The 121,896-nt window shown below is 41.1% G+C and overlaps 1 protein-coding gene and 1 long non-coding RNA gene across 2 annotated transcripts; one reads left to right on the plus strand and one right to left on the minus strand.

Moving 5' to 3' along the window:
• Window positions 1-35,675: 35,675 nt before the first annotated feature.
• Window positions 35,676-51,596, minus strand: LOC129701046 (uncharacterized). Its single transcript, XR_008724143.1, has 3 exons — window positions 51,460-51,596; window positions 37,998-38,074; window positions 35,676-36,557 (listed from the first exon to the last, which is right to left on the minus strand). It is a non-coding gene; the product is annotated as an uncharacterized LOC129701046 (long non-coding RNA).
• An 84-nt stretch (window positions 51,597-51,680) lies between these two features.
• Window positions 51,681-121,630, plus strand: fam20b (FAM20B glycosaminoglycan xylosylkinase). The gene is made up of 8 exons (XM_055641988.1): window positions 51,681-51,823; window positions 82,709-83,202; window positions 89,487-89,573; window positions 95,856-95,965; window positions 100,075-100,246; window positions 109,497-109,688; window positions 117,155-117,214; window positions 120,310-121,630. The coding sequence occupies exons 2-8, from the start codon at window positions 82,757-82,759 to the stop codon at window positions 120,542-120,544; spliced, it is 1,302 nt and encodes a 433-aa protein (XP_055497963.1). The 5' UTR covers window positions 51,681-51,823; window positions 82,709-82,756; the 3' UTR covers window positions 120,545-121,630.
• Window positions 121,631-121,896: the final 266 nt, after the last annotated feature.

Genomic DNA, 121,896 nt, shown 5'->3' on the forward strand with positions numbered 1-121,896 from the left:
AGGGAGGGGAAGGGTGTAGAGAGAAAGAGGGAGTAGAGAGGGAGGGTAGAGGGAGGGGGGGGGGAGGGGGTAGAGAGAGAGGGACAGTGAGTGAGGGAGGTGGAGAGGGAGGGGAGTAGAGTTGGGGGGAGGGAGAGTAGAGGGAGGGAGAGGGTAGAGAGGGAGGGGGTTAGAGAAGGAGGGTGGTAGAGTTGGGGGGAGTGTTAGGAGTGAGAAGGAGGGGGCTAGAGAGGGAGAGGGGTAGAGTGGGAGGGAGGGAGGGTAGAGAGGGCGAGGGAGGGAGAGGGGGGGCTCCAGCCAGGATACGCGGCACCACCCTCGCGACCAGGTGTCGTGCCTCAGCAGTCACGGTCCCATCCCAAGCCCCAGGCTTGGCTCTCACTCCAGCTCGAGCACCAGGCTTCGCTCCAGCCAGCGCCCACGGCTCCACCTCTCCACCAGATGTCGGGCGATGGCAGCGGCCACCACGTGGGTGCGCGGGAGTGCCCCTCCCTCCCGGAGTGTCCCGTCCTGTCTTGTGAGTCGATTGTGACGTCACTCTGGTTTTTTTTTTGCGAAATGGGTGAGTTCTCTGGCTTTTGTTTAAAACTTTAAACGATTAAAAAGTGCGGAAAAACAGGTGGGAATGCGACGACAAGATGTTTATCGCCTCGATGGGGAAAATGTGAGTAGAATGTGTGAAAATGGGAAGCCTGTGGCATAGCGTTTCGAAGAAAATAGGAAAATAGAAATTGGCACACACGCACAGACAGCCACAAAAAAGACAAAGAGTTTTAGTAATAGTATTGATAGTATATTATCTTTATAAACCAATATAAATTGAACATTGTTATGTTTTGCAAACATTGTATACGTGGTAATTTTCAACCTTTACTCATGGAGCTTGAACTTTTCTTAGACCATCATTGTCTAATGTAACTGGGTGTTTGCTGACTGTATATTGGCTGCCTTCTTTTCTACATTGCAATAGGAACCATGCTTCATTGATGGTAAACATTTTGGGCAGCTTGAAAACATGAAAGATGCTATATAAATACAAATCTTTCTTCTCTGTTTAATGCAGATAGTGTCAAGCTGATTGTAATTACAGTATCAATAGATACTGTTTATTGAGATAAATTGTATAAATTATGTATGCATAGTGATGTGAAACAAATAGCAATTTGTAAAGGTTCACAATGCAGGATGTCTTACTATTATCCCTCTTACTTCAGAGCTCATTGAGCACCTAGATGAAGAAAATACTTTTAGTGTTGAGGAACAGGCACTCAGTGCAGGATATCTAGCTCTGATCCACTCTCATAGCCAAAGTGTTTCTGCGGCTGGTCCAGTTGATTGTCTGGTGAATTGTGAAGCTGAGTTGCTGATGGTAGGAGAATTGATAATAACCCCCCCTTCCCCACACCCCTTCCCCTTCACCCACCCCCCTTCCCCTTCACCCACCCCCCCCCTTCCCCACACACTCTCCTTCCCCATACCCCTCCTTCCCCACACACCCCCCTCCTCTTCCCCTTCTCCACCCTCTTCTTCCCCACACCCCCCTTCCCCACCCCCCCGCTTCCCCCAGGCCTCCCATGTGACTGGACTCAATGGGTCCCACTTAATCTAGTTGAATATTAAAGTCAAATGTTTATACTTTCTTTTTTTGGAGAAGGCTGTTGTGGCGTGAATGGTCCTTATCATTGATCAGCCCATGCCTGACTGTTATTTGGATCGCACTGCTTCATTTGCTGTACATTTGGAAATGGTATTGAACATTGTGCAAATGTCCTCGGAAGTAGGTGAAAGATCACTGATAAATTCGGTGAAGATAGTAGGACCTATGCCAATGCTCATAGGTACACTAGTTTTATGGTTCCATAGTTATTAGTGTTTCTACATCTCTCAGTCATTTCTTAATTGGCTCTGCGATCATGAAAATATCAGAAGGATCATTAATTTAGCCCTTCATCTCAGCCTAGTTTTAATGCTTCAGCCTTGCCTTTTTGCACCCATTCTGTGTATTGCCATAATTGAGAATTGAGATGTTCTCAATGCTGACTCCTGCCATTAGCTATTTAATTGTCTATAATATTTTCTTTATCAACGTTGTCTGACCTGTTGAAAACTTGCATCATCTTTTGTTCATATAACATGATGGAAGGTGTCCTCAGTGTGAAGATGGAACTTTGATTCCACAAAGATTATGCAAAGTTTATTAGGAGACAGAAAAGCCGGAAATCTGCAGGACTGGACAATGTTTCCCCCTCTACCCTCAAGCTCTGTGCCGAACAACTGGCACCAGTTTATACAGACATTTTCAACCAGTCCCTGCAAACCTGCACTGTCCCAGCCTGCTTCAAAGTCTCCACTATTGTACCCAAAAAGCCAAGGATTACTGGTCTTAAACACTACAGGCCTGTCGCACTGACCTCTGTAATCATGAAGACCCTTGAAAGACTTGTGCTGGCCCACCTGAAAAATGTCATAAGCCCCCTGCTGGACCCCCTGCAGTTTGCATACCGGGACAATAGATTAGTGGATGATGCAGTCAACCTAGGCCTGCACTTCATCCTCCAAGCACCTAGACCGCCAGGGGACCTATGCCAGGATTTTGTTTGTGGATTTTATCTCTGCATTCAACACCATTGTGCCAGAGCTACTACACTCCAAACTTTCCCAGTTGACTGTGCCTGAACCCCTCTGTCAGTGGATCACCAACTTCCTGACAGAAAGGAAGCAGCATCTGAGGCTGGGAAAGCACATCTCAGAACTGCAGACCCTCAGCATATGAGCACCACAAGGCTGCGTACTCTCCCCTCTGTTTTACTCTCTCTGCATCAACGATTGCACCTCCACAGACTCCTCTGTCAAGCTTCTCAAGTTTGCGGACGGCACAACCCTGATTGGACTGATCCAGGATGGGGAGGAATCTGCCCACAGACAGGAAGTGACACAGCTGGCGTCCTGGTGCCATCGCAACAGCCTGGAGCTCAATGCTCTTAAGACAGTGGAATTGATTCCAAACTTTAGGAGTGCTCCCACTCCCCTCTCCCCACTCACCATCAACAACACCACAGTCACATCTGTGTGGTAATTTAAGTTCCTTGAAACCATCATCTCCAGGGACCTTAAATGGGAGGCCACCATTGACTCCACGGTCAAAAAGGCCCAACAGAGGATGTATTTTCTGCTGCAGCTAAGAAAACACAATCTGCCACAAGCAATGATGGCCCAGTTTTATAATGTCATCATAGAGTCTGTCCTGGACGACAGATAGCACAATGGGCTAAGAGTTCGGCTGGCGACCGGAGGGTAGCCGGTTCAAATCCCGCTTGGAGTGCATACTGTCGTTGTGTCCTTGGGCAAGACACTTCACCCACCTTTGCCTGTAATGGAATGTTACGGCGGCAGGCGCGGGCACACCGCGACGCCCTGTGTCTCCCTTTCAAGGGAGATGCTAAAAATGCATTTCGTTGTCTCTGTACTGTACACTGACAATGACAATAAATTGAATCATTTTTTTTTTTTTTTTTAGAGTCTGTCCTCACCTTCTCCATTGTGGTCTGGTTTGGCTCAGCCACCAAACATGACTTCCGGAGTCTGCAGCGTATCGTTCGATCAGCAGAGAAGGTTGTCGGCTGCAACCTTCCCCTCATCGATGGTCCTGCAAGGGCCAGGAAACGAGCAGTTAAGATAATCTCTGACCCGTCTCACCCTGGCCACACACTCTTTGAAGCACTTCCCTCTGGAAGGTGACTCTGGACTGCCACAGCCAGACATAAAAACAGCTTTTTTTCCATGAGCAATAGCTCTACTCAATAACCTAAAGTCTGTAGCCTCCTTTTGCTCTGGTATTTTATTTCATTCTTAAATTATAATGTTTTATTCTTAATTGTTTACTGTATATTGTGTTGTTACTTGCAAGCAAACCACAAAGGCAAATTCCTTGTATGTATACATACTTGGCTAATAACATTTATTCAATTCAATTTAATTTAATGCTGATGGACAGAGATATCATTGTGAGAACTAGCTCAAATAAGTTTATCCCTCATGTTGCTTGGAACATTCTCCACAGAATCAAATTTCCATACAACATAGAAGAGGCCAGTTCAGCCCTTCATGTCTGTGCTGGCTCACAGACCAAGCCCATTCCCCACTGATATTACCTAACCTGGAAAACTATTCTCCCCACATTATTATTAACTTCCCCATATTCTACCACTGACCTATACACTAAGGCGGCAAAGTGGTGCAGTGGTACTTACAGTGCCAGAGATCCGAATTCGATCCTGACTATGGGTACGGAGTTTATAAGTTCTCGTGAACTGCATGGGTTTTCTCCGGACACTCCGCTTTTCACGCACATTCCAAAGATGTACAGGTTTGTAGGCTAATTGGCTTGACAATTGTAAATTGTCCCTCGTGTGTGTAGGATTGTGTTAATGTGCGTGGATTGCAGGTCGGTGTGGACTCAGTGGGCTTAAGGGCCTGTTTCCACACTGTATCTCTAAACTAAATTAAAAATAAATTAAACTAAGGGGTAATTTGCAGTGCCCAAATCTCGTACCAATCTGCATGTCATTTTGGTATGGGAAGAAACCTGAGCACATGGAGGAAACCCGCACAGTCACAGAGAGAACATTAAACTCTCTGCAGACAACACTGGAAGTCAAGCCTGATTCATAATCAGAGGGAGGTCAGGAACTATTTAACAGGAGGATGTTTCTTTGTCTGATGTCAGGAGTCTTCATAGGTTTGTAGTCAATGCTTTAGACTTCCAGAACTACTCTTTCCTTCATGTGTACCACAATATTAACACCTCTGATGATTTTATTTCAATGATTATTGCAGAGATACCAAAGAGTTGTAATGGAGGATTCGGGTAAATTATCTGTAAGCCAGCATCATGCAAGTATAACTATGGTAGGCTGTTGCATGGGACTGCTCACCCAATTTATTTTATGCATGGAATAATGGAATGAATATCTTTGCTGGAACAAAACAACAAATGATCACGACAAGAAAAATACCTCAATTTCTGATAGTTCCATAGGGATCACTCAATAAAAGGAACAGCTACATCACATGGAGGCAGGTTTCCTGACAGTTTGACTAACCAAGAGGGAGAGGTGAAGGTCATTGCTGTATTTAGTGACAATATCAGTAACATCTGTGTTAAATCTGCATCAGCAAGAGACTGCCAGATTCCCACAGCGCTTGGATAGCAGCTATTTGGATATTAGGGCAGACATCAGTTGAGCTTTAGCAGGACTCACTCAGCTACTGTTTTCTCGGATCACTCATCAAAGGACGGCTGAATCTTAAACAAATGTATGATCATCAACTGTGCTCCAGGCAGTCTGGCTCCTGGGTTAATAGTTGGCAAAGACAAGGTGAAAATGTTGGATGGACCAACGTTCTATTGCGTGGCCTATCAATCAGGAAAGATGCATGCAGATTCAAAGAAAGATGATCCTGCAGCAGAAACAAACTACATTTCTTACTTTCTAAATTGTCTATTGAATTCTAAATTAAAAAGTTGTGTACTAAGGACGAAATAAATAAATGTACTCCATTGGTAGTATTGAAATAATGGGACTTTTGCAGGATGGCTGACAGTGTTAAATCACTTGAGTTAACCATCATAGATTTGACCATTGTGATGTTCGTGGATCAGTCAAAAGGAGCAGCTAATGAAATTGATTGCAACAAATAGCTCCATAAACATTATAACTGCTGTTTTGGTCAATAATTTATCCAATGGGGATAACTCAACAATCATCTGGTCACAATGAGATGAAAATTGGGCCTAGTTTGGAAATAAAAACAATATCGTAGGAAACAGAACAATTTGGATTTGTGCACAACTTAAATGTCATATTATGTTTCAAAGCAACTAAAGGAAATGTAGTTAAACAAATTTTACATTGACCCACAACAGTAAATAGCCTCAGAATTAAAGGACGTTCTTTTAGGAAGGAGTTGAGGGGGAATTTCTTTAGTCAGAGGGAATGAGTGGGTTCTTTGCCACAGAAGGTTGTGGAGGTAAAGTCAGTGGATAGATACAAGGCAGAGATAGACAGATTCATGATTAGTATGGTTGTCAGAGGTTATGGGGAAAAGGCAGGAGAATGGGGTTAGGAGGGAGAGATTTATCAGCTATGATTGAATGATGGAGTAGACTTGATGGGCCGAATGGCCTAATTCTGCTCCTATCTCTTATGATATGATCGTTGTCTGCATGGATGAGTTTGGTCTGATTCCATGCTATATGATTATTTGAAAATAAGCTAAAACAACCTCATTCCTCCACTGGTTCAGTAACCACATTCATAAGAATGCAGTTGCCATTCAAATGTCAGCCCTGCCTGACATAAAGCTTTCCATCCTTCTCCACTCTACAGCACATCAATGCTGCATTACTGGACTCAGAGATGAGAGTAACAAAGGAGCGGGTAGTCAGATTCACAATAGTCCAAGATGTACTATTGATTGAAAGTTCTTTGCAAACCATTTGAACAGACTTGGTAAAGAGGTAGAATTTAAGAAACGTCTTAAGTATGCAAAGCCCAGGACCTCGTGTCCTTGCCAAAATTAATCTCGGTTTCAATCAACTAAAACTAAACTAAACTAAGATTATGCTCAGGTACACAAAAAAGCTGGAGAAACTCAACGGGTGCAGCAGCATCTATGGAGCGAAGGAAATAGCCAACGTTTAGGGCCAAAACCCTTCTTCAGACTCCATAGATGCTGCTGCACCCACTGAGTTTCTCCTGCTTTTTTGTGTACCTTCGATTTTCCAGCATCTGCATTTCCTTCTTGAACACTAAGACTATGCTCATCCCTTTCACCACCATGTTCATAAGTTTTGATTTGTGATCCTTCTCATGTCAACAAAAAATATAAATATAATGCACATTCTCACTCTGATGTCTCCACCCAATGCGCAAGACATTTCCCACATATGTTCCTGCACTGCCATTTATCAGCAAAGTTATGTGTATATATCCCCTAGACCATTCAATTTCTGCACCTAATTTGACAAGTTGAATTTTTGGTCTACGCATTTCACTCGGATCATTCCCCCCTGTCATTAGCTTTTCCATATATGCCTTTGAACTTGTGTCTTGTGTCAGAATTTACATATGAGATTAAAAAGTGCCTGTGGTAATCTGGCTTTCTGCCTTTGTTAAATTGACCACCCTATTTAACCTAGTGTAAAATATTTGACTTTAATAGTCAGCTTGCATTCACTCACAATATTGCATAACATCGTTGCGACCAAAGAACAACTTTCCTCTGAAATCTTCACTAACATGCCCAGATAAACCATCACTGTCAAGATAATAAAAATGTTTAAGCTTGTCCACTAGTGCTGCAATGTTATTGATACTGGGCCATGTAATACCGACAGGCTTCAGTTAAAATAAAGAAAAATAAGATTCCATGTCAGTCACTCAGAACCTATTTGTTAAGTTAAGATTAAATTAGTTATTTTACAAATCAATATAATTTTCAATCAGAGAACTTTGATTGCCAATATGCAATCTGAATGGGTACTCTCTGAAACTCATGAATATCATAAATCATAGTACAATGATTTATAATCAAGGAACCATTAATTCACGGATTAAAGGAGTTATTCATGCGCAAGCTTTCAGATGTGAATGAATGTTTATTAAAATTAATTTCCAGCAAAAATATATAAAATATAATGTGGATGTGTTGCTCAGACCATCATAAAGCTATGGCATACTGAAGATGTAATACACGTGATATTAAACAAAAATAAATCTACCTGAATTGCAGCACTGGAAAAGGGTGGTGCTTCACTTCCAATATATTTAATCGATTGAAAAGATGAGCGGTTGACATCTGTGTGCCTTTTTAATAGCTAACAAATTAATTATTTTACTTGTGCTGACAACAATGGATTTTCTTCATCTTGGTTTCTAACTGTAAGCAGCATAACAAATAGGTTAACATTTCCTCCTAAATCTAGCTGTAAATCTGTATTTAATTAACATCAGACACCTCTTCATATTTAATCCTTCCTATTAACTATGGTTTTCAAGCACACTAAATCATCCCAAATATTATGACCTTAACTGTGTGATTAAATTTGTCTTGCGGTTATATCTTATGGAGAAGCAGCCTAAACTCCCAGAGATCTAAATTTGTGTTTTCTTTGTTCCTGCTAGCTGCTTTAAGGTGATTCCTTTACCCCTATTATTCGGTTCCATCATCACCACATGGTAGTTTACTAAAAATACCTGGCACATGCTTTAAAACCATTTTCAATTAATTTTAATTATGGACTTTAGAAACACACCTAGCATTCAAGCTGAAGTTTGAGGATTGCAACATGTTTTCACAACTCCTTTCCAAAACATAATCAAAAATTATAATGATTTCTTCTGTGATGTCCATCTTATTCACCTTGTTTCTGATGAAATTGGAATTTTCCTGATCTATATTTATTTCCCGATTGTTTCATTCTCCTTATGTCTTGTCCATCAGTTTGTGTTTGGTGGCACTGTGACTTCTAACAAGCACCATCTAATTTTAGGATAATAGTCCTGAAATGCTTTTTTTCCCTTGAAATATCTCTTGTCCATCTCAATTTAATTTTTAATAATTGAAATTTAATTAAACCCCTGAATCTTAGAATCGATGCATTTTAACTGTGAATGAGGCTGACAAGTTCTAGTTTCTACCCTGTGCAGCCTTTCCCCAATCTCCCCGCCCCTTTGCCTTCTTAGTCAACTTGGGCCCAGCCCATATTTCTCTCATATACTCATTTGTCTCTGATCTTTTCATGTCTAACTGCATGCTAATATTATCAAGTAGTCTTCGATGGCGAAAAGATGAATGTGTGAAATGCTGACTATGTTTGTTTAATGCAATGCTTCATGATACTGCAAATATATTCTGTCTAGTTCCGAAGTCCACTTTTACTTGGTTGAACATTTTTCATGGGTTTCCCTTTTATATGAAGTGGTCAGTTCTTGTTATTCCCTTCGGAGGTGTAAGTATGAAGAGTGAAGGAGGAATGTGGGTAAAGAAAAGTTGATGTAACAAGGCAAGTAATTGTGCTGAAGACGTGAACATGGTTTTATACTGTGGACTGCATTTCACCATCCATCCACTCACAGAGTCGCCTTTGATACCCAAGCCTGCCCTCAGGCTCTGGTGGTCCAGAAAAAACTGCTCCTAAACTCGCATGCTGCTTTTCAATACTCCAGTCATACTGATTTGTTTTTTCTGTGAAATCTGTCTTTGCCACACACGCACATAGGTAAACAGCTAAAAGCATTTGGTTGGGAATACCTGTAGTGACCAACATTTATAGCTCAGTTCCTTACCAAATGCTTTCATTTGCACAAGAAAAGTGGAGAGAAATGCATCTTCTTTAGGTATGTGAAGAGGAAAAAACTAGTTAAGACCAAATTTGGACACTTGAAGACTGAAAAAGGAGAATTTATTATGGGGAACAAGGAAATGGCAGATGTTGAACAGGTACTTTGGATCTGTCTTCACTAAGGAGGACACAAACAATCTTCCTGATATAGTAGTGGCCAGAGGATCTGGGGTGACAGAGGAACTGAAGGAAATCCACATTAGGCAGGAAATGATGTTGGATAGACTGATGGGACTGAAGGCTGATAAATCCCCAGGGCCTGATGGTCTACATCCCAGTGTACTTAAGGAAGTGGCTCTAGAAATTGTGGATGCATTGGTGATCATTTTCCAATGTTCTATAGACTCAGGATCAGTTACTGTGGATTGAAGGGTAGCTAAAGTTATCCCACTTTTTAAGAAAGGCAGGAGAGAGAAAACAGGGAATTATAGACCAGTTAGCCTGACATCGGTGGTGGGGAAGATGCTGGAGTCAATTATAAAAGATGAATTAGCCAAACATTTGGATAGCAGTAACAGGATCGGTCCGAGTCAGCATGGATTTACGAAGGGGAAATCATGCTTGACTAATCTTCTGGATTTTTTTAGAAGATGTAACTAGGAAAATGGACAAGGGAGAGCCAGTGGATGTAGTGTACCTGGACTTTCAGAAAGGATTTGATAAGGTCCCACTTAGGAGATTAGTGGGCAAAATTAGGACACATGGTATTGGGGGTAGTGCTGACGGATAGAGAAGTGGTTGGCAGACAGGAAACAAAGAGAAGGGATTAACGGGACCCTTTCAGAATGGCAGGCAGTGACTAGTGGGGTACCGCATGGCTCGGTGCTGGGACCGCAGCTATTTACAATATACATCTATGATTTGAATGAAGGGATTCAAAGTAACATTAGCAAATTTGCAGATGACACAAAGCTGGGAGGCAGTGCGAACTGTGAGGAGGATGCTATGAGAATGCAGGGTGACTTGGACAGGTTGGGAGAGTGGGCAGATGAATGGCAGATGAAGTTTAATGCGGATAAATGTGTGGTTATCCAGTTTGGTAGCAAAAACAGGAAGGCAGATTACTATCTAAATGGCGTCAAGTTGGGAAAAGGGAATCTGGGGGTCCTTGTACATCAGTCTATGAAAGTAAGCATGCAGGTACAGCAGGCAGTGAAGAAAGCGAATGGCATGTTGGCCTTTATAACAAGAGGAATCGAATATAGGAGCAAAGAGGTCCTTCTGCAGGTGTACAGAGCCCTAGTGAGACCACACCTGGAGTATTGTGTGCAGTTTTGTTCCCCTAATTTGAGGAAGGACATTCTTGCTATTGAGGGAGTGCAGTGTAGGTTTACAAGGTTAATTCCCGGGGTGGCGGGACTGTCATATGCTGAGAGAATGGAGCAGCTGGGCTTGTACACTCTGGAGTTTAGAAGGATGAGAGGTTATCTCATTGAAACATATAAGATTGTTAAGGGCTTGGACACGCTAGAGGCAAGAAACATGTTCCCGATGTTGGGAGAGTCCAGAGCCAGGGGCCACAGTTTAAGAATAAGGAGTAAGCCATTTAGAACGGAGACGAGGAAACACTTTTTCTCACAGAGAGTGGTGAGTCTGTGGAACTCTCTGCCTCTGAGGGCGGTGGAGGCAGGTTCTCTGGATGCTTTCAAGAGAGGGCTAGACAGGGCTCTTAAAAATAGCGGAGTCAGGGGATATGGGGAGAAGGCAGGAACGGGGTACTGATTGGGGATGATCAGCCATGATCACATTGATTGGCGGTGCTGGCTCGAAGGGCCGAATGGCCTACTCCTGCACCTATTGTCTATTGTCTATTGTCTTATCAAGATATGTTTTTCCTTACTATAACAAAAATAAGTTTCAGCATCGAAGACAAACATGTCAATGACAAACAAATTTGCTGTGCATGGATCTCAATGTCAGCTTCAAACCTATATTGTTAGATTGGGTGTAGATGTTAACCTTTGTCACCTTTGTTGAAGTCACTGTGTGTAGTTTGTAGTTTTTGATCTGCGGTATTGTACCCTCCTGTGGAATGGAAACCTAATGGGAGTTGATTACTTCAACTAAGGAGAGCAAAGAAAATTCTAACATTTAAAAATATATATTTTGATGTTCTTTGTCTGAGAGTGGGAGACAGTCTGTCTGCTGATGGCTAACCTGTGGCATACCAAGAATGAAAGCAAAAATGATCCATAAGAATTGATCGGCAGCATGGTCCAGTGGATTCATTTCGAATACACTGCAGGAGTGAAGATGAATTTTCCTAATTTTCTCTCCAAATTCTCCTTGGGGTTTACATCTTTATTTCATTCTTCCAGAAGATTCAATGGCTGCTGATGAAAGTAAGTTGTTAGGAATCAGATTGTGACTGTGTAAGTCAGTCTCAATAACTATCTTGCCTTCTGCATGTCACTATTGTTTGTTCACAAATATAATGACTAGCCGGCGGCAAAAAACGAAATAATTTTCATATTGCTGGTATGAAATGGTGTATATTTTAATGCACTTTACCATAAATAAAAACTTTTGGAGTATAGCCATTGCAGAATGCAAAAAATGCAGGCAGCCAATTTACACACAGTAAATTTCCACAAACAATGATGAGCTACATCATCAAATCCAGTATTATTTTAAGTGTTGACTGAAGTATAAATGTTGACTCAAACACCAAAAAAAATCCTCTATCATTACTTTGAAATATTCCTGCTGTATCTTTTGGCATCGCCTAAAATGGAGAAACGGTGTCATAACTTAATGTCTCCATCGGAAAAACACAAACTGCAACAATTCCTGGCTAGAAATGCATCCCAGCATATGGGGGAGATTGACTTTTGCTTTGTCCAACATTGCATCTTCTCAGCTAGGATTATATTGAAGAACTGGATTATTTTTGTGTCTCTGGAATGGTAATGTACTAATCCAGAATTTCCATTGATGTGAGCTGCCCCAGACCATGCTGCTACCTCCACCGGGTTTTAAATCAAAATTCTTATGTGAAGCTTGCTCCCAGCTATTTGTTGAGGCCTGATTCAGCACCGAATTTCTTTCATTGTAACTGGCATTTCAGACCCTGGAGTTCCTTTGAGAATTAATTAAGCTCCATCCTAAAATAACCAGTTGTCAAAACCGTCATTCACAAATATTCTAAAACATTCAAAACAACTAAAAATTAAAAACACAGTTTAATACTGGGAAACATTTTTCAAAACATCGTAATTTCATAAAATCAGAGTGTTGGGAACCTGAAGGAAGCTGCCAAGGGTGGTGATGGCGACAGATATGATAGAGGCAATAAAAAAGCTTTTAGACCAGAACATGCAAGGAATGGAGGGATTATGGATCACGTGAAGGCAGAGATTAGTTTAACTTGGCATGGGTATTGTGGACCAAAAGGCCTGTTCCTGTGCTGCACTGTTTCATTTTATATGTTGTTCGACAAAAAAGGGAACCGTCTTGTAATTGCTATTTATTTTCATCTAAATCTTTTCCTTTAAAATCAATACAGTAGTTTGACTGTTATTTTAATTATGAATGTACAAAAATGATGGAAGACCAAATAGTCCATTGAAACTGCCACACATAGTGACAATATGTTTTGTGCTATTATTACCAACATTTTACTTTCACCAGTCTAGGTGCTGGGAGATTTGTAAAGTTTATGTTACCTTGAATGATGACTGCAGCAATCTCAAGATTGGTGATAAGCAGCGTGGAAGCTAGCTTTCTCTCAAGAGTCCCAACATCTACCTAATGATTTCTGTAAAATTCAGAACAGAACTGTCGGTAGTCAATCAAAATATGCAGACCAATCTGGCCAGGTTCATATTTTATAACTGCTCGCCAATGTTTCTTAAACTCATAGATTCATACAGCATGGAAACAGGCCCTTTGGCCCAACTTGTCAAAGCTAACCATCTATGCTGGTTCTATTTGCTTGAATTTAACCCATGCCACTCTAAATCGCTCCTATGCAGGTACCTGGCCAAATGTGTTTTAGATAATGTCTTTAAATGTTATAGTACCTGCCTCAACGTCCTGTGGCAGCTCATCCATATACATTCCACCATCTGTATGAAAAAGCTGTCCCACAGGTTTCTGTCAAATCTATCTCCCCTCACCTCAAACCTATGCCCTCTAGTTCTTGATTCCCCTACTCTGGGGAAAAAGGCCATATGCATTCACCCTATGAAGATGATTCTAAAATAGAATGTTTCATGAATTTATATACCTATAAAATCTTCCTCCTTTCTCCTATGTTCAAAGGAATAAAGTCCCAGCCTGCCCAACCTCCCCCTGTAGTTCAGCCCCCAAGTCCTGGCAGCATCCTTAACAACCTGTTCTGTACTCTTTCCAACTTAATGGCCTCATTCCTATTGCAGGATGTCTAAAACAGAACACAATACTCAAGTGCAATCTCAGCAACATCTTGTTCAATTGCAAAAGCAACATCCCAACTTCTACACTCAATGTCATTACTGATGTCAACAGTCTTCTTCATCACCCTGTCCATCTGTGATGCCACTTTAACAGAACCATGTTCTTGTACTCTTCAGTTCTTCTGTTCTATAACACTCCTAGGGCCCTACCAATTACTGTAGAAGTCCTACCCAGATTTAATGCTCCAAAATGCAATACCTCTTACTTAGCTGCATTAAACTCCTTTTACCATTCCTCAGCCCACTTACCCAACTGATCACGACAATGCAGTATTTCCTTGTATCCTTATTCACTGTCAACAATTCCACCCATTTTAGAATCGTATCCAAATTTTCTAACCATGTCTTCCACATTCCTATCCAAATTGTTGATGTAGGTGACAAACAATAATGCTTCCAGCTCACCCCTGAGGCACAACGCTTGTCACAGGCCTCCTGTCCAAGACAACATCCTTCCACCATTACCCTCTTCTTTCTACCATTAAGCCAATTATGTAATCCAATTATCTATCTCACCCTGCATCTCACACATGCAATCAAACCTTGCCCTTATAGAAATCTTATAGAAACATAGAAAAATAGGTGCAGGAGTAGGCCAATCAGTCCTTTGAGCCATCACCGCCGTTCAATATGATCATGGCTGATCATCTAAAATGAGTACCCCGTTCTTGTTTTTTCCCCCAAATCCCTTGATTCCTTTAGCCCTAAGAGCTATATCTAACTCTCTCTTGAAAACATCTAGTGAATTGGCCTCCACTGCCTTCTGTGGCAGAGAATTCCACAGAACTCTCATTTTTTCTCATCTCAGCTCTAAATAGCCTACCCCTTATTTTTAACTGTGACCCCAGGTTCTGGACTCCCCCAACATCGGGAACATTTTTCCTGGTTACATGGTTACTTCCTCCAAAAACACAATCTAATTTGTGAGGCATAATCTCCCATGTATAAAGCCAAGCTGGCTATTCCTGATCAATTAATGTCTTTCCAAATGCATATATATCTATATCCTACAAAATTCCCTCCAGTAACTTACAAGTTCAAGTTCAAGTTAGCATTTATTGTCACTTAACCAACTAAGGTACAGTGACATTTAATTACCATACAGCCATACTAAGTGAAAAGCAACAACACACACAGCCACATAAAATAAAATTTAACATAAACATCCACCACAGTGGAATCTACATTCCTCACTGTGATGGGAGGCAATAAAGTTCAGTTATCTTCCTCCTTTGTTCCCCCTTGGTTCAGACTGTTGAAACCTCCACAGTTGCCAGCTGCCGACAGTCCGCTGTTCAAGCTGTCGCGTTGGGATGATCAAAACTCTGGCATCAGGATGGATCGGAACACTCCGCGGCATGGAGCTCCAGAGTCGGCTTCTTCTTACCGGAGACCTTCACGGTGTTTAAATCCACAGGTCCTGCGGTCGGAGCTCTGCTGGCAACCCTCGGCAAAGGATCGCAGCTACCGATGTTAAAGTCCGCGCCACACCCACGACTTGAAGCTCCGTGCCGGTCTCCAGGAAAAGCTGCACCACTCCACGTTGTGGGCCACAGGGGGACGGAGATGCGACACGGAGAAAAATCGCATCTCCTTCGAGGTAAGTGACTGAAAAAAGGTTTCCCCCGATTTCCCCCCACCCCCACCCTCACATAAAGCAAACCAAGAAACCCAAAATAAAAACTGAGAGGGACTGACAGACTGTTGGCGAGGCACCACCCGATGGACCACAGATGTCAGGTTTAATGGTCCGTAGTTCCTAGGTTTTACTTTACAGCCCTTGTTGTATAAAGGCACAACATTAGCCACCCCCTTTCGTCTTACGGAACCTTACCCATGGCTAACAATAATGCGTATATCTCAACCAGGTCTCCCACAATTTCTTCTCTAGCTTCCGGCAGTGTTCTTGGATATATACCTGATCAGGACCCAGAGATTTAACTCTACAGTAATGGAGGCTAACCCAAGATATCCCCGTTAATTTGACCAAATGCCCGGGTCTACATATCTTTCACATGGTCAAAGCAGAGGAGAAATATTTATCAAAGATTTTGCCCATTACCTCCAGCTCCAAACATAGATTTCTACTTTGGCCTTTTAGCAGCCCTATTCTTTCTTAGTCATTCTTTTTCCCTTATTACGTATATAAAAAGTATTTTGAATCTCCCTAATGTTCTCCGCCAAAGCTATCTTATGCCCCCATTTAAAGTACCTGATTTCCTTCTTAAGTATGATATGATTTGTTTTAATCTGCAATTTGAGAAGGAGAAGGTTAAATCGGAAGTGTCAGTGATGCAGTTGAACAAAGGGGACTATGAATGCATGAGGGAGGAGCTGGCCAAGGTAGACTGGAAAGGGATCCTAGCAGGAATGATGGTGGAACAGCAATGGCAGGAATTTCTGGGCATAATTCGGAAGTCGCGGGATCATTTAATTCCAAAAAGAAAGAAAGATTCTAAAGGGAGTAGGAGGCAACTAGCGGCTGACAAGGGAAGTTAGGGATAGAATAAAATTAAAGAAAAGATGTATGACACAGCAAAGAGTAGCCAGAAGCCACAGGATTGGGAAACTTTCATAGGACAACAGAAGGAAACAAAACGGGCAATACGGACTGAAAGGATGAAGTACGAAGGGAAGCTGGCCAGGAATATAAAGGACAGCTTCTTTAGATATGTTAAGGGAAAAATAATAGCAAAGTCAAATGTGGGTTCCTTGAAGGCAGACACGGGTGAAATTATTATGGGTAACAAGGAAATGGCAGAAGAGTTGGATAGCTACTTCGGATCTGTCTTCACTAAGGAAGACACAAACAATCTCCCAGATGTAATGGAGGACAGAGGATCTGAGGGGGTAGAGTACCTGAAAGAAATTTTCATTAGGCGAGAAATAGTATTGGGTAGGCTAATGGGACTGAAAGATGATAAATTCCCTTAGCCTGATGGTCTGCATCCCAGAGTCCTCAGGGAGGTGGCTCTAGAAATAGTGGACGCATTGGTGATCATTTTCCAATGTTCAATAGATTCAGGATCAGTTCCTGTGGACTGGAGGATAGCTAATGTTATCCCATTTTTGCAGAAAGGAGTGAGAGAGAAAACGGGGAATTACAGACCAGTTAGCCTGACTTTGGTGGTGGGAAAGACGCTGGAGTCAATTATTAAAGAAGTAATAATGGGGCATTTGGATAGCAGTAAAAGGATTAGTCCAAGTCAGCATGGATTTATGAAAAGGAAAATCGTGCTTGACTAATCTTCTGGAATTTTTTGAGGATGTGACAAGTAAAATGGATGAAGGAGAGCCAGTGAGAGTAGTGTATCTAGACTTTCAGGAAGCCTTTGAAAAGGTCCCGCACGGGAGACTGTTGATTAAAATTAGAGCACATGGTATTGGGGGTAGGGTGTTGACGTGGATAGAAAATTGGTTGGCAGACCAGAAGCAAAGAGTAGGAGTGAACGGGTCCTTTTCAGAATGGCAGGTAGTGGCGACTGGAGTGCCGCAAGGCTCGGTGTTGGGGCCGCAACTGTTTACCATATATATTAATGATTTGGAAGAGGGAATTAGGAGCAACACTAGTAAGTTTGTGGATGACACAAAGCTGGGTGGCAGTGTGAACTGTGAAGAGGAGGTTGCAGGGTGACCTGGACAGGTTGAGTGAGTGGGCAGATGCGTGGCAGATGCAGTATGATATAGATAAATGTGAGATTATCCACTTTGGCGGCAAAAACAAGGGGGCAGATTGTTATCTCAATGGGGTTAGGTTAGGTAAGGGGGAGATCCAGCGAGACCTGGGTGTCCTTGTACACCAGTCACTGAAAGTTGGCGTGCAGGTTCAGCAGGCAATGAAGAAAGCTAATAGAATATTGGCCTTCATAACAAGAGGATTTCAGTATAGGAGTAAAGAGGTTCTTCTGCAGTTGTATAGGGCTCTGGTAAGACCACATCTGGAGTATTGTATACAGTTTTGGTCTCCTAATTTGAGGAAGGACATCCTTGTGATTGAGGCAGTGCAGCGTAGGTTCACGAGATTGACCCCTGGGATGGCGGGACTGTCATATGAGGAAAGATTGAAAAAACTAGGCTTGTATTCACTGGTTTAGAAGGATGAGGGGGATCTTATAGAAACATATCAAATTATAAAGGGACTGGACAAGCTAGATGCAGGTAAAATGTTCCCAATGTTGGGTGAGTCCAGAACCGGAGGGCAGTGGAGGCCAAATCACTGGATGGATTTAAGAGAGAGTTAGATAGAGCTCTAGGAGCTAGTGGAATAAACGGATATGGCGAGAAGGCAGGCACGGGTTATTGATTGGGGACGATCAGCAATGAATGGCCAATGAGTGACAGTTCTCCGTTCACCAATGAGTGATAGTGCTGGCTCGAAGGGCCGAATGGCCTCCTCCTGTACCTATTTTCTATGTTTCTATGTAAGTACACGCCTGCATCCTTTATACTTTCCAGGGATTTCCTTGATCTCAACTGCTCATACCTGACCTATGCCTCCTTTTTTCTGCCCAGAGCCTCAATATCTTGTGTCATCCCTCTCCCTAGATGGTTCTTCTATATATTGTGTGAGCAAACCTTTACTAATTACACTCAACAAAATCCAATTCATCTATGCCCTTAATACTCTGACTGCCCTAGTCTATATTGGTTGGCACCCATCCATCTGCGAGAGATGTTTTACGAAAGTTAAAATTAAAAACCCCTTCTCTGACCACCCTATTATTCTTGCAATTATCCGCGATCTCCCTGCATATTTGTTCTTCTACTTCCCAGGGAAGTAAACTATTTGGAGGCTTATACAGTACTACAATCTCAACAAGATGACCATCTTCTTGGTTGAAACATAAATGTTCAAGATAGTTTTTGATAATTGATATCTCTAGATTCCTTATACCTAGACTACAAAATTGCTCAGTGGCTGAGCAATGGAATGGACAGCCTTTTTTCATTAATTCATAGGATAATTAAATTTTTGACAAGGTGTGAATTTACTGTTCATTCCAAAATGCCCTTAAGAAGGTGGCGATGAGCCATTTTCTTCAGCCATTACTCCATAATATGTACAGTGCCTTTAATGAAAATGCACCAAACAGAAGGCAACGTCACCCCATGAACTGAACCCCCACCAGAGGAACACACAGCCTTTTGGTGATTCTTAAGTTCAAATTGATGCTGTTATTTTGCCTTTTATACCACAAATTATTCTACATCTCTATTCCTTTTGAATGTTCTGCCTCCAGTCCCATCCTAGCAGTTAATTGTCAACTATGATCTCTTGTGCTTCCTCACTCTTAATCAATGACATCAGTGGTGCCAGGGCACAAAACTCTGAAATTCCTTTGCAAAGCCTCTATCTCTTTGCTCCTATAAACCTAGCTTTGTAAACAAATGTTTGGTCATAAATTCCAGTATTTCATTGTGTGTTGGTTTCAGATTTTATTTAACAGTGCTCCTTTGAAGTATTTCAGCATGTTTTCACTGAAGGCAAAAATAAGTTATCGTTGTTAAACATTACAATTGCGAATACATTTCAGAAATGCATAATTGGATTTTAAGTGCTTTTGGATGTCCTGAGCTCTAAAAAAATCTCCACATATACAAGTCAGTTAAGCAAGCTAACCAAGTCTATCTTCGATATAAACCAGCATCTGCAGTTCCTTCCTACATAAGTTTTAGTACAGACCTAAGATGAACATCTTAAATTACTTTGACTTGCTTGATGCACTACCAACACATATTGGGAATATATTGCAATGATGTAGGATTTTGATCCAAAACATTGACCATCCCTTTCCACCCACAGGTGTTGCTTGACCCACTGAGTTCCTCCAGCAGATTGTTTATTGCTCCTGCTTCCAGCATCTGCAGTCTCATGTGTCCTTGGCAATTTACTTGCTGAGCTGACCTTATGTTTCTCATAAGTCCTCTGTATCAGTTCTTTAATGTTTCAGACATGTCAGCAGCTGCAGACCAACTGAAACTACCTCAAGTGAGAAATGTATTTCCACTTTCCACTGGTGTTGTATTACATCACAAATAAGGCAATAAAAACTTTTATTCATATAAAGTATATTATTTTTCTATATTTTTTCAAAGCTAGATATTTATATGCCTTTAGTGGCATAAATATTTTAGAAAAAAAATTCCTATACTAAGTGTTACTTTTGGCCCAAATTAAGACAAAACAAATCTGCATTTTAAGAAGGCATCTAGACATCAATAGTTTTGAGTATTTTTTTATTTTCTTGTCTCTCCTCTTGGATCGTATTGTCTATGAGGGTTTAAGGTGTATGTTGCCTCCATAACCCTTGTTCAGAACATTTTCTGAGGTCTCCAACTCTTTATTTATTCATGTTGTCATTTTGCTGTACGCCAAACTAAATTCCTGGAAAATTACAGGCCACTTGAGCCATTTAGCTCATTTGTACAGGTTCCTTGGAAAAGCTACTTGTTAGTCCCAATACCCTGATCATTCTCCGTAGTCCAACCAATCCCTCATTTTCAAATATATCTCATTCCATTTTAAAAGTTGCTCTTAAATCTGCTTGTCAACAGTGTAACTCGCATCATATTAACTGTTAACGATAATAATTTCCCACATTTGCAATATATTTTCTTTGGATTAAACATCTTAAATTTGCATCCTCTGATTTGTTGTACTTTGACCAATGGTAAGGTTTTGACCCAATATGTTCAATCTTAAATCAAAACATTTTCTATCCTACCCTATCCAAATCTGTGCAACTTTATTAACTTTCCACTTAAGCTTCTTCCGTGTATTTCAATTGAACCAGTATCTTTGTTTCTTCAATTTATCTATATATTTTTAATTCCCTCAAATCAAACTGGTAAATTTCCTCTTCTATCCTATTTAATAGAAATAAATCAGTTTTATGCCTGGGATGATCTTTGACCTCTATAATTGCATCAGAACTACAGTCCTCAATTATTTACATATATCCAATTGTAGCTACTTGTACCTCAGCAAGTCTGTAACCAAACTCATTTGTCCTAAAAATCAAGTTCAAATGCAGACTGGTTAAGTTCTATGCAACATTTCTGTTCCCCGCAAGTTTGACTCCAATCCTTCAAGGGGAGGAAGTGGGTGTATCACTGTTCTTTTAGTTTTCTATGCCACTCCAACTTTCATTTCATTATCTTCATCTTCTAAACATTCAATAAAGCTCAAATAACAGTATCTCATCTTCCTGTCTCAATATCAATTTCAATCATTTTAAATCATAACCACCCACCTATTTTCATGAGTAACTGTTTTGCAATTCTCATTTACACTCCCTCTGGATTCAACATTTGTTTCTCAATTTGTCCCCTACTCCATTTGCCTTGTAGCATCTTCACTTTTGCTATTTAGTCTCTTTGATCGAAAATTAGCCCATCCTGGTCGTCCCCCAATGCAATATTCCAACACACACCCATAGCCCCCAACTGCACAGGTGCAGCTCATTTCCCCTCATCCCAAGCACTCTCCCCCACCTCTTCACCCTCCCTCTTCTTTCCCCTCCCTTCATCCCCTCCCCCAATCCCTCCCTCACCTCTCTCTCCCTCTCCTTTCCCCCCAACCCTCAGTCACTCACTCACTCCCTCCATAACTCCTCTCCCCTCCCTACCCCCCTCCTATCCCCCTATCCCTCACCTCCTCCACTCCTCACCTCCCCCTATCCCCCCCCCCCACTATCCCTCCTCACCTCCCCCCCCACTGCCCTCCACTCCCTCTATTCCCCATTCCCTACTCCCCCCCCCCCCCTTCTATCCGCTCTCCTTCCCCACTCTCCCTCCACAGGATCGCGAGGGTTGCCGTTCCTCTCCCTTCTTGCATGCCCCGGAGGAGCATCAGCCATCGGCGCCCTTAGAACCAGGCCTTGGATTGGCCCGGAGTTCATTCCAAGAGTTCTCCCGAGTTTGCCCTGATTCGAACTCGGAGATTTACGGTAATGGCCACTCGTCGGTACTTGGGGCTCTCGTGGACATTTTTCATCATGTTGAAAAATCTTCATGAGTCTTCCTGTGCTTACCTGCCATTAGCGAGTCTTCCCGAGTACCTGCCGTTAGCGCTAAGATACGTCCCCAAGCTCCGACCTACCCGCTACGTTCATTCTCCATGGTTACCACGGAGAATTATTATTTTTTAACTCAGGGGAACTCTTGGAATGAACTCATACTGTGGGACAGGGCTATGACAGCGAATGCAGCAGCGAATACAGCATCGATCCCGATTACGGGTGCTGTCTGTACGTTCTCCCCGTGACCTGCGTAGGTTTTCTCCGAAGACATACAGGTATTGGCTTGGTAAATGTAAAAATTGTCCCTAGTGTGTGTAGGATAGTGTTAATATGCGGGGATCGATGGTCGGCGCGGACCCGGTGGGCCAAAGGGCCTGTTTCCACACTATATCTCTAACCTAAACTAAACTAAAGCTCTGAGGGAAACCTCCAGGTGATGGTGTTCCCATGCATTTGGTGATATCCTTCTAACTGGTTGAGGTCACAGAGTTCGAAGGTGCGATCTATCGAGTTTTGGTGAGATGCTGTAGTGCATCCTATAGATGTTACAAACATTTGCTGCTGTGTGTCAATGTGGATCCGGTGCCTTTCAGACAGGGTGCTAGACCCCATGATTTCAAGCTTCTCAAATGTTGTTAAACCTATACTAATCCAGGCAAGTGGGGATATTCCATTCCATTCCTCACTTAAGCCTTGAAGATGGACAGTCTTAGGAGGTGAGTTACTTGCGGCAGGATTCCTTCATTTTAAGGTATGACAGGAGTTGGATGATCAGCCATGATCATATTGAATGGCGGTGCAGGCTCGAAGGGCCGAATGGCCTACTCCTGCACCTAATTTCTATGTTTCTATGTTTCTATGATTTTGCTTTAAAAGATCTCCCGATGTGATTCAGTATTAATTTTGTTTGATAATGCCTCTATAAAGTGTGTCACAATATTCTATAGTGTTAAAGATGTTATTTTAGATTAAGGGTTTATTTAGATTTGCATAAGACATGCTCTTCTTTCAGTGCCCCTTTTCTTTCTTGGACAGTGGACAATGCGATGAAGTGTATTGAATTGGTAAAATGTTACTGCTTTAGCAAAAGTATAGTTACTTCCTCAGAGGTTTGAGAAGATTTGACATGTTGCTAAATACTCCATTGACCTTCTACATGTGTACTGTTGATACAATACTGACTTGTTGCATGATGGCCTGATTCATTTACTCCAACGTCCAAGAATGAAGGGGTGTGGAGAAAGTGATGGGCATTGCAATATTACCCTTCCCCCATCAACCAACTTAGAGCCGTGGAATTTCATATTACAGAACTGGGCCATTTGCCTCACTATGTCTATGTCGCTCTTTTTGCCCGTCTACGCTAATCCTATTGCGGACATTAGCTCCATATCATTCTATGTCGTGCCTGTTCAAGTACGTGTCTAAATGTCTCATACATTGTGATTGTTTCTGGTTCCAATACCTCCTCTGGTCACAGATCCAGATTAAAAACAAATTCCCTTCAAATCCCCTTTAAAAACTCCTTCTTCTCACCATTAAATTTATACAGTCTTATTTTGGTACTCTAACTGCTTACTCTATCCATGCTTCTTATGATTTTATATACCTGTCTCAGTATACCACTCAGCTAATTTTGCATAAAGGAAAACAAGCCCAGCCTATTCAATATCTCTCCATAACTAAAGCCGTCGAATTCAAGCCATATCTTAATTAATCTCCTCTGCACCCTCTCTTGAGCAAGCATATCCTTCCTATCAAACCAATCCTTATAGCCCGGTGACCAAAACTGTGCACAATACTCCAATGCAGCCTTATCAGTGGTTTCTAAATTTATCAGATAACATGCCAATATATTTTCTGCCCGAACCAATGTGCAATCCTGCCACATATCTTCTTCACCACCCCATCATTCTGTGAAGCTACTTTCAGGGATCTATGGATTTGAACTCCAAGTTGCCGCTGTTCATCAACATTCCTCAGCATCCCACATTTATTTTGAATGCCCTACCCCTATTTAGCTTCCAAAAATGTATCACTTAGACAGAATTTAATCCAGACATAATATCAATGCTCCACCCAACTTTCCTTTGATTGATATCCTGCTGCAGCCTCAGACAACTTTCCTTGCTTGCCACATCATCTGGTAACTTATCATAATTTATTAATTATTTCTCCTACATTCACATCCAATGTGTTAATATAAATCACAAACAACCTGTGGTATGCCACTTGTCACAGACTCCCAATCAGAAATGCAACGTTCTATCACCACCCTCTGCTGCCTATCACCAAGCCAATTGTTATCAATGTACCCCTCTCTGAACTCACTTCAACTTATTGAATGTCCTTGCACTCATTTTGACTTTATCATCTGCTATTTTTTTTTAACAATTTATACATACATTTGTAAAGAATAATCAGAATTGTCAATCCATTATTGCAAAAAAAAATCGGCCACACTCCAAAATTTAATTTGGATTGTCAAATAACCATTCACTCTTGCACTCCATTAGTCTACCTGTATTTTGGTGGAGTTCTCCGTTGTATTCTAACATTTCTGATTGTGTAGTGAACAACCATACTCCTGGATGTATCCTATCTGCGATGAAAATCCTTAAATCCAATTTTCTGATTTGTAGCCATCTTTCAATAAATTATTCCACATGGCCACATAGTTTCTCTTGTGATTCATTATAACTTTTATGGAAATACCAGAGGAACAATGTTAACTGCCAGGGTTCCATCAACCCTAGTGGATTAATAGAAGCCTATGAAATGTAGAATGATGATTAGTTAATTCTAAGAATGAAGGAAAATTTTGCTGCATTATTTTGGAAGGGGAAATGGGTCTCACCAATATGATTGATGAACCAGTTTCTTCTGGCTCAGGTGGATGGTAATGATCCCACAGAGACCTTTGAGGAAAACATTCAAAACTCCTTCAACAAATAAGATGAAAAACAATTCAAGTAGTCTCTCATCCTGTTGCCATCTGTAGTCATCCTGTTGCCATCTGTAGTCATCCTGTTGCCATCTGACTGTCACTGTCTTATTAACCGAACAACGTATTTCCAGGTGTTTTGGTGATTTACGAACATGAGGAGCAGTAATATGCCATTGGTCCCTGAAACCTGCTCACCATTCAGTAAGATCATGGGTGATTCAATCTTGGCCTTAACACCACTTTCCCTTTATCTCCCAATACCCCTTGATTCACTCTATGACTTCGATGAAGGAATGAAATATATGCAGCCCAATGTGTTGGTGATCCAAATATATGTGGTTTACAAAACTATGAGGAGGGCCCAAAAATCATTTTTTTTTTTTAAATGTGTTCTTCTCTTGACCCCCTTGAGGTTCAAATATCTGTTAATCTCCGTCTTGGATATATTCAATGACTCAACCTCTACAGAGCTGGAGTAGAGAATTCCAAAGATTTATGGGCCTCTGAGAGAAGAAATTCCTTGTTAGGCTTTGGCTGAAATGGACAACTCCTTTGCTCAAACTATGGGCATATATTCTAGATAATCCAATGATGGAAAACATTCTCTCATATCAATCATCTTCAGAGACTTGTATATTTTAATTAAATCACCTCTTATTCTACCCAACTCAAATGATTATGTGTTCAACCTGCTCAACCCTTCACCGTATGCCAGCCCCTTCATCACTGGAGCAACATCCTGAAGCTAGTGAACTTTCTCTGTGCTACATTAAATGCTCTTGGTCTTGCTTTCTCTTTGTATACCCCATGTGGATCTCGCAGATACACAACATCTACTGGTTTCTCCCCTATGTATGATACTATCTTAGCTAGTAATTTCCTCAGATTCGTCTGGATCTCTAATTCCATGGCTGAGACTTTTTCCATGGGGTTTTCCAAATGTGCTAGAGAAGAAATGACTCCTTAAATTCCAGAGATAATCAAAGATGGACTCTGTTTCTCTCATATCAATCATCTTCAGAGACTTGATATTATTAAAATCACCTCTTATTCTACCCAAACTCAAATGATTATATATATTATTCCTTAATTAAAAAAACCAAGACTGTCCAACAGTGCCCGTGCAGTGCATCAAAACTTGTCTGCTTTTATACTCCTAATAAAAGCCAATATTCCATTCACCTTCCTGATTCTTTGTTGTTGCTGTTGCATGCATTTTTGTGTTTCATTATTAGGACACTTAGATTCCTTTATATTGCAATTTTTTTTGTCTATTCCATTTAAATAATACATTTATTTTCAATTTCTTCTTCCAAATTGGATAATCTCACATTTTCTCAAAATATATTCCATTCGTCAACTTCTTACTCACTCAATTAATTATGTTTATCCTTTACAGGCCCTTTGTATGCTCCTCACAAGTTTCTAGCCAATCTATCTTTGGATCACCAGAAAACTTGACTGTGATATATTTGATTCCTTCAACAAAGAATAGAATAGAATAGAATAGTTTCTTTATTTTCATTGTAACATGAACCATGTACAATGAAATTAAAAAATGTCAGCCAGTCAGTGCACCATTCAAACATTTCTAAAAGCTAACGATACATACAAGGTAAAATATTAAAAAAGATAAACAACTAGAATAAATATCATGAAAATAGCACGCATAAACACCCAACCCTACATCCTTCTGTCGATTTCACAGTGTACCACAGTCCCTTAGTATGTATCGCCCCTGCGTTTATAGCAGTGGGGTAAAAACTGTTTTTAAGTCTGTTTGTCCTTGTTGTTGTAGATCTGTACCGTCTGCCTGACGGCAACAGTTCAAACAGGGAGTGTCCGGGGTGGGAAATGTCCTTTATAATACAAAATGATTAATATCGAATAAGAGTCCAGCACTGATCCCTGTGGCAACCCATTAATTACTAATTGACACTCTGGAACTAACCCCGATAGGGAGACTCTGTTTTTTGTTAGTTAATGTATTCACTGCCCATGCGGATATACTACTCCAATCCCATGCCTTCTTCTGTCAAAGTCTACTTTATTATCACATGCATGGTGAGGTAGAGGTACAGTGACAATCTTATTTACAACAGCAACACAGGCACATAGACTCAGACAACATACAGCAACAAATGATATTTAAATTATACATAAATTACACAAATTCTATTAAAGACAGAAAAAAACATGATAGTTGTACAAAAAATACATAATTAAAAAACAAGTCCATGGTAGTGCAAGAAGTGGTTTGCAATATTCCATTGTTGAAATAGGATTAGGGTCAATTCAAAAACTGATAATTGTAGGAAAGTCGCTGCTTCTGAACCTGATTGTTTGCAATTTCAGACGTTTGTACCTCCTGTCTGATGGTAGCAACATGAGCCAAATGGTGAAGATCCTTGATGATGGATGACATCTTCTTGAGGAAGTGCCTTTTGTATATGGTTTTGATGGTGGGCTGTGACTGTAAGTGATTTTAAGATCGCATAAGCATTTAAATGGTTTAAAAGCCCATTTGTTACTGTAGTACTACTGCTGCAGATTCCAGATTTAAAAGGTATGTGTGTAGACGAATGTTCTCCTGCATGCTGCCTGAAAAATGGTGCCTTTATTGTGGTACCTTTTATGTGGTACTTTACCAAATAAACTAAATCTATTGGTTCCCCTGTATCTATCTTGTTTGATACATTCCCAAAGATTTCTAGCAAATTTTCAAACGAAGATTTCACTTTCATAAAACCATGTCGATTCTGTTTTTTGTTTTAAACATCTGCTATAAACTCCTTCATGATCAATTTCAGCATTTTTCAACTATCTGGGCCAAGTTTCCCATTTTAAGTTTCCATGGATACAGATATGGATGTTATGACATCTGAAGAACTATTATTAATAGTCATTTATTTATATACAAACAAGTGCACCAGTTTTGTCCCACATATCATGCACGTTGGTAGGTTAATTAGCCATTGTAGGTGAGTTGGAGAATTTGGATGTAGTTAATGGGATAATATAGTTACCCTGGGTGAAAGACAATGCATTAACCCTATCTCTGCATTGTGCGCATTCACCATATCTATTCCCCTCCTGATTTTATACACCTCTGTAAGATCACCCTTCAGCCTCATGTGCTTCAAGGAATAAAATCTTTGCCTGTCCAACTTCTCCCTATAATTCAGGCCCTCAGGTCCTGGCAACATCCTTGTAATTATTCTCTTAACTCTTGTCAGCTTAATGACGTTCTTCCTATAGCAAATTGACCAAACATGGCTAACATGTTGTACAACTATAACATAACGCCACAACTTCTATAACAGTACCCTGATTGATGTACTCAGTCCCCTGATTGATGCAGTCTTCGCCAGTCTCCTATGCAGGCATAATGCCAAGGGTTGACAGTATAGCAGCTGCTGCTCCTAGGATGGTACCCAGGTGCTCAGCCTACTGGAAAATACCCATTAACTTAGCACAACATTGAAAATTAGTTTACACATGCTCTCCTGCATGCAACCAATAATTACCTATATACTTAGGGTTCTGAACTAGTAGGAATTCCTGATGGTGGTATAGCATTTGCCAGCATTTCGACCTAATCCTTCTAAACCATTCCTATTTATATATCTGTCCAAATGTCTTTTAAAATTCGTAATTGTATCCTGTGGCAGCTCATTCCATATATTCACGAACGCCTGATTGTTACAGTTGCCTCTGAGGTCCTTCTTAAAACTCTCCTCTCTTTCCATAAGCCTACGCTCTCTAGATTTAGAATTTTCTGCCCTGAGAAAAATATTGTTCACTTTAGCCAAGCCCATTAGATTTCTCTACCCCCTTCTCTTCGCTATGCCCCCCTAACAGTGCACACCAATGTTCCTCCTATCCTGCCCCCTCTTACCGCACCCTTTTGGTTCCTTTTCATCTCAAGCCTTTGTCCGCCCATCTGCAAATCAAACCCCCAGGCCCGTATCCACTTACCTGGTTGTGTCCCACACCCACGTCAATAATCCATGACCTCCAGAGATGCTGCTTGATCTGCTGAGGTACTGTACACCAGCATTTTGTGTTTTATTTTGTAAACCAGCATCTGCAATTCTTTGTGTTCTCCTTATGATTTTATATATCTCAATAAATGCACCCCTCAGCTTCCTATGCTCCAAAGAAGGAAGTCCCAGCCTATCCAGCCTTTGCCTATAACTCAGCCTGCATGCCCATGTAGCATCCTGGTCAATCTCTCTGCACATTTTTCAATTTAATGACATTCGTCCGTAAGCATTGTGACCAATACTGCACACAGTACTCCTAGTCTCACCAACAACTGGTACAGCTGCATCATGATGTCCCATTGTTTGTACTTAATGAAACATGACAAAAGCCTTCTTAACCACACTGACCACCTGACCTGCCACTTTCAGGGAGCCATGCATTTGTACTCCCAAACAGCTCTGTTCTGCTACACTCGTGGAACTCTACCTTTTCCTATATAAGTTCTGCCTTGGTTTGACATACCAAAGAGCAATACCTCACACTCATCAGGAATAAATTCCATTTCACTGCCTACTTTGTTCCCATTGTAAACTTAGATATCCTTCCTTACTGTGCACTATACCGCTAATATTGGTGTCATCTACAAGTAAAGGAGTTTTTCAGAGGTGGTAGTGGCATTGTTTACACATTAGGTTTAAGTAATTATGAAGATGTATTAAATGAAGCTGCAGTAGAAAAGGAAATTAATGGAAGGATCATGTCAGGTCAATCTCAAACAATAATTCTGAACTATAACAGTGTGCGGTTACATAAATCAGAAAACGTCTCTATTGCTTGTACCCTCTTCCTTAGTCAAGGATGTATATTTTCAAAGTACTAGATTTTAACAGCATGTGTTCTAAGGCTTGTTCAATGAAAATAATGAGACAGCTGGTTAAATTTGCCCAGAAAATTTGCCCAAGGAGAAGGGAAGGGGCATTGGGTGTTTATTTAAATCACTGCTCCTTCATTTTCCCCATGTGACCAGATACTGTGCAGAACTGCCAGAAGTTGATAAACTCTTTGGGTTCGCATCCACCTAACTATGGCATGATGATTAAAATTGAGGACTTCAAGAGTTGAGGGAGAAAAAAAACTTTCTGCTGTAGATAAGTAACTTTTTTATGTTTTCCATTCCACAAATATTTGCTAATATCATGTATACAGCTGCTGGGTTACAATCACAGGGCAGAGAGATGGGACACCACATCCCACTCTGGTACTGACTGATTTAATTCCACCTGTTGACTCACTCAGTGTTATGAATTTTGTCCGTGAAACAAGAAAAAATCTGATATTGCAATAATACTTGAAAACACATTAAAAAGTTAGTCATTCGGAACAATTCTGAGAATCCTCATTGTCCCAGGGAATTTATTCACTGTGGAGCTGAGCATCACATATGACAAAAGATTTATTTCAAATTATATTGAGAGAATTATATAACCAGCCCTGGAACCACTGGGTTATGGATATAGTGGTGGGCTCGGGTGGGGAGTGAGAAACTAGCCAAGGTTTCCACTCATGATTATGATCCAGTAATTGGAGTTTGGCAAGGTTCACAAAGTGAAGTATGTTCATTAGGTGAGGTGTGGGTGGTTAGCCAACACAATTGTGGAGCCATATCCTAGTAAAAAAAATCTTTATGAGGAGATAATTGCAAATAAAATTATGGCGGCCTCTTTCCAGCAAAATTATTATGCCAAAAACAGATTACTTGGATGTCTTCTGATAGTGATGATGAGATTGTACAATTTAACTAATCCAGCTGTGATTATTCTGGCAGAAAGTTTTACAAAATATTTGAAGTGAAGGAAGTGGTACATACTTCAATCAACAATGGGGATGGTGTTTATTTCATAATACTTCAACTGGCTGCCATATATAATTCTTTCAAACTAAGTCTTCCATAAACTGGAAAAATGTCAATACAAAGGGCCAGAATGGACCCAACTTTTGTAAAACAAGTGTCAGTGCGGTTCTGCTCACTGCTTTGCACAATCTTAACTTCCACACCAGTGCATTGCAGTACTGATGTGCAGACTGCATTAGAACTAATATGTCAATGCCAATACCAAATCATCTGATCTCCCTATCTACTGCTGGACTCAACACCCTCCAGTAGTGGAGCTTATGTGTCCTCCAATGATGGGAAAATACATATCATAACTGACCAGTTCAGCTTAATCCTGCAACGACTGGCAAATCTATTGCCGTACTATTCTATGGAGCTGTAAAAAGCCCATCAAGCCGGTCAGTTGAAGTGGTTTCTTCTGCTTGCAGATGATTGGCTGCACAGAATGGCCTTAAATCTTAATGGTGGAAAATCTTGGAAAGCTCAGCAGATTAGCAGCATGATCTTGAGCTCAGTTACAGCCTAGAGGCCTAGAGGCCAACATTGTTTACGGAAGCCTTATGGATTGTACAGAGTTATGGAAATGTAAGATATGTGTTGGTCACACACTATCTGACCCATTATTCTGGTATCTCACTTCCTTCCTGTGTAATCATTTTCTTCCAATTTCATTTGAGTCATTACTTTTCTTCTCCTTGCATATTCCCAACCTACATAGACTTGTTGCCTGACTAATGGTTGAATTATTGGTTTAGTATGACCCCCACCAGTTTTATTCCAGCTATTTTAGTTGAGGTATTTGAATATGGAGGAGAAGAAAGAAGAAGGTAGAATGGAACAAGGGCAATTCTATCCCCCTTTGGCAAGCAAAGCGGTGTTATATTTAAAAGCCGAACTGAAAGCTGCACCTTGCCACTTTGGTATTGAGAGAGGCTGCATTTATATTTCCTGTCATCAAAGGGTGATTTCTCGAAAACATGTGCATGCTTCTGAGATTACGTACTAGCTCACCAAAAACCTTGATATCCTGGTCTGTTCTGGATTTTTGTTAAACTGTAGCAGCTCATGCATTATTCTGTACATAAGGAATAAGGAATAAAATTGCCAGGTAGTTATATCATTTCAGTCATTGGTTAGATGTCTGCATAATCTTACCAAGAGATCATGTGATATTAAAAATAGGATTAAGAACATATTCAGCAGTAGGCTCTCAACTTTTCTATTCCTGGTTTCACTGAGATATTTAAGCCAGTGGGTATTTTTTTCAGTTGAACATCGAGAGTATTTTCTTTTATGAAAATATTAGTTTTGATATAAGACCACTTCAAAATTGGCTGCAGTTAATACACATTTTCTTAAGTTGTTGGCAACCAAGCAGTGAGTTTAGTATTCTATATCAAAGATTTCTGGAATAAAAAAATACTTAATGTTTCAGTTATTCCTGTTTTGTTAATATTGATGTTTAATAATCCAATCAGAAATTAATACAGAAATGGCTAATTTGAAAAAAAATATATTAATTTAATTATATAACTTTGCCAATTCTGAGAAATTTGACAGCCTACTGATTTTTTTGAGCATGATCCAGAAATTTCCTCAAGGAATTTGCCCAACTGATGTAACTCTGGTGGAAGATCAGCAGGAACTCTGGATCCATGTGTAAATGAGGCTTTGGCCAATTCCAACAAGCAACTGAAGGAGAAATTCAAAATTTATGTCTTAATAGTTGGTGGAGAGTTTATGGAATAATGTTGCTTGCTGAACAGTAACAAAAAATCTTGATCCTATTGTAAAATTAAAACATGGATGTTCTCCCAGTTCTAAATTCATAGTTGTATTTTCCTTCAGCCAAATATTCCTGGTCCAATATATATATATATACAGTCTGCTAAAATGACATAGCATGGGTGAAGAGGCATTGATGTGACGTGCAGTTACAAGTTTGTCAGACAATGTGCTGCATGAATGAAATTCCTGATTATTCTGGATTTCCTGAGTAGGCAGTGGATGAATATAGCCCATAATGTGCTGAAGTTTCCATTTATATGGAGAGACTGCATTGTTAAAATTAACATTGGTCCTTGGAAATGTGACTGGAAGGCTGGATAATATCTATTATTGGCTTCTAGCCTAACCCACCAAGTCCACACAGATCCATCAAATACCCATTTATATTATTCTTCCTATATTCTCATCAATTCTACTTGATTGTTCTCCTCATCGACACAACGTTACAGTGGCAAATTTACCTACCAACCAGTGTGATTTTGGGACCGACATGGTCATAGGGAGAAAGTACATATTCCACACAGGGAACACCAGACATCAGTATTGAACCCACATCACAGGAGATGCTGTAGTTCTACTTGCTGAACCACTAGGCCACCATTTGCATCATGTTACTGGTCAGATTGCAAGCCAAAAATGAGAAAAGTCATCGATCTGCACTTATCTTTTCATCAGCAAGGTAAAGAGTTATATTTGTATCATGCCCAATTGCAGACATTCATAGCAGTACAACTCTATGTGCTCTGATGTTAGTTTTGCTTGCACAAGGAAACCATTGAAATCCTCAAGGGTCAAGATTCTGAAGTGACCACATTTACTTGCCTAACAACTTGGCTATTAATATAGATTGTTTCTGTATGTGAAAGGTATGGCATTTATCCACATTTGAAATGGCAGATCCCTAGACTGGGTAGCAACTTTGACAGCTGCTTCCATGTAGTTTGAAAGGAAGATATTTTTTCAATAGCTGAGCTCTCTGGGGTTGTCAGCTTCAGGGGTTGAAGTGTCACTTAAATGGGTAATTTTTCAAATTGTACATGTGGAATTTTCAACCGGCAGTCAATTCATTGGCCTTTTCAGTAAAGATAATTCATAGCACAGCTTAATATAATATATTCAGTGTGAACATATATAACATAAAGGTTCAGTGTAACATATTTGTATCACACTATTGTTTAATTAAACACTGTGCAAAAAGTAATGTATTCTTGCACACGGGGAATGCAAAATCAACTCACTGGAGTGATCAGCAATTATGAATAGAAGAGAATATCTAATGTAAAAGTCCTTAAACTGTGGAAACCAACACATCTGAAACTATTCTGAAATAGGTTCCACGGTCATAACAGTGCAAGTTTTGATATAAAATTCTATTTATTTTTCAAAATTTGGTAGTACAGAGCACTTGGTGTTAAATTATTCTCCAGATTCATCTCCTCTGATTTCTTCTTACAGCTGGTTTATTAAATGGTGACAGTGCTGTTTTATGATTTATTATTTTCCATTGAGTAATTCAGATGAAAAATTAGAAGCCAAAAGAGATATTTTTGCTAAATTAGCAAATCAAGAAAGATATTTTTGCCTAATTGAAAACCAAGTTATGTTAAAATAACAACAAAGGTTCCAAATTATGATATCATATTGATTAATCAAACACATGGTTCCCAATAGAGGCATTTTATTCATTGCAGGTTAATGAATGGTACTGACCCTGGTGGGAGGGAAGGTAGTTATGAGATATTGTCCTAAGTAATCAATTCCTTAAATCCTCTTGCTTCTTTGGTTCCACAGTGATTGACTAAATGCATCCTTTGTTTCATATCCACTAACAAACGCTATCACATTTTAAGTTTTTGGTTATCCATTTCATGCATTTAAGCAATTCTGATGAAAGACTTGAAATGTTTCTCTTTCTCTATGCTGTCCATTCCACTGAATATTTCCAGCATATTGTTTTTATTCAGATTTCCACATCTGCAGTTTCCAAGTTTGTAATTTTGTAAGCAAGTCTACCTCCTAGAAAATCAATGAGCAAAATCTTAACTATGTTTCACTTTCTACAAATGCTACTTGAGCTGTTGAGTATGTCCAGTATTTTAGGTTCATTACGCTCTTCTAATGTTATCTGAGCTGAATGGAAGACTCAAAGCATTATGTCTGGTTTTGACTTTTGTTTATGGTTTTAGCAGAGTTATTAATTTGATCGCAATTGTTGAATACAGAAGCAAAACTTCACAGTAATAGAACATAAACATGTGGCAATAAATGAACAGGAAATTTCAGAGCTGATGCAGCAAAGATTCTTTTCTCCCGTAGCTTGAACTTCGCAGTTGCTTTACCAGCTGAACAAACTGCTCAGTATAATAAGAATAATGTCAAATAATTAAAGTGTGCTTCAAACCATTCACAGTAAGGAATGTTCCAAATGACAGCTATACAAGCAGACTATTTGACTTGGACAGTAAATATAGCTTGGAGGAACAAATTCATAAAGTGAAGGGGTGATTTCCATTGAAAATGGTGATGAATGTTGTAATGATAGGAAGTCGGCGAGGTGGTGGTGGGGGTGGGGGGGGGGGGGGGGGGGTGGGGGGGAGGGGGGGGGGGGGGGGGGGGGGGGCTGAAGTGAAGCCCATTGCCCAATTAGATTTGTCATTTAACTGTGTTTAAGAACAACACTTTAGAAATAAAAGACAAATATCTGATAATAGGTCATAAACTTCAAACATTAAACTGTTTCTCTCTTCAAACTGCTGCCCAAACTGGTGTGAACTTTCCACGTTTTCTTTTTACATTTCAGCTATTTGCGAGTTATTTTATGGAAGGTAGCCATGATTATACAGTGGAAGTACACGGATGGCTAGACATTCTTGAGTTCTCTTGAATCAATTTGTGAAGCAGTTCCAAAAATGATTAAAAAAACAAAGTAGATTCCAAGAGTAGGGCTCTTTTAAAATTAATTTATGGTGTGGAGGCATTGCAAGCGAGGCTGGTATTTGCCGATATCTAAAAAATATGTTAAAATAACTTCTATTCTCACTTTCCTGTCAATTTTAAGGAATTTCATCTACTTCAGGTGCAGTTCAAAATTTATAATTTTGTTTTATGTAGTCCTTCAGCTACAGCAGTGTAGGCCAGTCGCATAAATTGATTGCAATGGTGCAACTATCCTGCCCAACAACTAATTATACAATGACACATGATCTGAACAAGAGTTTTTTTTTCTTTCACTTATTTTAGCTTATTTGTTTTTTTCCGAAAGGGACTTGGAAATCATCTGACAAAACAAGGCGGTTCAAATTATTAACCATTAACCAGTTTTATTTCATACAAAATGAACATATGCAGGACATCAATATAATTCAATCAAACAATTGATCACATATGAATCATATATGTTTATATGAAATAACAAATTCTTCATGCTTCTGTTAATCAGAGGGCTGACTTGCTGGACTTAAATCTGTTTTGAGTATTCCTCCTGCAAAGTTTCAGACCCTGACAAAAGCTTTGCCTAACAACTTTTATTTTAAAGGGACATTATTTGTCTGGTCCTGTAACTTTGCTTTAACTCATTCTCAGCTCGGGTTTTAACAACTTGAGAGCAATGAGAAGTTTTGTTATATCTAAACCCTGGTCTTCCAAAACCACAGGCTATAGTGGCAGATTAACACTTTTTTTATAGGCTATGAGGAAATAATTCCAGAGACTCCATCAGCAATTCAGTGCTTCAAACCTTTAACTTTTTTTTCCTCCTAATTTTTCTCTGACGAAGAGGATTTCAGAAAAAATGATTATTTTTTCTCATGTTGCTGGAGTCAATCTAGGTCATATACTAGAAATGACAAAAATACAACTCTCCAGGAATCTATGTGTTTCCACCCCTCAAACTGATCAATTATCAGCAAATTGGGGTACAATGTAAAATGAATTGTATAGAAACTTTAGACTTCTTTGTAAATTCTCAATGTAGCTGAGCAGATTTGTTTATCAGAAGTTGCAGCTCGCCAAATAATAAGAATTATTTGTTGTCCCTGAGGATTCCCATCCACTGATTATCCGTGATACATAATCCAAGCTGTTGGATAAAAAAAGAGAGTTGTGGTTCTAACAGATAGAAAGCCAGTATATCCATCCATCCAGGAGCACTTTTCATGTTATAGACCATGTACTGTAACTACATGAACACCATTCTCTCATGTAGCTGGGCCTGCATTGCCTTTCACTGTATGGAAAACACTGATCATACATAGTTGTGTCAGTAACAGTTCTGCTTTAGCAACATGTTGTCATCCTTCTTCAGTCAAATTTTTAAAAGATGCATTAGGAAAAATGCGGGTTATTCTAGGTCAGCAAGGTTGGTTTGTACATCTTCCAGGAGATTTTTTCATATGACTGCCAACCACCCTAATGCTCTTTTCCCGGCATCTTGACCTATTCAGTGCCAACCTTACCAAGATAGTTGGAAAACAGATTCTTTGCTTTCTGTTTGTCAGATGCTTGACTATCCCTCTTAGCCAATATTTTGGTAATTTGTGATCAAATAGAATGGAAAAGAAAACATTCCAATCCTCATTTGAATGATGTGCAGGTAGGAATTATTTTATTTATCTTAGTGTCTTAAATATTTGTTTGTAATTGCATTTTAATATGCTTTTAATATTTTCTGTGTTTATTTTGAAAATATGTTGTATTTATTTTTAGATTATTTAAATCAATTTGGATCATTTGCAAATAACTTAATCTGACCCTTTCAAATACTGTTAAAAAATCTTTGACACCAGACAAACTGTTGAAGGCTGTCAGGGCATTCTGGGGGCAAGGACTCACAAACACTCACTGCTCAGAGCATGGCCTGCATCACTGGAAGTTTATCAGATTAGAGGACTGGATGAACTTGCTCAGCACCACTTCCAGACCAATACAGGATTTACAAATGGCTAGTGTTATTGGGAAAATATTTCATAAAATAAATATTTGCATATTATATACCCATTTAGATAAAATGTATTCCTAAGCACAGAAAGTGACATGCTATTAATTATGATGGAAAAGGGCTTTGTATTTTAAGAATTCATGCACGAAAGAGTCAGTGATGTTCAAGCAAAAATCCATAAATTGAGAAATTCCTGTAATTGTGGGAGGATGGAGAATGCAGTTAGCAAGTCTAAGAAGTGGGCCAGATCCAGAACAATAGGGTCCATTGGGTAATCAGTATAATATAAAGAAAGCAGAAGACAAGCAGCAAACAATACAAAAAAAAGGCAAAATTACTGAGCTAAGAGAGATCGGTTTTAATGCAGGCCATGTCCCTGTAGCTTTTGCATAGGCAACAAACCATTCCAGCCAAATTACTGCTGTTTACCAGCCAGAATTATTTTTTGCCTGATTCGCACCACCTGATATGCCATGTTTCTCTACATAAATCTGTTGTAGATCAAATATTTGTTTATACTGAGCCTGATAATATTTTATTTAAAATGAATGTTAAATCTAACCATAGTGGTGTTTCTCTTACCTTAAAATTTGTTGAAGAGTACAAGACAATTGAATTGTATTTCATCTGGAAATATCTGAAACATGCTGTCAATTAATCTGAAAAAGAATAGATGATCTAATTTATCATCATTGTATTTATCTCATTGTATTATTTCATTTTGCAAGTGTGCGGCATTGTGGCGCAGCAGTAGAGTTGTAGCCTTACAGCGCTTGCAGCGCCAGAGATCTGTGTTCGATCCCGACTACGGGTGCTGTCTATATGGAGTTTGTGCATTCTCCCCATGACCGCGTGGGTTTTATTTCGATGACTTTGGTTTCATCCAATGCAATTCTGGATGATCAGCCATGATCACTGTGAATGGCGCTGCTGGCTCGAATTGGCCTACTCCTGCACCTATTGTCTATTGTCTATTGCTTCCTCCCACACCCCAAAGACATACAGGTTTGAAATTTAAGTGGCTTGGTATAGTGTAAATTGTTCCCAGTGTGTATGGGATCGCTTTAATGTGCAGGGATCGTTGGTTGGTGACGATTCGGTGAGCCCAAGGGCCTGTTTCCACAATGTATCTCTAAACTAAACTAAAGTATTCAACTATTTTCTTTGTTTCAGTCTGGTTTTAATCAGGAAACACAATCTTCATTCCTCAAAAGACCAAGGCACATCTTTCAGGCACATATATATGTGTTCCTTTGTAAATGTCATAGTAGTGATGCCTAGATGATGCGGCCTAAGAGTAAAAATAATGATTGGAATCCTTTGGCAGGTTTTTAAATGTTGTCACAATGCTGTATAATATACTGTAAGAACAATATATTTTGTATCCTAAAAGAAAATGATATTTAGTTCATTTTATATTTTTGCATTATTCAAGAATTATTTCCTTTTTAGCTAAGTAGAAATTGTATATATTGGAAATGTCCTTTGTCTGTGTAATTACTAAGCAGCGATGGAGGTGCAAGGCATTCATCTTCCTTAGTCAATCTGTCTTCATCAATGTGACAGACTTGGCTATGATGTGCTGAAATAGCTTGTCCTGGCTAACCGATCCCAGCTTTTGTGGGTACAATGACTGATATTGACCTCCTGCAACAAATTAACAGGTAGATATCTATTGCAACTAAGGTTGTCCATTATGCCATAGATTTAAGTTTTAGTTTATGACTGCCATGTACTGTGAAAAGCTTTGTTTTGCATGCAAAATCAAATCAGATACAATCACGTCAAACTCAAGTACAATAGGTGGAGCAAAGGGAAAGTGCAGAGTGCAGAACAAAGTTCTCTTGCATTTTAGTGCAACAGTTATTATATCATTAGAACATTTAAATATAATAGAAACATAGAAATTAGGTGCAGGAGTAGGTCATTCGGCCCTTCGAGCCTGCACCGCCATTCAATATGATCATGGCTGATCATCCAACTCAGTATCCCGTACCTGCCTTCTCTCCATACCCTCTGATCCCCTTAGCCACAAGGGCCACATCTAACTCCCTCTTAAATATAGCCAATGAACTGGCCTCAACTACTCTCTGTGGCAGAGAGTTCCAGAGATTCACCACTCTCTGTGTGAAAAAAGTTCTTCTCATCTCGGTTTTAAAGGATTTCCCCCTTATCCTTAAGCTGTGACCCCTTGTCCTGGACTTCCCTAACATCGGGAACAATCTTCCTGCATCTAGCCTTTCCAACCCCTTAAGAATTTTGTAAGTTTCTATAAGATCCCCTCTCAATCTCCTAAATTCTAGAGAGTATAAACCAAGTCTATCCAGTCTTTCTTCATAAGACAGTCCTGACATCCCAGGAATCAGTCTGGCGAACCTTCTCTGCACTCCCTCTATGGCAATAATGTTCTTCCTCAGATTTGGAGACCAAAACTGTACGCAATACCCCAGGTGTGGTCTCACCAAGACCCCGTACAACTGCAGTAGAACCTCCCTGCTCCTATACTCAAATCCTTTTGCTATGAAAGCCAACATACCATTCGCTTTCTTTACTGCCTGCTGCACCTGCATGTCTACCTTCAATGACTGGTGTACCATGACACCCAGGTCTCGCTGCATCTCCCCCTTTCCCAATCGGCCACCATTTAGATAATAGTCTGCTTTCCCGTTTTTGCCACCACAATGGATAACCTCACATTTATCCACATTATACTGTATCTGCCAAACATTTGCCCACTCACCCAGCCTATCCAAGTCACCTTGCAGTCTCCTAGCATCCTCCTCACAGCTAACACTTCCCCCCAGCTTAGTGTCATCCACAAACTTGGAGATATTGCCTTCAATTCCCTCATCCAGATCATTAATATATATTGTAAATAGCTGGGGTCCCAGCACTGAGCCTTGCGGTACCCCACTAGTCACTGCCTGCCATTGTGAAAAGGACCCGTTTACTCCTACTCTTTGCTTCCTGTTTGCCAGCCAGTTCTCTATCCACATCAATACTGAACCCCCAATGCTGTGTGCTTTAAGTTTGTATACTAATCTCTTATGTGGGACCTTGTCGAAAGCCTTCTGGAAGTCCAGATACACTACATCCACTGGTTCTCCCCTATCCACGCTACTAGTTACATCCTCAAAAAATTCTATAAGATTCGTCAGACATGATTTACCTTTCGTAAATCCATGCTGACTTTGTCCAATGATTTCACCACTTTCCAAATGTGCTGCTTTCCCATCTTTAATAACTGACTCTAGCAGTTTCCCCACTACCGATGTTAGACTAACTGGTCTGTAATTCCCCGTTTTCTCTCTCTCCCTCCCTTCTTAAAAAGTGGGGTTACGTTTGCTACCCGCCAATCCTCAGGAACTACTCCAGAATCTAAAGAGTTTTGAAAGATTATTACTAATGCATCCACTATTTCTGGAGCTACTTCCTTAAGTACTCTGGGATGATTGATTTACAAGTGAAAAGAGATTTATAAGAATATAGCAATTGCATTGGATGATAGCAGATCCTTGTCAGGCACCAGTGTTTCCAACAAGGACAAAAAGGTACAAAAAAAACAAAATAAATCTACAACCTTGTATTGATAATAGTACACATACCTGTACTTCTTGAAACTTTTAGCTAGCAACTTAACATAGGAAGAGTTGGATTACGTATACCCTTAACCTAGTATTATTCATTGTCATTATTCCTTGATATGCATCAAATGGTTTGTCCAGAACAAGCATCAGATATTAGCCATGGCCCATGAGTTATAATGAGACAAAATCTGTGACTGAAGAGAAAGATGCACTTTGCAGAAGTAGCCACTGGATGGCTCCCTTGCCCTTCCAATTCCCAAAGCCCAGGTGAGATCTGACGTTTCCATTCCCAAAGATTTCCAGTAGGGAAAAGGTGTCACTGCTTGAGATAGGCAGTACTTGTGGAAAGAAAAACTGAGTTAGGATTTCAGGTCAGAGATCCATATCAGCAATTGATAGGCCCAAGGACAATATCTGTTTAAAAAAAAAAAAAATCCCTGTTAACTGGAATTGACATTTAAGTGCCATGGGGCATAAAGATATATTTTTTAATCTTAAATGTAAATTGTTTACTTGACTTTTATACCTTCTTGCTGATGCTTTTGGGTTTTCAGCACTCATCCAACCAACTGGTCAGAGCCTGCACCCCAGACCATGCCAAAGTGGGACAAATGCATGAGAACAAAGGAAAACTATTGTCAATCAATTTCACTTAAGATGACATTCTTTTTAAATTAGCATTTTGGCCAATTAAAACCTTGATTAAAATAAATCTATTACAATAATATTTCATCTTTGATGACCCTATTTTCATGCAGGAATCGTATCGTGAAAGGGTTTAATTTAAATGACAGCCTTTCCTTTCAGGAAGTGATTTGATTGCTCAGGGGACTGACCCTATCTTTGGCAATTACTACTCTAAATTGTGCTCTCCTTTGCTTCCTTGCTGGTGTCACCATAATCAGAAGAACTATTTAACACCTGCAGGTATCAGTTGGTGCTCCTCCCATTTACTACTTTAGGAAAATGTAATACACTGCGATGAAAGGAAAAATAAGTGTTCATAGTTTCCTCACATATTATTGCTCTTATAATGACTAATTGTGAATCTCGTAGTTATTTTCAGTCACATCTTAGCAATCGACAGTAGACTAGGGAATGTTTCAAATGTCTGATTCCTGAACCAGATATTCATGGCTAAGGATTACTGAAAAATTGAATAAGTTCTTTAATTTTTACAGAGCGATCATTTTCTAATAATATTTGGTTCCGTTTTCCAGCTGTTAATAGATCTTTGGTTCTCAAATAAATCACTGCCAATGAAAATAAGATATACATAAAGCTGGAGTAACTTAGCGGGTCGGACAGCATCTCTGGAGAAAAGGAATAGGTAACATATCGGGTCGAGACCCTTCTTCAGTCTGAAACGTCACCTATTCCTTTTCTCCAGTGATGCTGTCTGATCTGTTGAGTCACTCCAGCTTTTTGTGTCTACCTTCGGTTTAAACTAGCTTCTGCAGTTCCTTCCTACCCAATCAAAATAAAAACATTGTAGAAAACTGTGGCCAGAAATCTCTGTTGTATTATGAAATTTAATAGCACATTGGCATCTAAGTCTGACCTAGATTTATGTGGTGCTGATTTTGACATTAATGACACGAGAACAGTCTGCCCCTTAGTGAAGGGGGATATTCCAAGACACTCTGCATGTGAAGACATTGTAGAAACATCCACCAGAATAAGGGAGAATGGCTTATTCATCTTGAAATTAGAAAGGAAATTGCAGGAGCCTTGGTTGAAATTGTAGAGATGTCAATAAATACAAGAGAGGTGCCGGAAGAGTGGAGCGTGGCAAATATTGTGCTTGTATTCAAGAAGGGCTGCAGGGAAAAGGCTGGGAACTATAGGCCAGTGAGCTTAACATCTGAGTTGGAAAGTTACCAGAGTATTCTGAGAGATAGGATATGCATGGGTATATATGGACAAGGGCTGATTAGGCATAGCAGCATGGTTTTGAATGTGTCTCCCGAATCTGATTGTGTTTTGTGAAGATGTGACCAAAAAGGTTGATGAGGGCAGAGCTGTACATGTATATATGGTCTTCAGCAAAGCATTCAACAAGTTTCCACATGGTAGGCTGCTCTGGAAGGATAGATTCCATGGGATCCAAGGAGAGATAGCTGAATGGATAGAAATTTGGCTTAATAAAAGGAAGCAGAGGGTGATGTTGGAAGGTCGCTTCTGGATTGGAGGCCTGTGACTAGTGGTGTGCCTCAGGGTTCAGTACTGGGCCCATTACTGTTTGACATCTATATTAACGATTTAGATGAGAACATACATGGCAAGATTTGCACGTTTGGAGATGATATAAAAGTGGATGGTATTGCAGATAGTGAAGATGGTTGTGAAAAATTACAGCAGGATCTTGATTGGTTGGTCAGATGGGCTGAGGGTGGTTGATGGAAATTAATACAGAGAATTGTTTAATACAGAGGCAGTTGGGACTAGTGTAGCCGGGACATGTTGGCCGGTGTGGGCAAGTTGGACCGAAGGGCCTGTTTCTATACTGTATCACTCTATGACACTAATTGTGAGATGTTGCATTTTGGGAAGTCAAACATGGGCAGGACCTACACAATAAATAGTATGGCTCTGGGGAGTTTCATTGAGCAGAGGGATCTAGGAGTGCAGGTACATACTTCCTTGAAGGTGGAGACGTATGGGGTGGTCAAAAAGGCATTAGATACATTGGTCTTCATTAGTCAGGGTATTGAGTATAGAAGTTGGTAGGTCATGTTGCAGTTATATAAATATGATGTTGGTGAAGCTGCATTTAGAGTATTGTGTTCAGTTCTGGGCACCATGTTATAGGAAAGGTGTTGCAAAGCTGGAAAGGGTACAGCGAAGATTTAAGAGGATGTTGCTAGGACTAGAGGGTCTGAGCAATAGGAAGAAGTTGAGTAGGCTGGGACTCTATTCCTTGGAGCACAGGAGGATGAGTGGTGATCTTATAGATGTGTATAAATTCATGAGAGGAATAGATCAGGCAGACGCATAGAATCCTTTGCCCAGAGTAGGGGAATCCAGGACAAGGGGACATAGGTTTAAAGTGAATGGGGAAAAGATTTAATAGGTAGAGTTGCTGCCTTGTAGTGCCGGAATGCCAGATTCGATCCTGACTATGGGTACTGTCGGTATGTAATTTGTACATTCTCCCTGTGTGGGTTTCTCCCACACTCCAAAGACGTATAGGTTTATAGGTTAATTGGCTTGGTATAAAAATGTAAATTAACACTCGTGTGTGTAGGATTGTGTTAATGTGTGGGGATTGCTGGTCGATGCAGACTTGGTGGGTCAAAGGGCCTGTTTCCACGCTGTATCGCTAAACTAAACTAAACTAAACTAAACTAAAATTAGGCAGGTGCGTGGATAGGACTGGTTTAGAGGGATATGGGCCAAATGCAGGCAGATGGGACTAGTGTAGCTGGGACATCATGGTCAGTGTGAGCAAGTGGGCCGAAGGGCCTGTTTTCATGCTGGATTTCAAAGCCTTAAAATGATGGAAGAGAATAAAACCAAAAGCCAATCAGGTATGGAAAAGTTATGATATTCTTGGAAAGAGTAAGCTTCTGCAGAATTCTTAGCAATGATTCTATCACAACACAATGCAAAGAAAATCAATATGTAGAAGTGATTTTTTTCAATTTAAAAGAACAGGTAGAGAAAAAAGGGGAGCAGAAGATCAATGTAGAAAGAAAGTAAATATAATATAAATACAGAGTGAGAAATGGATGAAGTAAAAATTAGGTCTTTCCTAGAGAACCCACCACATAACAAGTTGTATCTTTTAAAAATAGACCATGCTGGAAATATTATAAGCTCATAAGTGATAGGAGCAAAATTAGACCACTTAATAATAATAATAATACATTTTATTTATGGGCTCCTTTCAAGAGTCTCAAGGACACCTTACAAAAAATTAGCAGGTAGAGGAAAAACATGTAAGGGGAATGAAATAAATAGTAGAGACATGACTAGCACACAAAGTAAAGACAGAATACAATTCAAAACACAATATGAGGCAATTAATGCACAGATGAAAAGGGAGGGGGACGTGGGGCTAAGGATAGGCAGAGGTGAAGAGATGGGTCTTGAGGCGGGACTGGAAGATGGTGAGGGACACGGAATTGCGGATCAGTTGGGGGAGGGAGTTCCAGAGCCTGGGAGCTGCCCTGGAGAAGGCTCTGTCCCCAAATCTGCGGAGGTTGGACTTGGGGATGGAGAGGAGACCGGCTGATGTGGATCTGAGGGACTGTGAGGGTTGGTAGAGGGAGAGGAGGTCAGTGAGATATGGGGGGGCCAGATGGTGGAGGGCTTTGTAGGTGAGGATCAGGATTTTGTAGGTGATCCGGTGGGAGATGGGAAGCCAGTGAAGTTGTTTGAGGACTGTAGTGATGTGATGCCAGGATTTGGTGTGGGTGATGAGTCGGGTGGCTGCGTTCTGGACCATTTGGAGTCGGTTGATGTAGGTGGAGCTGATGCCAAGTAGAAGTGAGTTGCAATAGTCCAGTCAGGAGGAGATGAAGGCATGGATGAGTCTTTCAGCAGCGGGAGGTGTGAGAGAGGGTCTGAGTTTGGCGATGTTGCGGAGATGAAAGAAGGAGGTTTTAATGAGATGGCGGATGTGAGGCTCAAGGGAGAGGGTGGAATCAAAGATCACGCCAAGGTTGCGGGCCTGGGGAGATGGGGAGACAGTGGTGCCGTCGATGGTGAGAGTGGGGTTATTGATTTTGCTGAGTGTGGCTTTGGAGCCTATGAGGAGGAATTCTGTCTTATCGCTGTTGAGTTTGAGGAAGTTATGTTGCATCCAGGTTTTTATAGCTGACAAACAGGAGTTGATATGGGAGAGGGGGGGGGGGGGGTTGGGGGGGGATTGGGTGCCGAGGTAGATCTGGGTGTCATCCGCATAACAGTGGAAGTCCAGGTTGAAGTGGCGGAGTATCTGACCAAGGGGGAGGATGTAGATGATGAAGAGGAGGGGGCCGAGTACGGAGCCTTGGGGAACGCCTTGAGTGACTGTGGCTGTAGCAGAGGTGTGGTTGTGGAGAGAGATGAAGTGGAATCTGTTGGAAAGGTAGGAACGGAGCCAGCTGAGTGCAGAGCCTTCAATGCCGAGGTCTTTGAGTCTGGTGAGCAGGATGTTGTGGTTCACTGTATCGAAGGCTGCGCTCAGGTCGAGGAGGATGAGGATGTAGAGGGAACCAGTGTCAGTAGAGGTGAGGAGGTCGTTGAGGACTTTGAGGAGAGCAGTTTCTGTGCTATGGATGGGGCGAAAGCCAGATTGGAGGGGTTCAAGTAGGTTATACGCAAGGAGGTGGGAATGAAGTTGCGACGCAACGATACGCTCCAGGGTTTTTGAAAGAAAGGGGAGGTTTGAGATTGGGCAATAGTTAATGAGAGAGGAGGGATCAAGACCAAGATCAAGATTTAGCCCATCAAGTCTACTCTGCATTTGAATCATGGCTGATCTATCTCTCCTTCCTAACCCCATTCTCCTGTCTTCTCCCCATAACCCCTGACACCCGTACTAATCAAGAATCTATCTATCTTTGCCTTAAAAATATCCATTGCCTTGGCCTCCGCAGCCTTCTGTAGCAAATAATTCCACAGATTCACCACCCTCTAACTAAAGAAATTCCTGCTCATCTCCTTCCGAAAGGAACGTCCTTTAATTCTGAGGCTATGACCTCTAGTCCTAGACTCTCCGACTAGTGAAAACATCCTCTCCACATCCACTCTATCCAAGCCTTTCACTATTCAGTATATACAGTATTTGATAAATATTCAGATGCCAGGCTGCACTTGTAAAAAGAGAAGCAAGAGTCGCCTCATCGACCCAAAATATTAACTTCACAAATTCACCTGTTGATTGATTGTTTTCAGTATTTTCTGTTTTTATTTCAGATTTCTAATATTTGCAGCTTTTCTGCTTTTCCAATCTGTCTCTTAAATCCTCACCTCTCCAATAATTTAGAAATTAGTTGTGTGGGACTAGATGAATATGCATTAGTTAATTTTAGTTAATGCAAAGCTCCACTGTTAGTACCAGCTGTGATGGAAATTTACGAAAGTATGTGCATGATGCCCATGTCATTTTAACTCCAAAATCTAATTTAAATAGTTCATGTTCTGCCCTAAACCATAAAGGTAACAGGTGAAAACAGAACTCCTGGGAGCAGTCTCCCAGACTATTTTGGACCTGAAGATAGACACAAAATGTTGGAGTAATTGAGAGGAGTGGGTGACATTTCGGGTCAAGACCCTTCTTCAGACTGAAACGTCACCCATTCCTTCTCTCCCAGATGCTGCCTGTGCCGCTGAGTTACTGCAGCATTTTGTGTCGAGCTTCGGTTTAAACCTGGATCAGAAGTTCCTTCCTACATATTTCTGACCTGATATTGTTTAGGATTTAGAGAACCTGAATGAACTGTACGTCAAAGCTAAAGTTAAAGTTAAAGATCTGTATTATGTTATCAGACTTCAACATTTTATAAGGTCTCTTATCCAAGTATCCCCCAAAATATGGTAACCCGAATTCCAGGGTTCAAATGCTATGGGAATGCAAACATTTTTACAATGCTGCTACCTTAACATATTTCACCATTATTCATTCCAGATGGGATAAATCAGAGCTAAAGAGTCACCAAGGAGAACATTTTGCTGGATTTACTATTCTTTGCAAGAAATATGGAATATTTCCCAGTGTTTAGAGAGAGAAATGTTCCTGAATGGCTGTCATGAAAAGAGATTAAATGAATCTCCTGCTACGTTGCACTTTATGAAACCTTGTTACATGCAAATTATGCTGTGTTTAAGTACTAGTAACAACGCCTCAACTTGGAGAAAATTGGCCAAAACGAAAAACAGGTATTGTCTAAATTAAAAGTGTTGGGCATTGTAAAAACAAAGAACTCACGGAAGCATTTATATGAGAATGCCGGAGCTGTATAATCCTGCAACAAAAAATCAGTATAGCAGTCATGACAATAATTATACTGCTAATTAGGCTTTCAACTAATGGGGAAATGTTAGTTTTAAGTGTAGCTTCTTAATTTTAAGCAGTACCCATGTTATGCACAATAAATTCATAATTTGTAATAATGAACAGGGTTAGTTTCTTGGAGATAAAATCAAACTGTATGATGATAATCTAGGAACCCCACCAAATTGCTGTTTGCAAATCATTGGTAGATGGAGATCTTCCAAACTTCACGAGTTTAGACTCGATTCAATTCAGGTTCCAAGATGGTCATCAACTGCAATGTCTGCCTTTAGCTCTTGGCACCCAGCACCCTTAAGTTTATGAGCATGGCATGAAATGTTCCTTTGAAGAAATTAATTGCTGCAGGCATGCCGGCATTTCTTGTGGAAAATGTATGATATTCGATGTTGCAGTGTGACAACACTCCATTCTATTCACCCTTTTTGTTTAATCCTATTGCAGGTGTAATTCATTGGATAAAGCTTAAGAAATATGATCGTGAATCAAACAATTCTGTTTACTTAAAATTCAAAAAAATATATATAGATATATATATTATCAAAAAAGATGTAGATAATAGACATTTTAATACCAGCTCACCTAAAGTGATGACCAGTCTATAACTCACATTTTTTCAATAGGTCAATTAAGAATTTTTTGTTTTAAATACCCTGGCAGTGCAGACTGATGCTGGAAGAGAATTCCACAGTGCCAGACATCCTTTATCACCTGGGAATTAAAATTTACAATGCAATGCTGGAAAGCAGATCTTAAAAGCAGAATGCGCTAGAAACACTAGGTTAGGCAGCATCTTTACAAAGAGGAAAAGTTGTTGTTACAGGTCAGTGACAGGGGGATAGAGCTGTTTATTTAATTGCAAAGCTAAAAACTGCAGATACTGGCAAAATGAAATAAGGACAGAAAATGTTGAAAATGCTCAGCAGCTCTGAGATCCTCTGCATATATTTCTCTTTCCATAGGTGCTGCCCGACCACTGAAAGTTGCTAGCATTTTGCTGTTTCTACATCATTTGTCACCTTGCTTAAATTACCATTTTTTATGGGTCTTGACAATGCATTATATTGCACGTGTGTTTGCTTGGGTGGTAAGAAGAATAGCTCATCTGGTTCTGAAACATGAATATTAATTCATATAAGGGGGTAGTATCAGGGACAAGGGGTTCTATTTATCATTAAAAAATATATACATTTCCACAGGTCAGATTGCTGCATTTGTGCTTCTTCTCAATGTCGTGATCAACACATGCACTTACTGGCATGGGTATTTGGAATGAATCTCCCCTCACAAAGATTTTTAATTACATTTTGGGCATACCACAATATACTTTTATGTATATGATGATGGATGTGCATGTAGAGAAGAGCAGCACTGTGACATTCTATTAGAGCAGCTCCTACATGACTCCCAGAACCCGAGTTCAATCCTCACCTCTAGTGGTGTCCATGTGGAGTCTGAATGTTCTCCCAATGACAACAAGGGCTTCCTTGGGTTCTCTTGTCGGCTCCCACGTTCTAAAGATGTGTAGGTCATTAAGCTAATTGGGCACATTAATTGTCCTGATGTTTTGACAAGTTGTAGAATCCGGGGAAGGGGGAAATAGATGGGAATGTGCGGAGAATAATGTAGGTTTACTGTAAATGGGCGCCAATTTTTGGGCAGGCATTCAATAAGCCAACGGGTCTGTTTCCTTGTTAGATGTCTCTATAACCATATATAGTTCAATAAATGTAATAAAAGTATTTAAGATGCTTAACCAAAGATCAAACCTCTGAGCATATGATTTCCATTTTTCCTGGTTTTCCTCTTTATAAAGTTAAGATCATGAAGAACTCTGCTGCCCACATTTGACCTTAAATTTAATACCATCTAATTATGTTGTTTTCTGTCCTGTATTGGCTCATACATTGATTAGGGTATACAGCCCATTAAAGGTGCTTTGCCATTAAAAATTCATAGAATAGAATAGAATAGTTTCTTTATTGTCATTGTAACATGGGCCATGTACAACAAAATTTAAAATGTCAGCCAGTCAGTGCAGCATTCAAACATTTCTAAAGCTAACGAAACATCCACGGTAAAATAATAAAAATAAGCCCTGGAGTATTGTGTACAATTTTGGTCTCCTTACAAATCAAAGGATATATTTGCTATTGAAAGATGCAACAAAGATTCAGGAGACAGGTTCTAGGGGCAAGAGGTTTGTCATACGAGGACTAATTCAGTAGATTGTGACTGTTCTTTAGTATTCAGAAGAATAAGAGGTTATCTCATGGAAACTTGCACTGTTCTTTCAGGGGTTTACAGGCAGAGGATATTTCCCCTAACTGAATGGTCTTGGATCATGTGCGGAGTTGTTTAGGAGATGTTTTTGACTGAAATGTGGAGAAACATGTTCATCCAAAAGGTGGTGAACTCTTGGAATCTTCTATCTCAGATGACTGTGGAGTGTCAGTCATTGCGTTAGTTCAAAATATAGAGTAGTAAACATGGCCCAGTCCATCAAAGGCTCCTCACTTCTTTCCATCCAGTCCATCTTCACAGTGCATTGCTTCAGGAAGGCTAGAAGTATCATCAAGGATGCTTCTTATCCATGTCATTCCTTTTTCTCACTCCTCTGTCCAGAGGAAAATATAAAAGCTCGAAAACTCAAAAACCTAGACATGAGAACAGCATGTTCTCCATTGAGTCCTGAACCAATAGTGTTTTACACCCCATTCCCAGATGTCCCACATTCTCTTACACTTAGCTCTACCTTATTCTGTTGTTACACCAGATTTTTTTGCACTACTTCCAGTTGCACTACAATCTTTCCACCATGCTACTGTTTTTTTTCATATTTATTGTTGTATCTCATTATCATGCATACAGTTTACTCTGAACTTCAAGCGAATAAGAACTTTCATTACACCTGGTATAAATGACAAACTGATCTGAAAAATAATTTATTTCTAATTATTGATGCAATCAATGGAAGTGGTGATGGCTGAAAGAAAATAGGACTCAGTTTGAGCAGTTCTGATCTTCATGAATGGAACAGTACCCTTGAAAGTGTCAATGCCCTGTGGTTACCGATTCCCGTATGTTCCAGGGTCGAAACGCTTATAATTGTCATAAATATACACGTCCTCTCCTGGTTGCGAATGTCAGACTTATGTACAGCCTATATATAGGAACGAATGTTTGCAATACTGGTAGCCTGGTATATTCTGCTGCGAGGGATCTTGGTCCAGGTCACGAACTGAATAATTGAGTTAATGCCTTGGGTGAACTACACGTGGTCCTTCCTTGCTTACGAACAGTTCTCATGAACGTAACCTGGGGAGGACATGCACTTGCATGGATTTAAACATTTTCAAATCTATTTATGATTTGTTTTCAAATCTATTTATGATCTTATGAGAAAGACAAATTTCTGAAGCGTATCTGAAAATTTCTGAAGCGCCAATCTCTCCACCTTTTAACACGCTCTGCAGCACTCATCTTATCCACCAAGCGGGGCTTCCTCGCCTGGTGCGTGCGCCCCGCGGTCCATAACGCCGCAGAAGGTGGCCATGTGAATTCAGCACGGCTCTTGTTGATGTGGGGCTCTGGCACAGAAGGTCGGACATGAATCGCTGAGATCGTTTTACCGACGGCCGTCATTCAGGACGGTCCCGGCCGGCCGACGCTAGGAGGCGGAAGTGTCGCATTGTTGTTGACCGTCGCTCTGAGAGCTCGGCTGCCGGAGCTCAGGCACGCACAGGGCGCGCGGCGGCGGCGGGCAGGAACCGTCTTAACGGAACCGGCGCGTGGCGAAGGCGGGCAGAGCTTCTGTCAACGTAAGCGGCGCGCGGGCGGGCGGACGGGCGGCCGTAATGGAGCGGGCGCATGGGGAGCTTCCCTCGACAGAGAAGGAGGTGGACGGAGGGGGGCCTCGAGTGCCGGAGGGAAAGCGAGTGGGCCGGGGGAGGACAGGCCTCGGTAGGCAGCTGAAGTGCCGGGGGTTTAGTGGGGTTGCAGGGCTCCGGCTGGAGATGATGTGTGTGTATCTTGTTTACTCTCGACTGAGAGGCACGGCTGAAACGAATGGAATCGATGACTCTGATTCCCTTCCAACCCTTCAGCTCTGGGTCGCCTATCCTTCCAGTCGATATTCCTCACCCATCCCCACGCCTTTCCGGCTTACTAATTCCCACCAACACCTTTTCTGCCCCCCTCCCAAAAAAAATGTATCGCCTTTATTTTTTTTTTACGCCACCTTTGCTCTTGGGTGAGAAGGTTTATTATGAGTTAAAGACATCCTCTGTGGAGACTCCATTTCAAATCTCGCCAGCATTTCACTCGAGTGCAATGTCCCATGGATAGTTTTATCTGGAACACCCAAATACTTTTGGGCTGAACGAAGGAAGCTGGTAAAAGCAATGTGCCTTTTTTTTTGTAGTTGAAGTTAATTACATAAAAGCTTCTGCAGGAAAAGCTGGATAAATCCACGAAGGGGAAAATATTGCAAGGTTCTGTTGATGTCTCACGTGTAACATGAGAACCAATGTAAAGCATAGGGCCAAATGGCCTTGCTTCATAGAGTCATTCAGCTGTAGAGCACAAAGCAGGCCCTTCAGACCATCTTGTCCAAGCTGACCCAGTTGGCATTCTGGGTTAGACCTATTTTCCTACATTTGGCCTATAGCCCACCAAGCCTTCTTGTCCAGATGTCTTTCAAAAGTCGCTGTTCGATCCGCTGTAAATTATTTGTAATAATGTTACAGCATAAATGTAAAAGGGAAGGCATGAGTTAGGCAGAAGTTAGTTAGTAGCTATTACTAAAGGGAAGCTGTTTGGGAAGCCAAAAGGTCTCAAGGTGGATAATTGGACTAGGTGGACAAGCAACCCCCAGGGTCTGAAACGGATAGCTTCAGAAATAGTGTAGGTATTAGTAATCACTGGGGCTAGAAGTGGTCCCAGAGGACTGGAACATTGCAAATGTTACTGCACTGTTCAAGAAGGGAGCGAGGTAAAAAGAGGGGGAACTATAGACTGGTTAGCCTAGCCAGTTTTTGGTGTTAAGATTTTAGAGTCCAATATTATGGATGAGGTTTCCCAGTACTTAAGAAGCACATGATAAATGGGCCAAAGTCAGCATGGTTTGGTGAAGGGGAAATCTTGCCTGACAAATGTGTTGGAATTCTTTGAGGAAGTAAATAGCAGGATAGGTAAAGATGCTTTATTTACTTGCGTTTTCAGGCCTTTGATAAAGTGCCACACATGAAGCTGCTAAACAGGATGAGAGCCCATGGTATTAAAGGGAAGATACTAGCATGTACACAAGATTGGTGAGGCTTTATAGGGCACTGGTCTGTCTACAATTGGAATATTGTGAGCAGTTCTGGACCCCATATCTGAGGAGGGATGTGCTGGCTTTGGAGAGGTTCCAGAGCAGGTTTCCGAGAATGATCCCTGGAATGATTGGGTTAACGTGTGATGAAGTGTTTAATGGCTCTGGGCTTGTACTTTTTGGAGTTTACAAGAAGGGGGGGAGGGGGAGGGGGGGGGTAGAGTGCACATGGAGAGGATGTTTCCACTAATGGGAGAGTTTAGAACCAGAGGGCACAGCACGAGAGGGCACAGCCTCAGAATAAAAGGACACACCTTTAGAAGAGTTAAATAGGAAATTATTTTGCCAGAGTGTGGTGAATCTGTGGAATTCATTGCCACAGACCACCTTTTGGGGTATTTTTAAAGAGGAGATTGATAGGTTCTTGATTAGTAAGTGTGCAAAGGTTACAGAGAGATGGCAGGAAAATGGGGTTGAGAAGGATAGATAGATCAGCCATGATTGAATGGTGGGGTAGACTCGATTGGCTGAATGGCCTAATTCTCCTCCCATGTTTTATGAACAATTAGCATTCTAAGAATACTGAGGAAGTAAAATGGATTATTCCCAAGTATTCTTACTGACGGAAGGACAGTGCCCTGACTCCCTCTTAATCTATCTAGAGTGAATAAAAAGTAAGAATGTAAGAAATAAAATCAGGAATAGATCACTTGAGCTTTGGCAGCAGCAATGCCATTCAAGAAAATCACGGGTGTTCTTTTATCTGAGTACCACTGTCGTACTAACCCCAAATCCAACTGGATGATCCCCCAAGAATATTCTCTCTCAGCGTTTAGTTTGTCCTCCCTGATCAAAAAGTCGACCCACCGTACCTGTCCTCCATGAGTATTCACCTAGGTTGTCCAAACCAATATTCAGAAAAATAGCTTTGTTCCCTTGTAATGTTGGCAGTTGAGGCGCCATGAATGACTAGCTTGAATCTTACCATGCCCCAGAGATTTGCTAATTTGGAAATCAAAAAACTACAGATGAAATGTGAAAAAGATTTTGTAAGTTGCCTTGAAAGGTATTTCACTTAATTGCATTAAAAGAACACATGTTTGTATCCTAATTCCAAACTAAAATCCTGTTAACAAATTAACGTCTAAGAGGTACCACTTTAAAGAGGTCAAAATAAGTCGTATAAGAATGTGTAAAGAAGTCAGGATACATTACAGGTTGTGGGTTGACAGAAAATTATGTCTGGATGTACCACCGGTTGTCAGGAAATGATGTATGTTACAGGTGGTCAAGACATTGCAAAGTCTTGGGGTTCTTTGCAGGATGCATAGACACTGGGTGATGCAAAGTTTGGGGATTTATGTTATTCTACCTCCGATTCACCTCTTGCAGGGGATTTGGCTGGGGCACTACAATGCTGAGAATTATATTCTGCATGGCGTATCTTCCCCATTGCTCTTATTTACTGTACTTGAGCTTGACTTGGTTGAATTTATGTGTAGGATTATCTGATCAAAAAAATAGCATGCAAACAAAGCTTTTCACTATACTTCTGTACATTTGACAATAATAAACGTAAACAAGTTGAGAAGAAATTTGGTGGAAGTGTGAGACTGGAGTTCACATAAAATGAATGGAGAGAAGCTGGTCATTGGCAGGTGTTTCACAGCGGATTCTGATATAAACTTGATCAAGGTTTGTAATTGATTTATCATCGTTGTCACTGGCACAAAGTCCTGTCAAGGGTGGAGAGAAGAGAGAATGGACAGGTATGAGTCATCCTTGATCATGTTGGCTGCTTTCCAAAGGTAGAGGGAAGTGTTGATTGTGGGAAAGTTAATTTGCCTGTTGGATTGGATTATGTTCACAACTCTTTCAATTACTTGCGATTTTGGGCAGAACAGTTGCTATGATGCATCTTAATGTGATAATTGATGAGTCTCAGAGGCGTACCAAATTTCCTTAGGCAATGTGGTTGGACGAGGTCAAAATGTTGCTGATATTTACACCTAGGAATTGAAATCTCCACAATCTCCTTCTCAAAACCAGTGATACAAACAAGGATGTGTACTCCACACTGCTTGCTGAAGTCGATAACTATCTCCTTCATTGTTCTGACATTGAAAGAGAGGCCATTGTCTTGATACCATACTACTAAGCTCTCTATCTCGCTCCTGTACTCCGTCTCATCATTGTTTGAGAACGTGCCCACCATGGTGGTGTCATCTGCAAATATGTAAATGGAGTAAGAGCAGAATTTGACCACACATTCATGTGTGTTTGTGTGTATAGGGAGTACAGCAAGGTGCTGAGTACACAGCTTTGTCAGGTACTAGTGTTGAGAATTATCGCGGATAAGCTGTTGATGTCTATCCTTTTTGATTGCAGTCTGTCAGCAGGAAATTGAGGATCCCTGAAGAGGGATGTGCTGAATCCTTGGTCATGAAGTTTGGAGATAAGTTAGGTTGGAATTGTGATTGAAATCGTAGCTGTCGTCAATAAATAGGAGTTTGACATGGTGTCTTTGTTATTTAAATGTTACAGTGATGAGTGTAGGGATAGGCATCTGCTGTGGACCTGTTGTGGTGGTAGGCGAATTGCAGTTGATCAAGACTGTCTGGGAGGCTGGATACTTTGTATACCCTGACTGCCTGCTCTAAGCAATTAATGATGAAAGATATCAGAGCCACTGGGAGGTAACCATTGAGGCACATGACCTTGTTTTTCTTGGCTGCAAGATGATGATGGTCTTTGTAAAGCAGATGGGAATCTCAGATTGGAATAGGGAGAGGTAGCAATGTCCTTGAATACTCACACGGCTGTTCCGCTTTCAGAACTTACTTTCTGAAAGCATTTGATAAGGTCCAATATTGGAGATAAGTGGACAAAATTAGAGCACATGGTATTGGGGATGGGGAGCTGACATGGATAGAAAATTTGTTGGCAGACAGGAAACAAAGAGTAGGGATTAACAGTCCCTTTCTGAATGGCAGGCAGTGACTAGTGGGGTACCACAAGGCTCGGTGCTGGGGCTGCAGCTGTTTACAATATATGATTTAGATGAATGGGATTAAAAGTAACATTAGCAAATTTGCAGATGGCACAAAGCTGGGTGGCAGTGTGAACTATGAGGAGGATGCTATGAGGATGCAGGGTAACTAGTACAGGTTGAGTGAGTGGGCAGATGCATGGCAAATGCAGTTTAATGTGGATAAATGTGAGGTTATCCACTTTGGTGGCAAAAACAGGAAGGCAGATTATTATCGAAATGGTGTCAAGTTGGGGGAAAAAGGGGAAGTGCAACGGGATCTGGGGGTCCTTGTTCATCAGTCACTGAAAGTAAGCATGCAGGTGCAGCAGGCAGTGAAGAAAGCGAATGGCATGTTGCCCTTCATAACAAGAGGAGTTGAGTATAGGAGCAAATAAGTCCTTCTGCAGTTGTACAGGGCCCTAGAGAGACCACACCTGGAGTATTGTGTGCAGTTTTGGTCTCCAAATTTGAGGAAGGACATTCTTGCTATTGAGGGAGTGCCGCATAGGTTCACAAGGTTAATTCCAGGGATAGTGGGACTGTCATATGTTGAAAGAATGGAGCAGCTGGGCTTGTATATGGATGAGAGGGGATCTTATTGGGAAACATGTTCCCGATGTTGGGGGCAACAGGGGCCACAGTTTGAGAATAAGGGATAAGCCATTTAGAACGGAGATGAAGAAATACATTTTCACACAGAGAGTTGTGAGTCTGTGGCCTCTGCCTCAGAGGACGGTGGAGGCTGGTTCTCTGGATGCTTTCAAGGGACGGTTCGATAGAGCTCTTAAAGATAGCGGAGTCAAGGGATATGGGGAGAAAGCAAGAACAGGGTACTGTTGGGGATGATCAGCCATGATCACATTGACTGGCGGTGCTGGCTCGAAGGGTCGAACGGCCTACTCCTGCACCTATTGTCTGTTCTGAGGACACAGATGGCGATTCCATCTGGGCCTCTTGCTTTCCACGGGTCCACTCTCAAGAAGGCTGTCATGGTGATGTCATTTTACTGCCGTTTTTTTAATTAGCATAAATGCATTGAGCTCATCGGGGAAGAATGCTATGTTGCCAGTGATTATGTCTAACTTCACTTTGCCACAATCAACAGGTGTCTGTGTGGTTAATTTGCTCGGTCTTGTAATTTTTCTTGACGTCCATGACGGCTTTGCGAAAGTTGTACCTAGCTTTCTTGTAAAGTTCACGGTCACCTGACTTAAATGCCTCCGGTATGGACTTAAGTAGCAAACGGCTCACCTGGTCCATCCATATTTTCTGGTTGGGAGACTCTCAGATTGACTTCTTTGGCATGCAGTCCTCTGCACACTTGCTGATGAAATCTGTGATTGTAGTGGCATACTCTTTTAGGTTGGCTGCTGAGTCCTTCAATGTGGATCAGGCCATTAACAAAACTGTCACGTAGGAACTGTACAACTTTCTGCACAAGATCCTCGCGTTTCAGTTTCTGCTTGTATACAAGGGGTGAAGCATGATTTGCTGGGCAGTTTTTCCAAAATGCAGGCAGGGGATACTTTATTTAAGGCTATAGGTAACATTGTATAGTTCATCCAGTGCACGTCCTCATGGGATGGGACATAAACTGTTGTCAGGGTAGCCACAGTGAATTCCCGTGGCAGGTAATAAGGATAGCACTTAATTGTTGAATATTCCAGATCTGTGGACAAGGAACTTGTCAAGACTGTCACCACCAAGCACAATGAGGTGTTGATGAGGAAGCTGATCCTTTCATCCCACACCTTGCACAAGGATGCCTTGCACTACACTCAGTTATTAAGGAGTAGTGAAAGATGAACGCTGGCATACCATACACATTCTTTACAACTCTATCTACTTGTGTTGCTATTTTCAGGGTGTTATAGACCTGGACCCTAGGATCCTCTGCGCATCAATGCTGTTAAGGACCTTGTCATTAAATGTGTGCTTTCCTTTTGCATTCGACCGCCCAGAATGGAACAACTCACACTTGGTCGGATTAAACTCCCATTACCCATTTCTCTGACAGTTATGTATTGATCTATATCCTACTATCCACCTTGACCACATTATTTGAACACTGCTTCCGCCAACTATTATGCAGGTAGGAGTGCACACTTTAAACTGATGGGCTCGCCCGTAACATATTGGAACTTGCAGAAAATTCAATTCCTTTTGCTTTATTTCAACTCTTGCATATTTGTCTTGCTGTTTCCTGTATAATCATCAAACTCGGGGCCATATGCCATTAACTCTAGCCTTTTAGTCATATGCTTAATCCTATTTTCATTCTCTCAATTATGATATCTTTATCCTCACATGATGTACCAACAGGGATAACATTCTGATATATCCAACAAAGGTCTATTTCTAATGCAACCCTAAGTTTATTTCCATTGTTTCCAGTTCCAATCATGGTCTGTGTAAAAACTGTGGTTAGTTTCAGGGATCTATTAAGTGAAGTGGTTGCAGTCTGTGATTTCAGGGTGTTCTATCAACACAGCATAACTATTACCCCATGAAGTGATTTAAATTACCACATTACTTATAATACCACAGAAGGTAATCTTGTGGCTGCAGTGCCAATATAGGATACAATAGAAATAGGTTGAAAGCTGTTGGTTGTTTGTTATTACTATTAACAGTAACTACCAATTATATCCTGTTTCTCTGCCACCTAACATTAAAGATGATTTGTGGGTGTGAAAAAAGATAATGGAAACATAGAAAATAGGTGCAGGAGTAGGCCATTCAATATGATCATGCCTGATCATCCAACTCAGTATCCTGTACCTGCCCTCTCTCCATACCCCCTGATCCCTTCAGCCATAAGGGCCACATCTAACTCCCTCTTAAATATAGCCAATGAACTGGCCTCAACTACCATCTGTGGCAGGGAGTTCCACAGATTCATCACTCTCTGTGTGAAAAATGTTTTTCTCCTCTCGGTCCTAAAGGATTTCTCCTTTATTCTTAAACTGTGAACCCTTGTCCTGGACTTCCCCAACATCGGGAACAATCTTCCGGCATCCAGCCTGTCCCAACCCCTTAAGAATTTTGTAAGTTTTTATAAGCTCCTATATCAAGCCCGCATATCTTAAAGAAGCAATTATGTTTTAGTGAAAATAAAACATTGTTAATCTGAGGAGTACCTTTACCTTATATAATTCTACTTTCGGAACTGTCACTTTCCTCAAGTCACACATAGTCTTCAGCTGCTTCTTGATTTCACAATATTATAATGGAATTCATTTTAGAGACCTTAATGCTGGCCAGAGGATATCACTGAAGTTTGTGTGTCAATTTTTGGTTTGAAACTTTGAAACCAATATCGTGAGCTATAAAAACTGAGTTCTTGATGCCTCATTACCAGGAGCGAATGGAACAATATAAGACAATAAATTAAGTGCAAGGTCCAAAATTTGTGTAAGGTGCACGTTTTAGCTAATTATTTTCTTTATAGTGCACTATACTGCATTCTTGTATACTGTGCACAATATAGAAAATAATTGGCTAAATGTGTTCTAATTGTAATGTTTCCTTTCATGCCCATCATTGATATTCACTACACTAACATAGAAATTAGGTGCAGGAGTAGGCCATTCGGCCCTTCGAGCCTGCACCGCGATTCAATATGATCATGGCTGATCATCCAACTCAGTATCCCGTACCTGCCTTCTCTCCATACCCTCTGGTCCCCTTAGCCACAAGGGCCACATCTAACTCCCTCTTAAATATAGCCAATGAACTGGCCTTGACTACCCTCTGTGGCAGAGAGTTCCAGAGATTCACCACTCTCTGTGTGAAACAAAGCCCACCTGTTAATACTTTCACCATGCTTTAGTCACCTCACAATTTGACCCTTCCAGTGTTGTTCTGACCAAGCTGCCAACTTCCATCTTGCACTCATTTGCACTCATACAGACTTTGGCTATCCTCACCGATCTTCCCTCCCCATCTTTCACCCATATGTTTGCTAATTTTAGCTGACTGACATGTAAACTTTTTCATTCTTGTCCTTCTGTTGAAATCCCTCCATGACTTTCGCCCTCGCTGATGGGGACAGTAATCACAGCAGCATCTTTGAGACTTGGCAGAAAACATGAGTACCCAGAGGAAATCCATATAGTCACAGAAAGTACGCTGTGCCATCACATTGTGCTTCCCAATTTGACTATGAAACTGAGACATCGATCAACAAAGTCTTGACTATATTTGTGATGGTTCATGTGATTTGCAATGGTTAAACCTTGTTAAATATCGCATCACATCAGCATATATTATGGATTATGTGGTCCATTAACAATCCTGATTTGATTTGATTCCACTTTACTGTCATTGTGCAGAGTACATGTACAGAGTCAACAAAATGATTTTTCACCATACAGTCACACGAATAAAAAAAAATAAGAACACAGAACACGATAGTCTATAACATAAACATCTCCACACAGCGGTATCAAAGTTTCCCACTGTGAGGGAAGGCACCAAAGTTCAGTCAACCTCCTCTTTGGTATTCACCCATGGTCGGGGCCTCGGGGCCTCTCGCCGGGATGATGGAACTCCAACGTTGGAAAGGAAGAACATCCTCAGCGGCTTGGACCTCCGAATCAGCCACTTCCTACCGAAGTCCGCGGCTCCCGAAGTCCACAGACCGAGCTGGGTGGAGATTCAACGCTGGCGGCCCTCGGCAAAGGGCCCTAGGACTTTGCGATGTTGGTCAGCGCCGCTCGCACTGGGAGCTCTGCAAACCACAGCTCCGCGATGTTGATGCAGCAGGCCCAACACTCCGGAGCTTCAAACGGCGATCCCAGGTAAGGCATCGCCTGCTCCGCGATGTATCTAGCGCTGCGCCACCGCTGCTGAAGCTCTGGTCCGGTCCCCGGCAGGAAAGGCAGTGCCAATCCAGTTGGTAGGCCATGATGAGGGGGGTGAGGACGTGACTCGGAGAATAGTCGCATCCTCGCCAGGAAGTGACTGGGAAACGGTTTCCCTCTTACCCTATTCCTCCCTCCCCCCCCCCCCACATAAAATACTAAAAAAAAAACTCCAAAACGTACTTTAAACAAACTAAAAATAAAAAAAGATAGAAAGACAACAGACTGTAGACAAAGGCTGCCATCATGTGGCGCCCCTAGTACAAAATTGAACATTTAATAGAAATTTCTATGGACAATGTCACAGAAGGGCCATAACGGGACTAATGTTGATAGATCAGACTTTTTTTGCTTGCTTGGAAATGGAATCTTGCTGTTATGTATGATGAGAATTGTTAGTGTCATAGAGATGGCAGGTGGGATAGTGGAATGTTCCTTCGGCAGAATGTTGGAAGTCACAAGCATTTCCCGTGCCCCTGAGGATGACACCTCCAGTAAGTGTGTTCAGCTGCAGCTCCTTAAGGACCTCATTAAGGAACTGGAGTTGTAGCTGGTGTCCTTAGGATTGTTATCAGTAATAGATAGGAGCTACAGTAAGATGGTCATGCCTAAGGTACAGGCAGGAAGTAGATGGGTGACCGTCAGGAAAGGGGTAGACAGAAAGTGCAGGAATCCTCTGGGGACATTCCCCTCGACCACCACTATGGTCTTTTGGATATTCTTGCCAGGTGGTTTGCTTGTTCAACTTGGGAGGGTTTAAACTAGGGAGGCAGGAGGGAGGGGAGCTGAATAGCAGGTCAAAAATTGGAAGAAGTGAGGGGAAGATAGAGGTTAAGACCAATAATTCTCAAATGAAGGGCAGGCGGGGAGAGGTGAAGGAATATGGTGATGCTGATAGACTTGAAGTGTGTTTATTTCAATGCATGGAGTATTGTGCAGAAAGCTGAAGAAACAGCTTGATTGATGCAAACATGATGTTGTGGCCATTGTGGAAACATAGTTGTGGGAGGGCCATGACTGGCAGCTTAATGATCTGGGGTTTCGATGTTTCAGACGTGATTGTGAGGGAGGAAAAAAGGTGGAGGAGTTGCGCTGCGGATCAGGGAGATGATCATGGTGGCACTCGGAGAGAACCTGCTGGATGGTTCATCCACCAAGGTGGAATGGGTGGAGCTTAGAGAAAAGAAAGGTGCAAGCAGACCAGCTACACAAGTACAGGGTACTGTGTCTAAAAGTGCAGGTCAGAGGCTGTGTCTTATTTACCAAATGACTCGTATCCTGACATCCTAAAGCATTTCCACCATCAGTAAGCTCCAAGTCAATTGTATGATGAAATATTTTCCTCTTGCCAAAAGGAATGCTCCTCCAACAGCAGTCGATAGTCTTGAAACAACTCCAGGCAAAGCCGTCTGTCTGATTGATTGCCATTTCATCTAACAACCTAAATATTAATTCCCTCCATCACCAGCATTGTGCCTGCAGTGTGTATTATCTGTAAGATGCACTATAGTAACTTGCAGGATCTCTAACACCAAGAAAAACAAGGACAAGTCACAGCATCCTGTGTTCAAAAAATGTCTCTATTTTCTTTATCGTCACTGGATTCAAATCCAGGGACTTCTAATCTAACTCTTTTATTGGGAGTATCTTCACCGGAACGATGGCAACAGTTCATGAAGCTAATTCATCACCACATTCTTATGGGCAATTACAGTGAGCCAAATATGAGATTTCCAGTGTTTGGGGACTTGTACTTATACCAGTTGCGGTGGAGAATGTTCGCAAGAACCTGGAGACCCACAAGCGGAGTGTGAAAATTGGTCACCAAGCTTGAGAAGGACGTTGCGATGGAGTGTATGGGAGAGTGAAAATATTGAATTATCACAGTGATGAACTGAAAATCACAGGATGTAGTTATGTTCACCCCCTTGCTTCCATAGGTCAACAACCAACTCTTTCATCTTTTTGGTGTTAAGGGCTAGGTTTTTCTGACACCATGACACAAGGTTTTCAATCTTTGTCCTGTACTTTATCTTATCTTTGGCGATCCACCTGACAACAACAGTATCATCGATGAACGCAAAGATTGGGTTTGCGATGTACTTGACCACGTTGTCATGGGTGCATAAGGAGTAGAGCACGAAACTGAGCACAAAAACATGAGGACCACTTGTATTGAGTGAGGGTCAGGGTGGAGGAATTGGTGTGACCCGTTCTAACTGCCTAAGATGTGCCGGTTGGGAAGTCCATTAGCCAGTTGAAGTCGGAAACCCAAGGTTTAGGTATGAGCTTAATGGGTATGATGGTGTTGAAGGCTGAGCTAGAGTCATTTGGATAACATCCTGAAAGAGGTTTTCTTATTGTTCGGATGATCCAGAAGTGAATATAAATGAAATGGCATCCTCCATAGACCTATTTTTCCTGTCTGAAATTGCAGGGGGTCTAGATTGCCCAGAAGACTAGTGTAAATCTAGGCCATTACCAGTCTTTCAAAGCATTTCATTGTGGTCGACATTGGAGCTTTCTGGGTGATTGAGGCAGGTCACTTTATTTTTATTGGGTATTGGAATAATGGAAGTTTTCTTGAAGCACATACGGACAGAAAACTGTTAGAGGTGAGAGGTTGAAGATTTTGGCAAGGACTCTGGCCAGTTGATCTGTGCATAATTCCAGACTCCATCTGGGTCTATAGTGTACTCTTGTGAAAACAAATCTGACCTGCCACCAAGATGTATAGGGACAGAGCCAAGTCGATGGGTGACTCGCCTTGATGGGAGCTTTGCTGCTATTCAAAATGGCTATAAAAAGCATTAAACTATTCCAGTATAGACGTCCACAATTTTGGCATGTGGTGATGCTATTGATGCTCTGCACGGTTATCTGGCATTCTGGATCTCCAGCTTGTTTTGGAATTCTCTCATGGCATCTCAGGTAGAACTGTGAAGATTATATTTGGCTGGTACACAAAAATGCTGGAGAAACTCAGCGGGTGCAGCATCATCTATGGAGCAAAGGAAATAGGCAACGTTTCGGGCCAAAACCCTTCTTCAGATTATATTTCTTCAAATTATATTTGGCTGTCTTGTTCATGTGGGATCATCCTTATTGAGAGCCTTGAATCTGGAGTTTAGCAGAATTTTGAATCGCCCTGTTTATCTAAGGTTTCTGTTTGGGATAGAACTTGGTTGCCTTTTTCAGAATGCAGGTGTCAAGGCATTTCTTGATGAAACCAGTGTGATGAATGATATACTAATTTGGGCTAGATAAAGTGGTCTTGAATATGTTCCAGTCCACCTACTCAAGATAGTTTTGAAATAAACCCTGGTTAGGGACCTGGAGCAAGAGGAAGTGATTCCTGTTTCGTGAGCAGGTTAGTTCACTTGGACGTCTGCGATCTTCATGGAGCTATTTGTTCTTGTTGTCTAGTGAATAGCTTTCTTAAATCAGCTGCATCCGTGATGATCTAAAATATATATTTTCTCCAATCTGCATTGTGTCTGAAAGAAATTGCGAATCACCTGGTTGAGGCCTTGAAAACCTATAGGGAAAATAATACTGGGCCCATGGAGTAAACAATATAAGAGATGACTCAATCTGAAGAAGGGTCGCGACCCGAAGCGTCACCTCCAGAGATGCTATCTGACCTGCTAAGTTATTCCAGTTTTTTGTGTTTATCTTCAGTTTAAACCAACATCTGCAGTTCAATCTTACCCAATATAAGAGATGAAATGGATGTCTGTCACATAGTTCTTCAGAATTCTCAACAGCATATTGCATATCTGCAGCAGTTAAAGGTTTTGGGGAATTCCAAAGTTGCTAATTTAAAAAATAAATCTCTTAAAGCTAGCTGTCTTTTGTAATTATGAAGACATTTGTTATGATGGAAATCAAAATCTCTTTCTACAGTGGTGACTTAACAGTAGAGGGCATTAAATATAAATTATCAGAATCGATCAGTTTCCATGCGTGAACAGAGAGGAATAGAATTGGGGATAGGATTAGAAAATATTGTTGAATTAATGGAAAGAAATCTGTATTTTTCATTATATCCTTGTCAAGTATTAAGATGTAATCATTTATGTGAAAGAATTGCAACAAATATGTGCCCTGAGCATAAAGTATGACATTGGCTGGGTAACCTGCTCTAGGTCCCTGTATTGCCTTTTTAGTTACCTTCTGTTGTTCTTTAAAAGTTTCCCAATCCCCTGACTTCCCACTAATCTTTGCAAACTTATATGCCTTCTCTTTATGCTGGCCTTGACTTCTCTTGTCGCTCAGCTGCAATACCAACACATCCGATTTCATCTTCTCCCTCTCAAATTGCAGGTGAAATCTTATCATGCTGCGGTCGCTACCTCCTAATCTTACCCATATTCTAACTTAAGTGATATGTAATCACATTAAGTTTCTAATATTTATTGGGATCTGCTAATGCATGGTCTTTTAACATTCACAAACTTGTCTTATGTACATCAGGCAGTCTTTGTATTCTTTTCTGCAGTTAAATAATATGTACATGAACACAAACATATCTAGATTATGTTAATGTACTTTTTAATTGTATTTTTGGGAAAAGTTGAGCATAGATTTTTTTTTTAAAAATTGAAAGAGGTTGGTGTTTCTCTCATAAGAAATATGATGCAAGTGGAATGCAATGAAAACAGTCAACTTGCATGTAGGATGTAATCGGGGCTGGAGAAGCTACGGAGTACACGAGGCATAATCCAGAAAGCATTTTATACATTGTGTTGAAAATTGATGAGGGACACCTAAATTTAAGATGAAAAGTGGTTGGAAGAAAGAAATCATTGCAATGAAGGCATCCAACAATTCAGTAGATTATTTGTCAGAGCAATAGGCAATGGTCGAGAGGTATCCCAATGCTCAGTGTGGCGATGATTTGTTACAATTGCACTAGAGGCTCCTAACCTTTTTTTAAACAAATGCCTCTTGTTCTCACTTGGTAAAATATCATCAAACACGTATGTATTAATTATTTTATACCTGATTGTATCAGAATTACCTCTAACTGTTCCATGCTTTTGTTTGAGAGTTCCCACAGCAGTTTGTTTTAAACCAATGCCTGCTTGTTTCCATTAAAAAAATTACCAACTCATCTGTCTACCAATGAATGAATGAATAAGTTTATTGGCCAAGTATGTACACGTACAAGGAATTTGCCTTGGTGCTCCGCTTGCAAGTAACAACATGACATACAGTAAACAATTAAGATTAAAACATAAAACATTAAAACATTAATAATAAAACATTATAGTTTAAACATGTGAATGAAATAAAATACCAGAGTAAGAGGAGGCTACAGACTTTTAGTTATTGAATAGAGCTACTGCTCATGGAAATGGCTGTTTTTATGTCTGGCTGTGGATCCTGGAACAGTCCAATTAGGGTTGTGTTGTCCACAAACTTGAGAAGCTTGACAGAGGAGTCTGTGGAGGTGTAGTCGTTGGTGTAGAGAGAGTAAAGGAGAGGAGAGAGTATGCTCCTATGCTGATGGTCCGTGCTTTCATGCTGCTTCCTGTCTGTCAGGAAGTTGGTGATCCACTGACAGAAAGGTTCAGGCACAGTGCACTTGGAGAGTTTGGAGTGTAGTAGCTCTGGCACAATGGTGTTGAATGCAGAGCTAAAATCCACAAACAAACAAAATCCTTGCATAGGTCCCTTGGCAGTCTAGGTGCTGGAGGATGAAGTGCATGCCTAGGTTGACTGTCATCCACTGATCTATTGGATATGCAAACTGCAGAGGCTAGTGATATGCATACTGCAGATTTTCATGATATTTGTCCTCTGGGCCAGCACAAGTCTTTCAAGGATCTTCATGACTACAAAGGTCAGTGCGACAGGCCTGTAGTCATTAAGATCAGCAATCCTAGCCTTTTTGGGTACAGGGACAATAGTGGAGACTTTGAAGCAGGAAGGGACAGTACAGGTTTGCAGGGACTGGTTGAAAATGTCTGTGTAGACTGGTGCCATTAAGGTAGGTAAATCCCTAGGTTTCATCTTGCTGACATTGCTGAGTAGCAGTATAGAGACCCAGACGGCAATCCAAAGACCTGATGCCAAAGCCCACCTTGGTAGCTGTGAGATTACAACTTGTTCATAATCTGCAAGGGAAAATCTTGTCCTTGCAAAAAATATATATAATTGATTGCAAAACTGCCTGATTGTCATGAAAATCAAAATCAAAATCTTAATTCCCGGTCTGACCCGTATGCACTCCAGTCCCACCAATGTGGTTAACTATTAAATGCCATCTGTACTGGCCTAGCAATTTGTTCCCTTCACAATTTGCAGTGGGCAGTAAAGGCCTAGCCATCTTGGCTCGGATCCCAACAAGCAGATGTCTGGACTTCAGTCATCGGGTGTTCTTCTACTAGTTCTGCATTCTGTTTCTTTGCTCCACCCTACTCTATTCCCAACTCTATAACTGTGGATATTGTACTCTGTAATCATTTGGAATGCTTTTGAGGTCTATAGTCCGTGGTTCAGAGGGGCCTGCCATGCACCCCCCCCCCTATGATCCTACTTATTGGGTGTCATTTTGTTGATTGATATCTCTTCTGTCTGAAAAATGATGTTCCCAAGAAAAAACTCATTTGGACTATGTTTTTTAACTCTTTATTTCAATCTATGTCAAAATTGTGTTTTTTCACACTTTTTCTTGTGGCCCTCTTCCATCATCCTATGTCAATCGGAAAGCAAATCCAGATTTTTGTGTGTAGCACTGGAAGCGTGATGATGGGGATGAAGCATTCAGACAGTGTACAAGAAAAGATCTGGCATGGATGCTTTCCTGGAAAGCGAGTTGTGAGAAAGGTCAAGAGCTTCCAGCTTGGGCTGGATTTATCTCGTCAACATGTGAGGTGCCTTCAAATGTGACCATAATTGACTACTATCCTGTGATCAATCATCCCAAAATTTAGTACAGTTCAAGAGTGTTTACAAGTTTCTGAAGAAGCAAGTCATGAGGTTGGCCAAGAATATGTCATTACAATATGTCAATTAATTTAATCAATCTCTGTAAAGCACTTTGGTTCAAATACTGGTTTTGTTGAAAAGTGCTATATAAATAAACATTATTATTATTATTATTACAACTTTCGACTTGGGTATCTGCATGAAAGCATATCCTCTCGTGTGGAGTCATCCTGCAAAGTGCAAGAAACACATTGTGTTGATTCGCACATTTCATGTAATTTGTGCATACTTCAAAATGCTTGGAAAGGAAATGGACGGATCCGGACTTCAGGATGTCCCCATCGAATCGGGACTTGTGTCTACTGGTTCTGTGAAAGGTGTTATGACAGTAAAGAACTACGATAGAAGTCAGCACTGCCACAAGACGATGGTGGAGTGCTTGGAGAGGCTCCTTTTTGATGAATTCCTGTCTATGGCTGGAAAAGATGCAATGCTGTCCGGTGTACCAAAGGAATCAAAGGGCATCTTTCAAGAGCTAATCCGATCGCTAACAAAGCAGGCACTTGCTGAAGTCATGGCCAATGTAGATCTCAACACATTGATGGAGTCGTATGAGAGCTTTAAAGGTGATGTTCGAAAATGATCTCTCGGGAAGACTGCACAATTTTGGTTGTCGTACATGGATTCTGTGTGGATTGCTCTCATTGATTAGGTCTGTGAAAGAGAACAACTTTCCGTTGTACTTGCACTGTCTGTTTCTTATGCCCGATCTCTTCTTCACCTTTGGTGGTCACAATTACTCCGCTATCTGTCCTACCTTGCTGTGTTCTTGGCAAACATCGAAAATTCATATCCCGGTGCCCTGGCTTTCCTCAAAAGGATTTTAAACTTTCTATTGCTTCCTGATCAATTTGACGAGGAAGTTTTTGAAACCTGTTTCCATCAACTAAGGAAATTAATTGTACATTTTTGAAGTCGCTGTATCTTGCTTCCATATGCTTCATATATCAACCAATATCAGATCAAATATTTGTGCTCTCTTATTTCTTATTTCTTGGACATTTTGAATGAGATTTTGATTCAGTCGGGTCATTTTCATTGCAATATTCTTCAAACTTTTCATGGATGTCATCAAAATATTGGCGCAGATCCTCAAGCAAATGTATTGTTTCATTGATTCTGTCAATGTAATATGAAATATCTATCATTTTAGTTTGCAAAATGTTGTAGAGGGTGTCAATTTCATTACAAACCATGAGAAGAAAGTATCTTTCGTTAGCCAAGCATAAAACCCATTGCTCCTCACCAAAGTTTCAGGATCCCACAATAAAGGATTACTGTTAATGCTGTCAAAAAGTTTACAGAGGTCTCCATGATATTGCAAAAAAGTTTGGATTTGCTTTGAGTTTGAAGTCCATCTGGTTGGTGCGGCCTTTGGAATGCGTTTCTGCACTATTTCCTCAAGAAATTGGGTTAGTTTTGTAGAATGCCTGAAAAATAAGGCAAGAGCGTCAATGGTCTTGAGAAGGCTTGTGCATTCAGGTATGAATTTAGCTGACTGAGACAGAACAAGATTCAACTTATGAACATAGCAGTGGCTAAATAAAGCTGATTGTGCCTTTTCTCTTACTTTAGATTGAACACCATTTAAGTTTGATGCCATTATCTAAATGATTGAATATGCATTCTGTTACACTAGTAGCAGTTCTGTCCTTATGAACTATGAACATTTATTTAATTTTAAAGTCCAATATATACCTTAATACTGAGTTGTATTTGATTTATCAGTGGATTCATCCACTTCTGTGGCAATGAATGGGGCTTTTGCGATCTCCTCTTTAATATTATTTTCTACAACTGTGCTTACTGGGGGAATGCGACTTTCTTGTCGTATCCCCCTTCTCTGTCTCCGTCTGCGCTGAGGCCTAATGGCGGAGCTGGCGACCTCGAGGCTCCGGAGGCAGAGCCTGTCAGGACTCTCCCTGGGCTCACTCCCGTGAGGGCGGCCCGGCTTGGGGCTGGAACGGCGCTCCCATGAGGGGCTGAGATGCTCCCGTGAGGGCGTCCCGGCTCGAAGGTAACGGCGCTCCCGTGAGGGCGGCCTGGCTCGAGGGTAACGGCGCTCCCGTGAGGGCGGCCTGGCTCGAGGGTAACGGCGCTCCCGTGAGGGCGACCTGGCTTGAGGGTAAAGGCGCTCTCGTGAGGGCGGCCTGGCTCGAGGGTAACGGCGCTCCCGTGAGGGCGGCCTGGCTCGAGGGTAACGGCGCTCCCGTGAGCGCGACCTGGCTCGAGGGTAACGGTGCTCCCGTAATGGCGGCCCAGCTCGAGGGTAAAGGCGCTTCCGTGAGGGGCTGATACGCTCTCGTGAGAGCAGACTGGCTCGAGGGTAACGGCGCTCCCGTGAGGGCGGCCCAGCTTGAGGGTAACGGCGCTCCCGTGAGGGCGGCCCAGCTTGAGGGTAACGGCGCTCCCGTGAGGACGGCCTGGCGCGGGGCCGAGACGCTCCCGTGAGGGCGGCCTGGCTCGAGGGTGGAACGGCGCTCCGGTGGCTGAGACGGCGTTCTGGCAGCGGCGGCCTGAGTCCGGGGTTCAGCTGTGGACCAGTGGACGACATCATCAACAGCTGCGTTCGCTGGACGGGAGGGCGGCAGCTTCGACCACCCCCGGGCCGCGGAGTTTGAACCGGCCCGTTCGCGAAGCTCGGTGAGCCGCGGGACTGACTTACCATCGCCCGGTGGGGTATCGTCTCAGCGCAGAGGGAGAAGAGGGAAGAGACAGCAGCCCTAAGATCTTTGCCTCCATCATAGTGAGGAGGTGCTTGGTGGAGTCACTGTGGTGGATGTTAATTTGTGTTTACTGTCTGTTCTGTTGTTTGTTATTGTATGTATGGCTGCAGGTAATGACATTTCGTTCAGATTGTAAGGTCTGGATGACAAATAAAGGATCTAATTCTAATACTGCTTCAATCGTCATTTTGTATCTTGTTAGAAATGCCAGAAAAAACATGAATTCTGTAAATGTGCCAATTTTTCATCAAATTTTGCTGTATATTTCAGTAACTCAATATAGTTTCCATGATCTAGAGATTCTTTGTTTTCATTATCATAAAAGCAAGTTCTTGTCTGATCAAAAAGTAGGTAGCACATATTAACTTTTTTAGTATCTCTCTGTTCTCCTTAACTTTTTCATTGTGAATATCGATGCTAAGTTTCTTCTGCTTATCTATGAACAAGTCGAACTGTGTGGACCCAAATGTCTTCAATGCTATTTGGCTTTCATAATGCGCAGCAGATCTCTCGTGCTTGTTTAAAGCATTAGGCAAATTATTTAAATCACTGTATCCATCTGCTACCCATACAGTTCCACTAGATACAGAAAATAACAGGCACGGGAAACAAAACGGTCTTATTTGTTGAAATACAACCGCATAGCCACTCTTTCCTGTTGTATCAAGCTTTTTTAAATGTTCTAATTATTTTTGTTTCTTCGCACTGTTGACGTTCTTTAAGCTCTGGCGTTGGTCTGCCATTTTAAATTATTTTGGTCTTTTCCTCATAAGATTGCTTAGTAGGCTGAGCACGCTGCGCAGCACATGCACGCAGTCCACGGTGGAAAGGCAAAGGCAGAGGAGGGGAGGTAGTGCTGTGGGATGAGGGGAAATGAGCCATGCCTGCACAGATGGGGGCTATGGGTGAGTGGTGGAATATTGCATTGGGGGAACGGGTGAATGGTGGAATATTGCGTTGCGGAACGGGTTTCCCCCACGGGACCAGGCTTCCCGTGGGGGCTATAGGTGAGTGGTATATTGGGGGAACCGTTGGGGGACCAGGCCTCCCGTGTCCCACTTGCTCTAGTGTTAACAGAAATATTTATGTGGTTTGGATGACAAATAATTTCAGATTATCACATCGCACTACTTAAGGCATAAATAGTTGTGGCAAGTTTTGACACCTTTTTCTCAATATCTGCAAGACAGGAGATTGTGATTGAGTTCAGGAAGCGAAGCGACACACATACCCCAGTTTGCATTGATGGCGCCGGAGTAGATATGGTTGAATACTTCAAATTCCTAGGAGTCAATATCACCAAAAACTTCTCCTGGACCACCCATATTGAAGCAACGATCAAGAAAGCGCACCAACGCCTCTACTTCCTTAGAAGGCTGAGGAAATGTGGCATGTCCCCTCCAAATCTCACCAACATCTGCAGATGCACCAATAGAAAGCATTTTATCAGGATTCATCACAGCTTGGTTTGTGAACAGCTCCATCCAAGGTCGCAAGAAATTATGGATGCAGCCCAGACCATCACACAAACCAACCTCCCTCACGCTGTCTCATCAAGACCAGCAGCATAATGGTGAACAAGTTGCATCCTGGCCCCTCCCTCTTCTCTTTCCCATCAGGCAAAATGTACAGGTGTGATACACATCTCCAGATTCAGGAACAGTTCTTCCCAGCTGTTATCAGGCAATGGAATCCTACCTCAACCAGAGAACAGTGCAGAAGTACTGTATAACTCATTGGTGACCCTCGGACTATCCTTGCTTGCTTTACCTTGCACTAAACATTATTCCTTTATCATATCCATACAATGTAAATGGCTCGATTGTAAAGCTTTTCATTGTACTTTGGTCACGTGACAATAAACTGAACTGGTGTTTTGTCTACAAGCCAACCTGATCCGCAATTAAGGTCACAGGTCACAGGAGTAGAATTGAGCCATTCAGCCCATCAAGTCTACTCCGCCATTCCATCATGGCTGATCTATCTCTTCTTCCTAACCCCATTCTCCTGCCTACAAACCCTTGTGTGGCAAAGAATTCCATAGATTCACCACCCTTTGACTGAATAAATTTCTCATCATCTCCTTCCTAAAAGAACATCTTTTAATTCTGAGGCTATGATCTCTAGTCCTAGACTCTTCCACTAGTGGAAACATCCTCTCCACATCCACTCTAACCGAGCCTTTCACTATTGTGTATGTTTCAATGAGGTTCCCCCTCATTCTTCTAAACTCCAGCGAGTGCAGGCCCAGTACCAACATTCATCATAGGTTAACCTACTCATTCCTAGGATCATTCTGGTAAACCTCCTCTGGACCCTCTCCAGATCCAGCACATCCTTGCTCAGATATGGTGCCCAAAATTGCTCACAATGTGGCCTTACCAACGCCTTATAGAGCCTCAGCATTACATTCCTTTTTTTTTTTTGTACAAGCCCTCTTGAAATAAATGCTGGCACTGAGTTTGTTTTCTTTACTAACGATTCGACTTGCAGATTAACGTTTTGGGAATCCTGCACCAGCACTCCCACGTCCTTTTGCACCTCTGATTTCTGGGTTATCCCCCCCATTTGGAAAATAGTTTATGTCTTTATTCCTGCTACCAAAATGCATGACTCCACACTTTCCTACACTATATTCCATCTGCCACCTCTTTGCCCACTCTCCCAACCTTTCCAAGTCCTTTTGCAGAGTCCTTGCTTTCTCCACACTACCTGCCCTTCCATCTATTTTTGTATCATCCGCAAACTTGGCCACAAAGCCTTCAATCCCCTTGTCCATATAATTAATATACAATGTGAAGAGTAGCAGCCCCAGCACCGACCCCTGCGGACTCCGTTAGTCACTGTCAGCCAACCAGAAAAAGTATTGACAATTATTGACAATTTTCCAATCAACTGGTTCCACTTCTGTCTCTCGTGACGCTTGAAATATCACTATCAACGCCTCCACAATCTCTAAAACCACCTCTTTCTGAACCCTAGGATGCACTCAATCCAGTCCAGGTGACATCCACATTTCAGCCCTTTCAGCTTCCCAAACACCTTCATCCTGGTAATAGCCACTCCACTAACTTCCACCCCCTGACTCTCTTGAATTTCAGGCACGTTGCTGGTGTCTTCCACTGTGAAGACAGATACAAAAAAGTTATTCAGCTCCTCTGCCATTTCTTTATTCCCCATTATCACTTCTGCATCATTCTCCAGCAGTCCAATGTCCACGCTTGCTTTTTTACTTATATAACTGAAGAAACCCCCTCTGCCCCTCCCCCCCTCTGCCCCTCCCCCCCCCCCCCCCCTCTGCCCCTCCCCCCCACAAAGTTATGCATACTTGTACTCTTATTTGGGTATGACCGCACATAAAAAACAAAATTGTTTTCATCAAAATGGCACCGTGTAAAAATACTGATTTCCTCAGCAAAATACTGATTTTCAGGTACAGGTGCTCAACCTTTTATCCGAAAGCCTTGGGATTAGACACTTGTCGGATTTCGGACATTTTCGGAAGATTTTTAGCGTAGATTAGGTAGGTAGCGCGGGTGGCTTGAAAAGTCTGGAGCGACTGCCTCCTCCCCGGAGACCGGGGAATCATTGTAAATCATTGCATAAATGTTAGTCGGTTAGTTTGGAGGGATTTTATGTGGTGGTGGTGGGGTGGGTGGGTGAAGGGGTAAACTTTAATTCTTAGTCCCCTACCTGGTCGGCGACTCCCAACATCGCGGAGCTGGGGGCTCCGTCCGGCCGCGGGCGGCGCCGGTTGTAGCTCCGACCCCGGCAACTCGACCCCTGGCTGCGAGGCGCTCCAAATCCAGCGCCGCCTGCAGCCCCCAGCTCCGCGAACGTTGGGAGAAGGCGGCCTCAGCGCCCTGGAGCTTACCGCACAGCGACCCGGTAAGGCATTGCCCGCTTCCCGCTGGTATCCCAGCGCTGCGACGCCGCCGACTCCCAACATTTGCGGAGCCTCGCAGCCAGGGGTAGAGTTGCCGGGGTCGGAGCTACAACCGGCGCCGCCCGCAGCCCCAGCTGGGAGTTGGCGGCCACAGCGCTGCGGAGCTTACTGCACGGCGACCCGGTAAGGCATTGACCACTCCCCGCCTCTCCGACCAGGTAGGGGACTAAGAATTAAAGTTTACCCCTTCAACCCCCCCTTCACATAAAAGTCCTCCAAACTAACTGACTAACATTTAAGCAATGATTTACAGATGTTTAAGTGTCTCCCCGGTCTCCGGGGAGGAGGCAGCCGCTACAGTAGTACAGACCTGGGTTGACCGTGGGGCGTTTCGGGTCACGTTTGGCGCCAAACGCGAGCTTCGGTGTGCAGACGACATCCTGGAAAAAATGGCCGGTTTTCGGAGTTTTTCGGTTTCCGGAACTCCGGATAAAAGGTTGTGCACCTGTACTAGAATACTGAAATACTCTGACAAAACTTGGCAGCTCTGGCAAAAGGAGCGAATAAATAATATTAATATAATATCAAGGGGGGTGGTTAGTGTGTGTGGGTAGGAGGGTGGTTGGTGAGTGTGGGGGATGGTTAGTGTGTGCGTGTGGGACGCTGCATGCCCCCCCCCCCCCCCCCCCACCGCACCGCAACCGCAACCACGCATTGAGGGGACGGGACCCAATGGGTCCCCCTTGGTCTAGTAAAACATTAAAAATAATCCTAAATCTTGCTGTTTAGAGAGCTATATTCTCTTTGGACCTGCTGGCCAAGAATATTAATAGGATTTTTTTTTTTGTGTATGGCACATGCAGAGAGACTTCTGGGCATTGGCACTAAGATCAACAACATGCAATGCTCAGTGGACCTCAATAGGTATAAAATTCTGCTTGAGTCATGAGATCACTGAAGCAAGTCGTAATCCAAGGGCTATTAATTCTTTGGCATTTGGCTTCATTAGATTGCTGCCAGGTTGTCAGGAATTATTTAAATCTAGGTAGATTTTGTGATGAATCTCCCTTCATCACTGATCATTTCAAGCTCACATTACTTCTTAGACAATGTACAATAGGTGCAGGAGTACGTCATTTGGCCCTTCGAGCCAGCACCGCCATTCAATGTGATCATGGCTGATCGTCCCCAACAGTACCCCGTTCCTGCCTTCTCCCCATATCCCCTGACTCCGCTATTTATAAGAGCCCTACCTAGCTCTCTCTTGAAAGCATTCAGATAACCTGCCTCCACCGCCTTCTGAGGGAGAGAATTCCACAGATTCACCACTCTCTGTGAGAAAAAGTTTTTCCTCGTCTCCGTTCTAAATGGCTTACTCCTTATTCTTAAACTGGTTCTGGACTCCCCCAACATCTGGAACATGTTTCCAGGCTCAAGCGTGTCCAAGCCCTTAACAATCTTATATGTTTCAATGAGATTGCCTCTCATCCTTCTAAACTCCAGAGTGTACAAGCCCAGCTGCTCCATTCTCTCAGCATATGACAGTCCTGCCATCCCGGGAATTAACCTTGTAAACCTGTGCTGCTCTCTCTCAATAGCAAGAATGTCCTTCCTCAAATTAGGGGACCAAAACTGCACACAATACTCCAGGTGTGGTCTCACTAGGGCTTACAGCTGCAGAAGGATCTCTTTGCTCCTATATTCGATTCCTCTTGTTATAAAGGCCAACATGCCATTCGCTTTCTTCACTGCCTGCTGTACCTGCATGTTTACTTTCATTGACTGATGTACAAGGACCCCCAGATCCCGTTGTACTTCCCCTTTTCCCAACTTGACGCCATTTCGGTAGTAATCTGCCTTCCTGTTTTTGCTACCAAAGTGGATAACCTCACATTTATCTGCATTAAACTTCATCTGCCATGTATCAGCCCACTCCCCCAACCTGCCCAAGTCACCCTGCCTGCATTCTCATAGCATCCTCCTCACAGTTCACACTACCACCCAGCTTTGTGTCACCTGCAAATTTGCTAATGTTACTTTGAATCCTTTCATCCAAATCATTGATGTAAATTGTAAATAGCTGCAGTCCCAGCATCTTTCGGTCCCACATCTTTGACAACAACATCCCTTGCCCGATTATCTGCTTAACTTTGCCACTCCGTGCAATCCAAATCATGTTATTTGCACTACTCTGCATAACACCTAGGGATTTTTAAGGAATGTTCTGGCCTGTCATGTAATCCTTTGGTCTCATGCAGAGTAGAATATTCCCTTCTTTAGGAATATTCTTCAGAAAATCAAATTAAGAATTGCTAACGGCCATAAATTACACTTTACATGTCCTTACTCTAATGAATACTACCTTTTTTTAAAATAAAAAATAATGGAATGGAAGGGCTTAGAATTATGTCTTGTGTTGTATTGAATCTGTTTATAATTTTGGAATACGAACTTGAAGGATACATTGGTGCTGAATAGAGTGCGTAACATTAAGTAAAATCATACCAAGTGTTAAATACCAAGAGTGAATGTATAAACTTCACTGCAAGCAATTTGATGGTTGATTAAATTGGGGCATTTATAATGTTAATAGAAAAGAATGTGATAAGTTAGGTATTGTAAACATTTTTCCTCTGGAGTGGTAACCAGAATAAGGAAAAATAATTCAGAAAAGTTTTTTTTTGATCTGTCAAATAGTGGCAGAATAGAATTGAGGTGCACATCAACTGTAATTCAATGGTGGAGCAGGTTTGAAGGACAAAGTAGCTTGTTCTAGTTCTTGTTCCTGTGTCAAAGGTGAGGAATAATGCACCATGCAGTTACACCAAATTTAATTAGTGTAATAAAGAAAAAGATTATCCAATGTCAGTTTGCCGATTTTTTTATCTTGAAGAGGATCCTGACCGAATGCAGTTCTTTTGTTGTCTATTTGACCTTTATTCATATTAATTATCCTTGCTTCTCCACTCAACTTGGCCCAACGCATATATCTAATTGCTCCATATATCCTTTCCAAAGCATTAATTAGTGGTTTGGATGAATCATGACTAAATAATTTCTCTACACCAGAATTATTTAAAATTGTTCATTGGCACATTTATCAATGTACATTAAACAATTAGCTGTTTGCATTTGATTGGCCCTTTTATGTGGTAATGAAAGGGTTCATGCTTGCTACTCTCAAGGTTTTGGAATTAAATATGGAACCTATCTCTAACTTTTATTCACCATCTCCATTGTAATTAAATATGGAACCTATCTCTAACTTGGGATTCCACCACGAGCCACATCTTCCCATCTTCACCCCTTCCGCTTTCCGCAGAGGCCATTCCCTCTGCAACTCCATGGATAACTCGTCCCTTCCCACCCTCCCCCGTTACTTTCCCCTGCAACTGCAGGAGATGCACTAAGATCAAGAGCATGCAATGCTCAGTTGACCTCAATAGGCATACAATTCTACTAGAGCCATGAGATCACTGAAGCAAGTCGTAACACCTGTCCCTATACCTCCTCCCTCTACTATGTCCAGGGACCCTGGCAGTCCTTTCAGGTTAGGCCGAGGTTCACTTGCACCTTCTCCAACCTCATCTACTGTATCCGTTGTTCAAGATGTGAGTGAAATCCAGGTTAGCCGGGAAGTGGTGTTAGGTAAATTGAATGGATTAAAGGCCAATAAATCCCCAGGGCCAGATAGGCTGCATCCCAGAGTACTTAAGGAAGGAGCCCCAGAAATAGTGGATGCATTAGTGGTAATTTTTCAAAACTCTTTAGATTCTGGTGTAGTTCCTGAGGATTGGAGGGCAGCTAATGTAACCCCACTTTTTAAAAAGGCAGGGAGAGAGAAAACGGGGAATTACAGACCAGTTAGTCTAACATCGGTAGTCGGGAAACTGCTAGAATCAGTTATTAAAGATGGGATAGCAGCACATTTGGAAAGTGGTGAAATCATTGGACAAAGTCAGCATGGATTTTTGAAAGGTAAATCATGTCTGACGAATCTTATAGAATTTTTTTGACAATGTAACTAGTAGAGTGGATAAGGGAGCACCAGTGGATGTGTTATATCTGGACTTTCAGAAGGCTTTGGACAAGGTCCCACACAAGAAATTAGTATACAAACTTAAAGCACACGGTATTGGGGGTTCAGTATTGATGTCGATAGAGAACTGGCTGGCAGACAGGAAGCAAAGCGTAGGAGTAAATGGGTCCTTTTCACAATGGCAGGCAGTGACTAGTGGGGTACCGCAAGGCTCAGTGCTAGGACCCCAGCTATTTACAATATATATTAATGATTTGGACGAGGGAGTTGAATGCAACATCTCCAAGTTTGCGGATGACACGAAGCTGGGGGGCAGTGTTAGCTGTGAGGAGGATGCTAGGAGGCTGCAAGGTGACTTGGATAGGCTGGGTGAGTGGGCAAATGCATGGCCGATGCAGTATAATGTGGATAAATGTGTGGTTATCCACTTTGGTGGCAAAAACAGGAAAGTAGACTATTATCTGAATGGTGGCCGATTAGGAAAGGGGGAGATGCAACGAGACCTGGGTGTCATGGCACACCAGTCATTGAAAGTAGGCATGCAGGTGCAGCAGGCAGTGAAGAAAGCAAATGGTATGTTAGCATTCATAGCAAAAGGATTTGAGTATAGGAGCAGGGAGGTTCTACTGCAGTTGTACGGGGTCTTGGTGAGACCACACCTGGAGTATTGCGTACAGTTTTGGTCTCCTAATCTGCGGAAAGATTCTTGCCATAGAGGGAGTACAGAGAAGGTTCACCAGACTGATTCCTGGGATGTCAGGACTTTCATATGAAGAAAGACAGGATAGATTCGACTTGTACTAGCTAGAATTTAGAAGATTGAGGGGGGATCTTATAGAAACTTACAAAATTCTTAAGCGGTTGGACAGGCTAGAAGCAGGAAGATTGTTCCCAATGTTGGGGAAGTCCAGAACAAGGGGTCACAGTTTAAGGATAAGGGGGAAATCTTTTAGGACCGAGATGAGGAAAACATTTTTCACACACAGAGTGGTGAATCTCTGGAATTCTCTGCCACAGAAGGTAGTTGAGGCCAGTTCATTGGCTATATTTAAGAGGGAGTTAGATGTGGCCCTTGTGGCTAAAGGGATCGGGGGTGTGGAGAGAAGGCAGGTACAGGATACTGAGTTGGATGATCAGCCATGATCATATTGAATGGCGGTGCAGGCTCGAAGGGCCGAATGGCCTACTCCTGCACCTATTTTCTATGTTTCTATGCACCTATTTTCTATGTTTCTATGTGGATGCTTGTACATCGGCGAGACCAAACGTAAACTGGACAATCATTTCACTGAATACCTTTGCTCAGTCTGCCTGGACCTACTTGATTTACCAGTTGCCAAACACTTTAATTCCCCTTCCCATTCCCACAGTGAACTTTCTGTCCTAGGCCTCCATTGTCAGTGAGGCTAATCGCAAATTGGAGGAAAGGCATATCATATTTAGCTTTTTGCAGCTTACAACCCAGTGGTATGAATTTTGATTTCTCTAACTTCAAGTAACCCCTGCACTCCCTCTCTCTTCATCCCTCCCCGCCTAAGTTGCGCCAGGTTCCCGTTCTCACCTTGCAAACATATCTTTCATTCATTTGTTCTGTATCTCTCTACATCACTATCCATATCTCTCGTTACCCTTTCCCTTGACTAGTCTGAAGAAGGATCTTGACCCGAAATGTCACTCATTCCTTCTCTCCAGAGATGCTCCCTGTCCTGCTCAATTACTCCAGCATTTTGTGTCTATCTGCATTTCCTTCATACTCTTTTAATTTACTGAAGAGCTTCTTCCTGCAACGTGAGCTCCAAAGTTGGTTTCCTGCCTTTTGTATCTGCATGGAACATTGGCATTACTGGCTTTGTCAACATTTATTGCATATTCTGAATTGCCTTCAAGAAGATAACTTGTGAACTGTTCCAAATCCATTGGTAATTGTTAGGTAGAGATTTTGGCTAGTGAACAGTATACAGGTCAAATGGGCTCCATTCTTCTGAATAGTGTGGAGTGTTATTGAAGCACTCATCCAAGCGAGTGAAAAACATTTCAACATACTCTTGACCTGATCTTTGTGGCTTTGGGTATCAGGGGTTGTGTCATACATGAAATAGCTTTATTTAGCCACTGTATTTATGTAGCTGGTCCTGATAAGTTTCTGATCAATGTTAAGTGGGGATGAATTGGGAATGGTAATTCTCCTGAATATCAACATGCTTTTGTTAGAGATGGATCTTCCATGGCACTTGTGTAACATATTTACCACTTATCCCATGCCTGATTGTAGTTCAAGTATTACAACGTAGAACAGTACAACCCAGGAACAGGCCCTCCGGCCCACAATGTCTTTGCCGAGTATGATGCCAAGACCAAATCTTATCTGTTTGCACTTAATTCATATCCCAACGTTCCTCACATACCTATATGCCTATCTAACAGTCCCATAAATTACACCATTGTGTCTGCTTCAATCACCCACAGTGCGATCCAGACACTCACCACCATAAAAATTTGCACCGTACATCTCCTTTAAATTTTGTCCCGCTCACCTTAAAATTATGCTCTCTAGTGTTTTATTTGTGCATCCTGTGGGGAAAAAGGTTCTGACTATCTTATCTATGCCTCTCATTATTTTATATACTTCTATCAGGCCACCCTGCAACTTCTGGCCTTCCAGGGGAAATAATCAAAGTCATTGCAACCTCAAGCAAGTCACTGTTTTTGCAATGTATATTAATAATCTATAAATATTTTCTAGAAATTAGCAATCCACTGTTTACTTTGAACAGTACAACCAGATTCATCGGGTTCAATATTCCTTCCCTCAAACATATTCAAGTTTACTACCCCACAATACTTTTCGATCAAAGCTAATGTACTCTAAAATGCAGAAGATTTTGCGGAGCTGCGACAGCCAGAGTACACTAAGGCTTGCAGCTCAGTACAGACCTCAGGCTAAGGTTTTTTCTCCAATCTCAAACTTACTCTTATCGCAGTTGTAACCTCTTAGTTCAATGCATTTAAAAATTTGTAGGAATTATTGCTGCTCATGTGTAATTTCCAATTCAATATTTTATGTGCTAACATACAGCATTATTTTAAGTACTCTATTTATATAATATACATTAAAAAAAAATTAATAATATACAAATTGATATTAACGAGGTAGTATATTGGAAAGTCAAGATTTTGGAGAATGTTTGGTTTGTCTTTAAATTAAGCTACTTTTTAATGGGGGGGGGGGTTGATCAGGATTAATATGATTCTATAACTGTTCATGTTGTTCTTCAGCTGTTGGAATTATTTTTGTAGATGCTTATTTTCTCTTCCCTGGGCAGCATTGAAACTGTCTATTGATTCAAGATAAATTGATTAAGCTTGTTTGTTATTAATCACAACATTAATTACAGCATAAAATTAGGTTATTTGTCCATACCAGCTCCAAATAGAGCAGTCCCATTTCCTTATTTCTCTGCTACTTTATTTATTCTTGTATGCTATTAACTGCCACGTTGATTATTTTTTTACGACACTGAGCTAAGGAGTGTATTGCAATAGCTAATATATTATCAAGCCATCTTTGGATTGTCGGAGGAGGCTGGAGCACCTACTGGAAGCTGATATCAAGAGAACAACAAACTCCACACGGGTAGCACCTGAGGTTAGGATTGAATCCGGATTCCTAGAGCTGTGAGGCAGCAGTTTTAAATGCTGCACCACGCTGACCTTATCTCTAGCTGGCCAATTGAATTGATGGACAAATCAAATCTATAGCCATCAGTCTATTATTCTTATCTACTATTTGTGCATTTATTGTGTTTAAAAATATTTCGATAAAAAATTAATGATCTATTTTTCTTTCAGGGCATCTATTATTGGCATGGACATGATTGCAAAATTCAGCTGAAGTTGATGTTGGAATGCAGTCACCATTTTGACGGCATTTGTAATATCTATCACCATCTTGGAACTAAGGACATCATGAAGCTAAAGCAGCGTGTTGTTTTACTAGCTGCCCTTCTAGTTATTTTTATTTTCACAAAAGTGTTCCTGATTGACAATTCAGACTCATCTGCAACTAATCGAGAGGATCAACATTCTTTCCAGCATATGATGGATACACTTAAAATCGAACTGAATCCAAATCTGGAGCACACTCTGCAGTCACCATGGGAAATTGCAGCACAATGGGTTGTTCCCAGGGAGGTGTATCCAGAAGAAACTCCAGAGCTTGGAGCCATTCTACATGCAATGGCCACCAAAAAGATCATCAAGGCTGACGTGGGCTACAAAGGAACCCAGCTGAAAGCTCTGCTTGTTCTTGATGGCGGACAGAAGGTTGTGTTCAAACCTAAAAGGTATTGATTTGTTCAAGAAAAAAAAAACTGAAATTAAACTAAAGCATAACACGTCCTCCTTGCTAATTACACTCTTAAGGGGTTGGACAGGCTAGATGCAAGAAGATTGTTCCCGATGTTGGGGAAGTTCCAGAACAAGGGGTCACAGTTTAAGGATAAGGGGGAAGTCTTTTAGGACTGAGATGACAAAAATAAATGTCACACAGAGAGTGGTGAATCTGTGGAATTCTCTGCCACAGAAAGTAGTTGAGGCCAGTTCATTGGCTATATTTAAGAGGGAGTTAGATGTGGCCCTTGTGGCTAGAGGGAGTATGGAGAGAAGGCAGGTACAGGATACTGAGTTGGACGATCAGCCATGATCATATTGAATGGCGGTGCAGGCTCGAAGGGCCGAATGGCCTACTCCTGCACCTATTTTCTATGTTTCTATGTAAACAATCATCAGCTTTCAAATTAAGTGATAGTCTCTGATCATTGTGAATAAATGCTTACATATTTAATCGTTTCTGGTCTGCAAAATATTTCATTGCACAAATCAACAACAGATTCAGAGCTGCCAATACAGAGATTTTCCATATTTTGTACGGAAATGCGATTAGAAGGCGGATGTAAGATTTTGTGTTGTTAAATACGGATTTTAAATATGGAGTTCAGTTTAGTCTGAAGAAGAGTATCAACCTGAAACGTCACCCATTCCTTCTCTCCAGAGTCGCTGCTTGTCCCGCTCCAGGTTCAAATAGAGCGCTGCCAGTTTAACGCGTGGGAATTTAAACGAAGCACTGTGGGTTCTAAATATAGCGCTACTGGCTGGAGTGCTATGTGCTTTGAACATAGCGCTATGGGCTTTACATATAGCGCTAAGGCCACAGCGCTATGGGTCACAGACTGTTCAGTAAAATTCTCGCATAACAATGAGTCTTTGGAATTCTCTTTCTCAGTGGAAGTTGAACCATTGATTATTTTTCAGGCAGTGATAGAATTCTGGATAAGCCTAGTGGTGGAAAGTTACCAGTGGGATTTCCGTTACATTGGGATTGGCCTTGATTTTACAGTACGGTGGGTGGGCTCAAGGAGGAGATAGAGAGGGAGGGGTGGAGAGATGGAGAAGGGAGGGAGGGAAAAAAGGGAGGTAGAAAAAAAAATGAAGTAGAGGGAGGGGGGGGGGAGGGAGGGAGAGAAAGGGTGGGAGAGAGAGAGAGGGAGAGGGAGAGAGAGAGACACACAATGGTTTCTACATCATCATCTGGTGCTACAAGCAGGATGCAGCTGGTCAAACGGCAGTATACAAAGAGATACCAATGAATGCACTGTCGGGTAAGGTGCGTAGAAGACATGTCAATTGGTAGCATAGTTATGCATTCTTGTACTCTTACACGGGTATGACCGCACATTTAAAAAAAACATTTTTTTCAGCAAAATGGCACCGTGTAAAAATACTGTGTAAAAATACTGATTTCCTCAGCAAAATACTGATTTTCAGGTACTAGAATACTGAAATCCTCTGACAAAACTTGGCAGCTCTGCAGATAAAGAATACAATTTATCATCCGAGCAATATGTAAAAAAATGTCTTTGTTCCAAAATTATAATGCAATAAATTATCGTCCATTAGTGTATACACTGTGCAGAGAAGCATTTGAGGTTTTATGTCTTGTAATGCCTACATATGCTGTCATCTATTTAATGATGTTTGCTCTATTTTTTCAAATATATACAGTCTAATCATAAGAGTTGTATATGTACTGTATGTCCTTTCATATACCCTGGAAAGGTGTGAATGCTAACAGTGACTGACTAGATATTTTGTGGGGGTAAACCCAGACTCACTAAATAAGATGAGGCAAACTTCCACTTCCAGAGGTTCTAATTTCCTTGAAAGTAACTTTTTCCTTGCAAGCTTTGTATAGTTTTATTTTTCAGTTTGAGGATACATAAATTCTAAAAGTTCATGGCAGCAAATCCTCTTATTGGTGTGTTACCGATGGTTTGGGCTTTGGATATGTATGCCTTGGATTTTTATTGCCTTTTATTACCCACATAATATTAATTGATTCAGAATTTGACCACAGATCAAGCGCCAAGAAAAATAAATGACAATGGCAGGCGCGGGTTATTGATAGGGGACGAACAGCCATGATCACAATGAATGGCGGTGCTCGCTCGAAGGGCCGAATGGCCCCCTCCTGCACCTATTTTCTATGTTTCTATGCAATGCTTGTTCAACTTATGTATTTGATTCAACTATTCAAGACAGTGTATGATAATCAGTATTTTACAGTACAACATGGTGGGATTAATATTACATTAAATAATGTATTTTAATCCAGTTCAGTTGTGATAATTCATAAAAATTTAGTTCACTTCAACAAAACTTGTTAATAGTTTAAAGTTAAAGTGTGTCATGCTTTAGTCAAAATTTGTTTCTTCTGTAAAGTGATAGGCTTCCAAGTAAAAATCATGTTTTTTTTTTAAAAACTACACCTTGAATAACGTGGGGAATTTTCTTGTATTAAGAGTTCCAATAATGTAGAAAACATAGAATCCTAAAATCATGAAAGGGTTAAAGCACAGAGGGATGCCATTCAACCATTTTTTTGTTGTTGCTGTATTTGAACCAGATCAATTGAACAGTTTAATCACCTTTCTCCTGCTCCATTGTGATGCTAATGTTTTTTCATCATACCTACCACTTTATCTTCAGACAGCACATTTCAGATTCTCTTCCCCTATACATTTTATCTACGACCTCTCGTTCTCATACCCCATCAACAGGATCAGCCTCCTTCTATCCACTCTATACAATCCTTCTTTGTTTTAAATTCTTCCATTAGATCTTCCTTCAAACTTCTACAAAGAAAGAAGTCCCAGTCCAACTATCCTTTTCTTATATCAAGTCTCTCATTCTAGGAGCCATTTTCTTAAATCTTTTCAGGAACCTCACAAATGCCTCCACATTCTGCCTATAATGAATGGTCAACAGTGGCAGTTGCTGAATTTAAAACATAGATTGTTGCATGTTAGTTTACCTAGATTGTCATTTTAAATTTTAAGCTGGTGTGACACTTTTTCGATTTTTTCACCTACTTCTGTCGTCTTAAAATGAAAATCATGTCTGCAGTTCAAACCATTGAAAAATGCAAAAGCTGTTCTTTTTAGTTCACTGAAATGAAAACTATGTCAATGGCTAAATTATAGCAAACTTTTTACTCGTAAATTTAATTTGTTCAAGATCAGAATTGCACACCAGCAGAAAACAGCATTAATCAGCATAATGAATATCAATGGCAACCAGCTGTATTTTTAGATGCTTAGCTGAGGTATTGTTTTGGATTTATCACTGCAAGACTTCAACTGAATAATAAATAATACTTTCATGGCCATATGCATGATCATGCATTTCCTTCAAGGATTATGAATTATGATGTGGAGCTTTCAAGGTTCCCCTTTTTCCTGACCCCCAAGATGTGTTGAAAATCTTAGATATGTCAGAATGTGTGTGAAGATATGTGAGAAAATGAGATAATCATCGAGTTAAAACAATCTTGCAACAGTTCTCAATAATAGCACTTTTTAAAATTATTATTGTACAAGGTTCCTGTACAAACATGTGGGATAATAAGAAAATTTATTGAATGATTATTTTGTATCTTCACAATTTAGGAAGAGATAATGATAATTCGGGGGAATATAAGAATGAACCAAAAACAGGAATTTGCTCATAAAGGTTTCACAAATTCCAGGTTCCTGATAGATTCTACTTAAATAAATTTCATGGCTTTAACTAAAATCTTTGGCCATTGCACTCCAAACTTAGGAATTGGCCCTTGAGGTTGGAAAATTGAAACTATACTTTTACACGAGACAAGAAATGGTAGATGTCTAACAATTGTTAAGAACGGTTATTTGAATTTGTAATTTTGGTGCTCCTCAACTTACGACGGGGTTATGTTCGGCCCTGAAGTTCACCTCTTCTGTATCCATCTGCACGTTTTCCTTCTCCCTCTCCCTCTCCCTTTTGGATTTGGAATCAGTCATACAGCGTGGAAACAGGCCCTTCGGCCCCACTTTGCTATGCCAACCAACCTGCCCCATCTGCACTTTTCCCACCTTCCTATGTTTGGTCCATATCCTTCTAAACCTATCCTATCTCTGTACCTGTCCAAATGTCTTTTAAATGTTGTGATAGTACCTGCCCCAACTATCTCCTGTGGCTGTTTGTTCCATACACCCACCCGCTTTTGTGAAAAAAGTTACCTCTCTGGTTCCTACTAAATCTCCCCTGCCCCTATCTACTCCACTCATGAGCTTCTACACCTTTAAGATCACCCCTTATCCTCCTGCGCTCCATGGAATAAAGTTCTAGACAGCTCAACCTCGAGTCCTAGCAGTAACCTTGCAAATCTTCTCTGCACTCTTTCCAGCTTAACAACATCTTTCCTATAAGAGGGTGACCAAAACAGAACACGATACTCCAAATATAGCCTCACCAACATTTGAAATGTGTTATTACACCAATGAGGAGATTCTCTAGATAATAGAACTGAATAGGATAATTGGTGTCTGGTTCACTGCAAACACAAAATACTGTGGGTGCCAGAAATCTGAAGTCTAAGCACAAAACATTAGATCACTTATGGTGAGTGAAACAAGGTAATCATTTCAAGTTCAAGAACTTTAAATGGAATTATTCAGTGATCAATAAAAAAAAGAAGATCCTAATAAGGGGGAGGAGAAAAAGTAAGTTCTAAAAAGGCAAAGCAGAAAAGTTTTAATGTTAATTAGGGAATGTTGATGCAAACTATCAAATACCTTGTGGAGTGGTGGTAAATGTATGATATCTGTCCAAAGGACTGGAACAAATTTGGAAATCTAGAATAAAACATCTATTGTCTGAAATTGTTTAATTGCTGGTTGAGTCTAACAAAATGTTGTATATATAGTTAGAACATTAGATGCTATTTGTCAAAGTTAGAATTGACTCTGAAACAGCTAAGGACAAGTCAAGTTTATTGTCGTATACATAAGCACAGTGAAGTACTGGTACAAATAAAATTCTTGTTTGTAGAAGCATTACAGGCATATCGTCTCAGACAAACTTAGAAACAAATTATACATAAATTACACACAAAAGTTCTGACAAAGACTGCAAAGGACAGAGGATGCAGAGGGCATATGGAATTGAAATTAAAAATTAAAATGACAGGCAACTGGATACTCAGGGTCATGTCTGCAAGTTGATTAGAAGTTTCCTGTGAAGTGATGTTAATGATTTGTGCCAGTAACTATTCACCAAAGTAATTACAAAAAAATGTTATTGATCTGCAACATTACCTCAGTTTCTGTCTTCCATATTGACTTATTGAATACTTACAGTTTTCACTTTCATTTCAAATACTTAACTTTTTGCTTAGGACATCTAACAAATTCCTTATGAATTTCCTGACATCATTTCTCACATGATGGTAAATTGGCAATTTTTTCCATCTGTGAATGCATGCTTTTTAGACAAGCTTGGTTATTTTATGATGAATCTGGACAAATTTAACATTTTATTCAAGATGTGCAAGAAGTGTAATATTTGCGTGGCAATATATGCAACTACTGTCTGAGTTGGATGATCAGCTATTGCACCTATTTATGTCTCTATGTTTAATGTGGTTTTTTTTTAAATTAAACAATTATCGTAAGCCTTTACGAATGAAGCACCAAAATTTATGTATAACCAATTTGTCATTGAGAGTTCTTATAAAAACTAAAATTGAAAACGAGTTTTAAAGGCTAAATTCAAGAAAACATCATAGTTCAATCAAATTGAATTATTTTTTACATAAAACATTGCAGAAATGAAAGAAAAACTAAGTCTTTCTTCATAATTACAAGAATCAAATGTGAGGTTTTGATAATGCATGGAATTTTAAACAAAAACTTATTTAACACAACTGTCAATCTCTCTTGCAACTTGCTCACTGAGTCTTTCAAAGTGTACGCATCTGTCTTGATAATAGCTATATGGGGAATAAGTATTATTCATTTGGAATAAGTATTATGCATTCAGGGTATTCAATTCAGTATTGAAAATTAGTTATTTATAATTGACAAATATTGGTGATAGTTGGCCACTCATGAGACACAAATGCATTTTCAACAAGATGTTCTGTTTGTATGATAAATGAGGTAATGACCATTGAAAGAATAATCTTAATGTTTTCTTAACAATCTTTCTAAAACAATTAATTGCTATTATTCATAATAACAAAGTTTGTATGTTCATTTTTTAATTTTAGGTACAGCAGAGCTTATGTGGTTGAAGGGGAACCATACGCTGGATATGATAGACACAATGCTGAAATATCTGCTTTTCATCTGGATCGGTACAGTACAAAAGCTTGCTTTTGGGACAAGGGATTGGATGAGAATGAAATTATGTGTTCGTATTCAGTTGATGTTTGTTTTAAAAAATGGTTAAATTAATTTTCTCAATTGTAGTCAGACTGGTAAACACATCTTTTACGTGTTTTCTTAGTCAAAGCTATTATCTATATGACAATGACAGATCATTGATGGCACAGAGGGAGGCCATTCAACTGTCACAATTAAGCTGGTTACCCAATCTAATCCTACTTTTCAGCACTTGGTCCAGAGCCCTGCAGGTGGAAAAATTACAACTGCATATGCAAGTATTTTTTAAATACGGTGAGGAATGTTGCCTTTTCGGCAGTGATGTCCAGATCTCTACCACCCTATAAGGTGAAAACAAATTGTATTTCCCAATCAATCCCCCCAATCAATGACTTTAAATATGTATCCATTGGTTTTTGACCCATCTGCTAAAGTAAATAGGCCAACCCTGTTAACTTAATCTTGACCCCCTCATAATTTTATACATTTGAACTAAAGCCCCTGTCCCACTTGGGCGACCTCCACAGCGACCTGAAGCGACTAAAAAAAACTCAAGGTCGTGGTGACCTACGACCTCCTACAACCTTCCTCGACTATGTGTACGACCTCCTACGACTATGTTGAAGACCTCCCTCGACTATGAAGAAAACCTTCGATCTCCTTCGACTATGTTGAAGACTGGCTTCGACCATGTACGTTTTACTCGAGGATGGTCTCTGGCAAATTGGTCCGTGTATGAGCACGACCCCCTTCCACCTCAGAGGATCACACCGAAAACCAACAACGACCAGTGACGAGTGTCTACAGCTCAAATGATCACCTGATAAAATGATGTCATGTCTTTTTTTTCTCACTTAAAAATGCCACCCAGTTTTTTTGTTTTTTTAAATCATTCTGAACCATGCAAGCAAGGAAGGAACTAGTATGGATGATGATAGTAAAAATACAACTACTGTTGTTTGCAGTAGCCCTTTTGCTTCAGCAGCCTTTTAAGAAAGGCAGAAGGGGAAGAGCAAGGATAAAGAGGAAGCCCAAGAAGAGGTCTCAATGGGTGAATGGAGATGATGTGATGGACTGTCCCAGCAAACCAGATGACTGGAAGAGAGTGGCGCTGGGCTTTGACAAAAGATGGAACTTTAAGCACACATGTGGGGCAGTGGATGGCAGCATGCCATTCTTGTCCCTGTCCCTGTACCCCTCATTTTCCTTTTCGTACAGGATGGCATTCTGCTGGAACCATTCCTCAAGGTCGGTCTCCTGCTGCCTGGTGAAGGTGTAGGGAATAACCTTCCTCCAGCCCTCCTTCACCATCAATGGGGCATCTGCCTCTGATGCTGTGTCAGACACAGGAGAAAGGGCTGCTTTGCTGCCTTCAAGTGAGGCAGTGAAGGATGGGGTGGTGGTGGGGACATGTACTACCACCCTGATCTCCTCCTCCAGGAGTCTCTCATGCAGGGCTACGTCCTCCTGCACTATCACCTCCTGTGGCAGCACCTCCTGCCACTCCTCCTCCTGGGTGGGCAACACCTGCATGGCAGGTTTTTTTTAGGGTTGTGCCCTCCCCCTGCGCTGCTGCCTTTTTGGTGCCATCTCTAAAACACAAGTCTCCTCTCCAAAAAACTCTCCAGCTATGAATGAACATGCCTTGGAGTGAAAGAGGTGACGTTTTGTGTTTAAATTACCTTTTTTTTCTACTGACTTTTTTTCACCCCGGAGCTATTGCCTTCGACCACCTTCGACTAGCATCACGACCTATTACAACCGGCTTCGACTAGACCTACGACCAAAAAAATAGCGGAGACCACTATGACCACGTGTTTGCCCGCGACTATGGGTTGCGGGCAAACTCGTAAGAGGTCGTGGCGGAGGTCGCCTAAGTGGGACAGGGGCTTAAGTCTCCCCTCAGCCTTCCGCTACCAAAAACACTATCTTATTCTATCAGATCAACCCTCATAATCTGATATTTTCTCATTAAAAATAATCCAGACCTGGCAATATCTTGTGAATCACCCCTGCACACTCCAGTACGATCAATGACCAGAATTGTGCACCATATTCAACTGATTTATCAAGTGTCATAAACAGTTGTAGCATAACCTTTCTACTCCTATAATCTGTGCTTCAGCTAATAAAGAACATCCTTGGTGTCTTTTTAACTACCACACGTAACTCTCCTGCCAGCCTGTAAGGCTCCGATCCTCCAGACCCATTATTATCTTTCCATTTATTGTGCCATTTATTGCATTGTCACATCTTCCAAAAAGCAGTATCTCACATTTCCCTGGATTAAATTCCATTTAGCCTCTCTTGTCCAACTACACAAGCCATCTTCAGACAGATATCTAGCTGCAAAAATAGGTTAGAGACTGGGTATCCTGCAATTACTCTCTTGCCCACTAATTCTTCAAAACCTTTCTGCCATGAGTCAAGACTGTGATAGAATGGTCTCCACTTGCCTGAATGATTTTATTTGAAATTAGAACTGCAAGGATGACAGCAAGTGAAATAAATAGATTGTGGCTTTAATCTAATTATTTCAATATTCTTACACAATCAAGAACTTCAGCATTGCTGTCATTTGATAGTGGACATCAACTATTTTTCAGCCAAATATGCATAACCAATTTGTTTCATTTATTTCCTCTCCATGATGGGATATATGTCCTTCCTCCTATTGATTGAATTTCAGAACCGTGGACTCCAGTTCGGAGGAGGTATAAGAATGGCAAAGTAAGGGAACCTTGGATGACCAAAGAGGTTGTAAATTTGGTCTAAAAGGAAAAAGGAAATGCATGCAATGTTTAAGAGAATGGAATCGATTAGAGCCTTTGAGGAATATAAGGAATGGAGGAAAGAACTCAGCAGGCGATTAGAAGGGCCAGGAGGGTTAAAGAAAATTCCAAATCGTTTTATACCACTATTAAAAACAAGGGGCTAACCAGGGAGAAGGTAGGGATCACTTGATGATCAAGAAGGGGGGGGGAAGGGAAGGGGGAGGGGGAGGGGAGGGGGGGAGAGTAGAGGAGAGGAGAGACGGGCGGCAGCAGCCGCCATTATGGTGGCTGGCCAGCAGGAGGCAAAAACATTAGTGAGTGGGGGGGGGAAGGGTTTTATTAAAAATGTGTACATAAAAACGATGACATTTAGTGAGGAGTGGATTTGCTAATGTAAAAGTAAAATGGCTAGCGAAATGGAAAAAATCTCTGGGTTTTTGCGTGTGGTTTTGGCAGACCAATGAATCAAAGGCCAAAAATCTAATCTGACATGCACCCACAAACAAACACACACATACAGAGTTTTAAAATTCCTTAAATTAAAGTGAACAATTTATTTAAACTATTTGATGTCCAAACAGATATGGATTGGAAATGTATTTGGAGGTGGATTATGTGAATTGCCATAAAGGTGTTTCCTAAACTGGCAGTAGAGATAGTTAATTAGCAAAAAAATTAGGTCAAATTGGGTTTGGAATTGCTTGAAGGATGGGAGTCAGGAGAGGGATAACGCATTTCCTATCTGATGAGACGAGCCGTATTCCCCAGGGCTTCAGCTTTTTGTACTATGTGCAAATTAATCAGACATTTAAAATTTGTAGAGACGAACTGCAGATGCTGGTTTATCAAGAAAAGACACAGTGCTGGAATAACTCAGCAGGTCGGGTAGCAACTCTGGAGAACATGAATAGGTGAAGATTGGGGCTGGAACCGTATCTCAGACTGATTGTGATGGAGGGAGGGAGGAGAAAGCTGGAATAGAGGGTCAGAACAAAGCCTGATATGTGATCAGCAGATACAGGTGAGAGGGGATTTTGATAGGCAGTTGGTAAAACAAAGGCCAGAGATGAAAAGGCAAAAGCTGTGAGATAAAGATAAAAGAGTTGAGGAGCCAGAGGAAGGGATAAGTGAAAGGAGGGGGAGGGGAAACATAGATGCACAGGTGGGGCACAGGGAAGAGAAGTGGGAGGAAGAAAGGAAGGAGAGAAGTGAGGAGGAGGTGTGGTTGTTGGTTAAATGCATTAAATCGGAGAATTCAATGTTCATACCATTAGGGTAGTAAGCTACCCAAGCGAAATATGAGGTGCTGTTCCTCCAGTTTGTGCATGACCTCACTCTGCCAATGGAGGAGCCCCAGGGACAGAAAGGTCAGTATGGGAATGGGAAGTGGATTTTAAATAGTTAACAGCCGGGAGATCCAGTAGGCTTTGGTGGACGAAGTGCAAGTGTTCGGTGAAGCGGCTGCCGAATCTACAATTGGTCTCGCCAAAGTAAAGGAGGCCACATGCAGTATAATGAAGTTAGAGAAGGTGCAAATGAACTTCTGTTTCACCTGGAAGGGTAGCTGGATGGATGTGAGGGAGGAACCATAGGGACAGGTGTTAAATATCCTTACGGTGTAGATGAAATTAAATGGGATGAGCGTGATTTGGGTGGGTGAATAAAACAGTTGCGGAGGGAATGGTCTCTGCAGGGCAGGAAGGGGTATGAATAGGAAGATATGACTGGTGGTGGGATCACATTGAATGTGGCGGGAACGTCGAAGGATGACGTGTTTGATGCAAAGGCTGGTGGGGTGAAAGGTGAGGACCATGGGAATTGGATCTCCCGGTTGTTAACCATTTTAACTCCACTTTCCATTTCCACACTTACCTTTCTGTCCTGGGCCTCTTCCATTGCCAGAGTGAGGCCACACACAAACTGGAGAAACAATGCCCCCCCCCCCTTACCTGCATCTACTTTTTATTAGTCAGGCTTTGTCCTGCTCCTCCTTTCTTCCAACTTTCCACCCTCCACCCCACCCCCACCACAATCAGTCTGAAGAAGGGTCCCAACCCGTCACCTATCTGGATCTATGTCACCTTTCCATGTTCTCCAGAGATGTTGCTTGACCCGCTGAGTTACTCCAGCATTTTGTGTTTAGATTAAAATGCTGTACTGTGAGCACCAAACATCTATGGTTGGAGGAGATTACAAAGAGAATGAGACAGTCTAATTGTGGTTACATTACGTGGTTAATTAGACAGGAGAATTAGACAGACTGAGTGGGAAACATTGTAGCAGGTGTTCAGTCTTGGGCAATATGAAGTCATGTATTTGGGATACAGGGAAGACAGCTGGGTTATTTTCTTATTATTGAGAAAGTATGAGTTGTTACAGAGCAAAGACATCATGGTGTACAGGTAAACAAATCTAAAAAAAAACGTGAATGTTGACCTTGAGCAATGGAAAAGTGTTAACTTTTCGAATAACTTTGATGATCTATCCAGAATTCTACAATAAGGAATATACAGCCACTTCTCATTTCATTCAGGGGTTTTGTTCTTGAAAACCAGGGCGTATCTCAAGAACATGTAAATTAAATAGTTTTACCATAAGAATGCATGTAAATGGTGGGTTGGGACAATGTCATATAACTGTCTACATCACACAAAAAAAAATTCATTTATGATTGCATTATTCTCTTACTTATTAATTTAAAAGAAACGATAAAGAAATCTGAAATAAAGACTGTTTATTTAAAATCTATTTTTGGGAATGTAAATGCTAATGCTTGACTATCATCACTGTTGTACTGTACATTACCTTTGCAGGTATCGCAAGTCACTTTGAGGTCACGTGTAAATTTGAGAGCATTATTTTAAAAATACGAACGCGTAAAGCAGGCTTTGGTATTGATTAAACAAGAGCGTTATTCCAAAAACGCATAAATCAAACTCACGTAAAATGTGAGGTGACTGCACATGAAACTTGCACATTTTGAAAATCACAAAACAAATCCCCACAGTTCTATCAGATTTAGGTTAATATAAAGCACATCCTACATCAGGAATTATAAATGTATTTTTTGATCGATTATGTTATTCTGCCAGATAGATTTAGCTAGCTCTTAAAAATAGCTAAGTGCAGAAAATGCACAATTCCAACACAAATTGACCTCGATTGATGTCACTCTCACCGAGCCTTGAGTTGAAGTGACTGACAAATCTGCTTACTTGACCTGTTAAAGTTAGTCAAAAATGCTGGAGAAACTCAGCGGGTGAGGCAGCATCTATGGAGAAAAGGAATAGGCGATGTTTTAGGTCGAGACCCTTCTTCAGACTGGATGTGACCTGTTGAACATTTTTTGTTTACTGTTTCCTCCTTTTAACCATGATAGCAATTTAATAATTAATTCAGCTATTTTGAAGGTTCAGCTTTAAATTAAAAAGCAAGTTTTATGGTCGGGATAACCATTCGGTTTTATTTTTCCCCCCACAGGATTTTAGGATTACGGCGTGCTCCAGTAGTTGTCGGGAGATATGTAAATCTAAATACAGAAATAAAACCTGTTGCATCTGAGCAGCTTCTAAGCACCTTCCTCACAATAGGTAGGAACTACTTTTTAATTCAAGGTGATTTTTTAAATATATTTTACCTCTGTAACGCACAATTTGGGCTGAAATGGTCAGGGAATTGCCGAAGGATAGATATCTTCTTCACAAATTTAGTTTTGAATTTGGCAAGACTATTAGGCTGTGAATGTGTGTGGGTCTATTTTGAGATCAAGAAATATCATTACCTCCCTCAAAGAAAAATATCAAGCAGAGCAATTGCAGGAATAAGCTTGGATTATTTTTGCCTCAAATCATAGGATTTCATTTTTTGCAATTTCTCTCGTTTCCTCTTCCTCCTTTTCTCTTCTGCTCACTGAATTAATTTGTCCTCTTTCCAGCTGGGTGTGACCTTGTTCACCAGGCTTCATTCTTATATATCCAGCAATGGTTTTTCTTCTCCCTCCTGAATCATTCCCCCTTGAATCTCGTGTGTTTAACACAGTAGATCACTGATGTGAATATCTTGAATCCAAAACATACAAAATCCAAACTTCATGAAGCTAGTGACTCTTCAAGAAATATTTGTGAATGGTAATAATTTCAATAAATTAATAAAGTTTTTAATGGGTCATAAGCTGCATTATTGTAAATCTGAAATAAAAAAAAATGTTAAAAACACTCAGTATCTGTGTGTGTTTCTGTTTAACATTTTTAATATTTTTATATTCATGACATTTAACTTTTAAACATACAAATAACATTTAATTTGTTTGTTACCACTCACTGTGATTGAATTTATCCATAAATCTAAAAATTGCCTGAAGAAGGGACTCGACCCGAAACGTCACCTATTCCTTCGCTCCATAGATGCTGCCTCACCCGCTGTTTCTCCAGCATTTTTTTTTCTACCTGCCATATTCCAATTAATTCAGTTTGAATTTCTATCTGTATTGGGAAGACAGAAGCCACCATACCTTCTCTCAATGTATTTAACTTCATTCTACGTAACTGATCCCTTTTCCTGTACATTTGACATTGAACCAGTATGTCATTATTACTTCATTCTTGATTATTCCGATGCATTTCTGATTGACTTCCTATGTTCCCTCTTTGTAAAACGGATAATTCAAAGCATTCTAACTAGAAACGTCCTGTGCTAATTGACTTTGATAACTTCTGATTAAGCAATTTTCAAATTCTGTCTCTTGTTACTAAAATTGTCCTAATTCTTTGATCACCTTCAGTCTTATCGCTTCCAAAAGTCTCCATCCTCAATTTTAGTCATTCTGCTGTACATGCCATTCATTTGACTACCAAGATCCTAAATTTTGGAAGCACCTTCCTCAATCTTGCTGTCTTTCTGCCTCTTACATTCTATTAGGTAGCCCTTAAAAACTAATTGTTTGAAGAGCTGGTTTTCGTCAAATATTTCTTCATTTAGCTTCATTATTTAATAATCTTCTCTGACATTTTTTGTAAAATGAGCAATGCACTAAAGGCTCTAAATGAAAGTTCTTCATGTGTACTGCTAAGTCAGTCAATTGTCGACCTTAATTTTAAATGTAACAATTGAGGTGTATAATAAAATTCAGCGATAAATTAATGATGAATGAAAGATTATTGAAAGGACTTCAGGGGACTTAAAGAACCAGAGGACATGAGATTAAGGTGAAGGTGGAAAGATTTAATAGGAACCCGAGGGGCAACATTTTTTACACAAAGGCTGGTGGGTATATGGATCGAGATGCCAGAGGAGGTAGTTGAGGCAGGTATTATCACAATGTTTAAAAAATGTTTGGACAGGTACATGGATAGGCTGGATTTAGAAGCATATGGGCCAAATACAGGTAGGTGGGATTAGTGCGGTCGACGTGGGCAAGTTGGGCCGAATGGCCTGTTTCCACGCTGTATTACCTATTATTAATTAAATGTATGTGTGCTCCTCTGTCTAACAATCTTGTATTGTTCTTAGAAAAAGCAGCATTGTGTTTTTGTTTTAATTAATTTCTAATATTTGTTAGATTTACTATTGTTGTTAGTTTGATGGTAGTGAAGCGACTGTCACCAATCCATCAGCTCCTTTTCTTTCTGTGGCAGTCATCTTATCAGACTTGGCCTCATATTGTTAGTTTGATGGTAGTGAAGCGACTGTCACCAATCCATCAGCTCCTTTTCTTTCTGTGGCAGTCATCTTAGGCTGATCAGGGTTAAGAAAATTGTTAACCCTTCAAACTGTACATAATTAGTTTAGTTTATTGTCATGTATACCGAGGTATGGTGAAAAACCTTTGTTGCATGCTAACCAGTCAGCAGAAAGATTGTACATGATATACATGAACTACCCAGTGTACAGATACGTGATGAAAGGAATAGTGTTTAGTAAAAAAATAACGTCCAGGAAAGTCCCATTAAACATAATCCAAGGGTCTCCAATGAGGTAGATAGTAGCTCAGGACCTCTCCCTAGTTGTTGATTTAGTTGCCTGATAACAGCTGGGAAGAAACTACCCCTGAATATGGAGGTGTGCATTTTCACACCTGCAAATCTTGCCTGATGGGAGAAGAGAAAAGAGGGAGTGACTGAGTGACTCGTCCTTGATTATGCTGGTGACCTAGCATGAAATGTAAATGGAGACAATGCAAGGGAGGTTGGTTAGTATCATCGTCTGGGCTGCTCCCACAATTCTCTGTAATTTCTTGCGATCTTGGATGGAGCTGTTCCCAAATCATGCTGTGATGCACGTCGATAAAATATTTTCTACGGGGCATCTGCAGACGTTAGTGAGAGTTGTTGCGGACTTGCTGAAGTTCCTTAGCCATTTAAGGAAGTAGAGGCATTGAGGTGCTTTCTTGGCCATAGCTTCAATACGGGTGGTCCAGGACAAGTTGCTGGTGTTATTTACTCCTAGGAATTTAAAGTTTTTTACTCCTAGGAACTTAAACTTTAATTGACTTCCAGTTTATTTTCTTATCCATATGACACTGGCTTCATTTGAAAGCATACTGAGATGGTTTCTCTACTATTTATGAAAAATAATTAGCCAACGATTTACAACTATGTTGGCCAAGGTTAACAATGGGCACAATCTGTACAGGACAGGATCTTTAAGCCTAGAATTGCTTGACTTGGATGTCCAATTAAGGGAGCTCAATTAAAACCTGATGTTTCATTTAGCTCATAGACACAAAATGCTGTAGTAGCTCAGCGGGTCAGGCAGCATCTATGGAGAAAATGGATTGGTGTAGTTTTGGGTAGGGACCCTTCTGTCAGACGGCCCAAGCTGTCCAACATGCCCCTTTCTCATTTAATTTAGCTCCTTTGGTTAGATTCACAACTGCTGGATGTAGTTACATAGCTTAGGACTGTGTGACAACTATAGGAAACTGAAGAACAGCATGAAGCTACTTAATGTATTTTCTAAGCTTTCTTTTAATATAATCTTTCATATAATGCCTGCATTACTTCAGTGTTAAGCAATGGCATATATGTTACAATTCAATATTGCAATTGTGCCATTGTAATGTGTTCACAGTTCTTGTGTTCAACCTATGTGTGGCTCCTTGCAGCTTCACAAGTCTGTGGAAATGTGTTGCAGTTCTCCCAGTTTTGGCTGCCAATTTTTCTATCACATCTAGCCCGTCCTTGGATGTATCCATAGCTTTGATAAGTAGATGCTAGAAGAAGCAGCACACATCAATATCAGAGATTTTTCTTAATTTTGTGGCAGTTATCACATATTCTGGCACGTGTTTTTTTATTATAGCAAAGATTGCACGATTTCCCCTCATTGTTTATCAGAGAGCATAGTCTCAGGATAAGGAATCAACTACTTAGAAAGTGGATGAAGATAAATTTATTCAAGCAGATCATTGTAAACAATTGGAATGTTTTACTCAAGTTGGATGTACATTCTCTGTCGTTGATTAGAGTCAAGGCTGAGGTTGTGGGCACAATGGGTATCAGAGTATGCTGAGATCAAGCATGAACCAGGATTTCACTGAATGTCAAGCACGATCAAGGGTGTTTTGGGTAACTCACCTTGGATTTCTGATATTCTTTTGTCCATTTCAATAATACAATATATCTCCATTGCTTTGGGTTACTTTAAATTAAAATTGCACTTTTTTAAGTATTTCTCTAAATTATTTATTTTGCTGCTAAAGGGAACAGTAGTTGCTTCTATGGAAAATGCTACTACTGCAGAGAATCAGAACCAGCCTGTGCAGATGGACATGTAATGGAAGGATCTGTCACACTATGGCTACCTGATATCTGGCCTTTGCAAAAACATAGACACCCATGGGGCAGGACCTACCGAGAGGGGAAACTAGCCAGGTAGGCCTTGTTAATTACTACTTCTGTTCATACGTACTGGTCTTGTTAATACATATTGTCTTTATTTCTCATAATCGAATAATACGATATGATACGATAGAACTTTATTTATCCCAGGAGTGAAATTGATCTGCCAACCGTCATAAAAACACAAAATACATGAAACATGAAATTAAAGTGACGAATGGAAAGGATTGGGGATGTGCAAGGAGGGAGGAGGGGGTCAGCCTCAGTATATCCCACGACAAGGAGGAGGAGTTGTACAGTTTGATAGCCACAGGGAGAAAGGATCTTCTGTTGCGTTCTGTCCTGCATCTTGGTGGAACCAGTCTGTTGCTGAAGGTACTCCTCAGGTTGACCAGTGTGTCATGGAGGGGGTGAGCTGTATTGTCAAGGATGCTCCGCAGTTTGAGGAGCATCCTCCCCTCCAAAAGACCACCTCCCAAGAATCCAACACCATCGCCAGGACAGAGCCAGCCTTCCTGATGAGTTTGTTGATCTTATTGGCGTCTCCAGCTTTCGCCCTTCAGCCCCAGCACACAGCAGCGAAGAAGATGGCACTGGCTACCACCGATTGGTAGAACATCTGCAGCATCTTACTGCAGATGTTCAATGAGCGGAGCCATCTCAAAAAGTACAGGTGACTCTGTCCCTTTTTGTACAGGACTTCAGTGTTTCTGGACCAGTTCAGTTTACTGTCCAGGTACACTCCAAGATATTTGTACACCCTGGTAAACTGCACATCCACCATTGATGGAGACAGAGGTGTTCCTCTCCTCCTAAAGTTGACCACTACTTTGTCTTGTCGGTGTTGAGCTGCAGGTGATTCAGCCCATACCACTCAACAAAGTCGTTGACTACACCTCTGCATTCAGGTTCCCTCCCATCGCTGATGCAACTAGTGTTCCACACCTCAAAATTTTTTTCCTTAAATAGAATCCCATATTTCCTGGAATTTTATGTTATTTCCTGAAATTTTCAAAAATGCTTCCTGCGTGCTATTTGGGGTTATTTTTTTTCGCGTGCACACGTTAACAACACAAAGAAGAACAAGACAAAACAGATTTATCGGTCTGCTTCTGTTACTCACTTGTACAGTGTTCTGCAAAGCAACTTTCGTTGCCTGCAAAACCTTTTGTTGTCTTTGTTTTTTCAACCTGCTCTCAGCTTTGCATATACTTGGTCTTCACTTTTGCAGCAAGCTTGAGAGCAATGCGAGTACTTACATGAAGGATTATTGAAGGAATTAGCAATAAATTCAGATTGGAGAGAAAATTTGGATTAAATCAATTGCTGACATTCTCATGATGCTTGATTATTCAGAGCTAATTTCTTAAATTCAATTTCTTTATCTTGCCTCTCCGTACCTACCTAGAACGCCTACAGTATCTGCTCCATTCCTCACCACTACAAAAAGCCTAATTTATAGTCTTAGACCTGAATTTGTTTTTCTTCTAATTAGTTTTCATACGACGTTTAATTTTATTTTGTCCAGATGCTGTCATAACCTTGTTTCCCCTACGGTCTCTGTCCACTCAATTGATTTTTCCTGACCATTGTGTTAGACACCAATAAGTGATTTTGTCTCCTCAGGCCTGTCATGCCTTATCCATATCTGGTGTCATCATCGGAATTCCTCTGATAACCCGTCTTTAAACATCTTCCTACATCCTTGCCAATTAACACCCTGTATTCAATCTTCCTGTTCTGATCTGTCTTGTTTCTAATCCACACCCGTCTTTGCTGGAACAGGAGTTGAACCTCTTTAATCATGTTTCCACTTCTGATACATCACCAATGCAATATTCAGTGCAGATCAGACTGCACTGATCACAGTACAGTCCTAATTAAAATCACAAATGGTCTCTATGACTATGGTGCAGTATGCCAGCTCATCCATCGATGCACGATTGCAGTCTTTCACAATGCTGACTCTAACTCCAATATCTCCAATCACCCGGTTCCCATCTCAACCTTCCAGACGTAGCCAGCATATTTCTTGCAATGTTTTCTTATCTAGTTCTTGCAGTATGTCTTCTGCAGATGCCAAGCATCTGACCATGACCCTTGATGATGTCACCTGAAAGCATGTCAAGATCTACATATCCAAGTCTACTTCACCTCAATATCTACTGCCTCTACTTTTTCAGACAATTTGTTTGATATATTACATGAATCAGAACTTTCTCCTTTTAAACATTTTGAAGACCTGAGCCATTGCATTGCATCTCTATCCAAACCTCCATGTCTAATCCTGTTTTCCTACTTGGTGTCTCGTGTAAATTCTTCATTTCTGAAACCACACCAGTTAGAAAGCCGACACAAAATGCTGGAGTAACTCAGCGGGTCAGCTAGCATCTCGAGAGAATTAATGGGTGACGTTTCGGGTCGAGACCCTTCTTCAGACTAATGTCAGGGGAGGGGGCGGGACAAAGATAGAATGTAGTTGGAGACAGTAAGACTAGTGGGAGAACTGGGGAGGGGATGGAGAGAGAAATCAAAGGCTATCTGAAGTTAGAGAAGTCAATGTTCATATCGCTGAGGTGTAAACTACCCAAGCGAAATATGAGGTGCTGTTCCTCTAATTTGCGCTGGGCCTCACTCTGACAATGGAGGAGGTCCAGGACAGAAAGGTCAGATTGGGAATGGGAGGAGGAGTTAAAGTGCTGAGCCACCGGGAGATCAGGTAAGTAAAGATGGACTGAGTGGAAATGTTCAGCGAAATAATCGCCGAGCCTGCGCTTGGTCTCGCCGATGTAGAGAAGTTGACATCTGGAACAGCAGATACAGTAGATGAGGTTGGAGGAGGTGCTAGTGAACCTCTGCCTCACTTGGAAAGACTGTTTGGGCCCTTGGATGGAGTCGAGGGGAGAGGTAATGGGACAAGTGTTGCATCTCCTGCGGTTGCAGGGGAAAGTACCTGAGGAGGGGGTGGTTTGGGTGGGAAGTTGACCAGGGGGTTTCGGAGGGAACGATCTTTGCGGAAAGCAGAAAGGGATGGAGATGGGAAGATGTGGGAGGATTATATGCTGTATGAAACGGCTGATGGGGTGGGAGATGAGGACAAGGGGGGCTCTGTCCTTGTTGCGAATGGAAGAGGGGGAGCAAGAACGGAGCTGCGGGATATCCAGCAGAAGTTGCCTGACCCGCTGAGTTACTACAGCATTTTGTGTCTACCTTTGTTTTAAACCAGCATCTGCAGTTACATGTGGGAGGGGGTGGGGGGTTTGGAGAGGGAGGGGGGGTGGGGGGAGGGGGGGAGGGGGGAGGGGAGAGGGAGGGGAGCGGCGGGGCAGCAGCAGCATGTTGCTCGGGCGGTGGCTCGCGGGGGGGGGGGGGCAGCTTGCAGCGCAGACGCAGCACGCAGAGCGCAGAGCCATTGTGAAGTTATCGGCCAAAGCCGCTCGGTTTTATTTTCAAAGACATTTCAGATATGTGAACATCTTTATTAATAACTCAAAAATTAAAGCACAAAATTTCAGGTAAGTCGATTTTTGACTCCAGGGGGTGAATCTACCGCAATATGTAAAAAAAATTCCCGTTAGCGCGTCGTTTCTTTGAGTAGATGTGATCACACACACACACAAAACAACATAAATGCGCGCGCACACACACACACACACACCACACACACACACACACACACACACACACACACACACACACACACACACACACACACACACACACACACACACACACACACACACACACACACAGCTCAGAGTGTTATAGTTATAAAGGATAAGACCTATAAATGTGCACACCTTTGGAATGTGGGAGGAAACGAGCATCTGGATTAAACCATTGCGGTAACAGGGAGAACGTGCAAACTGTGTAGAAAGAGCAATAGTAGTTAGGATCGAAAATGGGTCTCTGGTGTTGTAAGGCAACAACTCTACCGTTGCGCCACTGTGCGCCCTGAGTGGGATGTTAAGTCATCCCATCACACTCCTGTTAATTAGTGTGATATTTTATGGCAATTAAATTGCTATAAAACATGATGTTTTAGATGTGTTTGTGGAATAACTCTGGAGTGATATTGCAGCACCAGTTAAATGCTTGTTTAAAAAAGAGCTCTGAGCTCTCATTCAACTTGTACAATAAATTCAAAATAATTTATGAATGTTGCTCAACTTAATTTCTCCATCCATCGAGTGAACTTAATGCACTCACAATATCCATTTTACTACCTGTTTTTACTAGATATCTAGACATCACCAAGACTCCCTGTTACACAGAAATATGTTACATAGAAATAAAGGCATAGACTGTTTTCCAAATGGGGAGAGAATTCAATAGTTGTAGGTGCAAAGGGACTTGGGAGTGCTGGTGCAAGATTTCCAAAAGGTTCATTTGTAAGTTGAATCCGTAGTAAGCATAGCAAATGCAATGTTAGTATTCATTTCGAGAGGACTAGAATATAAAAACAGGGATGTAATGCTGAAACCTTATAAGGCACTGGTCAGACTGCATTTGGAGTATTGTGAGCAGTTTTGGATCCCATATCTGAGATGGGGATGTGCTGGCATTAGAGAGGGTCCAGTGGAGGTTTGCAAGAGTGATCCTGAGATGATTAGGTTAACGCAAGATGAGTTCTTGATGGCTCTGCGTTTGTACTTGCTGGAGTTTGGAAGAAAGATGGGTGACCTCATTATAACTTACCGATCAATAAAAGGCCTGGATAAAGTGGAATTGGAGTGGATGTTAGAATCTAGCCATAATAAAATGACGTACCTTTAGAAAGGAGACAAGATGGAATTTCATTAACCATTTGGTGGTGAATCAGTGGAATTCATTGCCACAGACATTGTGGGGGCCGTCTTTGGGTATTTTTACCATGGAGGTTGATAGGTTCTTGATTAATAAGAGTGTCAAAGCTTATAGGGAGAATGCAGAAGAATGACGTTGAGAGGGAAAGATAGATCAGCCATGATTAAATGGCGGAGTAGATTCGATTGGCCGAATGACCTAATTCTACTCCAATGACATGAACTTATCCTAAGAACTATAAAGTCTTATTCATCTATCATCTTGACTGCTCAGTAATACACAGTGGCATCTGTTCCAATGAGATCTTGATTTTAACATTTTCATCCTAATTCTCATTTATTGCCTTGCCCTTTCTGCCTCTATAAAGTCCTGCAATTTGCTGCATTCTCACTGCATTCTATTTCTAGCCTCATCCCCATTCCTGATTATTTTCAGTCCATAATCAACTATGACTTCAGTTGCTTATAGCCTAAGTTCCGAATTTTTCTTTGGAACCCTCCCCCCTCTATCTCCCTCCTCTACAAAAACTACCTCGTCGGCTAAGCTTTTTGTCATCTAACATTTTGCGTCTCACCGTCAAATTGTATTTTCATTAAAAAATATATTAATTGTCTTGGGATATTTTTCTTTCCTGTGTGAATGCTTTAAAAAAAATCATATTTTCCTTTCTATTGCTCTAATAAAAAATCAACATACTTCTCAATTTATTTTTGAAGTTTTTCTTCGCAGTCACCTTTGAATTAGCCTGAAATTATGTTTCCATGACCGCCAAGGTATAAAGCTCCCATGTAACTTAATTCAGAATTTATATTTTTGTGATTCCTTTAGAATACCCTTCCTACTCTCTTATGCAGAATGTCCAAGTTCAACGTAGTGAAAATCAACTTTCTATTGGTAATGTGTTTGATGATAAGCCTTGTTTCTCGGTGACAAGAACTGCATCCAGTGATTCAAGGTTAATAGTTTTGCAGCTAGCTGGAATGGAGATTTTATGTAAATGAAAATAACTACAGTATTTCTTTCCAATGAACTAGAGCAGAAAATTAATCCCTTAGCCGAACGACCAAATTCTTAATATCAATTCTTTGCCTGGATCTCCTTGAGTATCTTTCCTTTCCTATTGCCTTCAGCAATTACATGCTTGCATACTCTCGTCTAATTTGCCTGAATTATTAACTGCATTTTCATTAAGTATTGATGCTGAATCTACTTCCTGTGTCTGTTGTGGCCTTGAACAACTAGGAGGATGTTTATTGTAACATATTTGCTTGTGTAGAACAATTAAAAGATTGGGTATTGTTAAAAACTGTTGAGTTTCAAAATAATATTCCAAAAACAATGACTGATCTCATTCAAATTTATTCAGTATTTTGCTAGCACCATCAAGAAATCTGATTAATTTATTTTAACTTAACAGTTATCAGTATGATATACAATAATACAAACTAGGATGCGTACAATCATAGAAACATTACAGCACCAATGGAGGTGATTTGGTACATTACATGCAGGCTCAGTACAGAGCAATCTATTTAGTTCTATTCCTCTGGCCTTTCCCAATAGCTTTGTAATTTATTTTCCCTGAAGACCTTATCTAAATTCCTTTTGTGGACACTGATTTACTTCGATTCCACCACACTTGGAAACAGTAAGTTCAAGATTATCTCTTTTCTCTGCTTAAAATAAGGTTTTCTAAACATTTCCCCAAGTCTTTTGTCAAACACATTTAAGCAGTGTTTCCTGGTTTTTGAGCCATCCACTAATATGAACAACTTATTTCAATTACCTCATTTAAATCTATTATGATTGTGTACTCTCTCAATTCTTATGTTTGGTCCCGAGTTTCTCAAATTTAAACATAGTAGAGATCTTTCAACTCTTTAACTGTTCAGTAAATCCCTTCTGTGGCTTCTTATAACACACTGATTGGTGAGGGTTCTAAAGATGCAATATTAATTCCTCTGCTCTTGTGCTTTGTCTCAGCTTATGAAGTCCTGGGCTAGTACTCTCCCAACTTCTATTTTCAAAGGTTAATGAACAATGTCGAGCTTATCTATTTTTTCAAGCCTTTTGGAACTATGCATATATCTAATGTGTTCATCCTTATTCTTTCTGTGAAAGTGCAGCGCTTATTTGTCTGAATTAAATGACATCTGCTAGTTATGTGTCCATTTGGCCAGCACACCCATGTTCTCTTGCAGTCCATGACAATCCTCACTGTTCATCTCATCTCTGATTGGTAATGTTTGTAGGCTGCGATTTTACCTCTTTTACTCATTCTCAAATCATTAATAAAGATCAAGTTAAAGATGGGCTCCCAGCAATGGGGAACAGCACTGCCAACCATTTTCCAGATTGGAAAAAGGTTTGTTTACCATGATTCTGTTTTAAGTCTTTTCACCAATTTTTTGTTATTCCTGATGCTACTGACTCCTTTATTTCAAGTCAGCCAGCGTATTATGTCAAATGGACTTTTCTCAGATGATTTATTCACTTGTCGTGTATCGTAAGCACCTTCTTTTGTAGAATCATAGGGACGGAAACAGGCTATTTAGCCCAATTCATCCATGCCAGCCAAGATTCCCTATTTAAGCTAGTCCCATTTGTCTGTTTGGCCTATACCCTCTTGATTTGATTTGATTTGATTCCTTTATTGTCTTAAACCTTTCCTTTCCATGTACCTATCCAAATGTATTTTAAAAGCTGTCTCAACTACCTCCTCTGGCTGCTTGTTCCATATATTCACCGCTCTCTGTGTGGAAAAAGTTGCCCCTCGAGTTTGTATTCAATCTTGCACATCTCACCTTAAAAGTATGTACTCTTGCTTTTGATTCCCGTACCCTGGTTAAAATACTGTGTTTCTGCCCAATCTGATCCCCTCATGACTTTGTACACTATAAGCTCACCCCTCAGCTACCTGTGCTCCAAGGAATAAAGTCCTGGGTTGCCCAACCTCTCCTTGTGGCTCAGCCCCTCAAGTCCTGGCAACATCCTTGAAAGTCTTTTCTGCACTATTTCCAGCTTAATGACATCCTTTCTATAGCAGGGTGGCCAAAATTGAACACAATACTCAAGCAACATCTTGTACAACAATTACATAAACTCCCAAATCCTATACTCAATACCATGACTGATGAAGGCCAATGTACGAGAAGCCTTCTCTACCCATCTATCTACCTGCAACGCCATTTTCAAGAAACTATGTAGTGGTACTCTTAGATCCCTTGCTCTGCAGCAATCCCCAGTGCCTTACCATTCACTGAATTTTGTTCCATCATATATTCTATCTCCTTAGTCAAGTACACTTTGATCCCCATCTCTAACCTCTTCTGGAAATACTGTACACCTAGCCTGCACTAAAAACACCTCTTTAATTGTTTAATTGCTATAGAACATAGAAGAGTACAGCACAGTAACAGGCCCCACAATGTTTGCACTGAACATGATGCAATGTTAAACCGATCTCATCTGACTGTACATGATCCATATCCCTCAACTCCTTGCACTTCCATGTGTCCATCTCAAAGCCTCTTAAATGTCACTATCGTATCTGCCTCCACCTCCATCCCTGGTAATCCTTTCCAGCACACCACCACGTGTAACCCGTATATCTCCATTAAAATTTCCCTCTCTCACTTTATAGCTATGTCCTCTAGTGTTAGACATAACCCCCCTGAGGAAAAAGGTTCTGTCTACTCTATGCACCTCATAATATTATATACCTATCAGTCTCCCCTCTTCGTTTGACGTTCCAAAGAAAACAATCCCAAGTTTATCCAACCTCTCCTTGTACGTGAAACTAATCCAGGCAACATTCTGGTTAATCTCCTCTGCATCCTCTTCAAAGTCTCCACATCCTTCCTGTAATGAGGCGACCAGAACTGCAAGTAATACTTCAAATGCGACCTAACCGGTTTTATACAGCAGTTTAATAATTTTTATTTGCTGGCATTGGTTCCACGTCTTCTGAGCCAGATCACCTTTCTTCACATTGAAGTTAGATCTACTTTAAATTTCTTCTAGGTCTTTTCCATTACCAACCCAAATGTTATGCTGATCAACTGCATAACTCATTACTCATGTTCTTCACATGCGGCGTAACTCATTCCCTAACAGAATTACTACTACTTTGCTATTAGGCAAAAAGCAAGCCTTGCAACAATCAGTGAATGTCTGCGTTGTTATTCTGGGACTGTAGGTTGCTCCCCATATGTAGCTTACACCTTTTCCACTGCCACTTTCTTAAATCTTGGCTTTACCTCATTCCATTATTCGGTAATTGTACTTTAATTTTTATTGCACTATTTCAGATTATAGCACAATCTTGCACCTTTCTGCTTTTTTTGCACTTGTTGGAGGATTTATTATTGTATTTACCATTACTGTATGTATTCTGTTTACTCTGTGAGCTTCAAATGAACAAGAAATTTCATTGCACCCTAGCGTATATGATAAACTAATCTGAATTTTTCTACAGGTGGGAATATGATGAAAGTTATTGTGATGCTGTAAAGAAGACCCCGCCATATGATTCAGGTCCTCGACTCCTGGATATTGTAGATACTGCTATTTTTGACTACTTGATTGGTAATGCAGACCGTCATCACTATGAAAGTTTTCAAGACGATGGTGGAGCAAGTATGTTAATTTTGTTGGACAATGCAAAAAGGTACTTTAAATTTCATTGTAGTTCTCCTAATTGGTACATTACATATTCGGATCGGCTTTTGTGCTTATTTGTCCACACAGTCTTGTGGAAGGAGAATAAATAAAAATGACAGAACAAATTATTTGAATAAATTGACACTAATTACCTCCACTGCATATTTACATGTTCTTTATATGCAAACAGACTGTATATAAATTAAGCAAGGATGTGATGTTAAAAGATGAAAAGATCCCATACCTGTTTATTTTGTTGTTGCTTATTTGACTGCTTTTATGGATTCAATGCCAAAATTCAATTATCTCAAATTATCCAGGATACAGGTGAGGGGAGGTTGTTTGGCAGATGAGTGGACAAAGGCTTGAGATGAAAAGATTAAAGGTGTCAGATAGGAAAGAAGTGGAGTGAAATGTTAAGCCAGTGGGAGAGATATCGGTGGGGTGGGGGGGGGGGGGGGGGGGGGGGGAGGGGGGGGTCTGGAAAGAGAGGTGGAGGAGGTTGTTACTCCCACACTGTTGAGTGCATTGGGCAGCAAGCTTTCACCATTCTGTTTGGTTATGTGTGATGTCTTCCTCCCTCGATAGGCTTGCGTCCTGGGCTTCCAAATCCTCCTGGAATGTTCGCCTCCGTGAGCTTTGGTCGGCCTCTTTTCCTTCTTCTGTCTGGTTGCCATGTCATTTCTATCTTAGGTGCACGCTCTGGTGACATTCTGAGTACATGTCCTGCAAATTTCGTCCTGCTTACCTCTATGTCCTGGCTGAGTGGCTTTGTTGCAGTTTCCCAGTAGATCTCCTCGTTTGTGATGTGGTCTCTGTAGCTAGTCTTCAAGATCTTACTCAAGCAACGTTGTTGGAATGCATCCATGTGAAGATGAAAAATAAATTGGATGCGTTCCAACAACGCTGCTTGGGAATGGGAAGGGAAATTAAATTGGTTAGCAACTGGGAAATCCAACAAGCCTTAGCAGACCAAGTGCATGTATTCGGTAAAGCTGTCGCCTAGGCACACATGGTACAGCCAGTGTAAAGGAGGCCACATTGGGAGCACCAAATGTAGTCGATGAGATTAGAAGAGGCGCATGCAAACCTCTGTCTCACCTGGCAGTTTCAGCGGTCAAACATTGTTGAAAGAGTTTTACAAACTGTCATTCCATCAACTTGGCTTCTAATCAACAACAAACCTAACATTATCTTGGTAGTTGTTTGAATTCACCTAGTTTTAGAAAATGTTAATCCTTTTTAGGCCTGATATCTCCTATTGTTTCATTATAGTAGCATTCAGGTTTATGTTATGATCCATGACATTTCGAGTCAAAACCCTCATCAGGACTGAAAATATAGAAGGGCGATTGCTGTTATAAAGATGTGAGTCAGGGGAGGGGGGGGGGGGGAGAGGAAACAAGATAAGTGACAGGTGGATCCAAGTGAAGATAGATTGATGGGCAGATGGAGATGGTGGACGGGAAAGGATGGAGGCTAATGGATGATATGTAGAAACAGATGAGAGATCAAAAAGGCAGATGAGGGTGGAATTAGAGACAGCGGTTGAAACGTGACAAACTGAGACAGGAGGTTGCAGATGAGTAAAGGGCCTGTCCCACGAGCATGCGACCTGCATGCGGCAAGCGCGACCAACCCGGAAGCGGGGGCCGCGCGGAGGTCGAGTGAGTGACGTGAATTTCGAGCGAAGTCCACGTGTGACGTACGGCGTCAAGACGCTGCGCACGCCCGTCGAGACGGCTGGGGGCCGGCAGGCCATTGCCGCGCGGAACTTTTGAACAGTGTCAGTTTTTCGGAGCCCTGCACGATGTCGGGACCAGCTCGGCACAACTCCATACGACTCCGCCGATCGAAGTGGGACCGGCCCCGCGAGGCCGTACGGCTCAAGCGACCACGTTAGGTCTCGCTTGCCGCATGGAGTCGCATGCTTGTGGGACAGGCCCTTAAGTTGATAAGTAAGGAAGATGCTGAGTGAAACAAGGTGAGGAAGGGGAGAATGCAGGATCACTCCGCAAAACATTCAATATCACTCTGCTGCCACAAATGCTGCTTGACTTGCATCAGCAGTTTGTTCTTTGCTCCAGATTCCAGCATCTACAATCTCCCCACGTGACCAAGTTTCTTGATCTAGCCACAAATGTCGTGTAGAAGGTGCCATTATAAATCAAATACCAAATTGGAGCCAGTGTCTACACAAAACCATGAATGCTTTGTGGTAGTTGTCATGCCATATGCTGTGCGTGATCATTGATCATGCAAATCCAGCTAAAGAACAGGATCTTCAGCCTGAATTGCAAATTATAAATATGATCGATGGTACTTGCATTTTTATTTCCAGGTGAAGGTTGGTCAAATTGTAAAGATTGTCAAGCAGTCCACTTTCCTCTTACAGTCAAATAGGGTGCAGAACACCGAGGGACTATCATTTAGGCTGTGCATGATAGGAAGCCTTCCACTGAGAATTATTGGCTTACCTAGAATCACAAATAAAAGACTAATAGGCTGTGGGCCAAGCATCAAACATGTGTCTAGAAATCAGTTTTCGTGACCCAAGTCACCAAACTACATGAAATCTTCCACAGATTTAGATGAAATATAATTGAGAAGGATGTCATAACTCGTCATTGCCAAACGTTGCACATTAATTAATTAAACTAATTAGAAAATGAGATCGGGAAAGTAAGCGCCATCTAGTGGCCAATGCCCATATTACACCATGGGCAGCCTATTTCCGTGTTGCAGTCCATTTAAACTATATATTATTATACCTATATATATATATATATATAATATATATATATATATATATATATGACTTGTAAATATGACTGTAATCATATATAATTAAGTATAAGGGTCAGTAAGAGGCTACAAAAAAACCCCATCTCATAGTATTAAGTCTGCATGGACTTCAATTCATAACATTTCAACCTCTTCTTAATGTTAATGAGAATAACACTGTTACTACCATAGAAAAATTAGTTCAAGTTCACATACACCAATTCATTTCTACATAAACATCAGCCATTTCTGACCATTTCTCACTTCAATGGCAGCCTATAAAGTGCAATGAATATTCCTCCGTTTTTCTCCCGTGGTTGGGGCATGGAAACGGCCACTACGGACGGCACTGTGTGCAGCCGCCCCCACCCGCGGAGATGATCTGCGGCTCCGCGTTCGCGAATCGGCCGCTTCTTAATTGAGACCGCGGCTTCACTATGTTTAAGTACATAGGCCCCGCGATCGGAGCACTTTTTCCCGGTAAGTTATCGCAGGCAGCTCCGAGATTATATGTTAAAGACTTATTAACGGACTTATTATCAGCATGTTTCCTGCCCAACCAGAGGAAACAATATTCTGGACTTAGTATACACTAACATTACTGAAGCCTACAAAGCCCTCCCCCTCCCCCACCTTGGTCAGTCTGACCACCTCTCTTTGTTCCTGCTCCCCAAATACACACCTCTGATCAGACGTGTGAAACCTACCGTGAGGACAGTGAAGGTTTGGCCTGAGGGGGCTGTCTCTGTTTTACAGGAGCAGTTTCAGCAAACAGACTGGAGTCTGTTTGTTACCCAGTCCACCTCTTACTCCCAAGTGGACATCAACTCATACACCTCAACAGCCTTGGACTATATCAAATTCTGCACTGATAACGTCACACCCACAAAGAGATAAAGACCTTCCCTAACCAGAAGCCGTAGATGAGCAGGGAGGTCAGACTCCTGCTGAAGGCTCGCGATGCCGCTTTCAGATCTGGCAATGCTGAGGGATACAGCTCATCCAGGGCCAATCTGAAAAAGGGAATTAGGAATGCCAAACTTAATCACAAATGGCGGATTGAGGAGCATTTCCAAAACAACTCCGACCCCAGGCGCATGTGGCAAGGAATCAAATCCATTGCTGATTACCAGAAAGTTAACACCCCCCCCCAGACAACGCCTCCCTTCCGGAAATGCTCGCTTTGACCGGGACAACAAAACTCCAGCCACCAAAGTTGCTCTACCCCCGAATGAACAACCCCTCAGTCTCTCCACCTCTGCTGTACAAGATGCACTGAGCAAGGTGAATGAGCACAAAGCTGCTGACCCCGATGGCATCCCCGGGTGGGTGCTCAGGGCATGTGCTGGACAACTATCCCCAGTCCTCACTGACATTTTCAATCTGTCACTGGCCCAGGGTGTTGTCCCCACTTGCCTCAAGACATCAACCATCGTGCCAGTGCCCAAACAATCTGCCACAGGGAGTCTCAACGATTTCAGCCCAGTGGCACTCACCCCTGTCATTGCTAAGTGCTTTGAGCGGCTGATCTTGACTCACCTCAAAGCAAGCCTCCCCCCCACACTGGACCCCCATCAGTTTACCTACCGGACCAACAGGTCTACAGAGGACGCCATATCGGCGGCCCTACACTCTCCCCTGACCCACCTGGACAGCAATAACACCTACATCAGGATGCTGTTCATTGATTTCAGCTCCGCCTTTAACACTGTCATCCCCGCCAGCTTGATCACCAAACTCAGCGGACTTGGCATCTCCACCTTCCTCTGCAATTGGACACTGGATTTCCTCACCAACAGACCGCAGTCTGTTAGGGTCAACAACCTCACCTCCTCCACTATAACACTGAACACCGGCGTGCCTCAGGGCTGTGTGCTCAGCCCTCTCCTCTACTCCCTCTTCACCCATGACTGCATCCCTAAGAATGGCTCCAACGCCATCATTAAGTTTGCCGACGACACCACGGTGGTAGGACTGATCAGTGACAACGACGAATCAGCCTACAGGGATGAGGTCCAGCACCTGACAACCTGGTGTGCCAACAATAACCTCGTCCTCAACTCCAAGAAGACGAAGGAAATTATTGTTGACTTCAGGAAGATCAGAGGGGGCAGACATACCCCCATCCATATAAACGGGACTGAGGTGGAGCGCGTCTCCAACTACAAATTCCTCGGGGTACACATCTCGGAGGACCTGTCCTGGTCCCTCAACACCTCCAAGCTGATCAAAAAGGCGCAGCAGCGCCTTTACTTCCTGAGGAGGCTCAAGAAAGCTCACCTGTCCCCCCAGATCCTGACCAACTTTTACCGCTGTACCATCGAAAGCATCCTGACCACCTGCTTCACGGTATGCTACAGCAGTTGCACCGTAGCGGACAGGTAGGCACTACAACGGGTGGTGAAAACCACGCAGTACATCATCGGTGCCCCGCTCCCTGCCATGGATGCCCTCCACCGAAAACGGTGTCTGACACGGGCCGGGAAGATCATTAAAGACCCCTCCCACCCCAACCATGGACTGTTTGCTCTCCTCCCATCAGGGAGGCGGTACAGGAGCCTCAGGTCTCGTACCAGTAGGATGAGGAACAGCTTCTACAATAATACCGCCGATATTCTCCAGTCTCTCCGTCCACATTGTTCGATTATTGTTTGATTATTCTGTATTTTTATTTTTATTTCTATATTGCACTATACTACGGACTGACGCTAAACTGCATTTCGTTGTACCCATACTCGTATTTGTGCAATGACATTAAAGTTGAATTGAATTGAATTAAACTACAACAAGCTGGCATTAGTGAAAATGTTTAATTTACCTTGTGTTATAGATACACATAGTTTAGGCCCTCAACTTCATGTATGAGTGAATGAGTGAGTGAGTGAGTGTATGAATGAATGAGTGAATGATTGAATGAATGGATGAGTGAATGTATGAATGAATGAATGAATGGATGATTGAATGGATGAGTGAATGAATGAATGAATGATTGAGTGAATGAATGAGTGAATGAGTGAATGAGTGAGTGAGTGAGTGAGTGAATGAATGAATGGGGACTTTGCTTTCAAGACTTTCTTCCACTTCTATCCACTTAGCTGCACATTTTTCAGACTTCTTAATGCTTTTCTCACTAAATTCAATTACCGTGCTGCAAGTTTCCACGACATGTATTCCACAGAACTAGAAAGAACCTTCATCGGAATCTCCAGTAAACCAGGCATCAGTGAAGTCCTCTCAGCCATGTTGTGTGCTAGCCTGAAGCAAAGCGCATGATTGGCCAACTGGCATACAACTCAATGTTACACATGCTTTGATTGGACGAAAAATACCCGAAACGTTTCCGGTTTTTCTCTAATTTAATAAAAAAATGTGCAAGTCCTGTTCATGACAAGTTTCAGGGGTGATTTATATAATATTTTTACACAATATGTGAAAATTTCATGTAGTTCTGTGACTTGGGTCACGAAACACTGGAATAAAGCTCCTCGGCCCACAGCCTATAACTGAGACCCTGGAAGAAAGTAGAATTTCTAGTGCAGTCTGAGACTCAGCAGATCAGGATGTAAGGCTGTCTGGGTTAGGAAAGGAGGTCATTTGAAGAAGGGAATCTTATTTTCAGGAGAATGGGTTGGGGTGGAAAGAATGTGGTACTCTGCTTTTGTGTTCAGGAATTGCCTGATGAGCCTCATGAGAAAATTACTTGGTGATCCCTGCATTTTAAATTTGCTAATCCACTGGGAACTCAAACTTGATCAAGTTGAACCTGTGACTAAAACATATCTGATTGGACTTTCTTCCTACAACTTACTCTGGATTTACAGCTGCAACACGCTCTGCTGTCCAATCTTTACCAAATCTGCTGAATTCCTAACTGAGACGAGGCACTAGTGAACTCTGTGCATCAAAGGGGGCGTGTGTTGCAAGTGGCTGGGTCTTGTGTACAATGATGAAATTTAATATTTAGTCCTCTTGGGCGATCAATGAAACACCTTGGTGGTTAATCTTAAATGTGTACTTCTGGCTGAAAGATCACTTTTATAATATACCCTTCCTGTTAGGTGATTGATATAGCAACTTTGGTTATGTTTCTCAGCTGAGATGTGATGAGTTATGTGGCCCTTTGTCATCCCCCAAAATTGACAAATCTAAGAGTAATTACCAAGGGTTTACATTAAGGTAGTTTATGCCAAGGTAGTCTGAGAGGACTAACTGCTAAAACTCACCACTGTGGATAACGGCAGGTCATGTGCACAACACCCCCTTCTGAGAACGAAGTTCACCAGAGGCCAAGCCTCAGTTGGGAGTTCAGCAGCTTGCTAAAATTGAGAAGCAAAGCATGTTGCAGCTGTAAATCCAGGGTAAACTGTTGGGAGGAATCCAATCAAATGATTGGGCCTATCATGTTTTCTTCACTTTTGCAAGTTTGAGCTTCCAGTAATTTTCAGGAAAATGGAAATAGCACACAAAAAATATTCATCTGTGACTGATTTTGAATCTGCAAGGGAAACTTATATACATATAGAGTTTATCAGTGGAAAAAAAGTGTTTTTGTAATTAACTCAGAACATTAATGTTCACATTTTGTACAAAACCAGAACATTCCATTGATTTGCATTAATGTTGGGAATAAACGAGGTAAATAATATTTTACCAACAAGATTTTAAAGTTATCTGTGTTTCTGTTTTCAGCTTTGGGAATCCAAGTTTAGATGAAAGAAGCATTTTAGCATCTGTTTACCAATGTTGCATGTGAGTACTATACATTACTAAAGGTTGCTGTAAAGTATTGCACTACTAATATATGAATTGTTGTGTAGCTTTAACATTCGTATTGCAGATGTCCATTGTGACATGAAAGTAGATGTCTTCTTAAAATGTGAAAATTATTTTGCATTGGTTGTTGGTTGTCCAGGATATTGAATAGTCAAGATCACACCCAAAACAAGCTAGAATGTGTGAAAGGGAATCATAAATCTTTTGCGTAACTTGGCATGAGATGGACAGATCATGAAAATTCTGCGGAAGATTGCTGAAAATACTGGTTTACTAATCTCTGCCAGTATGGCAGAACAGAAACTAATTTTGGCCACGGACCCTAGGAGCAAATGGAAAATAAATTCAACTACCTGTAGAATTTTGTGGCAACTTAGTGACTTCTGCCAGTACATTCACAAATGGTTGTCCAATGCTGATAGAAATATACAAAGCTGTTTGGTGAGTTCATTAAGATACTGAATACAAAATAAAAACAGAAAAGGCTGGAAAAACTCAACAGGTTAGGTAGCATCTATGGAAAGATAAACAGTTAATATTTCAGTTCAAAGTGTAATGAAAATGTAAATTCCAAGTAGTAAATCCCAATCCTTTATGTATAAAAGGAAAATACATAGATTTTTTTGTGTTAATTGAATTTGTATGTAAAAATAAAGGTCAAAATCTTTGATAATGTGGTTTGAAAGATGAAATTGATCTCAGAAATGTCCAGCAATTATACATTAAAATACGGCAGTTTTCATATGAATGTGAGGAATGCAGATGAAATACATTTTGTGTTTTAAAAAAAAAATGAAGACTATATTTTTGAAATTGAGTGGCAAAATGTGGTGAGGTAGATTGTCCTGGGCTGAAACTTTGACATTTTAGTGTTTTAAATTATTTCCGTCGTCCAAATTATAATGTGAAAGTGCCTTGCTATTTATTTGGTTTTGCACATTTTGTGATTTGAATTAAAAATCTACGAGATAGCACTGTTACATTTCTAGTCTTGATAATATTCTGGCACCTAGTAGTTAAAATGATTTGTACAGTCAGATTAAAACTTTTAACAGCTCAAAGAATGTCTCGAGATTCAAGAGAGTTTATTGTCATATGTCCCTGATAGGACAATTAAATTATTGCTCTGCTTCAGCACAACAGAACATATTAGGCATTGACTACATAACAGATCAGTGTGTCCATATACCATTATAGAAATATATACACACATGAATAAATAAACTGATAAAGTGCAAATAAACAGATAATGGGCTATTAATGTTCAGAGTTTTATCCGAGCCAAGTTTAATAGCCTGATGGCTGTGGGGAAGTAGCTATTCTTGAACCTGGTTGTTGCAGTCTTCAGGCTCCTGTAACTTCTACCTGAAGGTAGCAGGGAGATGAGTGTGTGGCCAGGATGGTCTGGGTCCTTGATGATACTGCCAGCCTTTTGGAGGCAGCGACTGCGATAGATCCCCTCGATGTAAGGGAAGTCAGAGCCAATGATGGACTGGGCAGTGTTTACTACTTTTTGTAGTCTTTTCCGCTCCAGGGCGCTCAAGTTGCCAAACCAAGCCACGATGCAACCGGTCAGCATGCTCTCTACTGTGCACCTGTAGAAGTTACAGAGAGTCCTCCTTGACAAACCGACTCCCCGTAATCTTCTCAGGAAGTAGAGGCGCTGATGTGCTTTCTTAATAATTGCATCAGTGTTCTCGGACCAGGAAAGATCTTCAGAGATATGCACGCCCAGGAATTTGAAGCTCTTGACCCTTTCAACCAACATAATAAATTGGACTGTGGGTCCCCATCGTACTCCTTCCAAAGTCCACAATCAGTTCCTTGGTTTTGCTGGTGTTGAGGGCCAGGTTATTGTGCTGGCACCATATGGACAGTCGCTCGATCTCTCTTCTATACTCTGACTCATCCCCATCAGTGATACCTCATATTTGTACTCAAAACTAATAGACCGAATGGACAACATTTTACTGGGCTGAGCCCACTACCTTGAACCATTGCTTGCAACCTCCCCCACCCAACTCTTAACATAACCGGTTGTGAGAGGTACCATGTTGCAACCTGTAACAGTCCAAACAGCTGCAGGGGCGCACGGTTAAATAGCATAGTGCAGGATCCAAAGGATGACCTGCACATAAATGTTAGGAATATCACCAGGGTACAGTTGTGACACAATGGATTTGAATTTGTGAATCTGTCAGTCACATTTTGAGACCCGTGCAATTAACAACCCATGCGGCAACATCCCAGAAATGCTCACATGGGGCAAATTATGTTGGAAACAGGTGGCATCATCTCTGTGGGGTGAGAAACAGAGGGACTTGGATAGTGGTTTTAAATTAACCTTCTTTGTGCCTTTATAGGACAACTGTTAATGTCTTCAACGACATTTCAAGATAAATATCATGTATCTCAGCCAAATGAATTGCCTTCTTACCGAGAGCTGTAGGAAATAAAGAATGCATCTGAATATGTGGGGACCTTTACTAACTTACAAGAGCAACATTGATAGAGGTTTGAATCATGAACCATTCTATGGTATGCCCATTTTTAAACAAAGATATCTAAATAACAGAGAACATAGAGTTACTGAAATGCATTTTGCAAGAGACACATGGCAATAATCAGATATGATTTGTATCAGAAATTCTCCCACACACAGTTGATATATGAACAAACCTCATCAAGTTGTGGGCAATTCAGTGTAGCAGTTTCATCTCCCAATGCTACCGTAAGTGTAGACCTAAAAACAACCAATTCTCAAATCCAAAGAAGCAATATATTTCTTAACATTGGAAGTAAAGATTGCAAAATGAAATTTTAAGTTTGAAATTTTAAATTGAACATTGATTGCAAAATACTTATTAAAATTCTGATTTTAGAAACACTAAAATGGATGTGAAACATTATTTTTCCAATTACATTTGCATGTACTGTGCATCTTTTACTCTATTTAAATTCTTATTATTTAAGTTTTTGTGCTCAACTGTGATTCTTTGTAATTTTTCTAAACGGTTTTCACTGTCTTGTTTTGACCTATATTAACCTGTGATTGTCTTTCTTTCTTACAGCATTAGAGTATCCTCCTGGAACAGGCTAAATTACCTAAAGAATGGAGTTCTCAGTACAACAATGCGAACTGCCATGTCTCATGATCCTATTAGCCCTGTTTTGACGGATGCCCATTTGGAAGCCATGGATCGGCGGCTGATGAGTGTCATGGCAACTATCAAACAGTGCATTGAACAATTTGGTACAGACACAGTGCTGGTGGAAGACAGAATGCAATTATCTCACTTAAAATAAGGTGCTCGTAATGAAAACGGAGCACCACTAATTTCCCTGCATATGTCAAAGAAGCATAAACAATGTGAATTTGCACATTATGGTCATTATGGTGTACAAACTCAAGGAAATTTAAGAAAATCATTTCATTCTCTTTAGGGTTATAAATTATTTGGTAAAGTAGGTTTAACCTGGGATAGGTACTGGAAAATCTATTGGCTGGACTGATTTCTACTGACCTTGGAAGCACTGACAAATAGATAAGTGTAAAAGGAAGCAATAAAATGCTTTCTGAAGTAATGCTTTAACTTGATCTTAAATGCAAATATAAGCATGTTTTTGTGATTTTATCTTATGTCAAATAATGCAGACCTGTTTTAAGTGTCTTAAAGGAAGTTGATAAATCTATGGTTAATCTGCGTATATATTACCTGCAGGGAATTTAAAGATTATTTAAATCTTTGATCTTGCACTGCCGATAGTGAAATCCAGATTATTGTTCAACTAGATAAGTTTTTACTTACAAGCCTACCAGGGTTATATTTAATATATGTCATGGACACATTATAAACCCCACACATTTAGGTATTGGCTCGCCTCATCTGTTGTAGAAACTAAGATGTTTCAAAATTTGGTCATATGATACAGTACCGTAATTGCTTTAAAAAAACCAGATGTACAAGAGACAGAATCTGTGAGTGCAATTTTATCCCAAACTACAAAAAATATTTTCTTACTTTAACTTCAGAGTATTTAAATCTTTATGGGGATTATTTTTTTCTTGTAACAGTAGTGCTCAGTCATTCTTGTCCTATTTAAAGTGCAATGGCAAACTTTACACCATAATTTTTTTCACATTAGCACTATTGTTCAAATCCCAACCAGCTTGCATTCTGGGGCACCATGGATAATTCAGATTTACCTGACCTTGCAGATAGACTTTGCTTTTTTTGCCAGGCCCCTCTGTTGGGCACGCCAGTCATGATGAGGGAGGGAGTTAAACTGAGAACTACGCAATATATAAGCATGGGACCAATTGAACAATTTCTGTCTACAATTCAGACTGCTCTTTTAGGAAAGGTTGGATTAAAAAGTCGTGAATTTATATATTTATTGTCGTCTTGACTGATTCTTTTTTTTAAAGATATCGGGACCCAGGTTAAATATAACAAAAAAAGTATGTCCAATTGTCAGTTTAAAAATACTTTAGGATTTTATATACTGACAAGTTTCAGTTGTTGGTTAAATATGTGCATATTTGTGGTGTTAAGCGTACATGTGAATTACCCAAAACAGTAGAACTTTCAAAGTCAATAGCGATTCCCTTTCCCTCAACTTAAGATGCACCACCTTTGATTAGATGTTTACAATAA

The sequence above is a fragment of the Leucoraja erinacea genome, chromosome 10 (genome assembly GCF_028641065.1).
Source record: "Leucoraja erinacea ecotype New England chromosome 10, Leri_hhj_1, whole genome shotgun sequence".
Classification (NCBI taxonomy): Eukaryota; Metazoa; Chordata; class Chondrichthyes; order Rajiformes; family Rajidae; genus Leucoraja; species Leucoraja erinaceus.

What these genes read in the sequence shown, in the direction of transcription:
- fam20b (XM_055641988.1), top strand. Translation starts at nt 82,757, where the DNA reads ATGTTGGAATGCAGTCACCATTTTGACGGCATTTGTAATATCTATCAC. An exon ending in GTTGTGTTCAAACCTAAAAG is followed by an intron (nt 83,203 to 89,486) that starts GTATTGATTTGT and finishes TTTTAATTTTAG; the next exon opens with GTACAGCAGAGCTTATGTGG. An exon ending in TCTGTTTACCAATGTTGCAT is followed by an intron (nt 117,215 to 120,309) that starts GTGAGTACTATA and finishes TCTTTCTTACAG; the next exon opens with CATTAGAGTATCCTCCTGGA.